The 113,363-nt window shown below is 46.9% G+C and overlaps 4 protein-coding genes across 4 annotated transcripts in view; 1 reads left to right on the top strand and 3 right to left on the bottom strand.

Moving 5' to 3' along the window:
* Positions 1–3,869: 3,869 nt before the first annotated feature.
* Positions 3,870–6,442, bottom strand: LOC308434479 (neutrophilic granule protein-like; the record flags this gene model as incomplete). The annotated part of the gene is made up of 4 exons (XM_080934759.1): positions 3,870–4,010; positions 4,527–4,613; positions 5,395–5,496; positions 6,266–6,442. The coding sequence occupies 4 exons, from the start codon at positions 6,440–6,442 to the stop codon at positions 3,870–3,872; spliced, it is 507 nt and encodes a 168-aa protein (XP_080790885.1).
* Positions 6,443–17,254: 10,812 nt separating this feature from the next.
* PTPN23 (protein tyrosine phosphatase non-receptor type 23) lies at positions 17,255–37,309 on the top strand. The gene is made up of 25 exons (XM_080934720.1): positions 17,255–17,389; positions 25,233–25,307; positions 28,832–28,959; positions 29,191–29,267; positions 29,872–29,921; positions 30,045–30,176; positions 30,508–30,588; positions 30,664–30,795; positions 30,881–30,928; positions 31,278–31,334; positions 31,418–31,476; positions 31,630–31,709; positions 31,819–31,933; positions 32,027–32,092; positions 32,392–32,537; positions 32,784–33,101; positions 33,178–33,332; positions 33,410–33,561; positions 33,653–33,832; positions 33,916–35,722; positions 35,818–36,002; positions 36,092–36,196; positions 36,279–36,417; positions 36,509–36,622; positions 36,703–37,309. The coding sequence occupies exons 1-25, from the start codon at positions 17,306–17,308 to the stop codon at positions 37,180–37,182; spliced, it is 4,965 nt and encodes a 1,654-aa protein (XP_080790846.1). The 5' UTR covers positions 17,255–17,305; the 3' UTR covers positions 37,183–37,309.
* Positions 37,310–37,475: 166 nt separating this feature from the next.
* Positions 37,476–91,367, bottom strand: SCAP (SREBF chaperone). Its single transcript, XM_080934721.1, has 23 exons — positions 91,237–91,367; positions 72,931–73,149; positions 60,482–60,611; positions 49,486–49,643; positions 48,725–48,945; positions 48,436–48,541; positions 47,767–47,939; positions 47,400–47,526; positions 45,662–45,774; positions 44,669–44,763; positions 43,950–44,048; positions 43,580–43,798; positions 42,513–42,889; positions 41,973–42,161; positions 41,689–41,890; positions 41,499–41,614; positions 40,902–41,415; positions 40,740–40,825; positions 38,749–38,831; positions 38,488–38,651; positions 38,278–38,358; positions 37,963–38,169; positions 37,476–37,885 (listed from the first exon to the last, which is right to left on the bottom strand). The coding sequence occupies exons 2-23, from the start codon at positions 73,050–73,052 to the stop codon at positions 37,640–37,642; spliced, it is 3,828 nt and encodes a 1,275-aa protein (XP_080790847.1). The 5' UTR covers positions 73,053–73,149; positions 91,237–91,367; the 3' UTR covers positions 37,476–37,639.
* Positions 91,368–100,872: 9,505 nt separating this feature from the next.
* The window catches only part of ELP6 (elongator acetyltransferase complex subunit 6), a 13,424-nt gene continuing 933 nt past the window's right edge, over positions 100,873–113,363 (bottom strand). The window contains exons 2-7 of the mRNA XM_080934283.1: positions 110,546–110,624; positions 109,434–109,504; positions 108,099–108,217; positions 106,168–106,369; positions 102,849–102,995; positions 100,873–101,361 (exon numbers count right to left, since the gene is read on the bottom strand). Of these exons, the coding sequence (XP_080790409.1) occupies positions 101,248–101,361; positions 102,849–102,995; positions 106,168–106,369; positions 108,099–108,217; positions 109,434–109,504; positions 110,546–110,624 (732 nt within the window). The 3' untranslated portion in view covers positions 100,873–101,247. The remainder of the gene's footprint in view (positions 101,362–102,848; positions 102,996–106,167; positions 106,370–108,098; positions 108,218–109,433; positions 109,505–110,545; positions 110,625–113,363) is intronic.

The following is a 113,363-nucleotide window of genomic DNA, read 5'->3' as shown; positions in this document are numbered from 1 at the left end:
CTATAATTTGCCCTGGTCATAGTGTTGCATTAGCAACAGAAAAATGGCATCTGTGCATTTCTCTTCCTACAAACGGATGCTGTGGAAACTACGCAGAGACTGCATTTGTCTGTCGCTGCTGCCTATTTGCTGCAGTCCAGACTGCCACAGTGCTCAAGTTTTCCCTTTCTTCAACCGCCACAAAACCTGGTTCCCCAGTGGGATGCAGCCAGCGTCCATGTTGACTGCCCAGCACCTACAGTCCACTCCAGCATATCCATAAACGTACAGCTAGAGAGCCTGGAACTTTGGTACACAGAGAAGTCACTGAAAAGAAGTAGGTAAGATTATGTGTGAGGCCAGGCATGGTGGCACACACCTTTAGTCCCAGCACTTGGGAGGCAGAAGCAGGCGGGTCTCTGTGAGTTCAAGGCCAACCCGGTTTCAGGACAGCCAGAGCTACATAGTGAGACCCTATTTCAAAAAGAAAAAAGGAGGGGGGAGTGAGGAGAAGGATCTGGCTGGAAAGATGGTGGCTCAGCAATTAAGAACTTCCTGCTCTTCCAGAGAACCTGAATTTGGTTCTCGTCAACAACATCCTGCAGCTCAAAACTGCCTGTAACTCAAGCACCAGAAGGCCCAGCGCCCTCTTCTGGCCTCCAAGGGCATTGCACACATGTGGCACACACTAATATAGACACACACACAAAATAATTTTTAAAATTACAATTTTTGAAGGTCTCTTGGGCATGGTGGCACACAAAGAAGTCATTTAGGTGGCAATGGTTTTAGACTTTGACTAAGAACCAATTTTCTTGAGGCTCATTTGTCACCAAAATCAAGAGAATACAAAGGAGAAAAGAGGACGGTAAAGGTGCACTGGGGCTCAGAAATCATGGGATTTGAAGGTTTAAGCTGGGATTGGAGTATGGGCTGAGGAGATGGTGGGGTTAACCAATATGAAAAATGTATGAAAACCCCTCTTGAAACTCACTGGGCTTTGTGTATATGCATGGAGCTGGGTGTTGATTGTTTGATTTTGGGGGGATGGGGTGTTGTTTATTTGTTTGTCTGGTTGGTTTGGTTTTTGGTTTTTCAAGACAGGGCTTCTCTTCATAGCCCTGGCTGTCCTGGAATTTATTCTATAGGCCAGGCTGGACTTGAACTGAGAACTCAGAGATCTGCCTGCCTCTGCCTAACAAATGCTGGGATTAAAAGCATGTTCCACCTCTGACCAGTTGGAAACTCACTACTTTATAAACTAATCTAAAGGTATAATAAAAAAAATAGTAGTTTGAACATAGATGCCCTTGAATGGCTAGATAATGATCCCCATGGAAGACAAGTGTTATTAATAAAAATCTCAGTACCAAGTCCCTGCAAGTTACAGGCCAGGGAGGCCCCAGAGGACCCCCAAACATACTAATGCCCCTGTTGCTGAAGACATAATATACTTTGTTATAGGACATAGAGAAATAAAGTGATAGCTGACATAAAAACTTCCTCTCATAGTACCATACCGTGCTGTGCAGGCAGTATGGAGGAAAGAGCTGAGTGATGTACCTGCATCCTGCCCTGCATGCTGTAGTACGGACCCACCAGGCACGAAGTGCCCGCTGGTGCAGGCGTGATATGAAGCCTATGTGTGTAGCCAACTGCCTTCCGACTGGCTTCCATAGGAATTCAGGTCTGGAACTGTAAACCTGGCCGAAAGCCTGTAGCTCACTGTTTACAGGTCCTTCTACTGCTGTTTGTCAACAAGGTATGTTGTCAAACTTACTTTCTAAGTATATATGCTTACACTCATAAATGAATGTTACTTCCAACCATGGACAGAGGTCAGTGTTAATGTAAATATTCACACCCCATCTAAGCCTCAGGGAACATCACTGAAGAGGGATGGAATGACACCAGAGCTGCAGGATGGGGTAGCGTGCTGTGAAACTCTGTGGAACATAGCATAACTTCGCCCATGGTCTTGCTGCAGCTGTGGTTACCTTCACAAGATGGAGTCCACAAGATCAGTCAACTTTCCAACAGGCAGCACTAGCAGGACTCAGAAGATGTGAAGTGAGGAAGGGGAAGTGTTGAGGATGCTCTGGGGGGGGGGGGTGGAGGAGGGAGTTGGAGGAAGTGAAAGGGGAGGCCGGCTACATATCAAGTTAATAAAGAATAAAAGAAGTAAAGCTAGGTGCAGTGGCCCACATCTGTAATCCAGACACTGGGGAGGCAGAAGGAGGATTGTTGTGTGTCTAACACAACCTATACAGCATTGTGCCAGGAAGTGTTCTTGAACCCCGAAAGACCACCAAGGAGTAGACTCTGATGTAGTCACATTAGGGTCTCTTTATTGCAGACTCGAGTTTGGGCCCACTTACCACCAATTCACAGGACAGTTTGGTGAAGCAGCCCTGAACTCTCATCAGGACAGGGTTTTATAGGAAATGGGAGTAAATGAGGGGGTGTCCATCCTGGAAAGCATCTAATTGAATGGATATTGTAAGCTGGCAGGTGGATGCTCTGAAGCAATACCATACACAATCAGCAATGGTCTGAAAGTACATCTGAAATAGTCAAGCTAGTCTCTGTTGCTAGGAAGTAGCTAGGGAGTAACTCTGGAGTATGGGTCAAGGCCAGGCCATGGGGTCCTTCCTGGAACTTGGGTTCAGCTGCAGGTCAAGTTCTCAGGCTTTTTTTTTTTTTTTTTAAGATGGAGTCCAGTTCTAAGATGGAGTAGGTCTGGCCTCTCGACAGCATGACCCTGTCTCTCACACACACAAGCAGTGACCTTCAGATGATAATTATACTGGTCTTCTTAATACCCAAGTGCAAGTTTAAAGTTTTGACTGGAACTTTGAGCTAAGGAACTAAAAGCAGCCAAAGAGACCAGGGACAGGCTACCTTCCTGGGCTCCTCTGTCCCCATACCCAGTTCTCCTTTAAAAATTAGGAAAAGATTTACATTTCTATTTTGTGTGAGTGTGTCCGCACACTCAAGAGAGCATGTGTGCGCTATACATGCATGTCACAGGCCATGTGCAGAGGTCACAACCTTCAGTAGTTTCTCTTTCCATCATGTCAGTCCTGGAATTGAACTCAGGTTGTCCAGCTTGGTGGCAAGCACCCCTACCCATTGGACCACCTAGCTGGCCCCTAATTTCTTCTCACAGAGTCTGGATCTCCTCAACCCCAACCCAGAACCTGACACATCTGTTTCCTCACTTTAAGTTCAGCTGCTCTTCATTCATTTCATTCGTTCATTCATTCATTCACATCCTCATTAATCTCAAAAGCATTTTATTGAAACTCTCTTATAGGCCCCACTCAAGGTGATCTGACCACAACCCACCCACCCACCTGCCACGTCCCGGTTAAGGGGTCTGGGTCTGTAAAGGGGCATTTGGTGTTACAGTGACTGGGCAGAGAGCAGGAGTCTACAGGGTTTTGTCCTCCCAAGATGCCAGGAGCACATTATTGAAAAATTCATTCTACAGCCAACTGCAGCTGGCCAGGGAGGCCCAGCTGTGAACAGATTGTCATCTGGCTGGGGACACAGCAGGTAATGCCAATGCTGTCTGAGGATTATGAGTGAACAGATGTGGGAAGGACTTTGGCTCTGGGAGAATGAGGAGTCTTCCTGATGGAGGGGACTTTTGAGCTTGGGCCTTGAAGAGTCAGTAAGAGTTTCAGATGGAGTGTAAGGCAGGAAGTCCCAGCAGAAGGAAGCAAATGGACAAAGGTATGGATGCTTTAGGAGCTGGAGTTACCCTAGAGAGGGGTGTTCCTGGGGAGTGCAGGAAGCAGGGGTGGTCGTGAAGGCAGCAGGGGAGATGAGTAGTGGAGGTAAAGAGGTCACAGTAGACAGGCAACGCTTCCCTCCTCTTTCCAGCCCTAGAAGTTACTCAGGATGTTGCTGATGATATCATACTTGGCGTTTTCGTAAATGTTTCTGATGTGAGGGGGCACGCCTTCAAACTTGTCCTTTTCAGAGACATCTGACTTGTCATCATTAAAACTGGCCACTTGAGTGTCCTCTTCGGAGACATCTGACTTGTCGTCATTAAAACTGGTCACTTGAGTAGCCTGTGGGAAAGATGCCAGACAGTCACCACTAAAACAGTAGAGAAGGTCCTTTCCCAACCTGCCTGTGGTTTCCCCCTCAAGGAGAGGGTAAGGCAACAGAGGTATCAGCTACAGGGCATGATGAGAGATCTGTGGGAGGCCAGAGGGCCTGTCTTGAGACCAGAAGTTAGATGCTCCAGAGCCCCAATGTCTCCTCTAGAACTCTTCCAAACTTCCCCTCTCCTAACAGTGGGAAGATCTAAGCCGTACTGACATTAAGGGCACACCATGCTTTTTGAAGCACTTGCTGGAAAAGGCTTGGTTGCTTCTGAGTTTCAGAGGAAGACCCTGTGTATCCAGCACATACACAGCCACTCAGTATCTCCCAGAGCCCAGGAGAGCCCAGCACGAGGGGACGGTTAGCCTCAGGATCGGACCTCTGAGGTGAGAGGCCCGGAGTGGGCATGTGACAGCAAAGCTTCTCACCTCTCTACTGCAATCCCGGTCACAGCTCAAGGTCAAGGAGGTTGACTGCCGCCTTCTGAAGAATTCACCTGTGCAGTTTCTCTCCTCCTGTTGGTGAATGGGACAAGAGCTAGAGGCACCTTGCCACATTTCTGGAAAGAGGCAGGAACTGTCTGTCCTCGAACTAGAGATACAAGCTAGACCCAGAAAGGAGTGGCTGGGAGGAACAGATGCACAGCCATTAAAATAAAGGACAGGACTGCACGCAAACGATTGCGGGAGAGGTAACCGTAAGTTACCTCGCCCAGAGAAAACATGTTTGTTGAAGATTGTGAGCGAAGACATGTCAACAGCTGATACCTGTGCCTGAGCCATGAGTTATGAGTCAGTAAACTTAACCGTTACTTTAAATGTGAATGGTAAATAGAACATTTTTTCTGGCTCTGTCTTTTAACAGCAACATCTCCAGGTGGATCACAGACACTTTGTCATTTTGATCCTTTTTTTTTTTTTTTTTGTACATGCAAAACATGCTAAATAAAACTCTACCACTGAGCCACACGTTGCTGTTGTAGTAAGTAATGCAACACTTGCAATACTTTATAGTAAGAAAGGGTATTAAAAAATCTGATTTTTTTTTTAATTACTTGGGTTGTGTGAGAATAATGTCTATGGAAGACAGAGAACAGCAGGGGAAGTCAGCTCTCTCCACCACATGGGTCCTGGTTCCCTCAATCCAACAAACCATCTCTGGGCCCAAACATTTGACTTTGAAAAAAAAAAGGTTTCAATATTACAGCTGCTGGTGAAGTGTCCAGGTGATATGGAAGAAGGCAAGAGAAAGAAATCCTCCACGAAGAAATCTGGGAGCTGAAAGAAGGTGACTCACCCCATTCTCCAGGAAGTCACAGTTTTGTGGCTGTCTCTCCCTGGTGGAAGTGCACACTGTCTCTTTAATCCTGAACTCGAGTGGGATATTGGTACTGGGGTTCTAAAGAAGCAACAGAGAACTCATGAGCATCTCTTTTCTACAGGTTAGGGAACAAAGCACAGAGGGCTTCTGTGTTACTGTCTGCCTCATTCTAATCCTAGTCAGTCCTGTCCACAGAAAGCTGGGACGTATCAAATGACCATAACAGAGCCCTACAGGGTAAAGTCAGTGGTGGTACACACCTGAATCTCAGCACTCAGGAGATTGGGGCAGGTAGATCTCTGTGAATTCAAGGCCAGCCTCATCTACATAGCAAGTTCCAGGCCAGTTAGGGTGACATAAATAGAGGATTCAATCGGGAATGGTGGCACACACCTGTAATCTCAACCCTTTGGAGGTGGAACAGGAGAATCAGGAGTTCCCAAGCTATCCTCAGCTACATAGCAAGTTCCATGCCACCTGGGCTATATGGTGTTCAGTCTAAAAAACAGGAGAGGTTGTGATCTTTGCCACAATGTTATGATACTCCTGTGACTGCCCTTCAGTATCTTCTTGTATTAAGTAGGAACAAAAAAATCTCTTCCCTTCACATCTCATGCTAGGAGAGAGGCTGAGGGTACTGACTTCTCCTACCTGTGAATAGAAGTTGCTGGCCTAGAACTCATTACATAGCGGAGTCTAACTTTCGATCCTCCTGCCTCCATCTGTTGAGTGCTGGGGCCCAAATTCAGTGTATGCAAGGCAAACACTCTACCAACTGAGCTACTGCCCCAGTGCCCAGGTAAGAGAAACCTACACCGCCTGTTTCCTAGGCATGGCAGATACTCACCTGACTAGAAGGTGGAGTGGCACTTAGCAGGCGGAAGAGGGGTCGTCCTTGCTGCCCACGGTTGTATGCCTCTATGGCCCTATCAACAATGTTCTCATAGCTTAGTTTGAGACGGGCCTCACAGGTGACCACAGCCAAGGCCACCACCAATCCGAAGGTCTTCCACAGACTTGCCATTGTCTCTGACACACTACCACTCTTGGCCCCTTTTATTTAGGTGATATTGAGGCTGCCTTGCTCAAGGACTGCCGGTGACATAAAGGGCTGGTGCTTCTAGAGAGAGGGCCCCTTCTTTACTTGGCTAGAGACCAAATATTAGCCAATGTTATGAAACGCTGTTGGCCAAGAAAGGCAAGGAGGTTTGGGCAATAGACCAGGACATCAAAGTGAGTCCTAAGCTAAGAGCAAGAGCCTTGTGGTCAGGCTGGGTATACCTGTTCATTCTGGGCCTTAGTGTCCTTCTAGACTTCCTCTAGACTTGCCCATTCACAGTTCTGTCTCTACCTGGCTCTCACATTTTGATCCCAAAAATAGCTGCCCAGAACCCATGGACTCCACATATGAGTCCATCATCCAGGTTCACAAAGAGATGTTTTGAAGCCACACTCAAGGGGATAACTACATTTTTTAAATGCTGAACTTTTAAAACTCTGAATCTCATCACTTATTGGATGTTAACATTTTATAGACTGGGAATGGTGGCACACATCTTTAAACCCAGTACTTGGGAGACACAGCCAGGTGGATCTCTATGAGATCAAGGCCAAACTGGTTTTCAAAGTGAGTTTCAAGCCAGCCAGAGCTACATAGTAAAACCCAGTCTTTAAAAATAAAGGTATGGTGTGGTAATGTGCACCTTTAATTCCAGCACTTGGCGGGCAGAGGCAGGAGGATATAAGAGCTGTAAGGAGCCAACCAAGAAACTTTGAACAAATCATCACACAAGAGATTTATTGGGAAAGACACAAGAAAATGGCTGCCTCTGCTGGGGATGAGGGAGAAGTAGCAAAGAACTGAGCAGAAGGCAGGTTTTATGTAGAGTTTTCTGGGTGTAGGGGGAACTTTCCAGGGGTACCTAGGATTGGTGGGATTCTGTGACTTGATCTTGGGGCAAGCTCAGGGACTGGTGGGATTCTGTGGCCTGATCTTGGGCATTCTTTCCCCTGTAGGATAGAACTTGGCCACCTTCATCTCAAGGGACTGGAAGTCTGGTGTGGGCCCTCGCTACTTACACCTCAAGGGGCTTATTTACAGAAGGTGTCTGTTAGTTCAAAACCAGCCTGGTCTACATAAGGAGTTCCAGGAAGGCTACATAGTGAGACCCTGTCTCGATAAATAAGTAAAATAAAATTTATTTATTAAATTTTATTACTTAGTATGTGTACATGCCCATATAGCCGTGACACAAGTACGGAAATCAAAGGACCACTTTGTGGAACTGGTTCTTGTTAGGGTTTTGTGATGGAAGAAGACCTCAGCAGGTCAGGGCCAAAGAATGCCACAAAGTCACACCATGCAACAGATCTCAGAAGAGAGATTTCTTTGGGAGGGGTTGATTGAGCAGGCAAAATAGTGAGGAGAAGAGGGGGGAGATTGAGAGGAAGGAGGGAGGGAGAAGAGGAGAGAGAGAGACAGAGAAGGAGAAGAGAGGAAAAGGGGAGGGAAGGAAGAGAGAGAGAGAGAGAGAGAGAGAGAGAGAGAGAGAGAGAGAGAGCGCACAAGCACAACACAGGCCTTTATGGCACAAACTCAACTCCTGGTAACACTGGAAATGTGTTGCATTTGGCGGCTGGTGACGAAGTAGCTGCCAGTGCTGAATGTCACTGAAGGCAGGCTGGGGGAGGGCCTGATCTCCAGCAGTTCACTCTTCCACGTGGGTCTCAGGATAAACTCCAGAGCTTCAGGCTTACGAAGCAAATGCCTTTACCCACCAGCCATCTCTCCGTCAGCCATTCTTAGTCTTTTGGATAAGATCAAGAATAAAACTTGGGAAAGTTAAGACCTGATAACCCAAGGCCCTCCAGCCCCTCACAGAGCTGACAGCAGCATCCTCACCGTGTTTTGCCTCCAGCAGCTCACTGTGCAAAGGGACAAAAATCCCTGTTTGTGAGTATACGTAGTTCCAGGAAGCAGCTTGAAAGAGGATCAAATAGGCCCCACCTCTCTACGAGTGGGAATGGCTCTCCAGCCTTCCCATGGGTAAGGAGCGTGTGATGAACCTGCCTGTCTCCATCTTAGGCTTCACAGCCATCTTCTAGTACAGACAAACTAGGCTCATTCCTGACTATGATTGAAGGCCTGTTTTTCAAGGATTGGGCCACACCCACCTGTAGCCTTAACTACAAATGATTCTGCACTTCCTGATCTAGGAAAAGGCAACCATATCTTTGTCTCAAGATAAATAATAACCATCTTGCAACCCTACCTCTGTTTCAAAAGGTTATTTTGACCTCAGATTCAAGAACTTCTTGCTTTAGCTTCTTGAGTGGAGTGTTGGTGATGAAATGTTATTTTATTGTGGTTTTGATTTGCATTTCCCTAATGGTTAATTATTTTTAGTGCGGGTTTTTATGTGCTGAGCGTCTGTCTGTCTTGAGAGAAATGCTCATCCAAATCATTGTAAAGTTTCTTTCCTATTTTTTCTTTAATTCATTCATTCATTCATTCATTCATTTTTCACAGCTAGAGTTTGCGAGAGGGGAAAAAAATAGGACAGGCAAGTTGTAAATCTCAGCAACTGCCAAGTGAAGGAAGGCTAAGAGGAAGACAGAAAACCATCCCTTTTGAGTTAGGTTCTGCAAGCTGCTGCTGTGTACGTGTGGGCCGGGGGTGAGGGGTGGGGAGGAAGGAGCCTTCGGAGGAAACACTGAGAAAGCCAGGGGGTCAGGGCAAACACGCTTAAGATTTGGAGCTGGTGTCTAGAGAAGAGATGGAAAGGGGAAAATAACACTTTTTGTGTTGGAATTTAGAAAAGTGAGCCGATGGGAGCTGGAAGAATGGCTCAGTGGTTAAGGACCCTGGCTCTTCTTGTAGAAGACTTGGATTCTGACTGTAACTCTAGTTGTAGGGAAACCAGTGCTCTCTTCTGACCGCCTTGGGAACAGAAACACACGTGCTGCCTACATACATGTAGGCAAAACACTCATAGAAATAAAACAAAATAATAGCAGTTTTGTTTTTTAAAGACATTAAGAAAAGGGAAGTGGGGCTGAAGGAATGGCTCAGTGGTTAAGAGAACTGACTGTTCTTCCAGAGGTCCTGAGTTCAAATCCCAGCAACCATATGGTGGCTCACAACTGTCTGTAATAGGACCTGATGCCCTCTTCTGGTGTGTCTGAAGACAGCGCCAGTATGTTCACATACATAGAATAAATGAATAAATCTTTAAAAAAATTCTAGAAAGAAAGAAAGAAAGAAAAAGAGAGAAAGGAAGAAAGAGAGTAAAGGGAAGGGAAGTGGTTAGGTGTTAATCCCAGCACTGGTGAGGAAGAGGCAGGAGGATCTCTGTGAGTTTGCAGCCAGCCTTTTCTACAGAGTGAGTTCCAGGACAGACAGGGCTATACAGAGAAACCCTGTCTTAACCCCTGCTCCCCGCAAAAATGGGGAAAGTAGGCTTAGTACAGATCTATAAACAATTGCCTGCCCCCTCCCTCCCTCCTCTTTCCCTCCTTTCCTTTCTATCTTTTTTCCTTCTTTCTTAAGGTATGGAATCTTGCTGTGTGGCCCAGGCAGGGTTTTAATTTCTGGGCTCAGGTAATTTTCCTGCTTCCACCTCCTGAGCAGCTGGGCTGTCAAAGAATTCCACTGCACTCAGCTTACACATTTTAAAATAGAGTTATGTGCATTGTCCATAATTGTTTTAACACTAAATGCTGTATATTTCAGGGTTGGAGTGGTGGCAGACACCTGCAATCCCAGCACTTGGGAGATGGAGGCAGGGAGATCAGCAGATCAAGGACATCCACAGCTACAGGTCTAGCCAGAGGCCCTGGGTTTTGTTTTGTTTTTAAAGAGAGAAAGACCGTAACATCCAATGGGCAGAGAGGTATGGAGGACCTGGGAGGATTTGGGAGCAGGGTAAATGTAAGTAAAATATATTGTATATAAAGTTTAGTAAAGGGGCTGTAAAAAAGATGGGTCAGTGTTCAAGAGCATTTGCTGTTCTGCTGAGGACCCAGGTTCACCCCCAGAACCCACACGGAAGGCCACAAGGCATCTGACACCTTCTTCTGGCTTCTAAGGGCATCTGTATACACTCAGGCATACACATAAATACATCTTTTACATTTTTAAAAGATTTATTTATTATAGTTATGTGAGTACACTGTAGCTGTCTTCAGACACACCAGAAGAGGGCATCAGATCTCATTACAGATGGTTATGAGCCACCATGTGGTTGCTGGGAATTGAACTCAGGACCTCTGGAAGAGCAGTCAGTGCTCTTAACCACTGAGCCATGTCTCCAGCCCCCATCTTTTACATTTTTAATGAAAAAGTATTAGATCGCCATTAGAGGGTAAAGGATTCAGTAAAACCCAGGCTTTAGGGGTCAGGGATGCAGCTCATTGGTGGATGCGGGGTTACAATCCCCAGCACTGAAGAAAAATGTCAAGGCTTTAGACTCAGTGGTGTCTGCAGCTTTCTAAGCCATGGCTTCTGTAAGTTTGAGACACTCATGTGGTCCCCAAAATTGACAAAATAAGGCCTGTAAGAAAGAAGAGAGTCTCAGTGATTAAGAGCTTTTGCTGCTCTTGCAGAGGGCCCAGGTTCTCTGGGTCATGCAGGGCTATAGGGCTGGAGAGAGGCTCAGTGATCATGGGCACTTGCAGGAAAAGCACTCCTGCCTTCAGAAGAAATCTGCCCACCTATGAACTCCAAAAGGTCAGGTTCAGGTGGGCGCCCCCACTCCAAATTCTGTATGCCCATCAATTCCCACATAGCATATATCAGGCCTAGCCAAAAGATTTCATAAGGACTGATGGACTGTGAAGAAAGACCCTTCTCAGCTCCTGTGGGCCCTTGGGAAAGCCCTTTTCCTCCCCTTCCCACTTCTGTAATGTGTGGTCAGGAGGTGGACATAGATTCCGGAAGGAAACCTTGCCCAAGTGGTCTGAGCAAGGTGAGTTGGATGAAGAAAGTGACTATGGCCACAGTGCTCACATGAAGACATACCTGACAGGCCTTTTCCCCTTCCCTGATGTTCTAAACCAGTGTGTGAGCATGAGTTGTGCCAATATCCACAGGCAGAATGGCATTCCTGGGTAAATTTTTAGAGGTCTCCCAACTAACCTCAGCCCTGACCCAGTAGTTTTGGCACATCTGATGGTGTACTATCCAACCTGTAGGCACTTCCTGCAAAATCCAGTATGTTTGACTGAGCTACTGTTTGCTGCCTGGCACCAGAAAGAGGTAGGTGTGTGTGTGTGTGTGTGTGTGTGTGTGTGTGTGTGTGTGTGTGTGTGTGTAAGTGTAGAAATGGAAACAATCTCAAAGGTGCTGGAATCTGGAGGTCCTATCTATCAGTGGTTTAAACTTGCAACTCTGCTATAAGCATGAGAGGGATACATCTCCTGATGTTTTCTGACCATGTGGAGATATAAGTACAAAAGTATTCCTTATCCTTATCCCCAAATGAAACAGTCCAAAAAAAAAAAAAAAAAAAAAAAAAAGGATTTTGGGTTGGTGGAATGATTAAATGGTAAGGACCCTTCCTGCCAAACCTGACAACCCAGGTTTGATCCCCAGGACCCACATAGTGGAAGGAAAGAACTGAGTCTGACAAGTTGTCCCCTGACCTCCACACATGCCCCTCTTCCCATTAAATAAACAAGTAAACTATGCCTTAGGAATTCCACTGGTAAGCTAAGCGAGGTCCCTGCAATCTCAGCTCCTAGGAAGTAGAGGCAGGCAAGAGAGTCAGAGTTAAAAGGACTTCCTTTTCTACATACCAAGTTGAGACTGGCCTAGGCTAGGTGAGATTCTCTCAAACTGAGGAACAAAAAAAGACGCTTGCTGAGGCTGCTGCTTGAGTTCCATTCCTAGGACTCATATAGTGAAGGAGAGAGTTCCTTCCTCAAGTTCCTCTGACCTCCACCCCCAGGCTATGATACATGCAGAACCTCTCCCCAACACACACACATACACACACACACACACACACACACACACACACACACACCACAGATAAAGAAAATGTCATTCAAAATATAAACTAAAAAGAAGAGAAAAATAAAATGAAAAGGAAGGCCAACCCGACACATTTTGGAATCTGCTGGGCTTTTTTTTTTGTACCAGATTGGAAGCCTGTAGTCAAGGTCAGGCAATACTATGGCCTTCCAGCCGTCTGCTTGCCAAGTAACCCTCGGTGCCAGGATCATGTTCTGGTTCCCCTGGATAGGGCCTCCTCAAAGGTACTTAAAAATCTCCTGTGTTGGAATCTTTTCCAGGAAAAAGTGCCCAACATTCATCCTTTAGTTTTTCAAAGGCCCAGGACTGTCTTGAAGAGGGGCAGAGAGGAGCAGCACCTTTGCACCCTGCTGGGGCAAGTCCACCCTCTTTTGAGGTGTAAGGAAGAAGTCTTTCTCCCAAGCTTCAAGAACCTGGATGATGTCTGGCGGGGAAGCAATAAAAGGTGGGTTCCTGCCCCTGCTCCTGCCTCTGCTTTGCCAAGTCTGAGACCAGAAAAGTCAGGACAGTAGTGTTATAACTTTGTCCTCACCCCACCCCACCCTGCCCCACCCCCTTTCCTCTTCTTTACCTGTTTCCCTGCCCCATAAAGAAGTGATTCAGGATTTTGAGCCAAAATCAGGAAGAAAGCTCAAAGCTTCCTGTTTGGGGTGGTTTGGACTCTTTCCAGAGATCACAGACAAGTAGGAAGGGAATTCTGGTCCATAGGAGCAAGAATGTCAATTTGATCTGTATGGTGGTGGCACAGGCTTTTTATTACAGCTCTCAAGAGGCAGAGTCAGGTGGATTTCTGTGCGTTTGAAGCCAGCTTGGTCTACAGAGCAAGTTCCGGGTCAGCTAGGGCTACATGGAGACTTTGTCTTGAAAACAAACAAAAAGTTTAATTTAGCTGTGCTCTGAAAGTAACTCATTCCTGACAAGGACTGCAATAAGTTATTAACTGGATCAGAGCCACCAATCTGAAAGTGGCAGTTCAGTGTAGTTTGGTTTGCATTTCCCTGGATGAGGTGGGACATCTTTCACATCATCTTTTCTGTCCATGTAAGTTTCTATCCACATTGTATATTCTCTCACTCTCTGTTTCTCTTTCTTTTTCTCGACTTCTTTCTCTTCCTTTTCTAATTTTTTCAACTTCTTTCTCTCCTTCCTCTCTTGCTTCTGTTGAGACAGGGTTCTCCTAAGTAGCCCAGGCTGGCCCCAAACCGCAGTCTTCCAAATGGTGAGTCTCTGCCTTGTGCCATTTCTCCCCCCTCTCCCCTTTTAAAAAATGCTGTCTTTCTTGAGGGCAGGAAAGTTCACCTGTTTTGTTCAACAGCACCTAAAACATTTTGTGGGACCCTGGGGGGGGGTGGTCAAGTAAAATCGGCTGGATTCTTACATTCACTTGCTGGGGGAGTCTGGGTGGTCAGTTCCCCAAACTCAGACTCAAGTTTCCACATTGGTAACAGGGAAGGCTTTTGGAGTGTCTTTAAGGGGCCATGCAGCTTACTGGAGAGAACAAGCAGATCTGGTTTAATGTGGTATTTGCTGCCCCCTGGTGATGGAGCTGATTCTTCCTGTGTACCACTGGGGGTAATGCAACCTCTAACTTCCTGCTTTGCTGGGGAAATGGGTAAGTGGGAGAGGAGAAGAATGAGACAGGACATCCTCTGCACCAGGGCATCCCTTCTGCCCCTTCACCTTCCTCAGCCCATCCTACCCCTGACATCAGCATCTGACATCTATGAAGGATCTCTTGCTGTCTGATACTTTCATACCGATTACTATAACTGAGTGTTGAACTAAGGGCTTCAGGTTTGCTAGGACCTCACTCCTAGCTTTAATTTCCTGCTGTCTGGCACTCTGTTATAGCAACTGTGTATCTACCCCAGAACTCACACCTGCGTTTGTAGTCGTTTAACTTGAGAAGCACCATTTGGGGCCAGGGATTGCCATTCTACAGAGGAGAGCAGGCTAGCGATGGAACACAGTGGTGAGAGTGCTTGCCTGACACATACAACACACTGGGTTCAAGCTCAGGCACTGCCAAATAAGTGAAGTTCGGGGAAGGACAGCCTGCAGGGATAGGATGCTCAAGATGCAGAAACTGAGCTACTTGGCTGTTCTGAATCCTGGAGCTTTTTCTGCAGTGCCACCCACTGGAATGCCCCTGTTATTATGGTCTGTCTTACAGGGATTAAGACTACTTGCTATTTCCCGCCCACACCCTTTTCCAGCCCACATTGATTCCTTCCTGGCCTAATTTTTGGGATCTAAGAAGCTGCCTCTCTTTGCTCAGCAATACTTAAGCTCTCAGGGCTTCCTCTCGACTGGGACTCGGCTGTTGTTCCTGAGTTTTGCAGAAAAAGTTATCTGCAATGTTTGTGTAGAGGCAGGTTCTAACGCAGTCAAAGCTGACCTGGAACTTATTACGTAGCCTTTCTGTCTGACATGTTCACTTCTCACATACTGGGATTATAAGAGTGTGCTACCCACCCTTGGATAGCCTAGAGGAAGATCATGTATTTCTCCCCACTTAGTCCTGCAGGAAAGCATATCTAATGTAAACTTTACAATTTTAACCATTTGAAGGCTCCAGCTATTAGGCACACTCACTATTGTACCCCCCACCCCGGCCATCTATCCTCGGAGCATTATAATTCCTAAGGGAACTCTCCCCACAAACAACTCCTTTTGTTCTCAAACCTAATTACTGTGACAAAAATACCTGAAAGTTAAAAGGAGGATTTATTTTGCCTTATAGCTTCAAGAGTTTCTACAAACCCTTTATAGTAGGGAGGACCCTGATGGCAAATTTTACCTCATAGTACCCAGGAAGCAGAGACACAGAATAAATACCTACATGATGAGCCAGCTTCGGACTTTGGAAAACTAGCTCTATGGTGTATGTGCATAATGAGTGGGGGTAGGGGCAGACAGGCCGAGGTACACATGTGGAAGTCAGAGGACAACTTTGTCGAGCCAGTTTTCAATTCTCCGTCTTGAGGTGGATTCCCAGGATTGAACTCAGGGTCCTGAGTTTGTGTGGCAACACCTTACCTTCTGAATCACCTCCCCAGCTTAACATATTTTTTAAATTTCATTTTTAAAATTATTGTATACATACAGGTGTTTTGCTTGAATGTGTCTGTGAACCACACATGTGCAGTGCCCTGGAACCCAGAAGGCTTCAGATCTGGAACCGGAGTCAGTAGGTGCTGGAAATCAAACCCAGGTCCTCTGAAAGAGCAGCCAGTGTTCTTAACGACTAGCCCATCTCTCCAGACCTTAACATACTTTAAAAATTATTTATTTATTTATTGTAAGTATACTGCAGCTGTCTTCAGACACACCAGAAGAGGGCATCAGATCTTAAAACAAATTTTAAAAATAAAGAAATGGAAAAGTGGTGTGTGGCTTTTTGCAGTCTTCTAGGAGACTGGTGATTGTAGCTTTGGGTAAAGGGTTTTGTGTTTGATTGGTTTTGTTTTTAAAGTGGGTAGATAACTCACTTTGAACAACATCTGAGCACTACTTTGAAAACAAAAGTATTGTAAGTGGGGTGGTTAAGTGTTAGGGAATGAGATCAAAGTTGATTTCCAAGTTTCTGTCTGCATAGGTGGTTGGCTGCCAGGCTGTTAACTGACATGAAAATTGGAAGGAACGTTTAGAAGGGAGGGCAAAACTTCAGGTCTAGTTTGTGTGAAGGTGAGGACAGATGCATTTAGAAGCAATGTAGAGCCCAAGAATAAAGAATCGGGATTGATAAAGACAGCCCCGGCCCAGGTAGGGTCCAGGTTCTCTTTGCACAGAAGTAACAAAACATTGCTTTACTCAGTAAAAAGGCTCACCTTCATGCCAAATGGAGACAGCAAAACCAAAACAAACCTTTTCATTCTTATTAAGAGTATGTTAGGGAACTGGAGAGATGGCTCAGTGGTTAAGAGAACTGACTGCTCTTTCAGAGGTCCTGAGTTCAACTCACAGCAACCACATCGCGACTCACACATGCCCTCTTCTGATGTGTGTGAAAACAGCTACAGCATACTCATAAATAATCCAGCCTTAAAATAAAATGATCTAAGTCTCTTCCCTCAGCCTTCAGGGTGTTGGGATTATAGGAAGGGCCACCCTCCATGAACGACTCCAATATTTATGTCTAAAATTTAGCATTACAAACAGTTTTAAAATTTCTGTTTTATGGGTGTGTCCAGAGACGAACGCTCGTCACTGTATAGTTCCTTTCAGAGTTGCAGCCTTCTTAGGTGTTAACTCGGGTGTTGAACTCCTCAGGCTGCAGAGGGTGGTGGTGTGCAGCAGTGTCCCTGCCCTCTCATCGCTAACAGAATGAACTCCTTGGCACTTTTAGCCTGGATTCCATCCCGCTATACAGTTTGTAAGGCTCAAGGCTGTCTTCACGTTCCTCTCCCCAGCATCACACTCGCCATTCTCTAATGCAGCACCTATCCCCGTCCTTCACCGCTCTCAAGATTTGGGACTACAAATTCACGGGTGAGTTTCTGAAGGACCCTCCCAGGAGGAAGAACAGCGTTACGCAAAACAGAAAATCCCAGCAAAGCCTGGAGCTTAGTGGAGGAGATCATTATTCCCAGAAGCCCCTTCACCGTGGATTGGCTCTTCCCTCCACCCAAGACCCTTCGCGCGAGAAGACTGAGCATGCGCGAAGAAGACTGCGCCTGTGCAATAGACTACCCGGAAGGGGGGTGGACTGCACCTCCCAGCAGGCTATGGGGGGTGCGTCACTCCGCGTGACGAGTGGCTTCCGGCGTGGAGGGGCGGGGTTGCGCGCGCGGCTGAGGCAGCTGCTGGACCTGGGAGGGGAGCGGCCTTAGGGGCCGCTTAGCGTTACCGGCAATGGAGGCCGTGCCCCGGATGCCCATGATCTGGCTGGACCTGAAGGAGGCCGGTGACTTTCACTTCCAGTCTGCGGTGAAGAAGGTGAGCACACCTTTGCTGCGCATCTCCGTCGTCTGCCCGCGCGTGACGCCCCCTGTGCGCCTGTCCCTCCCCGGGTTCCGTCACAGGTCGGGCCAGGCGTTTTCCCTTAGGATGGCCCTCCCCTCCCGTGCCGGCACATCATCCTTATCTCCGACTGGCACTGCATCCTTCTGGGAACCCTCTTCCCGACTTCTGTCCTGGACCACTTGCATTTCTAGCGAGGGTCAGCGCTTCCTTGCTGTGACGCTCCTGGACCTAGCTCTGCCCTGTTCCTCCACGTCCAGGGAGCCCCCACGGGGAGCTATGGCGGTCCAGGTTGTGCAGAGACCATGCTAGGCCCAAGCCTTGGTGGGCTCCCAGTTTACGTCCGCACTAGGAAAGAATGTGTATTTAAGACCGGAGCTCCGGTCGCCCATAGCAATGTCTGGCTCCTAGAGTGTGTAATTTGAGTGTGTGTGTGTGTGTGTGTGTGTGTGTGTGTGTGTGTGTGTGTGTGTGCGCGCGCGCGCGCGCAATTGGTCTGTGTGACCCTCCAGTTCTGTATTGGTCTCCTTATAAAATTTCTGTTTCAAAGTTCCTTTGGACCAAAAGACACAGTTTCTTGTTGATAAGAGAGCTTGAATCATGCTAGGGCTGTTGGTGGCATCCTATGAGTCATTGTGCTGGGTAGAGCAGTCGTTTGGAGAGTTCATGGAGGCAAGGGGTTTCTGTGGTGAGATCAGGTGTGGTGATGTGGAATTGGGTAACCTCCGAGAGAGCTACTGCCTGAGAAAGAGCCCCAAAGAACACTGAGGGCCGTAGCAGAAGTGGGCACCTGGGAAGCTGTGAGGAGTCTTGGGGATTTAGTACAGTAGCTGTTGGAGTAGACAGTCTTGAATCCTTTACCACTCTATGGTGTTTAGGGAAAAGAAGGAGGTGAAAGAAAATGGGTTTGGAAGTCGTTTCCAATGGGTTTGCCTCCCGTATTCTTTTCCTATCACTACTTCCTCTGTTCAGGCCCTAATTGGTTGCATGCTTGAGGGTGGGGTGAGGTGCACTCAGGTATTGGGTGGGTATATGTGACAGTGGTTCAAGTGGTGGATATCAGACCTAGACAGAGCCTGGCACAAGAAGCTAGGCAAGTGCTCTTCCACAGAGATACACGCCCCCAGCCCAGACTCCTTCCTCATCTGTAAGACCAGCATAGCAAGCCAGTTGATCTAAATTTACAGAATTTTGTTGATTCTTACTCATCTTCTGTTTAATGAGATTAAAGTGAGGTGAATGTTTCTAAAATGTACCGGAACTGAGGGAGTTTGAGACTCGGTATTGTACCTGAGCTCTGGTTATGCAGTCTTACAGAGTAGAGCCAGGCTTTTTAGTTTCCCATTCAGGATTCTCTCTGACATAGCCTGATTCTTTAATCCTTTGTCTCAGTCCTGTTATATGTTTGATCTGTGTTTCTGATACAGGTATTCCACATTCTGTTCATAATTATTTTCTTAACAGGCCTTTTCTTGTTGTGCCTTTGATTGTGGAAATCATTTTACCTCAGTGGCTGCTACTTCATAACTGTTAATTTTTCTGCTATTAGGAAGCATAGTGTAAATATCTGATATGCCACCCCCAAAGGGGTTGAGGCCTACAAGTTGAGAACCACTGTTTTACCTAAAAGAGCTCTCACTTCTGCCCCATAGATTGGTGATTCTTTAATCTCTGTGAATTGGTTCTGTTCAACTTTCAAGGTCTGGTTGAAGCTCTGAGTTCCAAAACTCTTACCTTAATCTGGATTAGTCTTTTCCTTTTCTGAATTTCCTTCCCCTCACCCTTTCTTTAACAATAGTTCTATGGCCTGTTTTTAATCTTGGTTTGTGTATGTGTTTGGATATCTGGGTTCAGTACATTTGTGTGGAGGCCAGAGGACCCCTTGCAGGAGTTAGTGTTCTCCTTTAACTAGGCAGGTCCAGGGAATGAAACTCAGGTGGTTAGACCAGGCAGCAAGTGCCTCCCCCCAACCCCTGACCCTGCTGCTCTGGCCCTATATATACTGGGTTTTGTTTGTTTTTTTCAAGACAGGGTCTTACTATGTAGCTTTGGCTAACCTGGAACTTACTATGTAGACTAGGCAGGCCTCAAATGGGCCTGCCTTGGCCTCCTAAGTGTTGGTATTAAAGGTGTGTTCCATTACCCTCTGCTCCTATATGTGCTATGTTTTAACCCCATATTCAGTTGGGATACCAGAGGGACCTTTCCATGTTCCTTTAGCCTAATACCTACTACCTAGGAAAATGTTTCTCAAATGACTGACAGTCTAGAGCAGCAGTTCTCAGACTTCCTAATGCCACCCCCTTAATATAGTTCCTCATGTTATGGTGACCCCCCAGCCATAAAGTTAGTTTTGTTGCAACTTCGTAACTGATTTTGCTGCTGTTATGAATCATAAAGTGAATATCTGATGTGCAGATGGTCTCAGGCAGCTCCAGTGAAAGAGTCATTCAAATCTCCCAAGGGTCACTAACCACAGGTTGAGAACCACTGGTCTAGAGGGAATTTAAATTAGATTTAGATCATGTTGACCCTAAATACATGAAAAAAATCTCTGCCCAGGGGTTAGACAGATGGCCAGTAGAAAATAAAACATCTGCTCTTGCAGAAGTCTGGAGTTTGGTTCCTATGATTCACATTGGTGGGCTAGTTCAAGACTACTGGTAACTCCAATTTTGGGGTCAGGGAGATGAGACTCCCTCTTCTGGCCTCCAGGTGCACCTGCATTCACCTGCAAAACCCACATACATTTTAATCATCATCATCATCATCTCAGCCTAGTCAGATATAGTGGTTATCTTTCTACATTTGGGAAACAGAGGTAGGAAGGTGGAATTCCTGGGCTACATAGTAAGACCCTGTCTCAAAACAAGGCAATCTCAGTTCCAAAACTCCTGGGTTTTGGAGTGTGGGAACATTGGTTAAGATAGGGCCCTACAGAGTTACAGGGAGTTATGGCCTCAAACTTGCTATGTAGCAGAGGCTGAGCTTGAATTCCTCCTGATCCTCTCGCCTCAACCTCTTCTCCAGTGCTAGGATTATAAGCAAATGCCACCATATCAGGCCTAGATTTTTGTTTGAATGCATCCTTTCTTATTCTGGTCAAGAAAGATCCTGAGAGCACCTGTTATCAATGAGAGGTGTTGCTCCAGAAACAGTTCCTACTGGGCTTGGCCACACACACACACTCACACACACACATACACACACACATCCAATCCCAGCACTTGGGAAGTAGAGGCAGGTGGACCTCTGTGAGTTCAGGAGCAGCCTGGTCTACGTAGTTCCAGGACAGCAAGAACTATATAGTAAGACCCTATCTCAAAAGGAACACACATGTACATACATTTTCCTGAACATTAGAGGAGATTCTGCAGAAGCCACTCCAGAGTCTTGGAACTTACTCTTCCCTGACTTCATCTACCGTTTGCCTCTGGTCTGATTGTTGTTCTCTATCCTTATCCTAGATGCAGAAAACTCTACTGTTGACTGGGTGGAAACTTGGGAGAGAGAGTGAAAACTCGCTCTGTTTACAGGTTCAGCTCTGGCAACATAGGCAGTCTTTTTTTTTTTTTTTTCTTTTTGAAGTGGTGCTGGGGTTTGAACCCAGGGTGTGCTAGGCATGCTAGGCAAGTGCTTTGTCACTGAATTGTATCCTATAATTCAGTCCCTCACCACTTCATACAAGGCATCCATAGTGTTGTAGAGGAAATATAAATGTTTGAGCAATTTAAAGAGTAAAAATATCAGGGCCTGGAGAGATGGCTCAGCAGTTAAGAGCACTGTCTGCTCTTCCAGAGATCCTGGGTTCATTCCCCAACAACCACATGGTGGCTCACAACCATCTGTAGTGTGAACTGATGCCCTCTTCTGGCATTCAGGGGTACATGTAGCTAGAATACTCATAGACATAAAAGTAAGTGAATACATCTTTTAAAAAAAGTAGAAATATCTTCAAGGTACAGGAGCACTCATTTGAGGAGATTTGTGTTGGGCACTTGCATTGGACCCAAAAGATCCAAACAGTACAGGATTTTGTTTGGTGGTGCTAGAGCGTTAACTCTGAGCCTTGTATACTTTCCATCTCCAGCCCCAGTGTAGGATTATCACAGTGACATTAACTTTGGTAAACATTTAACTAGTTGAGGTGTAACTGCTGACTGGTTGGTGACACTGTAAGTAAGTTGTTTTCTGTGCTTCAGTGTAAGCTGCAGGCCTCTGACACAGCTCTTTGGAAGAATGGCCTGTTCACAAGTCAGTATGTCTTTGCTTTTGCTCATATAAACCTCACTAAATGTCAGTATTGTTGTCATTCTCAATGGTGTGACCTCCCTTCCTTTATATAAAAGAGGAATGAGGAGAAGTGTGAGCTAGTTTTGAACTGCAGTGCTCACATAAGCCCGTAGTGGACAAGCACTGGCTTTGGACTGTTTCCCGTCTCCCTTCTTTTCAGTTCTAGGGATTGAACCCAGGGGTTCAAATGAAGGAAATCCTTTATCAATGAGCGACATCATCAGTCCTCTGTACCATATTACCCTTTTGGAGGCCCAGAGGACTGACTCACTGAAAATATCTAAAGGTGACACTTTGTTCTTCGCCAGTGCATGATTTGGCCACATGTGTTAATATTGAAAGTCATTTCTTTCCCAAACACCTACCCATAACCAGCTACACCTGAGCAGAAGTCAGGCTCACTTAGATTGAGATGGTTGTAGCCATCCCTTGTTCTTTCATTGAGTGTCTTATATATACCTGAGAGTATAAGGGTTTTGAAAATCTCTGCCTTTGTTGAGCTTACCTTCAAATGATATCCTTCTGGGCACCCACTATGCCTCTGTCTGGTTTCTCCTCTCACTCTGGCTGAACTGATCTCTAAATGCTCATTTCCCACCAGTCTCCTAGAAAACTGTCTCCTGTTCATGCTCCTTAACTGCAGTTAAGCCATGCTTCCTCAGAATCCTTTCTTCTGCTTAGCATAGACAGGTCCTTTGTCCTATCAGTTGACTTGCTCCTTGCTTCTTGCTGCTTATCTTGGTCACATCTGGTTTTTCAGCTTTGAGAAATTTTGTCTCTTCTAGAATTCTCACAGGACAGATAAATGAGAAGAACTGAAGCCTCACTGCTCCCATGCCCAACAGTGGAGGACATGAACTATAGTCAGTTATCTGTGGGGTGGATCTGTTTTATGTCTTACCATGATGAGAAGACTCAGTTGATCTGCCTGAACCTGTCTTTCTACTTATGTTATAATGCAGAATGGTCCCATTACGATAACCTGGGTGGTTCATAGTCTTTCCTGACTTAATTTCAAACATCAGAAGCCTGTATACATTTCACTCGGGGTTTAGACCAGATTCTTTTCTTAGAAAGTAGTCAGTTCTTTGGTGTGTGTATGTGTACATGTTTGTGTGTCCACACGTATACATGTGATTGCAAGAGGCCAACCTCAAGTATAGCTCATAAGGAGCTGTCTACCGTAATTTTTGACAGTCCCTCACTGGTCCCTGGGGCTTGTGAAGCAGGGTGGCTGACTAGCAAACCCAGGGACCTCTGTCATCTCTCAGTGCTGGGATTCCAAAGTTGAGGCGCTGTGTCCAGCTGTTGGTGCGGGTGCTGGTCTCGATGACATGACGGCGCTGCTTTACTTGGCAACATTCTATTGTCTAAAAAGAGTTTCATTTGATATTCAGCAACTGATCATGTATAAAATAACAACATTGGATGTACAACTCAATTTCGTGTGCATTTTTTAGTACAGCCTACGGAATGATCTAGATTTGATTCAGCTCTGGAAATGGAAGGGAAGTTTAAAAATGAAGAAGTGTATGTGATGAACTGGACACAAATCAGTTTGGGCACATACCTGTAGTCTCAGTCACATGGGATGCTGGGGTGAGAATCATGTGGGCCTAGGAGAAAGCCCAGCCTAGAAAACAGTGAGACTGTGTCTTTATAACTTTTAATGCTTTATTTGCCTATTGCCTTTAAATCTGAAGGCATTATATCAAATTAAGACTAATGCAGAAAGAGCATGCTAGCAGAAGAGACTGAGGTAGAGGACTGCTGGTGTCAGGAAGTTTGCCTCAGAGTACGACTGCCCCCATCCTTAGTCACTGACCTTCTCTTTAACGTGCAAGCAACGGCATGGTTCAGAATTCTTATTTTGTGTCATTTGTTATTAGAAGAGAGTAACAGCTCCCAAGTGTAACCTCTAAATGTGGACTTCCCCACCCCTCAGTGTTGAATGTCCTTCAGTGCACTCATCTGTGATCTGCGGTTTAGAATAGTGGTCCGTCTGCCTCCGCCTCACTAGTGCTGGGACTAAAGGTGTGCACTACCACAGCCAGCTGTGATATGGAATCTTATAATTTGAAAGCTTATTCTGAGTTTTGGTATAGGTCTTACCATACCGGAAAGAAATGTGTCTCAGAATTGAGCGAGCATCTTTGTTCTCTGTTTAGGAACTAGATGGAGTCCCTATGACAGATCTGTGAGGCAGGTGTAGCAGGGGATATTAACCCCTTTTACATGTAAAAGCAATGAAAATCAGGCCCAGATCCACAACAAGCGTACGGGCCAAGCCTCCTAGATACAACCCAATTATCCAATTTTGTTGGAAGGAAGGATGAGAAAGACAGCTGAGCAAGTGAGGGGCATCATCAGTAAGCATTATTCCTCCATGGTCTTTGCTCCAGTTCTGCCTCCAGGTTCCTGCCTGGGGCCAGACAGCTTGTGTCCATCCTCTCTTGCTTGACACCTTTGTGTTCTGGGGATTGAACTTGGGTTGACTAGGCTTTTATGGCAAGGACCTAATGTCACCCACTAAATGAACTTGCCGTACCTATTTTTATTTTTTTTATTTTTTTATTTTTTATTTCATGTTTAGGAATGTTTTGTCTGTATGTATATCTGTGCACCACATGTCTGGTGCCTTTTGAGATGAGAAGACATTGGATCCTCTGGAATTGGAGTAACAGACATTCGTGGGCCACCATGTAGTTAGTTGCTAGAGGTTAAACCTAGGACCCCAGGACCTAATTTATATTCCCACCAGCACTGTATGAGGAGAAACAGATCTCTCTCCACCCTGGGTGCTAGGATCACAAGTGAACCACCATAGCTGCATTATGAGGCACTCAGAATCAAATGCAGGCCTTCATGGGAGCCTTTTACCCGCTGAACCTCCCCAGCCCTGCTGTCTGTTTGTTTACTATTATTTTATTTCTAGTTTATGTGTACAAGTATTTTGCCTGCATATGTATCTGTGCACCACATTGTGAAGGAAGGCCCGCAGAGGGCACTGGATCCCCTGGAACAGAAATTACAGATGGTTGTGAGCTGCCCTGTGGGTATGGGAATTGAGCCTGTTCTCAGAACTGCTGAACCCTCTCTCCAGCCCTGCTGGTTTGGTGACACCCTACTCCATGCTGGTTCATTCCTCATCACACTGGCTTTTCTTGAGTGGAGGGAAGTGTAGAGCACTTTCTTCATTGGTGCGTTCCCTGCCAGGAGGGGCTGCTGGGAAAGGGCTTGCTTTCTTGTTCTTGTTTGGTGCCTTTTGCCTGTTTGTAATTTGAGTTTAGGGCTATAGTTGTGACTCTAGAAGAGAGGATCCTTGAGTGAGGATCTTCATAGGGTCCTATCTCAGCTCGCTCCCTGAGCTGATAGAATCCTGGTGTCGAGGGAGAAGGCTATAGCACTGAGGTTCCTGTTGAGGCGTTTGCGCAGAGGAAGAGGAGGCTGCCAGAACCAGTATCTGTGCTGCCTCAGACTCAGCAGGTCTGCAGGTCCTTCTCCTTACAGTTTTTTCTCCCTCTAGTTCGTCCTGAAGAATTATGGAGAGAACCCTGAAGCCTACAATGAGGAGCTAAAGAAGCTGGAGTCACTCAGACAGGTAGGAGAAGGTATTTTTATGTATGGCCAAATTTGTTTTGCTAAAGAGGTTTTAAAGAAACAAAACAAAACACAACTCTACCTTCTACTGTGTTCATATTTGGATTTAGGGTTGTTTGTTTGTCTATAAAAACACCCCAAAAAAAGGAATTTATTTTACCTTCTTTTACATAGGATCGCAGTGTATGTAGCTCAGGCTGGTCTTGTTTCTGTCCCAAAAGTTCTAGGACTATAGGCATTGTTCCTTTATGTTTAAATCTTAGTTATTTTGCTGTACTGGGGATTGAACTCATGTCTTTAGGCTTGGCAGCAAGTGTTTCTACCTGCTAAGCTGTCTAACTGGTCTATTTTTGAGACATAATCTCATGTAACCCACAGAGGCCTAGACCTCTGCATGCAGCTGAGGATGATCTTGAAGTTTTGACCCTCCCAGTTCCTTATCTCCAGTGCTAAGATGACAGGCATGCACCACCTGGTTCTGTGGTGCTGGGGGTCAGGCCCAAGGCTTCATGCCTGTCAGGCAAGCATTCTACCATCTGGGTATCCACACACTCCATTGTTCTTTGAGACTGGTTTTCTCTGTTTTTGGTTTTTTTTTTTTTTTTTCTGGCCTGGAACTTGTAGTTCAACCTAGTCATGAACTGGATCCTCTTGCCCTCTGCCTTCCAAGTGCTGGGATTATAGGTATATGTCTTTATGTGTAGGCTTAAGGATTTTTTGTTGTGGTTTATTTTAAAATTTTTTAATTACCTTTACTTTATTTACTCTCAGTCATTTGTATTATAGAATTCTAAATGGAAAATTCTAAAATAAGGAATTTAGAAGCTGGAAGTTGCTGGCAGTTCTGAGTAGAATAATTAAATATTATGGTGTCCTGCACTATCTTACCCCACCTGGAATGTAATTTTTGCTTTGTTTAGTGATTCCATACTAGATTCTACCTGGTCATTATTCACTTAGTAGCAGTCTTGGTTACTAGAATGAATGAGATCTCATGACGCCCTGTTAAATTCTGTGTTTATATATATTCAAGAGGGAAAGAGCGCCATGTTTGCAAGGCGGAAACATTTATGTGGCAGTCCCAGGACAACTTGCAGAGTCTGTTCTGGGGACTGAACTCAGACCACCAGGCTTGACACCAAGCACATGCGCACACGGAGCGTCCCAGCAACAGGGCTGTGTTCAAGTAACTCTTCCTCTTCGATGGTTGTTGTTGTTTGAGATGGGTCTCAGTAGTTCCGGCTGTCCTGGAGATTGCTGTGTAGACCATGGAACTCACAGAGGTCTTGTTGCTTCTTCCTGAGTGCTAGGATAAAGGTGTAGCCCACCATCCCAGCTACCCTTATTTTCTAAATAGTGGGTCTGAATACATAGTGATGATGTTGTCAATTGTATATACCAAAGAAAACCTGGGAAAGGAACACTTGGAGTCAAGCGTGATGGTGTACACTTCTGAGTCCAGGTTCAGGAGGCAGAGGCAGGACTGCTGAGTGTGAGCCTAGGCCACAGTGGTACCCTTTCTCTAACCCACATTAAAAGACAAAGCTGCTGGGCAGTGGTGGCACATGTCTTTAGTCCTAGCACTGGGGAGGCAGAGGCAGGCAGATCTCTCAATTCTAGGCCAGTCTGGTCTACACTGAGTTCCAGGATAGCCAAGCTATGAAAAACCCTATCTTCAAAAACAAACCACCAAAAAAAAGGTCAGGGTCATCCTTAGTGGTATGAGCTGTAAACTAACCTGGGCTGCTGTGGGTACTGAAATTACAGATGTCCATGGAAGCTCTTATTTTGGACACTTATTGGAGCTGGAAAGATGATTCAGCGGTTTGAGTTCACACTGCTTCCAAAGGACCTGGATTTGGCTCTCAGCACCCATATCAGCCTGTAATTCCAGCTCTGGGGGAACTGATGCCCTTTTTGGCTTCGAGGGCAACTGCACACACATGCACATACCCACACACAGCAACATGGGAATACACATAACTGAAAAATAAAACTGAAGCAGAGGCAGGCAGATCACTGTGACTTCAAATTCAAGGCCAGCCTGGTCTACTAGTGAGCTCCAGACATAGTGACCCCATTCCCCCACCCCTTCTAAAGATAATGTCTCACTGTGTAGCCCTAGTAAGCCTGGAACTCACTCAGTAAACCAGGCTAGTTGTGAACTCACAGAGCTCTGACTGCTTCTGCATCCTGAGTGTTTGGTTAAAGGGCAAATGTCACCAAGGTCAGTAAAAAAAAAAAAAAAAAATCTCTATATGCACAATACTTGGGTTTCATTTAAAATCAGCCAGCATTGATTTCTGTTGCTTGTATATATATATTTAAAAGAAGATAAGCTGGAGCTCATCTGGTAAAGTGCCAAGCATGCAAGCATGAAAACTTGGGTTTGGATCCCCAAAATCCATATAAAATACCAGGAGTGGCTGTGCACATTTGTAACCTTAGCACTTTGCAGGGGGTAAAGGGCAGGGAGTGGAGATAAGTAGCCAGTCTAGTCAGTTGGGAGCTCCAGGTTTCCTGAGAGACCCCGTTCTCTATACAGACACACAGGAATCGCCTTAGTTACGATCAATAGAAAGTCACTGTTGGCATTTTGAGGTGTAAGTCATCTGATTGCTTTCCCTCTTTGGTCTGTGAATTTATTTGCATATCCTATGCTTTTACAGAAAAAAGATCACACTATATTCATCTGTTACTTTTTAGAATTTTTTTTTATTTTTTGCCTAGTACCTTGTCATCGAAATCTTAGTATATCCATAGCAACCTCTGTCTTTAGTTTAGCTGTAGACTTTCTCCTTGTGTGAGTAGCTTTGACACAATTCATGTAAACAGTCTTCTTTAATGGAAGGTCTTGTGGCATCCAGTTTTTAATCTGACAGTACTGTGAGAAATGCTTTTGTATGCACATTCAAGGATTTTTTTTTTTTCCTTTTTTTCTTTTGGTCTTGGATACCTACCCTCCCACACATCATTTTTTGATGCAGGGTCTCAATGTAACTCGGGCTGATTTCAAACTTGCTTTGTAGCCAAGAATGGCCTTAAACAACTGCTCCTCCTTTCTCTGCCTCCTGTTTCCAGAATACAGTTGTGCACCATCATGGCCCGCTGTCCTGGATGTCTCTAACTATACAGTTATATGAAGAACTGCGGATCAGGCTGAAGTAATGTCTCAGCTCTTGAGAGCACTTGCTGCTCTGCTAGAGGACTCAGTTTCAATTCCCAACACCCACATGGTCCAGGGAAGCCAATTCCATCTTCTGGACTCCACAGACAACAGGCATGCATTCGGTGCACATACATGTAGGCAAAACACCTGTACACATAAAATAATATTTTTTAAAGTAAAAACTTAAATATAGTAAAAAATTGAAAGCACATTGCAGAGTATCTTCTAGAAATGTGGGACAGACTCAGTCTGCCAGCCTTGGCTGCCAGGATGGTATGTCCAGTAACTGTGGACATAGAGGACTTTCTTTGGAATTCTAATAATGGTGAGCCTTTTTTTCCCGTCCTGCTTACCAGAATGCTATTCGTGTTGCCCGGGATTTTGAGGGCTGCAGTGTCCTTCGAAAGTACCTTGGCCAGCTTCACTACCTACAGAGTCGGGTGCCCATGGGCTCAGGCCAGGAGGCTGCTGTAGCTGTTACCTGGTGAGAGCTGGTAGACTGGGCTGGGAAGGTGCTTAGACATATGGGATGTCTGGGAGATGGGCATGATCCTTTCCCCTCTCTCCTCTCCTTGCTGCACAAGATGGGGAGTGGGTTAGTGTGATCTCCCATAGACCTCTGTCCCATACTGGGGTGGTCAGTCCCCTCTCGTGACACTTGGGCCTAGGCCAGCTCCTACCGTCTGTATGACTGAGGTGGCTGGCATGTCTGCAGGACTGAGATCTTCTCGGGCAAGGCTGTGGCCCATGAAGACATCAAGTACGAGCAGGCCTGTATTCTCTACAACCTTGGTGAGCTGCTTGGTCTTCCATGGGCCCTCTCCTCCAAGCCCCACCAGCCAGGGTCTCAGTTCATTAGGTCAGATGGCCAAAAAGGCTATGAGTGGATGAAAGGAAGATGGCTGGGTTCTAACCCCTCCCCCACCTCTACCACAGCTACATAGGCACTTCTGTTTTCTGCCCTGGGAAGTCACTATTTAAATGACTACTTTGCTGGGCTGACTACCACAAAAGTTGTACTCCAACAGGGAGTCAGGGCCTCTCTTTGCCTGGATAGCATCACCTCCACTCCCCAATTAATGGCCTCAGATTGCTTCAGGGAGGGAGACCAAAGCTGACCTTAGACTGCCCTTCAAGTCAGTTGTGCTGTTGAATGAGGGAAAGAATGGGGGCTCCTCCCTCTTTTACCCAAAGCCAGGTGCATAACAACAGGAGAAAGGATTTGGCTAGGTTTGTGATGGTTCTTCCTTGGGGATCCTTGCACTGACTGCCTAGGTCCCAGACCTGTTTCTCTGACTGGATGACAGCAGTGCCCCTCAGCTTCAGCCTCAACACAGGAGTGGACAGCCTGGGAAACAGCCCAGGCTCTCCTAACAGAATGTCCCTGCCTCTCTAGGTGCACTGCACTCCATGCTGGGGGCTATGGACAAGCGGGTGTCTGAGGAGGTGAGGATTGGGGACAGTGTGGGCATGTGGATGTGCTATGGAGGGCTCTGAGGACCCTCCGCTGCCAGGATTTGGATGCTTCTGCCTTACAGAAGTGACTGTCTCTCACCTCTTCCCTCCCAGGGCATGAAAGTCTCCTGTACCCACTTCCAGTGTGCAGCAGGCGCCTTTGCCTACCTGCGTGAACACTTCCCACAGGCCTTCAGTGTGGACATGAGTCGCCAGATCCTCACTCTCAATGTCAACCTCATGCTGGTGAGCAGGAGGTGCCCCGGGGGAGCTGAATTACTTTTGTTTCTGTTTTGAGATAGGGTCATTTTCAAAATCATGAAACACCATCCCTAACTTTAGGTTGAACTTTAAAAGAAATGACTAGGGAGGAGGCATTCCATCTAGATCCTGGGCCAGCCATGTGCAGGTGGTAAGGGACAGGCAGGAAGGAGGCCTTGGTGTTGAGTTTCAGGAAGATCAGGAACAGGGTGTTAATTCTGGCGTTGGGGAGACTCGAGGAGAGGGGATGTTTTGTTCTGGCCCTTGGCTCCCAGGAAAGAAAAGACCTTGAGGTGACCTGCACTTGTTGCTCCAGGGCCAGGCTCAGGAGTGCCTGTTGGAGAAGTCCATGTTGGACAACCGGAAGAGCTTTTTAGTGGCCCGCATCAGTGCACAGGTAGGAAGAGGGCTGAGGATGGGCAATTTTGCTTTACCCCTGATCCTTGGTGACTGGACTCATTCCAACTCCTAGGTGGTAGATTACTATAAGGAGGCATGCCGGGCCTTGGAAAACCCTGATACTGCTTCCCTGCTGGGCCGTATCCAGAAAGACTGGAAGAAACTTGTCCAAATGAAGATCTACTACTTTGCAGCTGTGGCTCATGTAGGGTGAGGGGTTGTGGGTGTGGAGTGAGCCAGAGGTCTGTAGCTTAGGAGACAAGTCATGATGCCTGTTCCCCTTTTTCTAGCTACACATGGGGAAGCAGGCTGAGGAGCAACAAAAATTTGGGGAACGGGTGAGTGGACTGTGGGTGGGTGGGGCACTGTTCTGAGCTTTTATGATTCTGACTTTATATCATACTGGAGCTCTCTGCCCCTCCCTTGTCCCCTGGTCTTCCTCCCCACACCATGTGCCAGGCTGTCACCACCTTGCAGCCCTCGTTCCTAGGGGTCAGAGAGGCATGGTGGGCTCTCCACAGGGAGGATGGCTCTTTGGAGGTATAAGCAACTGTTAGCTTGGCTGGCATCTGCCACCTGAGTTGCTGGTCTTATGGTCAGTGATGCAATCATCAGGTAGGACGAAATGGGGACATGGAACATTAGGGTCCAAGCAGAGGAGGACAGACCAGGTTTTGCCCTGCACAGGTGGCCTACTTCCAGAGTGCCCTGGACAAGCTTAATGAAGCCATCAAGTTGGCCAAGGTAAAGCTGAACACATGTGTGGCTGCCCTTCATGAAGGCAGAGCTAGCTGACCTGATAGATCTCTTATCTCTCTACTCCACAGGGTCAGCCCGACACTGTGCAAGATGCACTTCGCTTTGCTATGGATGTCATTGGGGGAAAGTGAGTGTGAGGGCCCAGGCTGGCTAGGTTCTTTATTTAATACCCTTGCATTCTTGGGAGGAAGCGAACAGTGACACACAGCAATGGTCTACATGGGAATCTAGTTTGTGAGTCCTTGGTAATGTGTCCCCCCTCCCCATTCCTGACTCCCAGATATAATTCTGCCAAGAAGGACAATGACTTTATCTACCATGAGGCTGTGCCAGCACTGGATACCCTTCAGCCTGTGAAAGGTCTGACAGCTGAGGGGAGGCTGAGGAGTGGGTTGGCAGAAGATGGAATAGGGAGGAGGCTGCCTTGAGTTCATACGGATCTGATCTCTGTGATGCTCCCTGCTCTTAGGAGCCCCCTTGGTGAAGCCCTTGCCAGTAAACCCCACAGACCCAGCTGTTACAGGTCCTGATATCTTTGCCAAGTTGGTACCCATGGCTGCCCATGAAGCCTCATCCCTGTACAGGTGTGTAGCAGGGAGTGGCCTTTCCTTGGCACAGAGGGTCTTAGGGTCTCTCAAGAATACAGGTCTCTAGCAACTGCTCTGTTTGTTCCATAGTGAGGAGAAGGCCAAGCTGCTTCGGGAAATGATGGCCAAGATTGAAGATAAGAATGAGGTCCTGGAGTAAGTGTGGGACAAAAGTGGTGGGAAGTGGGTACACACCAGGTTTCCTGCCTCCCTGAGTCTAGATCTAGACTGTAGGTGTTAATGTGCTGTGGAGACACCAATTCTACCGGTGCCTGGGCATAGCCTACTAGGCCATGTGATATTAGATAAGGTAAAGGTCACAGTTTTCTCTCTGTTGAGTAAGTCTTCAGTCTAGTGTCGGTGGAGGGGATCAACCTAGCAGGCTCCTTATGTGGGAAGAGTTGGGTCAGCCCAGCATTCGTCTGATCCTGCTGTCATCCCCTCTCCTTCCCTAGTCAGTTCATGGACTCCATGCAGCTTGACCCCGAGACAGTGGACAACTTGGATGCCTACAACCATATCCCACCCCAGCTCATGGAGAAGTGTGCGGCACTCAGTGTCCGACCTGACACTGTCAAGAACCTTGTCCAGTCTATGCAGGGTGAGCAAAGCACACAGCAGACAGATGCAGGGGTAGCATGCAAACCATCTGCCATCTCCCCCACCCCTTGCCCTGAGGATGCTGGTGAAGCCCTGGCCCAGGCATGGGCCACCCGAATCCTCCTGTGGATCACTCGCGTGCTGGGAAACAAGCTCTGATCTAAGTGGGCAATTCTGTGTCTTGGGGGCAGAAGGCAGAGTGGTGCCTGGTCTGCCTACCTCAGTGTCTACCCTCAATACACCTCAGTGCTGTCCGGGGTGTTCACGGATGTGGAGGCCTCCCTGAAGGACATCAGGGATCTACTGGAGGAAGATGAGCTGCAAGAGCAGAAATTGCAGGAGACCCTGGGCCAGGCTGGGGCTGGCCCTGGCCCCTCTGTTGCCAAGGCTGAGCTCACAGAGGTGAGGCGAGAATGGGCCAAGTACATGGAAGTGCATGAAAAGGCTTCCTTCACCAACAGTGAGCTGCATCGTGCTATGAATCTGCATGTTGGTAACTTGCGCCTACTCAGTGGACCACTGGACCAGGTGCGGGCTGCCCTACCCACACCAGCGCTCACCCCAGGTAAGCCCTGCCCATTGCTTTGGGAAAGGCTTGGAGCTAGAGTTTCTGTGATCTCACTGACTGCTGCTGCTCTTAGAGGACAAGGCCGTACTGCAAAACCTAAAACGCATCCTAGCCAAGGTGCAGGAGATGCGAGACCAGCGTGTGTCCCTGGAACAGCAGCTCCGAGAGTTAATCCAGAAGGATGACATCACTGCCTCCCTGGTCACCACTGACCACTCAGAGATGAAGGTGGGTTAGATGAACAGTGAGAAAGGGCTCTGTTTCTGGGCTTCTCCTTAGGTGATGGTGTCTCTATCTTCCCTTAGAAACTGTTTGAGGAACAGCTGAAGAAGTATGACCAGCTGAAGGTGTACCTGGAGCAGAACCTGGCTGCTCAGGACAATGTCCTCCGTGCACTGACCGAGGCCAACGTGCAGTATGCAGCTGTGCGGCGGGTGCTTAGTGAACTGGATCAAAAGTCAGTACCTGCCTTTGTTCTTACCCCAGCTCCATCCAGAGCTCTGTCCCTATAGCTTGCCTCAGTCTGGCTTTTTGTTTTGCCCACCAAGGTGGAACTCCACACTACAGACCCTGATAGCATCCTATGAAGCCTATGAGGACCTGATGAAGAAGTCCCAGGAAGGCAAGGACTTTTATGCAGACCTGGAAAGCAAGGTAGCCACCCTGCTGGAACGGGCACAATCCACCTGTCGTGCTCAAGAAGCCGCTCGCCAGCAGCTCCTGGACCGGTAGGTGTGGGCTTCAGTGTAGATCGAGCCCAGTCGAGCCTGCCTCATGGAGGTTGGCCTTACGTCCTGTACCTGTCCCTTAGAGAGCTGAAGAAGAAGGCACCACCACCTCGGCCCACAGCTCCAAAGCCATTGCTGTCCCGCCGTGAGGAGGGTGAGGCAATAGAGGCTGGAGACGCCCCTGAGGAGCTGCGCAGCTTGCCCCCTGACATGATGGTTGGCCCACGGCTGCCTGACCCATTCCTAGGAACTACTGCCCCTCTCCACTTTTCTCCTGGTCCCTTCCCTAATTCCACAGGCCCAGCAACCCACTATCTCTCAGGACCCTTACCCCCTGGAACTTACTCAGGCCCCACTCAACTGATGCAGCCTAGGGCTGCAGTACCAATGGCACCTGGAACGGTCCTCTACCCAGCCCCTGCTTATACATCGGAGTTGGGCCTTGTACCCAGATCGTCTCCCCAGCATGGAATTGTAAGCAGTCCCTTTGCAGGGGTAGTTTCACCCCAACCAGTTGTATGTCTTCCCTCTGCTCCACCACCTCAGTTCTCAGGACCTGACTTAGCCATGGCAGTTCGGCCAGCTACCACCACAGTAGATAGTGTCCAGGCCCCTATCTCTAGCCACATGGCACCTCGGCCAAACCCTACCCCAGCCCTTCCACAGCCCTGCTTTCCAGTGCCTCAGCCTGTACCCCAGTCTGTTCCCCAACCGCAGCCTCTGCCCACACCCTATACTTATTCTATAGGGACCAAGCAGCACCTCACAGGCCCTTTGCCACAGCATCACTTTCCTCCTGGGATCCCCGCAGGCTTTTCAGCCCCCAGAATTGGGCCCCAGCCCCAGCCTCAGCCCCCACCACAGCCTCAACCCCAACCCCAACCCCAACGGCCAGCATTTAGGCCACAACCCACACAACAACCCCTTCCATTCCAGCATCCACATATCTTCCCATCTCAGACTCCAGGAATTCTCCCACCACCACCACCACCACCCTACCCTTTTACTCCTCAGTCTGCTGTCTTGGGACAGCCACCACCCACCCTACACACCCAGCTCTATCCAGGCCCATCTCAAGATGCTCTTCCCCCACACTCGGGGGCCCTGCCCTTCCCCAGCCCCGGACCTCCTCATCCTCACCCCACCCTAGCATATGGCCCTGCCCCTTCCCCTAGTCCCCTGGGTCCTCAGGCAACTCCTGTCTCTATTCGAGGCCTCCCATCAGCCAGTCAGCCCAACCCTAGTCCCCACTTGGTGCCTTCACCTGCCCCATCACCAGGGCCTGGCCCAGTACCTTCAAGACCCCCAACAGCAGAGCCACCACCATGTTTGCGCCGAGGGGCTGCAGCTGCAGACCTGCTGTCTTCTAGTCCTGAGAGCCAGCATGGAGGTACTCAGCCTCCTGGGGGCGGGCAGCCCTTACTGCAGCCTACCAAGGTAGATGCAGCTGAGGGCCGTCGGCCACAGGCCCTTCGGCTAATTGAGCAGGACCCCTATGAACATCCTGAGAGGCTGCAGCAGTTGCAGCAAGAGCTGGAGACCTTTCGAGGCCAGCTGGGGGATGCAGGAGCACTGGATACCATCTGGAGAGAATTGCAAGAGGCACAGGAACATGATGCCCGAGGTCGATCCATTGCTATTGCCCGCTGCTACTCCCTGAAGAACCGGCACCAGGATGTTATGCCGTATGACAGTAACCGTGTGGTGTTGCGCTCAGGCAAAGATGACTACATCAATGCTAGCTGTGTGGAGGGGCTCTCACCATACTGTCCACCCTTAGTGGCCACCCAGGCTCCACTGCCTGGCACAGCTGCAGATTTCTGGCTCATGGTGCATGAACAGAAAGTGTCTGTCATTGTCATGCTGGTGTCTGAGGCTGAGATGGAGAAGGTAAGAGCCTAGATGGGCATCCAGGAGGGAATCATGGAGTTGAGGAGACAGGGAGCTCAGGAAAGCTAGCCTTAATTGTCTTGTCTACCCTTCAGCAAAAGGTGGCGCGCTACTTCCCCACCGAGAGGGGCCAGCCCATGGTGCATGGAGCCCTGAGTGTGGCACTGAGCAGTATTCGTGCTACTGACACCCATGTGGAGCGAGTGCTGAGTCTGCAGTTCCGTGATCAGAGCCTCAAGCGCTCTCTCGTGCACCTTCACTTCCCAACTTGGCCTGAGTTGTGCGTTCAGTGTTCTGGGTGGTGGGGACAAGGGCAAAGTCCTCGGGGTGCTTAGGGGTGAACTGGTTCATACTTGCCTTTCCCTACAGAGGCTTGCCAGACAGCCCTGGCAATCTGCTGCGCTTCATCCAGGAGGTGCATGCGCATTATTTGCATCAGCGACCCCTGCACACACCTGTTGTCGTACACTGCAGGTAGGGAGCCGGCAGCTACCCGAGTGAGGCCTCTGTATCCTGTGGGCTCTTAGCCTGGCCTTACACTTCTTTCTTGTCACAGCTCCGGGGTAGGCCGCACAGGAGCCTTTGCATTGCTGTATGCAGCAGTACAGGAGGTAGAGGCTGGGAATGGGATTCCTGAGCTGCCTCAGCTGGTGAGGCGGATGCGGCAGCAGAGAAAACACATGCTGCAGGAGAAAGTGAGTGGGTGGATCGGGTTGAGCTGGGTCTTGCTTGCCTTTGGTGAAGATGGCCCCTGCCCAGCTGACTAGACCAAATGTGTATCTCTAGCTCCACCTCAAGTTCTGCCATGAGGCGTTGGTAAGACATGTGGAGCAGGTCCTACAGCGCCATGGTGTGCCGCCTCCTGGCAAACCTGTGGCCAGCATGAGCATCAGCCAGAAGGTGAGGGCAGTTCCTTGAGGGCTGCTGGGATGGATGGTCACAGCCTGGTGAAACCCTTCTTACTAACTCTCCCTTCTCAGAACCACCTTCCTCAGGACTCCCAGGATTTGGTCCTTGGTGGAGACGTACCCATCAGCTCCATTCAGGCTACTATTGCCAAACTCAGCATCCGGCCCCTAGGTGGCTTGGATTCCCCAGCTGCCAGCCTTCCAGGCCTTGTTGAATCCCCGGGTCTTCCACCAGCTAGCCTTCCAGAGCCTACCCCTGCCCCATCTTCCTCGCCTCCCCCCCCCTCTTCGCCTCTGCCTGAAGACCCCCAGCCAGAGGAGCCGCCGTCAGTGCCTGAAGCCCCCAGCTTAGGGCCTCCCTCGTCATCCCTAGAGCTATTGGCCTCTCTGACTCCAGAAGCATTTTCACTGGACAGCTCTTTACGGGGTAAGCAGCGGATGAGCAAGCAGAACTTTCTGCAGGCCCACAACGGACAGGGTCTAAGGGCTGCCCAACCTACAGATGACCCCCTCAGCCTCCTGGATCCACTCTGGACACTTAACAAGACCTGAAACGGCTTTGCCTATCTGGTCCTTACACTACACTTCCCATCCCTGTTGCCTTCAGCTCTGCCATATGGAGATGCACTGCGGGCCTCAGATCAGGCTCGGCTCCCTTGTGCAACCTGACATTTTTCCAGCCCTGGGCCACTGAAAGAATAAACTTATTCTGTGGCAAGTGTCCGAGTTCACCTATTGTTGCCTCAGGAGTGCCAAAGACCCCTCCCTCATGCTTTGCTGTTCGTATCCCCACAGGGATACTCTGAGAAGGGAGTGGAGTAACAATACCTCAGGCCTCTGGTAAATGTGGTTTTTTAAAAAAGTTTATTATTACAGTCAGGAGACAACAGTTCAGAGTCAGCTGCAAAGAAGATGCCTAGCTATTGCCTCCAGTTTGGGTCCAAAGACTTGCTGTCCCCTGTGCCCCACCTTGGGATGGGGGAAAGGACGTAGTGTAGTTGACCTGCCTTCAGTCCAGTTTCTCAAGCACAGAGGGCACATACACTAGGCTGAGCTCACTACCAAAGTTGCAGACAATGGCAGCATTGTCCAGAACCAAAATCTGCCGGGCAGGCTGGGCTTCACTGTTCTTGCCTAAGTAGACGGTCTGTAACAGGTCCCCATAGTTTAGGTCCCAAAAGGAAACACATCCCTGGCCGCCGGTCACCAGAAGGTTATCTGAGATGACACCCAAGCTTGCACCGCAGCCCAGGTCCTGGAGGCAAAGCCAGAAGAGGTCCTCAATGTGAGTGCATGTCCCAAACGCCAACAACTGAAACCCCGCCTGCTCACCTGCTGAATGGAGTACAGCTTGATGCCTGTGCTGCGGTCCCAGATATTGATGAAGTCATCCAGGCCACTACTGATAACACAGGAAGTGGTACAGGTGAGAGAGGTGACATCTCCACGATGAGCAAATGTGTGGCTGACCCTGCTGCCTGTTAGCACATCCCACAGGCAGATGGCTCCATCTTGTCCTCCACTGGCCAGTACCATGGTCTGGGGAAAGAGGCCCAAAGGAACTCAGTCACCGGTAATGTGCCTTTATCAACAAGAGTGTCCCCATCCTATTACTGTTCCAGAAGCCAAACCTCACAGGTCCCTTACCTGATCAATGTACACAGTTGTGATTGCCCCAGAGTGGCCCTGCAGGGTAAAGAGGCAACACGAATCCTCCAGTCGGAAGACCTAGGACAGGGAGGATAGGCTCTGGTTTTTGGGACTTGCCAAGATTCCTCTAGGATTCCTTCAGCTTGGTCCCTCCTGCCCCTCGCCCCCTTTCCAGCTCACCAGTACCCAGAGATAAACAATACGCACTCTTAGAGTATGGTCTTGGCTCCCTGTTACCAGGCGCCCGGCAGCAGCTCTCAGGGCTGTGATGGGTTTCTGGTGTGCACAGGGCACTGTGTGGGTCAGATGACAGGCCACTGTGTTGCTGTTGCTGTACACAGATGAAGGAGAACTGCCTCGCCCTGGGGTCCCTAAGGAGACAAGTTCAGTGAGATTTCTTAAAAGGCATCTCGCAGGCATGTTCCCTACCCCATACATATATTGCCTGCTGGCCTCAGGCCCACTGACCTCTGAACTGCAGGGGGCTGAGGGAAGTGTGGGTCTCCAAGGAAAAGAAGTCAAGTGAACCATTAAGCCGAGCAGCTACAATCCTAGAAGAGAAGGACAAGGAAAGCCTATAGCCTAAAGGGATGCACAAAGTTCTTTAAGAAGATGCTAGAGCTCAGCCTCTTTAAGCCTCGCCTTTTTGTAAAATGGGGCTTAACAGTCCCCTCCTCAAGGTGGTTGGAAAGGTTAAATGAGCTAATAATTCCTCATGTGGTAGCTGATGTCATACACACTTGTAAACCAATATGAAAACAGTGCTGGAGAGACGGCTCAGCACGTGTTCTCGTGGAGGAGCCGGCTTCAGTTCCCAGCACCCACATGGCTACTCGTGATTATCAGGAGTCTGATGCCCTGTTCTCTTCTCCATAGGCACCAGGCTCTTGGTGCGCATTCATATACACAGGAAAAAGAATGTTCTTTGAAAAGACAGCAAGTGGAGGGACGGTTCCCCTGGAGGTTTTAGGATCAGAACTGGGTCAATTCTGAAGAAGGGAAAAGGGATTCAGGGTGAGGATGTGCCATGAAGCCACCATAGAGGGCTACAGTCTATGACAGACATCAACTAGAACCTGAGTATGCAGTCTACTGGTTTCCTTTATCCACATAAGATTGTCTTTGTTCCCAGGAATTCTTAGGCACAAGCTGTAAGTACAGGCAGGAATATTTGCCTGTGGAACCTAAACTCTTGTCCCAGCAAAAGGCAGTGTGTATCTACACCACCTGCCCATAGCCATCAAAAAACGCACATCTGGGACTCCATGATGCACAGGAAGGGGTCATCGGGGACTCTAAAGGTCAGAGACATGAGCACTTTCTAAAGGTAGAGAACAAGCAGTAGGGAAGGACTCCCAGCATGCTCAGGGCCCTGATACAATTGGCCAGGCAGTGGGAGAATAGAGCAAGATGTCTTCAAGTCCCAGTGGTGACAGGAAGAGATGGCAGCAGACAAAATGGAGCAAACCAGATTTCCCGGTACTTATCCCCCCCCCCCTCTCTCACACACACACACACACACACACACACACACACACACACACGTCTCCCCCTCTCTAGCTTGGCTGGTGAAATCAACAGCCAGGGACCCTTGGAAGAGCCATCGTGGAACAGTCAGGTAAAGTGAATTTGTGAACCCAGTTAAGCCCAAAGCTCAGGAACTAGAATGCCTCTCCCCTAACCCAGAGTTTGTATGCAGAAGCCCATGATGGTATGAGAGCAAGCCGCACAGAGGGAGAGAAGGACAGCAGTAAGCAGACAGACGTCTAATGTGAAAGATGTTCTGAACCCAGGTATACAACCTTCAGGTAATCCTAACCCTTGAAGGCTGAGGCAAGAGGATTGCTTTAAGATCAGTCTGGGCTATAAAGTGAGTTTCTGAGCAGTTTAAGAGAATGCAAACGAGGGCTGTAGAGATGGCTCAACAGAGCACCGGCTGCTGTTCCAAAGCATCCAGTGGCAGCTCACAACTGTCTACAGTCCCAGAGCCCTGCCTGACACACCCTCTTTTAGAATTTCTAACACCAGACTCACATGTAGTGCACAGACACATACAAGAAAAATATTTAAAAACAACCTTTAACACATTCAGAAAAATAAAAAAAAAAAAAGCATCCAAACAGACCTTTTAAAAAAAAATCAAAAACATTCTGCAGATACATGTTCTGCAGCTGAAGCATGAAATATCCAGAGGGTCAGTATTCACGATCCACTGAGAGACACTGCCTTAGAAGGGTAGAAGGAAAACGGTGTACTCTGCATTACCCTATGCCTGGCCCCTGCTACAAAGACTTCACATTTTTAGGGTGGTCAACCCTTGAACCATCCTTATCAACCAGAGACTGAATAAAAGAGGTCAAATTCCACACCAGGCAAAGAGGCCTCAAGCCCCAGACTCTTGTCTGACCCTCACAGGCTGAGTGAAGCACGGGGCTGAGGCAAGCAGCCAGGTAACTCACCTCCTGTCTATGAAGACAAGGGCTGTGATGCCCGAGGAGACCTCCTCACTGCTGCAGCAGAGCATCCCCTCAATGGCGTCCCAAACCTGTGGAAACAGAGGTTGTGAGCACCCACTCCCCGTGGGAACCCCACAGCTAGGTATGGACAGCCACTCGGCCCACCTCCAGCCGTCCGCTGCTCCGCCCAACCACGATGAGACTGCCTTGCAACTCTAAGCTCCAGATGGAACCGGCTGTGCAGGGGGCCCAGGCCAGAGGAGGGGAGCCCTTCTCAGGAGCAGCCCCCTCTTCCTGAGAGGCCTGGGACAGGGGAGGTCCAGGGGAGGGTGGGCGCAGTGCCGCCATGTGCACAGCTGCCAGGCCTTCCTCTTGGTACACACGCTGCACCAGACGGCTGAAGTCGTAACCAGAGTCTCTAGAGCGGCCACAGCCCGCCCGGTGCCGAGGCTCGGGCTGAGTGGGCTCTGGGGGCAGCTGAACCGAGAAGTTGGTGTCGATTAGGCAAGTGAGATCTGGCTGGTCCCCAAAGAGGGAAGGCGGTGGAGGCCCTCGGGGGCGGCGCCGCAGCGGAGGGCTGTCCCCAGGCTCTTCCGGGCTAGCTTTGCCTCCATCCGACAGCCTTTCCCAGTTCTCCTGAGCTTCGAAAGTTCCGCCTCCGCAGCTGTCCCGGCGTGGCCTGGCCAGGTTGAGGGGCACACAAGTATGAGCTGAGGGCGGAGGCTGCGAGAGCGGGCAAAAGAGGGGCCAACCCACGCTTACCCAGGGCGCGGGATGCGGGTGAGGCAGTCCCCGGTCTGTGCGTCCCATACGCAGACTTGGCCTGCCAGACAGCAGCTCACCAGTAGCATCCCATCGCTAGCCAGACACTCGATGTCCTGTATGAGAACGCTATGTTGACAAGGGCCAAGGCCACGACGACCTACTGTCCGCTGAATCCCACCCCACTCACCATGAGGTGCCCTCGCAGCACCAGCGGCACGATCTCCGTCTCGGGTGGTGCGTAGCCGTAGTCATCGCAAGGCAGCTCTCCGCGCCTCCGCCTGCCCGCACCACCACCCGGCTGACCGTAGTTTCGCGGGCAGAGCACCCGGTAGAGGCAGAGCAGCAGTAGCACTAGGACGATGCCCGCTGCCAGGCCAAGCGCGGCCACCCTGTGCAGGACAGCGAAAGTATGAGCAAGGTGTACCCCAACACCAGCTCCACCCTGACCCACTTGTCTCACGGAGGCCTTACTTGTATAAGGTAATGTCGCCATGGGTCTGTGTTCCGCCTGGCCCCTTAGGTCCGGCCTCCCAGAGGCCAGCAGGCAGAGGCTCTGGTGGGGCCCAGGCACTGCGACCATCCTGAGGGTGTCGCCCCTCCAGAGCCTCCCGTGGATTCAGGTGTAGTGTGACAGGGATGACAGGCAGCAGGCTGATGTACCTGTGAGTAGGCAGTGCTGCCCGTCTCAGTGGGGATGCCCTCCTAGTGTAGTCTCCCTGCCTGCAGTCCCCTCACCAAACCACATCTGGCACCCCAATCTTGCTACTTTCCAACACCCATCAATGTATCCCATTCTGCCAATCGGAAGAGGGGCAAAGCAACCTTTAACTCCCAAGAACAAGGACTCAGGGCCGCCTTCCCAGTGTATCTGCTAAGAGTGCTAGTTCCTGTCTGCATCACTGTCCCCATGCAGAATTCAGACTGGTTTTCTCTCACCTAGTAGAGGAGGAGATGCTCTGGGAATGGTGAGCTGACACCAAAAGAGGTGACAGTTGGCACCGGTCAGCTTACCTTTTGGCCAGTGTGATGTTGTAGTAGTTGAAGAGTGTGGGCCAGTGGCGGAAGGACAATTTCCTCCACAGCTCCTCATCCTCAGGCCCCCAAGTTACCTCTGGGGCTCGGCTGTCATGGACACCCTCTGCTGGAACGGCATGCTCAGGCAGCTCACCTGGCAATGTCTGGTTCTCTGGCAGTTTAGGAGCATCAGGTGGGAAGATGGAGAATGCAGGGTCCGGGTGGCTGGCAGGTAACACTCCACTAGGCACAGGCATGGGGCCCAGGGAACCCTCACCCAGTGGGCTCTGTTCTGTCACCTGGGCAGCGAGGTAGGTGCGCAGCCCTGCTGGGTCTGTGTATACCAGGATGCCAATCCAGACAACGGTACCAGCCTGCAGTGGGGTGTTGGGTGCTCAGTAGGGCCTCGTAGGCAATGGGCAGCCCCAGGCCCCAGCAGTCTTGGCTCGCACACTGGAAGGACCTGGATGTGCAGGTAGGACATGGCCCCCAATCTGTACTTTCTTTTACCTCCCCAATCCTCTCACTACCACCTACCCACATTTGCCACTAGAGGCTTGGTTCCCTTTCTGTGGCTATGAAATGGGTTTTCAAGGTTAGAAACCACTGGAACCCCTATAATTTGACAGAACTTCCCAACCTCTTCTGTGCTGAGCCCAGAAAGCTGACACTCTTTCTTGGTCAGCTTGGCCAGACGGCCCAGTAACCTACTGCAAACCTCCTGAAGGGCCTCAGTGTTACTCCCACCCTCCCCCTTAGCTGCCTGGGAGAAACACTGCGTCCTCAGCAGCCAGCACCCTCCACTGTTCTCTGCTGCTTGCATGCTACATGGAGGCCAATTAGCGAGGGCCCAGGAAAACACTGACCATGTAAAGTGACTTTATCCTAGAGAATTCCTGTCCTGGGTCCCTCTAGAGAGATGGCTTGTCCCCTGTGGGTCCTGGCACTACTTCCCCAACAGGAGTTACTTGTCAGAGAGCTCAGGAAGGAAAGGAAGGCTCTTCAATGCCACCTCTGGGATCTGAATGCTGCCCCTTGCAAGGCAGAACAGGGGTGACGGGTACCATGATGAGGCGCTGTGCCAGGCGAGTACGGGCCAGGAAGTAGATGACACGCAGCCTTTTGGGAAGCCGCAGGTTTCGGAAGGAAGATGGTTGCAATGTGATGGTGTGTGGTGTGGACGGTCGAACAGCTAGCTGTCTCTCATACCGTGCTGGCCTCCCCACAGGCTTGGCTGAGGGCAGGCAGGATTCAGGGGGCAGCCGCTTGTTCAGGTCTGCTAGCTGTTGAGTGCACAGAGATCAGGCCCCAAGTTGTTCAGAGGCTGCTCAGATGGGAGCGCTGCCTCTGTCTGGGGCCACACTCTCTCACTCAGACCTGAACAAAACCAGCACCAAACAAGACAGTGGGTAGGGCAGACTCATCCATTCTTACCTCCATCCGGCGAATGTCGATTGACAGGACGGTGGTGAAAAACAGCATCTGGAGGAAGAAGTCAGACACCAGGCCCACAACAGCAAAGAGGCAGAACTCCTGCAGTGAATACACAGAGGCATGGTGGCTGTGCCGCTGGGAAGCAGTCCCCAGAATGAGCAGGGCGGGGCAATGGCGAAGGAAAATGCTTCTCAGCTACTGGTCTGGAGACTGGGAGCTGGTGAATAGGGTCAGGAGAGCTGTTTCCTGGGGACAGAGCCTGCTATATACTTTCCTCCAGAGAGGCCTTAGAGGTGCTTTTCTAGAATCTTCTAGACCCCTGAGGAAGCATAAGAACCTGATCTGACCCAGGAAACTTGAAGCCCACCAGCGTGCTCCCTAAAGAGCCTTTCTCTATAAGCCCTGACTTGCTCACATGCTTTTCTGGCCAGTTACCACTGAAAAAAGAGGAATTCTGCCCTAATATGGGAAAGGGGTGGTTTGCAACCTACACCTAGTTAAGGAGCAGAACTTGCTGAAAGTTAGGTTTTCTTCCCCTGCCTTGTTTGAGATCTCTGGCACGGCCACATGGATTCCATTAAAAGCTTGCGTGAGATGACAGGACACACACGTGCACGCACTCGAGTACATACACACACACACACACACACACACACACACACACACACACACACACACCATATGGCTGCCCAGAGGTAAAGCTTTGGAGCTTTACTTACTTGGATGGCAGGTACGAGGGTGAAGTAGCCAATGAGGATGATGCCCAGTTCAGTTGCCACGTTCTTCATGATAGACCAGCTCTCACTGCTTAAGCCTGCACGGGGAAAACCAAAGAATGGAGGGCAGTGAAGACCACCCTGCTTTACATGTCTGCAGCTAACCTTGCAGTCCTCAGAAGGACAGAAGCAGCCATTCCACTCAATGGGCAGACTCTAGGGAGTCACCACCGTGGTGCAGCTGCTACAGAGGAAGGGTGGGGTGCAGCAGAATAAGGGAGAACCAGGGCAATGAAACAAGAAAACCCAAGGAGAAAGCCCAGTGCTTTCTTGTGTAACTATGACCACATCCACTCTTGACCAGAAGAACAATGGCGGAGCAGACTCTTCCTCGTGCTGCCCTCAGGGACACGCTGCCATAGCTGTCTTAGGAACAAGTCTCCACATTTACCACAAAAGACTTTGCCTTGTCTCTCCATAACCCCACACCCAGGGCAGAGTCTAACAAAGCACAAAAGTTTGTCAGGATGGTGGTGCATACCTTTAATCCCAGCACCCAGGAGGACAGATGGATCTCTAGGAGTTTGAGGCCAGCCTACTCTACATAGCAAGTTCCAAGTCAACCAAGGCTACACACTGAGAGACTCTGTTGTAGTTGTGTGGTTGTAGATGTATGCAAGTATGTATAGCGGTCACATCGAGTATTGTTCTGCAGGAACCTTGTATTTTGAGACAGTCTCTCATTGGCCCAAGGCTCATGGATTAGGTTAGGCCAGCTAAGGGTCCACCCATCTGTCTCTCTAGTATTGGGATTACAACTGCAGTGAACTATGCCTGGCTTTAAATGGGTCTGGAGAGTGAACGCAGGTCCACATGTTAGTACAGCAAGCACTCTACTGAATGAGCTATCAACAGAGCCCTAAAAGACACATTTTGAGGTCTCCCTATCTCCTTGGGCCTAAATATAACATGACCAGCCCATCACCCCAGTGTTACCTTGTGCAATTCGAAGCTTCACCTCGAGGTCAACTGGAGTTGATACCACTGACTTGGTGAGCACCAACACATTCTCTAGCCCAATAACCACCACCAGGTATGGGAAAATCTCACTGGGGAGCAGAGAAGAGACAGTTAGGGATGGTGGCATGATCAGGTCTAACAGGATTAGTTCTTACAAGGCTTAAATCCTGGGGAAGCTGTGGGGCTTCCGGTCTATAACAGAGGCTACCAAGTGGCTTCTGTGGCCTAGGGAAGAATCCCTCTCTAATGTACCTTCATCCAATAAGGCTCCTTGTCAACACAGCTTTTAGGCAGGCTCCAAAGCTTTGCTCTGGGGCCAGAGTCTCTTGTCTCTTCTACCCAATGAAGAAGCCCATTAGAGAACATCACTGTCCTCACTGTCCTACTACAAGACCTAACCCTTCCCAAACTAGACTCCAATGGCTGATGGAATGATGGACCCTACGTTTGTCACTCCAGGAATGGCTGCAGCCTAAATCCTTACACCTTTGCTGAGAAGCTATGTCTCGAGAGGAGTAACTGTCCCCACAAGGCATTTGGCATCTGGTTGCTGGCTGAGCCTTATCCATGGACATGAAGCTCTGAGAGTGGCTTGGAAAAGGTCACAGGTAGTCCAGGACACAGAACACAGCAGGAGCCATACAAAGTAGCTTTTCTGCACAGCCACTGACTCCTGTCCTAGGCCTTGGTCTGATATCTAGCATTGGGGTGGGGGGTGGGGGGCTTATGACTGCCTGAGAAGCCAAGGCTGGGATGGGCCAGTCCATTAGTAACACAGGCAGCCACAGAGCCCAAACCCCAAGGACAGACACAGGAAAGGGCTTCTGCACTAAGATTTTCTGAGAATGAGGGGAAGGAGCATCCGTGAGGAAGGGAGGGAACGGTACCTCCCTATGCACTGACAACATGGACTCCACACTTACTTTATCTGGGGATTTAAATCTTAAGGAAAAAAACTCATTATATTTCTTTATGAATGCACACATGTGTCACAAGATGCATGTGGAGATAAAAGACAGTTTATGGGAGCTGGTTTTCCTTCCATCATACAGATTTTAGGAACTGAAGTCAAGTCATTAGGCTTGGCAGGAAGTGCCTTACCCACTGAACCACCTTGCCAGTCCTCTATTAATAGTGAAGAAGACATGTATACTTCTTTATCACACACCTCCAGACACAGCCCTTAGAGAGTAGTGTGCAGGCTATGGAGATAATTCAGTAGTTAAAAGTGTTTACTGCTCTTACAGAGGACCTGAGTTCAGTTCCCAGCACCTATATTGGGCAGCTCACAACCCCCATAATTCAAGCTCCAGGGGCTCCTCTTCAGGTCTCCACGGGCACCTACTCATGTGTACATTCCCCTATGTCCCAACATATTAAAAATAATAAAAATGAATCTAAAAAATGAAAACATGCATGTAGATTTAAAATATAAACAGCAACATTCATATATACACATATACCATACATATGCAAATATAAATATTCTAAAAGCACACATGTATATGTATACATATGTACAAACACACACATGCATATAGCTAAATGTTCTACATAGAGAAAGACATGGCATATACATGTGCTTAAAGAGGGAAAAATGTACTCTTCAGTGTCAAAAATAAGGCAAAGACATTGCATAACAATAAATATCTAGTCCAATGGTGCCTGGATATGCAAGGGGCCTGAGGGCTCACTCCAGCCCTGTGAAACCTACCCGCCATTGAGTGTGGGCGTCAGGCCGAAGAGAGTGCAGAGCCCCACAGACATGAGCAGTGAGCTAAGTACTGTGACCACGGCTGCCAGAGCGAGGCCCCACTTGGACTTGACCATGTCGATCTTGCCTAAAGAGCAGAGAGGACATATCAGGGCAGTGTCTCCCCTAGCCCCTAGAACCTTTCTTAACTGAGCTCCTAAGAATAGAACGTGCCCTCAGTCAAGGCAGGGAAAGCTCTTGCTTAACCAGAAGGAAAGGACAAGAAGAAACACTTTCAATCTCATGAACACAGCACACCTTGGGAGCTCTAACCCATTTCTGACAGCAGGAAAGTGGGTGCTAGGGAAAAGCTCATCTTGAGACCTACGTGTGGAGAAGTAGATGTAGGCAAACAGGATAATGTAGGTGGTCACGAGGGGGATGAGCTCGGCAATGCCAATCTCCTCTTTGAAGTGCACATGGACCAGGTTCTCTGCTCGGAGGCTGCAGTTGGGGCTGGGGTGCAGAAGCATGAGCCGGGCACGTAGACTGCTCAGAAACCTGTTGATAAAAGAGTCCCTGAAGGGGTCCAGCTGGATCTCCTCCCATCTGTTGACTGGAAGCTTCTCTTCATCTTTCTAGTCTCCACAGACACCAGAAGCTGTGAACCTCCTTTCCTGACCTATCGCACGGTTTCAGGTGCTGGAGGCCCAGAAGAGCACCAGAGGCACCTCAGGGGCTCTAGCCACTTGTGGAGAGCTGCCTGCAGTGGCTTACTGAGAAAACACAGGCTGCATGGAGCTCAGCCAGCTGAGGCCATCCACCCAGGGCTCAGGAAGAAACCAGAAGAAAACAACAGGCCAGGGAAGTTGTCAGACCTGCCTCAGGTCCCTAGTTCTTAGTCAGGCCTGAGGGCCATCCTCATTCAAATTTTCAAATATAATTCTTTGGTATAAAGAACATAAACATTTCAATAGGAGGCCTAGGGCCATGCTGGTCAGAGAAGCAGCCACTCAAGGCCAAGTCTCCCACAGAGTATGGGAACCTAGCACCTTACTTGGCATGGTAGCGCTGGAAGACCAGGGTGATGGTATATGAGACCATCCTCTTCCTTGTGTAGAGGCTCACCCCACTGTACTTCCCGGGAACACCAAACAGCAAGTCTGTGGGCAGAAACAAGCAAAACACTGACAAAGGAATGGCAGTCACTGATATGGGGTGGCAACTGGGCTACCCAGAACCCCTTCTCTACTCTTAGTCTTAAAATCAAGAGGCAACCCCTGATATACTAGAGCACCCGTTGAAGGAGAGGCAGTGACCACACTAGACCTGAATGCTGAGGGTACCTTTGAGTGTGGCTGATGTCTGTAGAGTTTTGGGCTCATGCTGATGGATGGTCCCAATGATGTCAGGGTCAGCATGGAATCGTTCCCAGTCATTCTGCCAGAAGTTCCCAGGGGACAGCAGCAGGCAGCCATGTTCAGGAAGTAGGCTCCGGAGTTTCCTGAGGCCTGGCAGCAGGTCTGTCACCTGCAGGCAAACCTCCTCCAGGCTCTTGGTCCCGGAGCTATGCAGAAGATAGGAGGAAGCCTCTGCTGTTTCTGCCAGCATAGGGCCAACCCATTGCACTTATGGGAATCATATCATTGGGCTCCCAAATGCTTTATTCCCCCTGATGTCTCCAAAGAGCCTGATGATGGAGCACTGTGGGAAACGCTTCCAGATATTCAACAAGAAGACCATGTATCTGTGCAGCCCTTAGAATGCACTGGAGCACTAAAGCACTCCTCCCTGAAAAGGCAGTGTGTGAGAGCATGCAAACTCCCCACTCAACACCGTAGACAATTTTAGAGGCCAAGAGTGAGAGCAAGAAGATTTAGGGCTTTAGTACCCCCAGGTAGAGCTTGCTAATCTAAGCTGAGCACAGAGAGAGGCAGGAGCCATGGGTCAGATATTGCTCAGCTACCTCCCTACTGTCAGGCCCACTCACACCCACTGAGTTGTGAGGATACAGCATCAAAGGGCCCACAAGGACCTGAGACCTGCAATGCTGGCAGAAAAATGTAACTCCCTTTGATACTCAGTCAGGAGACCCTGAGAGGTGTACCTGTCTCTCAGCACATGGTTCCGGATCTCTTCCACCAGTTGGAATGCTCGGGACAGAGGTGACCGAAACACGTCTACCGCCAGAAGATTTCTGTGCCAGGGAGACACTGATGACTTCACAAATATCTGTTGGATGTATGCCACAGGGGCACCCACATACTGTAGAAGACACAGGGCAGGATAGAAAGGAAGCATTGAGCATGTGCTATGGGGAAAACACTAGTGAATTAGGTATCAGGAAACTATGCGCTGTTCCCCAGGCCAAACAAAGCTCAGATTCATTTTCTGTGATTTCTGGAATAAAGCTATGACCATTACACCCCTCACTGGTCCTTGGCCCATGCGATTACAACAGAGCTGTGTGTCTGCAAGAGAGATGTCCGGTCTATCATACTACAAAGCCTAAATCATTTCCTGTCTAGTCCTTTCCCAAAGCATAGATGTTGGCTGCACCAGACTATAGGCTCTAAGAGGTGTCCAGCTGTCCCGGTGATAAATACATTGATCCACAGAATTACTATTCTATAGCATGTTTAGAAAATCAAGCCTGAGCTGGAGAGATGGCTGACTGCTCTTCCAGAGGTCCTGAGTTCAGTTCCCAGTAACCACATGGTAACAGGATCTGATGCCCTCTTCTGGTGTGTCTGAAGACAGTGACAGGATACTCACATATATGAAATAAATAAATCTTTAAAAAAATAACTTAAAAAAATAAAAATAAAATAATAAAAAAAATCAAGTGGGTATGGTGATGTATAATATAATCTGAGCAATTAAGGGACAGGAGCAGGATTGTCCCAAGTTTGAGGACCAGCCTGGTTTAGACAGCAAATTCCAGGCCAGCCAAGCTACACATCTGTGTCAAAAACAACAAACACATACATTTCAATCCTCACTCTCCAACTCTATGGCATTAGAAGTGCTTCAGACCTGAGTCTTCACGGAGGAAAATATCAGCACCCATCCTGTGGCATCCACAGGTGTGCTCACGTCACATGAGAATGTATTTGAGTAGATACTCTGCCCATCTGTGTAAGTGCTTCAGACCTGAGTCTTCACGGAGGAAAATATCAGCACCCATCCTGTGGCATCCACAGGTGTGCTCACGTCACATGAGAATGTATTTGAGTAGATACTCTGCCCATCTGTGTAGATGAGTTTGTTTGCTTGGGTTTTGTTGTTGTTTGAGACGGGGTTTCTCTGTGTAGCCCTGGCTGTCCTAAAACTCAATCTATAGAGCAGGCTGGTCTTGAACGAGTTCTGCCTGCCTCTGTCTCTGCCTCCTGAGTGTTGGGATTACAGGTGTGTACCACCTCCCCACCCAGAGAACTTTTTCTCCTTCCTTCTACACATTTATTATTAACTCTGTATTGGTTCCGTGTGGATTTCACACCATATACCTCAATCACACTCATTTCTCCCTCCCTCCATATCCAACCTTACTACCTCCCCCAAAAGCAAACGGATTAACAAACAAACAAAAAAAATTCTCACCATGGAATCTGCAGTGTATCATAGTGTGTCTGTCATACAGCACACACCTTTTTGCTCAGACAGCTTTACTTGTAAATGTTCATTACAATGAGTCATTCATTGGTCTGGTTTGAGGCCTCTGGCTTCCACCATACTATTAATACTGGATCCTCACCAAGACTCCTCTGGGATAGACAGTTGTTGCTCTAGGTCATGGAAATCCTGGAGCTCTGGATCTGCAGGACTGATCCCTTAACAAGCTCCAGCAGTTCACAGATGGGGTCTATGTTGGGATGGGATGGGTGGTAGCTGAGTTGGTCAGCCCACCAGCTCTCCTCACCCGTTATTGGGGCCAGCTCTCCAGGTTTGCCCAGTCGAAGGGTGGTACCCACAGGGCCAGCTCAGTGCAAACCAGTACAGGCCACTCTCCTGAATGCTAACTCTGGGACAGGGCTAACTCTGTGCAGTCCTTGGACATCAACATGGCCCCAGGCAGCAGCCCAGACTAGGGATATCCCCATGGCCTTTGGTAGTAACATGGGCCATAGTCACCTACAAGGCCAGAGCTAGACATGGCCGGCCAGAACATCGACATGGCCTTAGGTGGGAGGGCAGGCTACTCCTAGCAGGCTGATCTCCCCACCCTTGATTCTCCAGCTCCACTTCTCTTTCCCTCCCCATCTCTCCTCCAGCTCACTGAAGTGACACTTGCCTGCCAGCCTGCCCACGAACTGCATGGGAGCAGGGACACCACTGGATGTCTCTTGCCCACTTGCACCCACAGAGATGGAATTTTAACAAAAATAATAGCACTAAGCAGTAGGAAGGAGGATTGCTCCGGCAGTTTCATAACCAAACAAGGTATCAGGTGTCTCAAGTCTCTCACTAAATCCTACACTTTTCTCTCAAGAACTTGGCATGTTCTTACTCCCAGAGCGTGCCAGCTAATGGCCTCATAAACTGCTGGCAGAATGATAATCAATTCTTCCATATTGATGCTGACATCACTGGGCCCAAGCTCAAACTGCAGATGAAAGCATTCATGTGTAATTCCTAGCGACAGACGTGCCATGGACATTCCTAAAGTGTGCAGTATGTGAGCTAGAGCCTAGCAGCTATGAGAACGAGGAAGGTGGGTAGGAGACAGGCAGGGAGGATATCTGAGGAGCAAGGGACACAGAGTAAGAAGGCCTGGACAGCACAAAGGAACCCTGGCAGGTGAAAGGTCATCTGGGAAACTGGATCTTCTGAACTTTAAACTGATGACAAAGAAAAGTCCACATATCCCTGAGGTAGAGGGGCTGTCTAATGAAACCAAAGTCCTGAAAGTCAATAGCAACTAGAACAAGACAGACAGGCAGGCTAGAGCAAGCTAGGCATGCCTGAGGGCTAAGGAGTTGCTTCCACACCAAGCCTTGCCTTACTCAGGGACTCCACAGAGCAGATGAGTGGATGAGGAGAAAGCCACAGAACTGTCTCCTGGGCTCTAAGAAAAAACCTGAAAGCAAAGTCATAATTTTGGTTGAGATGGAATTTTAGGCTTAGTCCTAGCTGGCCTGGAACTTGTAACAATCCTCCTGCCTCTGCTTTCCAAGTGCTGACATTAAAGATATGTGGCACTTAGTAGAGCTGTGAAGTTGTTTATGACACTAGCTTAGAGAGGTTTCTGATGCACAGCCCACATGAAGCTACCAAGCACTGCTTTGTCACCTGGTTGGAACTGGCTGCCACCAGCTCTAACCTGAAACCATTTCACTGACAACACACCTTTACCTGGCTGAAGGACAAAGAGCTCTAGAAAACCCATTTGGGGATCACCCCAAATACTGTGAAGGGCACATCACTCTCATGACACCATGGAGCTTCGAGCCCCAGGCCTAATCCTACTACTGCCTGTTAAGCTATGACTCTGCTCATAATACCTCCAGGACACTTCCCTTCCTTCACACCCGAATCATGTGTGCCTAAGTTTCTTTTTCTTTGTTTCTTTCTTCCTCTCTTTCTTTTTTGTTGGGAGTTCCAAGGCAAGGTTTCTCTGTGTAGCCCTGGCTGTCTTGGAACTCACTCTGTAGAGCAGGCTGGCCTCAAACTCAAGGAGATTGACTTGCTTCTGCTTCCCAAGTATAGGGATTAAAGGCATGTGCCACCACCACCTGGCTTTGGGCCTGTATGTCAACAAACAACCAATAACCACAATTCAGAACCAGAGTTCTCAACCTGCGATATAGGGTCAGGCTCCAGAAGGATTATTAGTGCCTCACTCCCAAGTTCATCCAAATTTCTCCTTGAACGTATATTGTCAGGGCCACTGTTCTTGTCACAGGAAGGTAGCAGCAGCACAGCTGTCTCAGCAGCTCAGACTTATCTGTTCTGTGGAGTCTACAATGTAGCTTTGGCTGACCTCAGATGTGTGATCCTCCTGTCTTGGCCTCCTGGGTACTGGCATCACACGGGTGCACCATGTGCCCAGCCGCCCACCATGTTTCTATAACATGCTGTTATCCCATTTGTCCCAGACAACTTTCTCCTTTGACGTCCCACCCACTCTGCGTAGCCCACAGCTCCTGTGTTTTCATTCACTGGCAGGAAGCCTTTGTAGACAAATCGTGTCTGGCCTCCTGTGCTGACTCATTCCTCAGCTTACCTGGGCCCCTCTACTGGATGGCTCTTGATTCACCCGCCTGGACCTTCCCAGCAGGTGCTCCACATCCTTCAGGTTCTTTCAAAGTCTGGCCCAGTCATTAAACTATCAAGTCACCATTTAATATGTTCCCTCTTCTAGACATCAATATTCTCTTACAGGGGCAGCCATCCACAAGCCCTACACTGGTTTGGAAACTTCTAGAAGCAGACCCTGAAAACACTAATTCATCTTAAAGATACAGGAAACTGGAGGGAGGCAGCCAGCCAAGGGTATGCTGAGCATTTCTCCTATAGATATTGCATAAGAGCTGTTCTAAGGACAGAAACTCCCCAGCACCACAGACCACTGTGCCAGAGATCCTGCGGGGGAAGGAGAAGCAAGGATGGTGAAAAGGTAGGTACTAAAATGTTAGTAGAGATGAGCTGTGGCCAATCCATTGTGCAGTGAGCCTGTTCTGTGGGGGATGGACTCCCTTCATAATCCCTACTTGGGCCGGTGGGGATGCACACCTTTAGTTCCAACACTTGGGAGGCAGAGGCAGGTTGGATCTGAGTTTGAAGCCCAGCCTGGTTTACAGAGTGAGTTCCAGCACAATCAGGGCTACACAGTGAGACCCTGCCTAGAAAAACTAACTAAACTAACTAAGTTCCCTACCTTGTGTCCAACTGAGAAACAGGTATAGGTGCAGATGGGAATGGTAGCCTACACGAATGACAGTGGATGCAGAAGTGTCTATGGAACCCAGATCCCCTGAGCAAACAAAAGACCCCTTTAGTAGAGCAGAGTAGAGGGAGACAGTGGTAGGTAGCCTTCTAATTCGGCATCCAGTAAGCCAGGCCTTCTGGGGTTCATGTTCTTGCACAATCCTGCCCCCTTAAAACCCACCCCCTTAAAAGAGTGCTTAATCTACTGACTTCTGATAGGGAATCAAGCCAAAGTGATACCATCTTTGAATTTAGGTTATGAGCATTACAACAAATCCCGCCATCTTTTGGTACCAACACCTGGTGAAACATGACATCATGTAAGCTGTTCTAGAAAGGGCATTTAGCCAACTCTTAGACAGGAACTAAGAAGTTTGCAAGAAACTTCAACCAGTTAGCCATGTGAGTGCCTGTGAAAGCAAAATCCCGAGTTGAATTCTGAGCTGCCTGAAGCCTGAGCTGGCAGCTGGGCTGCAGTGTTGTGAAAGACTCTTAACCAAATACCGAGATAAGAGAACCAAGGTGAGGAGAGCTAAGCATGAGTCTGAGGTCACACACCCGGGGGCAGATTAAACCCACAGCTGCCTGACCCAAGCTACCTCCTCCTCTACAGCCAACCTGCTACGGAAATTCCATACAATCTTCACATGGGAGAAGAGCTAAGATCCTGGGGAACAACATCTCTGGCCACCACTGTTCATGCTTGAGATCTCTGCCTACATATTCTCTGTGCCCAGGCTCAGGCAGCGACCACAAACACTACATTGCTGGCCTTAGAAGCCTTGCATGGAACAAGCCTGTATGCCTCTGGGAACCTGCCAGATTGGTTCTTACAAAGGCCTGCTCAGGACTGGGGCAATAGCATTCCCTTCTCTGTAAGTAGTAAAGTCCAGGTCACCAAGACAGCTCTGCTAGAGGGTCGATTCAAGTGCTGAAGCCCTCAGGCCTTTCTCCTTTTAGAGCCCATTTGCTATTTTACATTTACTTCTTCCTTCCTAAGTAAACTGAACGACTTATATTCAAATCCTAGCACCTCCACCCTTGGCTGTTTGCCATAAATGAGGGGCTATGGGCTCTTCAAGTGGGAATAAACCACCCAGCCCAAAACAGGTCCCTGTGAAGGCCAGTCAAAATAACAGACCCTGGACTAGGCTGAGGTGCCTACTTAACATACCAAAGAAGACCTGGATGCCAGGATCTCCCAGAATCCCTCAGTCCCTACCTGTTATAGGGCATGGTTGGCATACCTTGCCCATTTCCCACTCCACAACTCTTCAGCCTAGAGGCTGGGCTGCCCTTCTCCCAGAAGCTCTTCCCTATATAATCCAGACATTTTTGTGCCTTTGCCCTCTTGGCTGCTACACCTGGTTCTCTTCCCATCCCCCCCCCCCCCAGGTCATTCTGGACTCTGGCTATATGTTCCCTTTTATCTACAATAATAAACCTGCTCCTTCACAATACTGAGGAACAGTTGTGTCCCTTCCTTGTGTTTTGCATTCATGAACCATCTGGAAAAGCATCAGAATGAAAACATTATTCCACGGAACTATGAAGACTAGATGGAGGCAGCATCACCTCAGTCTACTCATCCCTGCAGTTCATTCAGACTGATTTCCTTACCACCTATTTTACTGTGTCACTGGGGAAGGGGCATTTGAGACAGAGCTTCTCTCTGTAACAGCCCTGGATATCCTGGACTTGCTTTGTAGACCAGGTTGGACTTGAACTCACAGAGATTCAGCCTGCCTCAGCCTCCCAACTGCTGGACTTAAAGGTGTGTGCCACCACGCCAGGCCTGTGCCATTCTTTTTAAAAAGCAAACAGTGTTTACGTGTATAAATGTTTGTCTGCATGTAGGAATGTGCACTACATATATGCCTGATGATCAAGGAGGTCAGAAGTGGGAACTGGATATCCTGGAACTGGAGCTCTGGATAGTTGTGACCATGTGGGCACTAGGATCCAAACCTGGGCCTCTGTGAGAGTGATAAGTGCTCTTACCTGCTGAGCTATCTCTCTAGTCCCTGAGGTAGTTCCTTTAAGAAAATGGCTTCCACTATCGGAGATTTGAACTGGACAGCCCAGAAACAACTTGGGCCCACCAATTTTCTCACTTGCAGTGCACAAAATAAAATAGTAGGCACATTCACCATCTCTTAAATAACCCTGCTCTTTACCTACTCAACAGGAACCCTTTCAACAGCTGTGGTATGAAAACATTGGCATTTATATAAATCTGAGTGACCATAACTTCTAAAGTATGGCAGTGCAAGCATAGAGGTCCAGCAGAATCCTTGTACGGAAGGCAGTTAGGACAGGGTTCCTGAAGAAAGAACCACTGAGCCAGGGGCAGGTCTAAGGCACGTACACCTAGTAACCTTGCAGGCAGTCTGAGCACACAGACCTCCTTATTTTCCTCTCTGTTCAGGCTAGCCAGACCCACAATACAATGACAGCCACAATGAATGCTGAACGCTGAATGCTAATGGTGGGCCAGGCACTGCACCAAGTCTGCATTCTCTCACTTAATCCTTAAGATAATGTGTAACACAGGCATAATTATCACCTGGTCTTATAAATATGGAAACTCAGGCACAAAAGTGTATAGTCTTTTGCCCAAGGCCACACATGGGGAAATGAAAGTCTCTGCTGTTTCTGCTTTGTTTTTCTTACTCTGTAAGCACAGCCCTCTGCCCAGAAGGAACTGCAGCTTGCCAATCCTACAAAGCCATAGGTCACACTAAGTCTAATACAGAGTGGGCTGAACTCAGACCCTGTAAAGATGACTAGACTCTGTAGTAGGGGCTGACGAGAGGGTTACAGGCACTTGCTGCTCTTTCAGAACCAACACTCATGCGTGGGGGTGGGAGATCTGATGTGTTCTTCATATACATGTCCCTGCCTCTTCAGACGCACACACACATACTCCTGCCTCTTCCTCTGCAGACACAGACACTCACGTATGTGTGTACATAACATGGACACATGCCTCTCTGCCTCCTTCTCTGCTTCCTGCCACAGTGAGATGAACAGGCTCCCCCACCATACTCTGCTGCTGTAGATTAGGGCCACCTATACATCTGGAGACCCCAGAGGCAAATGCCATTCTCACTCTAACCTCTATCACCTTCTTGAGGACTTGCCTATCAACTTCTCCACTGCACACACTATTCCCTGCCTGTGCTCTGTGGAAGAAGTCTCTACACACACTTAAGGAACAGAGAAGTTGGGTATTGGGGAACATGCCTTCCTGCAACTTGATAGGCAGATGTAGAAGAATCAGGAGTTAAGCTACATAGCAGGTTGAGGCCAGCCTAGGCAACATAAAGCCTTGTTTCAAAAAACAAAATAGAAAAAAAGAAAAGGGAATTACAAATTTTTCTGCCCAAGGATTTGCTTCCTGCCCCTATTTAGTGAGTTAATTATGCAGATTTAGGATAGACTTACAAATATTTACCATTTACCATTTGAGAATACAAACATATGCATATAACTCAATACTCCTTTATTGTGATGCAAAAACTATCCTAGCACTTAAAGTTCTTAGATCCCAGCACTTAAAGTTCTTAGATCCCATCTTTTTGTTTGCTTTTTTTTTCCTTCTCTGTGTAGCCCTGGCTTGTCCTGAAACTTACTCTATAGACCAGTCTGGCCTCAAACTCATGAGAACTCAGCCTGCCTCTATCTCTCAAGCACTGAGATTAAAGGCATGTGCCACCACTGCCCAGATTTTTTTTTCTGTTTTTAATTTATGGGGTGTGTGTGTGTGTGTGTGTGAGAGAGAGAGAGAGAGAGAGAGAGAGAGAGAGAGAGAGAGAGAGAGAGACAGAGACAGAGACAGAGACAGAGAGTTTAGAGAGAAAGAGAGACAGAGAGAGAGAGAGTTTTTGTGTTCCAGATATGTAGAGGTGCCTACAGAGGTCAAAGGTATTAGGTCTCCTAGAACTGAAGTCACACATGGTTATGCACTGCCTGATGTGGGTGTTGGAACAGAACTCAGGTCATCTTCAAGAACAATAAGCACCCTTAACCACTGAGCCATCATCCTTGCCTTTACTGTGAGTCTTTGACATATTTCAAAAAAAACCTTTGTCTTATCTCTATGACCAGGGTGAGATCTCAAGGACTAGTGCCCTAGCTGTCCCTCCCCATAGCATCCAGGTACACCCCAAAAGTAACAACAGGGAAGAAGGAAGGCAGAGGCTACAGCTGTTGTGTGGTGTGACTGTTGTGCCCTCCAGTGCCCGAGCCTTCAACTCCTCCTCCAGACGCCATAATCTGCCTGTGTGGCCAGCAATGACATCAGCACAAAGCAGCTGCCCTGGCAAAAAGGTTTTGGGAATGGATGTCCATCACCCACTAGATTTGCTGGTGCACAAACAACAGGGCGGAAGCTCCTACAGTCACTGTTAGGAAGATAAAGATGAAGCAGATCTGAAGAGAACAGACCTGAGGATTCCTGGGGACCTGGCTCTAGTACAGAAGGCATCTCTGCACCTGCTTGTGAGTTACTTAAGAGAAGTCTTTCTTTTCACTTACTCTCTTTGAGTTAGTTGTGCTCCGTATAACTGAAATGGTTCTCACTTTATTGTGGGCTTATATTTTTATCAGACATAGCCAATATGAGTGTAGTAATTTGCCAGAGACCATGAACCGGGCCACAGCACCAAGCTCTGAGTCTCCATCATCCCACAGGGGATGAAGCTCATAACAGAAAGAACTAAATCATTCTCTGACTGTTTAGACCTTAAGCTGCACTGCACACCTGCTCACTGTCACCATCAAAGCCCAATGAAAGGTTCTAAGGGAAGCCCACAGACACATCTAACCTGCACAAACAGGCCCACGTCAAGAACTCTACCAGCCAAAAACCAAGACTTGGGTATCATCAGTTCAGTATTTAGTAGAACTATATTAAGCAGTTAATGATGGTAAAATATTTCCATCATGAAGAACTCATTGTGACCAATGGCTAATCTGGGACACAGAGATAAAATGATTTTTCTTTCTTTTTTTATTTAAAAAACAAACTTTCTATGTGTGTTAAGTGTGTGCCTGTATGAATTTATGTGCACCATATGTGTGAAGGTTCCCTCAGGGCCAAAGACCATCAGATCCCCTGGAGCCAGAGTTAGAGGTGGCTTTGAGCCATCTGATGTGTGTCTAGAGAACTCTGTAACAACTGAGCTATCTCTCTAGCCCACAAGTAGCTTCTGCCAGCTTCAGACCATTCACCCTCTGATGGTCAGAGGCAGGGCCTGGTACACAATGTGTGGCTGTAACACAACCCTCTTACCAGGGTGCCACAGTTCAGCAACAGAAGAGTTGACAGTGACCAGAGAGAAGTAAGAAGGTGCTATCCTGTGAGAGGTGGAGAAAGGGAGCTCTGTCCCAAGCTTTGCTTTTCCTCAAGAAACTAAGCAAGCCTGGCACCAACTTACGGAGCCAAAGCGCAAGACATGCAGGATAGGTGCACTGTCCTTACATAGTAGGTAAGGTGCTCAGACATAAGCTGGCCAAGGTTCCGAGCTTCAAATAGCAAGTGCCTAAGTAACAGCGAGTAGGGTACCAAGTCTCACCCTTCAACTAGATTTTCTCAGATCAACGCTCAGCCCAGCTCATCAACTGACAACAGTCCAGTCAGACTGAGGGAACAAAGAGTCCTAACCTGTACTGACCGTCATACATTAAGTAACTAAGGAACCTACGTACTTTGGGCTCCAACTTTTCTTCTAGTTAAAAAACAAACAAACAACTGTACTTTTAAAACCATCTGACTGGATTATAAAGAGTAAAAAAAAATCCCTTACTGATTTGAGAAAATCAGGTTCACTCTGGGGATGCTCTACTGTTCTTATGACTACCTAGGAGCAAAGACTAGATGACCTGTTAGCTGGTCTGCACGTGGGGTGTGAGTAGGCTGGATATGAATCGGAGTCCAGCTGGTCACCCCTCAATTCTCTAGGGCGCTCACACTTCATACTTGTGCGTCACTGTTTTCTTTCAATAAAGGTTACTCATTAAGTGTAACTAGACATTCCTGGGGCCTCTGTAAAGCAGGCAGGCATGGGAATTCACTAGTCTGAAGCTGATGACTCTGGCTGTCACTTGAAGAGTTGGCCTCCACCAATCAGCTCTCTGCTTGGGCTCTCCTCAGTGACAAGCTGAGCACCTACCCACTCTGGCTGCTCGCTGGGCTCTCCTTGTTTGTGGTCAGAGTCCGGAGGCGGGGGCGAGTAACCCTTCACAGGTGTGGAGAATTCTACAGGCCCCGTTCCAGGCAAGGGGAGCTTCAGCAGCGGGTAGCTGGGGAGAAGAAAGGAGAGAAAGAATAAGGACATCTTCGAGGCAGAGTCTACAAGACGTTGGGGACATGGGAACCACTGGAATTCCATCCAAGTGCATCCATCCCCTTTGCCAGAACTGTGTAAAAATATCATTTCATTCATCACAGAAGTTCAGAGCTGAAATTCAGATATCATTGAGATATTTTCATTTCATCACTGAGAAAAATATTTTCAAACATATTTTAGCCACAAAGCCTACAAAGAAGCCCAACTAGTGTAACAGGCTGGCTGAATGTTTTCTGAGACTTTAGACAAGACACTAAAAACAAAGTCTTATCAATCACACACAGGATTTAAAAAAAAAAAAAAAAAAAACTAGGATAGAGGATACAAATTCTGATTCAGACAGCTGAGAAACTACTCTATTTAAAGGGACAGATCGTGCAGACTGAGGACACACTGAGGGTGGGGATTACACAGACCCATGCTGAGCAGAAGTTAATGAATCCATCATATGTAAAAAACAAAACAAAACAAAACAAAACTGCCCTCATGTCAGCAAGCTATAAAATAATGTGTATTTTGATTATTTTGTTTCATGTCTCACTTAAAGTTTTTTAATATTCAGAAATAAACTGTGTGAGAAGGTGACAAATTTGAGGACTTCTTGTGGTAAGCACTGAGATGGAACCCTGGAAACAGACAAAAGAGGAAGTGACTTACATATAGTATGACACATACACCTCAGGTGTAGTTTTCATCTACACATCAACCTGTAGGTAATCACCACCTAGACCAAGCTACAGAACAAGCTCAGACCCTCAGAAGACAGCCCTGAACCTCCACAGACGGTGCTGGAGGCCTGTTGCTTTTTCCTTTGTTTCTGGTGCTGAGACCTGTGCTTCTGTGTCTGTTCTACCATGCAGCTACACACCAACCCATTTCTCTCTTTTCACATCCATTTGTTTGTTCAGGGTATGGGTGCATCTTCCAGGCATGTGTGGAGGTCAGAGGACAGCTTGCAGAAGCTGGTTCTTCTATTCTTTGTACCGTGTGGGTTTCCAGGGACTGAACTTGAGTTGTCAGGCTTAGCAGCAAACACCCTTTACCCACTGAGCCATCTTGTCAGCCCAGCTTTGCCTGTTTTTGAGCATAATATAAAATAAATGATGTATTCTAGTGCTTCAATATGTATACATGTCTGTTATCTTCCTATGTGTTAGTACATGTAGAGCCACCCATTCTTTCTTGGCCTTTTTTTTTTTTTTTTTTTTTTTTTGAGACAGGGTTTCTCTGTGTAGTCCTGGCTGTCCTGGAACTCTCTGTGTAGACCAGGCTGGCTGCAAACCCAGAGATCTTCCTGCCTCTGCCTCCTGAGTGCTGGGATTAAAAGCCTGTGCTAATGCCTGGCAGTGAGCTGCTCATTTTTATGGACACACATTAGATATGGAGATGTAAGTCGGGGGCAGAGTGCTTGCCTAGCATGTCTAAGGGCTTGTGTTCAACCCCTGCACTACACTACAACCCGTCATCACAGGTATGTAGTAGTCCACTGAATGAATATATTATAGTACACATGTCTACTTCCCTGCCAAGGGACACTTGGCTAACTCTAGTTGACGTTATTGAGAATAAAGCTATGAAGACTGGAGAGATGGCTCAATAGTAAGAATGTTTTCTGCTTTTCCAGAGGATCTGAGGTGAGTTCATAGCATTTACTGGCTCACATTCATCTATAACTTCAACTCCAGGGCATTTTCTGGCTTCCTTTGACGCTCAAACACATGACAATCACCCATGCAGACAAACATATAAAAATTAAAATTCTGTAAATAAAAAAATCTAGAAATAATCTTGCTAGCCACAGCTTCGAAGGAAGGAAGGAAGGAAGGAAGAGAGAGAAAGAGAGAGACAGAGAGAGAAAAGAAAAGAAAAGAAAAGAAAAGAAAAGAAAAGAAAAGAAAAGAAAAGAAAAGAAAAGAAAGAAGAGAGGGGTCTGGAGAAACGGCTCAGTGGTTAAGAGCACTAGCTGCTCTTCCAGAGGTCCTGAGTTCAATTCCCAGCAACCACATGGTGGCTCACAACCATCTGTAATGGGATCTGATGCCCTCTTCTGGTGTGTCTGAGGAGAGTAACTGTGTACTCACATACATAAAATAAATAAATAAATCTTTAAAAAGAAAGAAAGAAAGAAGAGAGGGAGGGAGGGAAGGAAGGTCATTACAATCATTGATTGTTTTGAGACTCAATCTTCCTATAAAGTCCAAGCTGGCCTTGAACTCATATTCTTTAATCTCCCAGATGCTGGAATTTATAGGCCTGTAGCACCATGCCTGCCTGGCTGGGTGGTTTTGGTTGTTTTATGTGATGGTGATGTCGATAGTTCTTGATTTTTTATTTACACCCATGTATTTTTCCATCTACTTTTAATTTTAGGCCATGAAAACAGAAGCCAAAGGGAGAAGGTAAATAATAATGGAACCTCTTACATAGGGTTTAATATGTGCTAGAAATAATTTTTAAAGATTATGTCTATTTTATGCACATGTGTATTTTGCCAACATTCATGTCTGTGCACCACATACATGCAGTGCCTACAGGAACCAGAAGAGGTAGTTAGGGGCCATGTGGGTGTGGGAACCAAACCTTGGTCCTCTGTCAGAGCAGCATGTTCTCCTAACTGCTGAGCCATCTCTCCAGCCCTGTGCCAGAAACTATTCTAAGCATTTAAAGTACATTAGCAATATAAATAATTCTCTGTAGGAGGCAAACACCATTATCTATAATAAAAATGGAAGTCTCCATTTATATAGAGAAGACAAAGAACAATTAAGTTATCATTCAGCTACCAACCAATCCAGACCCAAGTAGTAAGCTTCAAAATGATACACTATTTAAATGGAACTATAAACAAAGGCAATATGAAAGCACATTTGGGGCTGAGTGTGATACCACATGCTTGCAATCCCAGTACTTGGGGAGCAGAAGGAAGGAAGAAAATTATAAATTTGAGGTCAGCCTAGGCCACACAGTAAGTTCCAGGTCAGCTTAGGATACAAGAATGACTGAAGAGGAGCAAAGCATCTTTGGGAAATGGGATCTGCGTTTCTCTCTGGCTGCTATCCTACAGTCCAACACATGTCTAACTAGGGCCGTTTCCTCGGCAGAGACATCTGTAATTAGCTTCTGCCACCTTTCTGGACATGGCTTCCTGACTGTGCCCTCCTGGCAGCTGGGTCACCACTAACAGGCAACCAGCCGGCCTGTTTTCTCGGCAGTCACTCTTTCAACAAATATTTGAGCATGAACTCAGGGCCAGACATTGTGCAAGGCCTGGAGATGCATAAGATCTCTGCTCTCAAAATTTACAAAACCAGGCCAGGTGGGCTTTAGACAGCATTAAGCAAGAGGGAAGGAGGCTCACTCAGGAAGTAGAGACGGCCTCACTGACTCAAGCCACACCTGAGGATTTATGTGCATATATTCAGAGCTGAGAATCAGGGCCAGGTTACTCCATGCTATAGACTGCTTGACAACTTCCTGTTAATTTGATTTCTACCCTCATCATTTGTGCCTGTCATCACCAAGTCCTTTAGGTCACCTTAGACACAAGGGTCACCCTCCCAGAGGCACCGTAACCTGTTAGTCTGTCCATCTGTTAGTTTCTCTTGGGCACCCTGGCAGTCAGGATGCCTCCGTGCCTTGTCTCTCTGGCTGAGTGATGCGTTTTGTTATCTCACGTGTGTTAAGCACATGCTCTGCCACTGTCTGTAGGTCCCCAGAGACAGGTTTTCCAAATGCTCTAGGCATGGTCCTACCAGTGTAAGGTGGGAGGGCTCACCCAGGGAAGAAACAAAGACCTGCTTAAGGTATATTGTATTTGTGTGTTGTACATTTCTTTTTCTGGATTTTTTGAGATAGGGTTTCTCTGTGTAGTCCTGGCTGTCCTGGGATTCACTCTGTAGACCACACTGGTCTCAAACTCAGAGATCTGCCTGCCACACCCTCCTGATTTCTGGGGTTAAAGGTGTACACCACTACCTCTGGGCTATCTTTAAGCCTTTGTTTTTGTTTGGTGGTGTATTGTAACTTTTATTTTCACCATCTCATTCTCTAACTTCTCGTTCCTTTGACTCAATGGTTTTAATTTCTACAGATCTGTGAATTCTCTTGTTTTCTTTCAGTTGCTGATCTTGTCTTATTTCCACTGTAATCAAAAAGGGATTTCTTGCAACTTTTAAGACAAACATTCATCTGCAGCCTAGTACCTGCTCTGCCTGTGGAACGTGTGTGCTCAGTGATAAGTACACTCTGGCTGCTGGGTGAGTGCTCTGTCTAACCTGCTGCTCTAACAGTTGTGCTGAGCCTTTTGCCTTAGCGACCTTAGCTGGTTGTTGCTTTTTATGTTTTGAGCTCTTTTGTTTATTTTGAGGTAACTCTCATGTAGCCTAGGCTGGCCTTGAACTTACTACACAGTTGAGGCTGCCTTAAACTCTTGATCCTTCTAAGTGCTGGGATGCTCGTGCCTGGCTCCTGTCTGGATGTCCTATCCATTACTGGAGTAGACTGAAATCAGCACCATTGCTGTAAACGGTCTGTCTGGGACTCTGTGTCAGCTGTGCATGCTTACAGCTAAGAATGGCATCACTATGACCCTTTAATAACTTTGAAGTTTATTGTATGAGAATAATGAAGCCCTTCTGGCTCTCCTTCGGTTACTACATGCATGCAATACCTCTTTCTAGCAGAGCTTTTTTTTTTTTTGTCTCTCTGTGATTCTATATTTAAATTACCCATAAGGTAATTTGTTTTTATTTTAAAATTTTCAAGGTTTTATTTATTTTTATTTTTATTTTATGTATGAATGTTTGCCTGAACATAATATTTTGCTTGCATTAGTGCACCACAGGTGGTTGCTGGGAACTGAACCCAGGACCTCTGGAAGAGCAGCCTGTGCTCTTAACCGCTGAGCCATCTTGCCAGCCCCCAGGCAATTTATTTTTATCTTATGTGTATGGTGCTTTGCTAGCACGCATGTCTATACAGCACACGTGTGCAGTGCTCATGAAGGCCAGAAGAGAAGAGGATGTTAGTCCCCCTAGAACCAGAGTTAGAGACGGCTGTGAGCTGCCACATGGGCGCTGGGAACTAAACCTTGGTCCTTTGCAAGGGCAGCCAGTGCTCTAAACCGCTGAGCCATTGCTCCAGGCACCATAGTGCTGTCTAAAGTGTCCTGTAGAAGGCATTCAGATAACTCATGTGTTTAATCTACCAGTCTCTCCTCCTTTTTAAAATTGATTTTTTTAAAATCATTTTTATTTTATGTGCACTGGTGTTTTGTCTGCATGCATGTCCATGTGAAGGTACCAGATCCCCTAAAACTGGAATTACAGACAGTTGTGAGTTGCCATGTGGTAACTGGGAATTGAACCCAGTTTCTTTAGAAGAGCAGCCAGTCTTAACCACTGAGCCATCTCTCCAGCCCCAAGTCTTCTCTTTTAATAGGAAAGCTTAGTTTATTTCATTTAATGAGATTACTCATAAAGGATATTCTTAGGCCATTTCATTGTTTATTTTCTATATATTATTTGGTTTTTGCTCCTAAATTCTTTCATCACTAGCTTTTTGCCTTAAAAATTATTTAACTGCACAGTGCTAGCATGCACCTTTAATCCCATTACTGGGGAGGCAAAGGCAGGTGGAGCTCTGAGTTTAAGACTGGACTAGTCTCCAGAGTGAGTTCCATGACAGCCAGGCCTGTTACACTGAGAAAACCTTCCTCGGGAAAATACTATTTAGTCATTGACTTTCACAGTAAGCCATTTTGATTCCCTCCTTTCCTTCTCTATAGATATTTGGGCTGAGGGGGTTGAGAAAGGGTCTCACAGCCCAAGCTGGCCTCAAAACTGCTGCAAAGCTGAGATGGTGTGGAGTTTTCCCCAGGATCTACATTTATTGTGTATGGTTTTTTTCTTGTCTATAAATCTGTATAGCATGTGTGTGCATATCAGAAGAGCTGATAAAAGGACATCAGATCTCCATATAACTGAAGTTAAAGGCAATTGTGAACTGCCACGTAGGGTACTGGGAACCAACCTCGGTCCTCTATAAGAAAAACTGTATTTAAGCACTGACCCATCTCTTCAAACTCTGGTCTTGAATTCTTGATCCTCCTACCTCTCTACCTCCTGAGTGTAGGATTGTGGGTATATACCACCATATCCAGCTCAGACGGGTTTTAGGTTTTGTGGACTGGAGATTGAACTTAGTGCCTCTCATGGGCCTTTACCGCTGAGCAATGTCCTCTGCTCCATCTGTGTTTACAAATTACTGTAAGTCACCCTAGAGAGTTAAAATGTCAGTTGTAAGGATAAATGACCTACTCTGTATGATGTTACATAACTTTTCACATTTACTTTTTCGTGTGTGTGTGTGTGTGTGTGTGTGTGTGTGTTCGTGTGCGCGCACGCACACTCGAGTGCATGCACTCGCGTGCGTGTGCACACGTGCCCCACATCGCATATGTATGTGTAGGTACAGGTCAGAAAACAACTTGGAGGAGATGACTTTTTCTACGACGTGTGTCCTGGGGATTGAACTCAGGATAATTAGACTTGGGGGCAAACACCACTATCTGTGGAGTCATTTTGCCAGCCCAAAACAATGTTTGTTGAGCTGGACTCAAACTCAGAGTTTTGCTTGCCTCTGCCTCCCAAGTACTGGGATTGAAAGAGCAGACTGTGCACCCAGCCGAGAATAATGCTGTCCAGCGGGGATTCAACAGCAGGAGTGGCAGGCATAAGAGAATATCAGCACCAAAGGTGAAACAACTCAATCAGCACTGGTAAGGCATCAGTTTGCTCAGCGTTTGTTTATCCCTCCCTGCTATCAGGGCAGCCCTGGCGCCTGAATCCAGGGCCTTCCGCAAGGCAGGGAAGCGCTTTAACAGTAAGCTATATTCTCAGCCCTCTTTTTACCTTCCATTTTGAAACAGGGTCTCACTAAGTTTCCCAGGCTGGCCTTGAACTTTTGATACAGTTTTGATACTGAGAGACTCCCTGATTGCAGCCCTCAAACCACTTCCTTGTATATAAGCAGTTTTGGAAAAGTTCAAACTCCTCCATATGGCTTACAGGGTCCGATTAGTACAAGAACCCGCCTCTCTTACTCTGCCCTGACTGATACCCTGCACCCCGAGGCCACATGTTTCTGCTATCCCTGTACAGCCTTCTGCCTCCACCAGGCCACCTAAGATGTGCCAGGGATTGGCAAACCCTAGACTCACCCTTTCTGCTCTTTCTGGGTATGCTGGCCCAACTTTCAATGGCCACTACTTGCCCCTCTTTGCCTGAAAATGTTCTAGTGCTGTTGGGAGGCTGTCTCAGTGGCCTCAGCACTGGAGGTCACTGGAGGTCAATGCTAGTGGATGACCTAGCACCCAACCAATGGCTAATGCTGCTGCTTACAGCCTAGAAGTCAAAGCTAGCAATGGCCTACTTTTATTTAGTTTTTGGTGCTCTATGCATACAAGGCACACATTACCATGGCCTGCTTTTTTTGCAGTCTGTCAGTTAAGAGTTTTTAAAAGTATTTTCTCTTATTTTTTAAGGGCTGTATAAAATAAACGAATAGCAATTTTAAAAGAAAAAAAAAAAAAAAAAAAAAAAACCCAAGGTAATCAAACAGAAAGTTGTACCAAAAAGCTTAAAATATTTCCTATCTGACCCTTTATGGAATGGAGAATCCCTAGCTAGGCCCCAGGGGAACGCTGTGAGGTCTGTTTACAGTGCTCCAGCTGCTCAGGGTGCTAAGCTGCTGGATGATGGGCTTCCCAGCTATCTCCTGCCCCCACGCTCATCTCAGCCTGAATATAAGTTACTCAAGTTCAAAGGCTTCTCTCAGAGGAAGCCTAACCTAAAACTTCTGTCTTATAAATGAAGGCAAGTCCAACAGTGAGGTACACTGTGGCCTTGAAGTACAAGCTCAAGCCTCTTCCCTCTTCCCAGGGTCAGGTCCCAGCCACCAGCTACCCTGTCCCTTAATCCCAGAGCCCACTTCCTCCTTGCCCAGGTGCTGTATCTGCTGTGACACTCTGGCAGAGGACTGAGGGCAAAAGCAAGGCAGAGTAGGCACAGGGGTGTCTCCAGGACAGCAGCCCCACGGTGGACATCTCAGCCTGTTCCTTGCTCCCAATCAAATGTATTTTGATGGTATTTTCCTCTTGGTTTTTGAATAAGCATCCCTGCATTTCCATGTAAGGGTGAGCCCCATCAACCACACCAGCAGCCTAGCTCTCCACTCTTCCCTTTCCACTCCCCAATTATCTCTGCTGAGATTAGGACACAGGAGACACCTCAGCCAAGAAATGATCCAAGATGTCACATGAGACACCTTCCTGGAAATAACAAAGGTGGGAGATTCATGTTCTCATTCTAGTTTATTTATTTATTTTGTTGTCTTTGTTTTTCAAGACAGGGTTTCTCTATGTAGTCTTGACTGTTCTAGAACTCTGTAGACCAGGGTGGCCTTGAACAAGAGATCTACCTGCCTCTGCCTCTCAAGTACTGGGATTAAGGTTGTGTGGCACCAATTCTCAGCTATCTAATTTTTTTTTAAGTAATTAAAATTTATTTTATATGTGCAAGTGCTTTGCCTGCGTATGTGTGTGAGTGCTTGAGTGTCTGTGCTCACAAAATACCAGAAGAATCCCAGGAGCTGAGGTCACAGATGGTTGTGAGCAGCCATGTGAGTAATCAAACCTGGGTCCTCTGCGAGAGCACCGAGTGCTCTTAAGTGCTGGGTCATCTCTCCAGCCTTCTGCTTTTGTTCATGAGACAAAGTCTTACTGCACAGCCCTGGCTATGCAGAGCATGATGGCCTTGATCTCCCCACCTCTGCCTCCTAAGCACTGTGACTACAAGTGTGACCCCCAAACCCAGCTCACAAATTTGTCCCCACTTCCCAGGGGTGAACAACACAAGACTAGGAGAGTTGGGTAATAAAAGCCTCAAGGGCTTTCCTCCTATTTCCCCCTCTTCTTGAGTAAACTGAGGTGATAAAGCAGTCTGTGATTTCCTACAAGCTTTGGGGAGCTGCTGCTGCTGTTGTTTTGGTTTTTAACAGGGTCTGTATGTAAGACCAAAAGAAATTTTTGCTTTGAATGTTCAACTGGGCAGTGTCATGGAGCAGTCTTAAGAGCTGGCCACTGGGCCCCTTCAGAGTCCAGGCTTTAGAGCAGAGGTCAGGGTGCTTTGAAACTTTGATCTCAGCCACTCTGGCTGACCTAACCATAAACACAGACAGGCTTAAGGTACTCTGATTTTCTTTTCTTACTGTGAAAAGAACATATAAATGCCTAAGCAGAGAAAGAAGCAAACTGCTACACAGCCATTGGGTGACCCCAAAGGTAATCATAGAACAGCCTGAGGTGTGGAAAGAAAGAGACAAAAACAGGCCACTACAGCTGAGATACACAACCCCAGCTTAAGGTATCAGTCACTCTCCTGAAAGGAAAATCAAGAGGGAAAGGGACCATATCTGTTTTCAAATTCCTGAAAGACAGTCATCCTCAGGAGGCTTAGTACACCTTCATCATGATACCAACTTCCTCTCCAAACTGAATCCTATGTAGTCTTATACTTTTCTGTCCTCACAGTGCAACACACACACACACACACACACACACACACACACACACACACACACACACACACAAAGTGTCCCTCTGAGCTGCGCCACCCCCTTGGGTCCTAGTAGCCTAACCTCTAGGAAATATAAATACAATTTCTGCTACAATGTCTATTTGCTACAAATTTCATCAGATTTCCCTAGGGGAGGGAATTTAACAGTCCTTCACCTAGGATGCGGGCAGGAGGGAACTTACTGAAGCCCACTTACAGGGTCAGCACTCAAGCTATCCTCAGCACCAGTCAGACCCCTGGTGTTGTCTGATGCACCTGACTCCTATATACACAGCCCCTCAATCCCTGATTCTTCAGCCTGATGGAGAAAGCCACACTCAGAAGCCCTCATTAGTCACCACGCCTTGAGTCCTGCTCTGTCCCTTTTGGAGGGGACTTGGTGGTGAACGGGGTAAACACAGCTACATTGCTATGGCTCAGGTAACTACTGGCTCTCAGGAGGGAGAGTAAGTGCAGAGGTCCTCTGGGTCTTAACAAATCTAAGGAATAAAGAGCGGCAGTTAAGTGGAGCCTGACTATCTAACACAATCACTAACAGCTGGCTGCCATCCATGCTTTGCTTCCTCTAGGCACCTCAAGGCTCTGTCAGAAAGGGAGTTGTTCCAACAGAAAAACTTCCTAGAATAGAAAATGACATTGGGGTTTGTATGCCTAAGACAAGATCTCAATGAGCTCCTGTCAGGTAGAAGGGAAAGAAGTAAGGGCATCTCTACTTTATGGCTCAGACAAAGCAGACCATCTCCAAAGCCCTACGTGCTAAAGCACCAAGAAAACAAGGGCCACACACTGCCTAGACTACACTCACTATATGGCTAAACAAAACACAGTTCTACAGTGTTTTGACACTATAGTGCGTCACTTGGTAAAATTAGACACCACCAGCTCCCCTTCTGATATCAGTGTGAGAAATTGCCCAGGACCTCAAAAGCAGATCTGTGCTTCCAGAGTAGAGACACTAGTGCTTTACAGAAGGTCTATCTGGTTAGCCTGTGTGCTATTCATGCCAAATGTGTTAATATGCCAAAAGACATTCCGTTAAGGCTGCTGAGATGGCTCAGTGGGCAGGGCACCTGCTGACAAGATGGACTTGATTCCAACCAACTATTAGGCCCACATGGTGCACACAAGTTTTCTTCTGACTTTTACACAAGCACAGAAACTAAATAAATAAAAATATAGTGAACAGCTTTTAAAGATACCCCAGTAGCTTGCCATATAAATGGAGAAGTAGTTCATCCTCAAAAAATATTTTTGGGGGAACGTAGTGTGGGGGCACACACCTTTAATCTCCATACTAGGGAGGCAGAGGCAGGCAGATCAAGGTGAACTCCAGGTTCACCTGGTCCCCTACAGTTCCAGGTACACACAAATGTTTAGTGCTTTCCAGTGTGTTGTTCCCAGGCTTGGGGACCTGTCACCAAAACATCATCAATGAAAATCCACTATACTTAGCCCACCTTCCATATGGTTCTGCCAGTACACATGTCTGAGAACCTGCCTTACCCTATAAGATTCCATATAGTTCTGATACTACTGTATGTCTCAAAACCCGCCTAACCCTAAAAACAAGACCTAGAGAAGCAGAACACCAGAGAGGTCAGTTACCAGAGAATTTTGATTTTTTTGCTTGTTTTTAAAAAAACAGCCAGTACTCCTCACAGCACTCCTAATTCATCATGCAACATGTGCCAGTGTAAGTATTTTATAATAGGCAGTACAGTTTCGTAGATTGTAAACACCAATATACACTGAGCCAGAATGAAAAGAGGAAGAAACAGAGGCAAAGGCATGAACCAGGCATGTCACTGAACTCCCATCCCTTGTGGAATGAAGAGATAACTGAACCATTTCCTAAGTACTGAGAGGATAAATGAGAAAATTATATTCCTGACTTGGCACCAGGGAGGAAGCTCTCGATGAATGATACTCATCTTTCCTTACTGTAAACTAGGGGAAGTCTGGGATAATTTATAACAGGAGGGTCAGTCATGAGCCACACTTGTAGCACAGCACTGTATACAATGAATCTGGAAAAACATTTTTTATGCTAGGAACCTAGAGCTTTGAGCACACCAGACAAAGCTCTACCATTGAACCATACCCAAGCCTGGAAAATACTTTTTTTTCCCCTAGCGAAAATGATATTAAGGTAGGTTCTTTACATGGCTGAAAATGTCTTCTGGTTCAAGAGGCCACCTTGCATCAAGCCCCACATTGTACAAAGTCACAGTCTTCGGGCTTCTACAAGGCCTGTGAAAGACAGGCAAGAAACACAAGCATCCGTGGCTTTTACCACAGACCTTGTCATACAGCAGGGCCCAAGAAGTAATAAGGGATCAGAAGACAGCTGTATATGAACATGAGAGAATGACAAGAGAAGCAAGTCTTTCGAGCTAGCCTGCAGGTGTCTAAGGATCTGTTCAAACGCACGTTCCCTTGTAGTACTCAGACCCTTGCTAGTCACACTAAAGGGAAAATGCCTTTGAACTCTCTACTATGTAGCTCCAGCGAGTATCTTATTAAGTCCCCACTATATAGAAATACACAGCGTCCAAGGGCTCCATCACAGTTAGGTATAGTGAAATCTGTTGTCACACTACACCGTTCTACCACATATGGAGCAAACGGAAAACATACCAGCAGGCTAAGATGCAGAGTCCTGTGAAGAGGATGATGGGAATGGGATAGGATGCACAGAGCAGCCCATGGTTGTAGAAGGCCTGAGATATCTTCTCACGAAGCCTTTCAGTCAGGGTCATCCTCAGCTAAGTCACCTTGTTGCCATCCCGGAAAGTGACCATGGATCAGCCCGGAAGATGCTGGATACCGCTGATAATGTACATCATCTGCAGGTATCTAACCAGAAAGGAGAAAAGTAAAGTAACATTAAGTACGTGGGGATTGGAAAGACGGCTCAGCAGTTAAAAGCACTGGCTGCTCTTCGAGAGGACCCAGGTTCAATTCCCGGACCCACATGGAAGCTCACAACTGTAACTCCAATTCCAGGGGATCCAAGTCATACATGCAAGCAAAATGCCAATACACATAAAAATTAGGTACTTGGTTCTATTCACCAAGACTGTTATGTGGCTAGAGACTGATCGGTTTCAAAATGTGTGAGGGTCTAAAGATGTGGGTCTCAATATAGGTGTGAGTGTGCATGCCCGCTTGCGTGCGTGCGCGCGCAGACACACACACACACACACACACACACACACACACACACACACACACACACACACACCCTTGGTACCTTTGTAAGTGTCTATAGACTGCTCTCTTGATGAAGGACCTAGCTCTCTATAGGTACTAAGGGAAAGGAGCTCATGGTAAAAACTGCAAGTTCCTCATTCATGTTGCTGTGAGAACAGAAGCTAGTGGTTAGAATAGCAAAGTCTGGAACACTGAGGAAGTTAAGTAAGTGGGTTTATAGTTGGGTATGAGATAACCAATCTAGGCAGATAAGAGATGGAGACCTTGGCCAGCTTTCTACCCCAAACGCTGGAGCAGTTGAGAAATATATATAAAACACCATTCCTTCATATGTCTTGTTTCAAATGCAACTAATCATAAAAACAAACTACATTTTAAGAAAGGATGCTTCTAACAAGAAACTCCTGCCCAGATCACCTCAGAGCATCCTATAGACAAGGAGCCAAACATGAGTCAACCAAGAAAGACTGCAGCTCCAAATGGTGGCTGGGATAAGAAGCAACACTCTACTATAGTAAAGCTACAGGCTAATCTCCTAGGTGTGGATATTCAGTTTAATTAAAGCACGTAAGATGTCTGTGAGGTCGGAGGTTAGTAGCAGACTAAGTGACTAGCAGCAAGTAGACAGTCAATGTCAGTAACTGACGGAGCTGCTAATGGAGGGAGAGGGGCTTCAGTCACTCCTGACACACATGTACACTGACTGCATAACTATCTTATGGGTCGGGCCAGGGGGACACATGCAGATCCTGTGGACCCCCATTGGCTACACCCATATGGCCCAGAGAACTAGCCAATCTCACAGCAGTTCCTTTGGTCTTCATCTGGTCTTCCCCATAGCCCTAGAAAACCTCAACTATGAAGTTCAGTGACTTCTTCCTCTCTTGAAAACCCCTCCCTCTTTCAGGAGTTCCTATCTGTTTTCCTTAATTTCTCATATTTCTTCAGTTTCTTACTTTTCTGTAATGATCATTAGTAAAACTTGTTTCTATTTTGCAAAGTCCCCCAAGCATCCACCTCTTTAGTTTTCAACAGCATGAGACAATGAACTTGGAGCAACTGTTTTACATGGATCTGTATGGCTGAGTGTCCAGCATCATAGGTGATTGGGTCACAACCCACATGGCTGTGAGGTCCTGTGGCTCTCATATACTGAATCACTCTCAGTCTAACCAAACAAGCCCAAGAACTTACCTTTTACCTCTAGTAAATTCTCAACCGTTTTCCATATTAGGATTTCTTTTTTTTTGTTTTTTCACACACTAAGTATCAATCCCAGGGCCTCCCAAATGCTCAGCAAATGCTGCCTATGACCCTCACATCCCAGCCCCATATTAGGCATTTATAAAAGACCACTCCCCAAGGGCATAAGCAAGCACACCTATATAACAGACAGCACCCTTCAGCTGGGTCCCTGCCCTCTTCTGTGCACAGGCCAGACTGAAAGCCTTAGAAAAACCTTGGCAAAGAAACGCACACCCCCAAAACACAGTCAACAGTGATTACTAATAAAGACTGTTCAGTAGGATACGTCCTCAACATAAAACACCAAAAATCTTAAGACCCTGAAATAACAGTCATCAAACTAAACTTACTCAGAGGCAGTGATATTGGCTTGCAATCTCTGTTCTTGGTTCCATAGTTGCTCCTTAGGAGCAAGAGCAAATAAATCTTACTGTTCCTGCCTGTCAGCATCTCCTTTTAAAGTAACACAGCCCACTGGAACTCACAGGCTCCTACTAAGTCCACAGGGCCAGCCTATCAGTCAAAGTCCACCATTTTGACTCCGGCCATACCAGCTAGGCCTCACTCTGTGGACACTGGCTTCTGAACAGAACAGAGGAGGAACTGGCTGTCACTGGTAGTTTGCATTCACCCCACAGAGATTGTTACTCCCAAGATCCCCAGGCTGTTTTGGCTTCAGTCCTTTCTGAAGACTGGCTCATCAACTTTTTTTTCCAGTCTATAAGCCACCCACCCCATAACCTTCCAATACGTCCTTTTTCTTGTCCTAAGTTCATTTAAGTTAATTTGCTATTTGCTACTAATTTTAAACTAGAAAATTCTTGCAGAATGCCAAGGTATCTAGAATTCTCTTTGTAGTATAGTTCTCTAGTGGGTTTAAAGTTCAAGTTCACTTCTACTCCATGTTGCCGTTCCCTTGGTCTGTGCTGTCGGGAACTTGCTCAGACAAGTGTCTAGGCTTGATTAAGCTCCCTGATGACGACCGAGGCTATAAGGATGACTCCTCAAGTGCCATAATCAGAAATCAGAAGCAAAAGGAGTCATATTGTAACTATTTCACAAATCAAAAGGAATGGCCACCGCACCTACTACCCTGGAAGCACTAGACTTTAGGAACACACTGAGTTTCTGGTCTAGGAACCTTCTCTCTGGGAATAAAAATTAGTGTCTGTAGGTCTCTTGGGAGTGAACCAAAGCAGCAGGTGAGTGCTGCTGACACTAGAAAAAAGAGTGCTCACAACTCCACTATTCAAGTGGTGTACACTCAAAAGACAGGTCACTGAAGTCTCCAGCAAATGACCTGTTCAACAGTGGGGTGTATACAGAGACCCCGAGGAAGCAACTTCTTGCTCCAACATCCCTCTATTCTCCCTCCAGCCCAAAAGCAAACGCAAAGAAATCCACCTGTCAGAGACACACTAGTAAGAGGTTCCCTGGAGACAGGGTACCTTAACTAACTGCCCAAATCTCTTCCCTTAAATATTTTCCAAGACCAAACCCTCCTGGATATTCTATTTCTAATCCTTGTCTCCGTCTATGGCCTTTCTTCTACACACATCAATCACCCAGGAAAGGGACCTGCCTCTGCAGTCTAGTCTTAGCCTAATAAGAGACAAACACTAAAACTGACATTCACTTTCATTCTGGAGCAAGTTTCACTGATACTACTTACACTAGCTGTTCATTTTCAGAGCATCTGGAAAACAAACCTAAATTTTAGTTCATGGCACAGTTCACCTACCTAAACCTAGGAAGAGGAGGTATTATCTACTCTATTACACAGGAGAAATTCTAACCCAAAACTGTTCCAAAGCAAAATTTATCCAACCTGAACCAATAACCTGTTTTTTCTACATTGCCCCAGAGTTACAGGTTACTGTAGATAAAAATCTACAGCCCTTCTCCCTGAACTTAAAGAGACAGTCTTGCCCTGGGGGCCTAAGTAGACTATGTTACATAAAACCTTTAAAAAAAAAAAAAAAAAAAAAAAAAGCTGGGTGTGGTGGCACGAGCCTTAAAATCCAGGAGGAGGAGACAGATGGATCTCTGAGTTCCATTTCTGAGACAGATATTTCTCTGAGGTAAACCAGACTAACCTGGTCTAACAGAGCACGTTCCAGAAAGGCTAGGATTACACCAAGAAACCCTGTTTTTTCTTTTTTTTTTTTTTTAAAAAAAAAAGACAACAACAAAAACATAAACAATTTTGTCTGTGCCTTTGGGGAAGAATATATATATAAAAAACCAAAGGAGCCTGTTATTAGAAACCCAAATTACAGTTGTTTGTATAAAGAAAAAAAAAAAAAAAAAAACAGTGCTAGCACAGGACAGAACTACCCAGGAGGCCTAAGAGGAGCAGTCCAGATAAAGTCACACCAAGGGGTTCAGAAGACAGAAGGCCCTATGAGAAGGATAAGTGTGTGAGCAGAGACAGGGAGCCCCTGATCTTGAACTCATCTCAAACAAGACTGTACATACAGAAGTTTGGAGAAACACATATACATGCGTATACATGGTCAACTAACATACTAAACAATCCATTTGCTGCCCTCTTCTAGAATACCTCATTTCCTTTAACCATGGAAGAAGTGGTCAGAGGTAAGGATGCTGAGATGTATAGTATAAAATTTCCAAGAAAGTGCTAAAACCAGGACCAGGGCTATCACTCAGTGAGAATACTTATCTCCCATGTAGGATGTTCTGGTACACCCCCAGCACTGTGACCCAGGCATGGTGGCACAGCCTGTGACCAGGAGCTCAGTAGGATCAGAGATTCAAGATTTGGCTAGTCAGCAAGTTCAAGACCAAGACTGAGTTCTTGTCTCAACCACCTGTCACCCAAAGTAAGTTACATTTATTTTCCAAACTACAATTAGATACACACAGCATCATCCATCATCCTAGACAATGCAACCCACTGTCATGTCTTTTTCTAGGATATGTATCTGTCTTCTCCTAGTTTTTAAATAAATTCTTATTTTTAATCGTGTGTGTCTGTGAGAAAGAGAGATCTAGAGTTGCAGGCACTTGTGAGGTACCATGTGGGTGCTAAGAACTGGACCTGGGTTCTCATGATGTGTGTCCTCTTGACTGCTATGTGTCTCTCCAGCCCAGAAACGTCTTATTTTCTAATGATATACTTGTAAATTGCTGAGTATGTTTTGAAAAAAAATAAAATATTAAGGTCAGGCACAATAGCTCATGGCCTATGATCACAGAACTTGGAAAGGAGATTGCTAAAAATTCAAGATTAGCCTGGTTCATACAGCAGGTTTCAGGCCAACTAGGGCTATACATAAGGAACCTGTTTAAGAAATAATAAATTCATATTCCATAATATAGCCCACCATTTAAAGTGCTCATAGAAGTCAACTTTGCTGTCCTGCCTACCAAGCATCACCACTGCGTAATGTCAGCCCTAAGAAAGCCATATGCCTATTTGCTACTGGTCCCTGTTGCCTTCCGCACTTCCAGCCTGACACACCGAGCCACTTCAGTCTCCACGGATTCGCCTGTTCTAGACATTTCCAGCAATGAGATTATCCAATGTCTATTTGTGAATGGCCTCGTCCATCCTGAGTTTTCAAGGCTGAACAATGCAATCATCACCATTCCATTCAGTTCCACTGTTGAGTAATACATCACTAAATGCAGAAGTCATATACTGCTTATCCATTCATCAGTTACCAGACATTGGGTAGTTTCTGCCACCACCCCCCGCACCCCCCCCCCCGTCCCCAACCAGCTATGGTGATAGTGCACTAATGAATATTCTTTTGTGCTTTTTAAAAACTAAATTTAATTTGGGGAGTATATTAGTTTTTAGAAGTGGTACTGCTTGGTTATAATGTAATTTTCTCCTAAAATGTGTATGTTCTACACTAAATCTGTGTGCTCCATCTGAGTTCATTTTGGATAAAATGTAAAGTTTAAATCTAGGTTTGTTCATTCATTTTCTGTCTCTCCCTAATTCCTCACAAGGACAGCAATTTACTTTAGGACCATCTGTTGAAGATTTCCACCTTTCCCCATTGAAGTGCCTTGGAAACTTGGCTAAAAAGTCAGTCAGATGTATGGGCAATAATCTGTTTTCAAGAGGCAGAAGCAAGATTTCTTGAGCTTGTAAGTTCAAAACCTGCCTAAGCAACATAAACAATATGCTAACTGTCCACCCCACCACCACCACCAAACTGGCCATTCCTGAATCTATTTCCAGATTTTCTACCTTTTTAGTGACTAATGCAACTACCAATTTTTTTTGTTTGTTCATTTTTTGAAAGAGAATATCTCACTGTATTGCTTTGGCCAGGCTGGTAGACTAGGTTTGCCTCCAAATCAAGAGATACATCTGCCTCTATCTTCCAAGTGTGGGGACTAAAGGTGTGTGCCACCGTGCCCAGCTGCGACTTTCAAATCCTGAAATGGATAGTGGTTCTTCATATGTCATTCTCTTGCCTATTTTTGTAATGCTGAGACTGAACCCAGGACCTTGGTCATACCAGGCAAGAATCGTGCCACTGAGCACCACTGAGCTACATCCCTAGTTTTGGTTTATCTGAGGCAGTGTCTTGACCTATACAGATCACACTGCCCTGAACTCTTAATTCTCCTGCCTCTGCTTACCTCTCTTTGCTTCAAACAAATTCTTTTAGCTGTTCTACCTTGTTTGCCTCTTCGAACATTAGTATGTTATGGAATAATTTTATCAACAGTCTCTATCCATGAAAATAATTCCATTATTCTTCTCCAAGATAGGGTCTCATTAGGACGTCCAGATTGGCTTTGAATTCTCAGTCCTCCTACCTCAACCTTCCAAGGGCTGTGATCACAGGCCTCATGCCACTGTGCTTGGCTTGCTGGATTTTTAAAAAGATTTTACTTTTAATCACATGTACATGTGTTGGGGGTTACACGTATGCACGTGTAGCTACCCATGTAGTCCAGCAGCATCAAGCCACCTAAGGCTGGTGCTAAGAACTGAACTCTGGTCCCTGGAAAAGCTATGTGCTCTTGAGCACTAAGCCTCAGATTTGGGTAAAAGTTACACTAAACCTGTACATCGTTTTGGGAAGAGCTAACATATTTACTACATTGAGAACTCAAATCCAAGTGCCTCTCCATTTGTATTTTTTCCTTTCTTTATTTAGCACTGGGTAGTTTTTAGTACACAGGATTTATACAATTCATATATATATATTTTTTTAAAAAACTCTTACAACTTTGGATTCCATTACTTGTATTTATTGGTTTCTCTATGATGACCTTTTAAAAATTAGGTGCATGCCAGAGACAACCAAATCCAGACAGCTGTCCCCTCTAGCCTTCACACAGACTTGCATGCCCATGTCTGCCTGTGCTTGCTCACACACAAGGGTATGCACACATTCACACAGGCACACATATATATGCACACACACACCTGGGCACATGATTTTTTAGGGGAAATATTGTTGAGCATGCCTTAACCCTACACTTGGGAAGATGGCGGCACTAACTACACAGGGACTTTGAGACCAACCTGGGCTACATAAGATGAAAAAAGAAAGGGGAAGGGGAGGAAAGGAAGGAAAGAAAAGATTATTTAAATGTATAAACCTATGTCCACAATCTTACTAAACAAAAATTTTAAATTTCAAAATATGGACAAGATTTATTCCTGGGTAGTGAAATTATGACTGATTTTTATTTTGTTTTTTTGAGTCCATTATCTTCTCCCCAAAGTAACTTAATACAAAATAGCAACTGTCGTATAGTAACAGTAGCAAAATCAGAAAATCAGAATAACAAAGCTGTAGTGCCAGGGCCACTGTTTGTTAGGTGATACCAAATACAAACATAAGCACTTCCCACACACTATTTGCTTGGTTCATCCCATTAGCTAGGTCAGAACAGAACCAAGATGAAGTTAGACCCTAGAGATGCACCTTACTGTCTCCCCAGTGGTAGAATTACAAGCACAGCTACAACACCTGCTTTTTACATGGGCTAGAGACAGACCCAGGCTCCTGTCCTTACACAGTACTTTACCAACTGACTGTCGTCCCCTCCCCTACTTCACTATCTATAGCATTTCAGCTCTGTAACCACACACGCTCCGGAGTAAAATTTACAAGTTGCAAAACCAAGCAACAAGAATACTGAGGCTACAGAACCCTAGAGAATCCAGTGAATAGCAGAATAACCCAACAGAGGTATCCTAGCTACAGTACCATCTCCACTATATTTGGTATCAATTAGCAAACTCAGCTATCTTCTATTCTTCCTCGAAAGCACTTATAGCCAATAAAGACCGATTTTTTGTTTGCTTATTTGATTTGGATTTTTGGAGGTTTTTTTTTTTTTTTTTTTTTGGTTTGGTTTTGTTTTGTTTTGGTTTGGTTATTTTAGCACAATTTGGTCTTGAAAGTGTCTTAAAGGCCCATGTGTTTAATCTGTAGTCTAAGGACAGTGCTATTGGGAAGTGATGTAACCTTTGAGAGACAGTAAACTGGAAAGTCTTCTAGTCACTGGGGCAGGTTCTTGAAGGGAATCCTGGGACCCCAGCCTCTCTTCATTTTCTTTTGCTTCCTGGTAATAAAGGAAACAGGTAGGCTCTCTCCCACATGCTTCCACTATGATATGCTGCCTCTACAGGCCACAGAGCAACTCAGCTGTGGAATGGGACCTGTCAAAATGGGGTAGAGCATGGTGACTACTGACTGTAACCCCAGTACTCAAATAGGCTGAACCAGAAAGATCCAGAGTTCCAGACTGTCCAGAGCTACTGAATGAGAACAAGTCTCAAGAGAGGTGGGGGAGGGAGGAGTAGGGAGGGAGGAGTAGGGAGGGAGGAGTAGGGGGGGGAGGAGAAACACTTGGCTACTTAAAAAAAAGTTATTTTAAGGTATTTTGTTGTAGTGACAGAAGGTTCACTAACACATTTATCAAAAGAAAATGTAATAGAACCCAAGAGATGGTTCAATAGGTTTAAATGCTTGCTCTACAAGTATGGTGTTTGATCCCTGGACTCCTGGTGGGAGGAGAAGGCCTATCATGAAATGTTGTCCTCTGTTTCCACATGCACACCATGCATGGACAAACACACAAACACACACACACACACACCACAATAAATTGAATAAATAAATTAAGAGAGGGGTGCTTCATTCATCCTGTCTTTCGAAAATATCCCAGCCTAAAATCCCCCTCACCTGGTACTTTTTAAATTTATAAGTGTGTTCAAGAGCCACGATAGGCACACGCACACACACACACACACACACACACACACACACACACACACACACAGAGCATGGAACAAATGTGGAGGTCAGAGGTCAGCTTTTGTGGAATTAGTTCTGCCCCTTCACCTTTGTGTGGGTTCCGAGGCGAAGTCAGGTCCTCAGGCTGTGCAGCCAGTGCCTTACCCTCAGAGCCACCTGCAGTCCTCTTTGTTTACTCCTTCCCTGTACCAAGGACTTTTAGAGAATCGTCCCCAGTCCATCAGCAGCACCCAAGAGCTTATCAGAAAGGTAAATCATTAGGCCTACCAGTTCTGGTGAGAGGCAGAAAAGTGTACTAGGAAAGGCCCAACCACACCACGCTCTTAGGGAAACATTCCCCACCAATCTGAGAGCCCTAGAGTTGCCAAATTAACTCTGATGGAAATATATTTACCAAATACTAAACTGACAATTGGGGCAGGTAAATCTCCACAATCCCCAGCCTGCACAATGCTAATGGTTATTAATTTTGCTGTCCACATTTGCCCCCCCACATCTGGCTCATCTTCCAACCATACCAATAGGGACATTAAAATTAAAATTAAAGATCTGCTTATGTTGGACACCCTGCATACAAAAGCTTTAAATATCTGTCTACTGGCTGCATATCTTTTTGATGAGCTCACACTTTACAAAATATATTGGAACCCCTATGTCGGATCCCCTAGAATTGGAGCTATGGGTGGTTATGAGTCACTTTCTGAGTCCCTGGAACTAGAAACCAGCATCCTATGCAAAAACAGTACATACTCTTAACTGCCAAACCAACTCCAGCCCCAATATTCCCATTCTAAAAGGGAAAAACCATGGTACAGAAAGAAGGGCCAAATATCAGACCCTGTGACATCAAACCAGAAATGATTTGGCTTAAAAGAACAACCTGCTCCTATGGTCTTGCTGGCCACAGCCCACAAGACGTCTCTCTCAGGCCTGTTCTGCTCTCTCCCATGCGTTTCCTTGGGAGACATTCCAGGTTCTTGGCATCTCCAGCTCCATTCACAACTATATTCACTGCACCCTCGAGGACGACCCATGGGGACCCTGACCCTGACATACACTCCTTGGCCCTTCAGGCTTACTCACTGAGCCATCTGCAGTCCACTTTACTTCCCTTCATTGTAATAAATAAATAAATAAATAAATAAAAATCCATTCTTTTTTGGTGTTGCTATTTTGGGGGTTTGGGGATTTTTGGATTGTTTGTTTTGAGACTGGGTTTCACTGTGTAGCCCCGGCTGACAAGAATTTACTCTCTTAACCCGGCTGGCCTCGAACTCAGAGATATGCCTGCTTCTGCCTCCAGAGTACTGGGATTTAAAGGAGCAATGGCTCAATGGATAAAGGCTCTTACTGCCAAGATGAAGACCTGAGTTCAGTCCCTGGGATCCACATGGTGAAAGGTGAGACCTGATTCCCACAAATTGTCATCTGATTTCCATGACAAACACACACAAAATAAATAAATAAATCCACAAAGCCTCCACTGCCCCCAAAACTTATATTCTGCATTCCTGAAAACTTGTATCAGGGTATTACCATGTGATCTGCCAACTCAAGCACTAGCTAGGGCCCCTCAAGAAAAACTCTAGGCAATGCACGATGCTAAATCTGGGCAACTTCTGAGATGCTCTCCTGCTGCTTTCTCTGGCTTTAGTAGGCCTAACGGCTTCAGCAGCCAAGCTTTCCTGCTCTTTTTCTGAGTATACTGCAATTTTTTCGAGCCCTTCAGTCCTGCTTTATCCTTCCATGTGCCACTATAAACCACCCCAGCTGAATTCTATAAGGCCTTGAAATTCCCTCACCAGATAAATTAATCTTATTACCTTGGAAAAAATTAATTTTTTCTTTGACAACTTTAGAGTATACAATACATCCTGTTCCTATCATCCTGCACTTTCCTACACACCTACCGACCCTATCTTCCCTCCCCCTTCTGTTTTGTTTTTTGAGGCAGTATTTCATATAGTCAGGTAGCCTCACAGTTGCTATGTACCTGATGATGACCTTGACTTTCTGATCCTCCAGTCTCCACCTCCTGATCCCTGGAATGACAGGCATTCACCACCATACAAATACATGCAGTGTTGGGGATCAAACCCAGAACTCTGGGCATGCTAGGCAAGTACTCGGCAAACTGAGTTACATCTCCCACCACTCATCACCCTTAAACTCAGTCTCACAAAAATCTCAGACAAAACACAGATAATCTTTTTTTCCTTCTGGTACAAAAATGGAACCTAGGAATCACGGCACTAGACCACTATGCCGATAACCCAAGTTGGCTTTTACCTGGGTGAAAAGAAACTGTCCTCTGACCTACACTCAGCAATAGCAGTACATGTGAGCGCACACACACACACACACACACACACACACGCACACGCACACGCACACGCACAAGCACGATAAACCAGCAAATTTTAGAAATAAATCAATGCTTTCACATCTATCATGAAAAAGCAGAGGGTATAAATAATTCAAAACACTAAAAAAAATTAAAACAAAAAGATCTTTCTGTTTCTCTACAGAACACAAAAGACTTGAACAAAGAGAAAATCCATGGTATTCTCAGTAGGATCAGTATCACGAATATCACACACTAGGTGTGGCTGGTGGTGTAGTTCCTACCCCACAGACTGATGAGTTGGACGGAGACCAGTCTGCTCTACACAGAGAATTACAGGCCAGCCAGCACTGCATAGTGAGGCACTATCTCAAAACAAATTATTCTTCCTACATTAATCTAAAAATATAACTTAGTCCCACTAAAACATGTAGGATTTGGCCAGGAGGTGGTAGTGCACATCTTTAATCTCAGTGTTTGGGAGGCAGAGGAAAGTGGATCCCTAAATTCCAGGCTAGCCTGGTCTATAGAGTGAGTTCCTAGACAGACAGGGCTACAGAGGGAAACCATGTCTCAAACACATACACACATAAAATAAAATATATATGGATTAATTTTTAGATTCACTTAATTTTATGTATATGAGAGGGTTTTTTTTTGCATGTATGTATGTACAACTAAGTTTACCAAATACCAAAACATTTTTCCAGTTACCAAATACCAAAACATTTTTCCAGCTCTGGGCTCCTTTAGACACTCTCAGCACCCTTTACTACCTGCAATCCCTCAAGGGAGAAGGTCCTGGCTGAAGCACCTTATGTTCCCTGGGTGAACTTCGTACCTTTTGGACTAGGGTGGAAAGTCACTGCTGCTCTGTCCACTGAGCTAAACCAGTCCACCAGAGCAAACAGTTCATCTTCAGGGGAGAAAATATTTTTGTTTTAGGTAATTTTGCAAAGTATCAATGCTTGGGGCAAGAAACTTAGCTCCTCTAAGCATCAAAACTACACAAATAAACAGGAGGAATTTTCAAGAGACCAAGCTAACTGTACTGAAAATAGAAAGGAATTTCTTTTCATTCCAGTTAATGAATAAAGTGGATTTCAGGGACTCTGAAGCACAAGCACTAAAGGGGGTGATTTTCCCACATTCTAGAGTCATTGCTGGGAGGCACAGCAACACCTCCATTAAAGGAAAAGCTGATTGTATTCATTGATTGTGATAGTTGTCATAGCCAGATACAGCATCTCCAAAATCAAGTAACAACAAATAAAGGGTATCTTTTTATTCCTTTGTGACCCAGTCAAGAATTATTAGTAAGATGACTGAACTATTTATCACTGCTAATATGAGGAAAGACCCTATTCTAATTTTTAAAATGTTCACTTAAATGTATATTGCATATCTGTGTATGTGTAGGAGAACATGTATTCGGGTGCCCAAGGAGCAAAGGAGATTCGGTGTCCAACACCCTGGAACTGGAGTAGTTGCCTGCCTGACGTGGATACTGAGACTGAGGTCTGATCCTCTACAAGTGCAGCAAGTACCCTTAAGCACTGTCTCTCCGGCACCCAGAGAATATTTTAAAGCCAGCAAAATCACCCAGCAGCCCTTCCCTTACGGGTGCCTCAGCTCATGCTAGCAGAAGCAAGGCTAGGACCTGCACTCACTCCTGCTGCTAGCCTACATAATCATACATAACCTACATAATTGGGTCCACTAGCTGGAGTCCTCTTGCCTGTCTTCCTGCTGGTAACCTGCTCTAATGGAAGACACCAAGACTCTAGACAATTTAATAACCTAATCCCCCAGAATGGAAGGTGTGATGAGTCTTTGCTCTGTCATTACCACTTCAAGATTCCTTACTATAAATGCGGTGCGGAGGGAACAGGTTCTACTCTCATCTAACCACAATGAGTGGCAAGAGCTGTCTCTGAGTAAAGGGTGACTCAGAAGAAAGACACAAAGAAGCAGCTCACCTGGTGTCCCTTTTCTAGAGAGTCCCCAAAGCTCTCAAGTCCACCACTGCAGAAACAGTGGCCCTTTCCAATAGCATCTGTATCAGAAGGCTGCGTGCCAGCTCTCGCCCAGCTGCCCCACATTTCCCATCCTATTTGCTGTTAAGTCCAAACCAGGTTTCAAAACTCCTGTATTTTCTTCTTTTTCCAGTCTCACACGTGAGGTATTAAGTGTGTACACTCGTTTTTGTATATGTGTGGGTGCACACATGTATGGATGGGTGTGCATGTGGAAGGAAGCCCGTAGCTGCCAATCATTCTCAATTGACTTTCCACCTTATTTATTGAGCCAGGCTCCCTTAATCAAACTCAGAAACTGTCTTTCCACCTTATTTATTGAGCCAGGCTCCCTTAATCAAACTCAGAGCTTGCCAACATGGCTGGTCTTCCAAGGCTGGATTTGTAAGCAGTGGCCACATCTTAACTGTTGAGCTATATCTCCAACCCCTTCTTCTATACACAAGGAGACAAAGAGTGGTATGTTGGTAAGCTAACTGTGAAGACATACCCCAAAATGCAGTGCATCTATAACTTGCATTTCCTAGTCTCCATTCCCCCAGCACATAAACTTCACCAGGCTTATACATTTTCTTTTTTAAGATTTACTTTTACTTTACCTTTATTTTACTATTGGTTGGGGGGAGAGGGTTGGTGCACACGCGTGCACCTGCGTGTGCACTGCTTATACCATGGCACTCATGTGGAGGTCAGAGGACAATTCTATGGAGTCAGTTCTCTCACTTTACTTTCAAATGGACTCTGGGGTCAAACTCAGGTCACCAGATTTGTGGAGCAAGTGCTTTTACTCTCTGAGCCTTCTTCTAGCCCCTTCATTTCATTTTTATTATTTTATTTATTTATTTTTTACAATTTTGGGTTTTTTTTTTCAAGCCAAGTATGGTGGCACACGCCTTTAATCCCAACACTCAGGAGGCACTGACAGGCAGATCCCTGGGCTCAAGACCAGCCTGGTCTACAGAGCAAGTTCCAGAACAGCCAGGGCAACACAGAGAAATCCTGTACCAAAAAAACTAAATAAAACAAAACAAAATTTCTTATTTTTAACTGTGAATATATAGGGGAAGAGACACATGTACTCGGTACCTGTGAAATCTATCTAGAAGGCAGCACTGATCTCCTGGAGCTGAAGTCACAGGCAATTATGAGCCACTATTGGGTGCTGGAATCAAACTCAGGTCCTCTTCAAGAACACAAGCCAGAAAAATGGGAGGAAAAAATCTGCAAATCATTTATCTAGCAGAGGATTAATATCTAGAATATATAAAGAACTTTTATGAGCCAACAAGAGAAATCAACACAGTTCAAAGCCTCACACAGAGGGCTGCAGAGTTGTCTCAGCAGTAACAGCGTGTACTGCTGAGTACCCGGTGCTCACATCCAGCAGCTTACAAACCTACCTGTAACCCCAGCTCCAGCTCCTAGCATCCTTGGGCCTCTTGCACCATGAGCGCATACCCAGATACAAACACATACATGTAATTAAAAGCAGTATAAATAAATCTAGGGGGTGGAGATGTGGGTCAGCAGTTAAGAGCACTGGCTGCTCTTCCAGAGGTCCCAGGTTTGTTTCCAGCACTCGCGTGGCAGCTCACAACCATCTGTAACTCTAGTTCCTAAGGATGCGACAGGCCCTCTACCTTCTTGGGCACTGCATGTATGTGGTATACAGACATTCATAAGGGGAATATACACACATTTACTCACACATTTTAGTGCCTAAAGGGGATCCTGTAACCAATCTCCTATGGATCCCGACAGACAACTGTATATCCAAATAGCATGCAAAAAAATATTCAATGAACTAAAAGAATCCAGCAATCTATCTATACACTGTGGTCCTCCTGATCGTCACCCTTCTGACTATGACTAACTGTACACTCATGTTCCTGACGTCATCATTCCTAACAGCCAAAAGGTAGAAAGAGCTCCAATCTTCACTGAAAGATAGATTTCTTTTACAGTGTAGATATACAGCAGCAACTTTAATCCCAGCACTCAGGAAGCAGAGGCAGGTGGATTGAGTTCCAGGGCAATCCAGGCTATAAATAAAAACCCTTGAAAAAAGAAATGTGGCTATACAAACAAAATAATATAATCTGAGAAAGGAATGAAATGTAATAAACAATACATGAATGAACCTTCAAATAAAGGCGAAAGGAATCAGACACAAAAGAAATACACGGGGCTGGAGAGAAGGCTCAGCAGTTAAAGGTACTTGTCCTTGCAGACTATCAAGGTTTTCAGTACGCACACGGTTGTTCACAACCATCCTTAATTCTAGTTCCAGGGGATCTGAGACCCTCTTCTGACCTCTGAGGGCACCAGGCACATATATGATACACATACAGACATGCAAGCAAAACTCTCGTACACATAAAACAAAGCAAAATAATCTAAAAAGTATAATTACAATTCCCTTCAGGTGAGAGAACTTATCACAAGCAAGCTCACAGAAACAAAGCACAACAGAGGTTGCCAGCAGTAGACAGCACGAGAAATATGGACTGTTTAATGGGGACAGATTCTGTGTACAATAATTAAGTTCTGGAAATGGGTAATAAGGACAGCTATACAACACTAAGTATATTTAATATCCCTGACTGTTCTAAATAATCATTAAAATTATAAATTTTATGTTATTTTCCACAAATTAAAAAAAAAATAGAAGTCTAACAAGCAGAGCGGGGAAGAGGGAGATGAGAGCCCTGCTGTACTGAAACGCACCATCTTGGACTCAGCTCTGTGACACAGGCTGCTTCCTCCACCCTTACCACCTCCTCTACTGACTCCCATTTGCTAACAGAACAATAGAGAGACTATGAAGTCAGTGGGCACATTTGCAAGAAAACACGGACTGTTGTCGGGCAAACAGTTTGCACACAGGCACAGCCCCTAACTGGTCAGTGAGAAATTCACCCACAAAGGAGCTAACACCATCGTCATCTGTTCATTATGGAACTGTGGATAAGCTAACCCTAGAGCCCAACTGCCCGAACCTTGAAAAATTCAATAAATATTACCCACAAGTATCATTATAGGTGGCTAAAACACCTGGATCTTGTTTCCGTAGCAAACTCAGGACAGTAGTAAGTTCCAGGGTCAGGAGCTCACGTGGTACAATCTGGAAGACAGGGTTTGGAGGTCTGACCCTCCGTGTACAAGCTGGATGACCCTGGAAACTGGTTCAATGGGAGAGATAAGGAAAACCACACATAAAGTACTTGTCTCAGACAATAAATGGATCCTGACAGAGAGAGCAAACGGCTCCCTGAGACACACTCATCTGAAGTGATCCTGAATTACGGCCACCCTAACCACCCACATTAGCAGATATAAATGTACAGCAGACATGGTTCCTTTCCCAACTGGACAGTTAGCCAGCTTACATATAGCCTCAGGCAAATCAATCCTTATGGTTCCTTGCTCCAGCCACAAACTAAGAATAAAGTTTGTTTACCCAGCTTAGGACAGTAATCTAAATGGGTGGTAGAGTTAGAGTTCCAAAATCAGTCCCCCCCCAACCCCACCCCACCCCACCCCCGCCACAGTAACAAGAGAGAGTATTCAACGACAAAGGAGTTTCATGTAAGTGAAAGCCAGATCTTTCATTTCAACTTCTGACCAAAGAGTGCGTGCTGATCAGGAGCAGTAGCACACACATCCGTCATCCCTCATATTCAGGAAACCGAGGCAGGAGGATGAAACTTTGTGGTCAGCCTGGGCAACGAAGCCCAACTCAAAATAAAAAGCCACAGGTGTTGCTCAGTGGTAGACCAATGCCCTAGGCACACATCCCCAAATGAGTATGGAAATAATGTTTATACGTGTATATTCTGTTGGTTGTTTTTTTTTTAAAGCCATATGCCAAGCAGAAATGCTGCAAATATATAAAAACACTTTAGATCTGAAATACATTTATATATTTAAAAACATAACAATCTTCATTTAAACATCACACAGGATACAGCTAAAATGCACTCAGCACTAACTAGATACACCTGATCCTGACTCTAATAAAAGCTTCAGTGTTTAGCACAACACCTTGGGATGGCAGCACACTGCATAGGCGGAACTCTACAAATGCACCCAAAGATAACATCACTAAAGACTGTTCTTATGTCGACTTGCACAAGGATTATTGCAAGATCACCAGAGTTTATTCATCGGTTCTGTCACCATAAGAGATGAAGTTAATAAGCTAAAGTAGGGGAGACTACTGCCAGAACCCCACTCCCACCTCCAACCCGCCGCCGGCAGTGGCTCACTGCCTTCTTCATCGCCTCCATCTGCACAACTTTCTGTGATGCAGTGTGGACCCGGAGCTCCCTGCAGCTAGCGCTATCACCCTGTAACCCTGATGCAACAAAAACCACTTGGAAGTAAACACGAGCAACATAAGCGAGCAAAGTTTAGGTTTAAGCAACACATAAAACCAGAAACCGAGCACGCCCAGCAGAGAGAGAGTCTACATGTTGCCTGGCAATCGGATCTTCGGAAAGAGACGAGACCGGACTGAATCACAGGGTCCAGCCCTCACCCTGGAAACCCCAGACAACCCCAAAAGCAGGTCCCAGCGGCGAAGCTGCCTGAGCCCACTGAGCCTGAACCCATCGCGACCCAGGCAGCTCGGCCAGGGCGGGGGCGCGGTCGGGAAGGGGACGCGCCACGGTCCGGCCCCGGCCCCAGACTGCGGTCTCCGGAGCCGCCCTCGGGCTGCTGGACAGCGCCCACGCCCGTGCGCCCCTGCCCCGGCTCGCCCGCATCCCGGAACTCCCAGGCACGAGCGGCGCGAGGCCGGCGCCGGGGCCCTGCCGCACGGTGCAGACGCGCGCTGAGGTACCTGTGGCGGCGAGGCAGCTCCCGGGCGGCGGCTGCGGAGCGGCGGAGAGCGGCCTGCGCGCTCCTGGCCCGCGGTCCGGTGTTTGGAGCCCGCCCTCTCCCTCCCGGCCGCCCGGCGCCCGCGCAGCTCCCCGCCCCTTCACCTCTCAACTCCTACCTTTCCCCTCCCGCTCCGCCGCCCTCCACACGTGCTCCCAGCGGCGTGCGCATGCGTAGTCTGGCATTGCCGGCGGCTCGCGTTCGCCCCTTAGTGGTCCCCTGCCTTACAACTGTGGGAGGAAGTACTGGAGCTCCCTGTGGCCCGGGGAAAGGTGGCACTAGGAGTTTTGACAGCAGCACGTTCCCAGAAGGTGCACAAGAGCTCATGTTCCACACTTTATAATGCCAAAGGATTAGAAGCGGGGCTGGATGTATGCCTCGGCGGTAGAGCACTTGCCTGGGACGCTCGGGGCCCTGGGTTTGATCCACAGCAGCATCAAAAAGAAAAGCAATAACAGGGGATTAGAAACAATTGAGTTAAGTAGCAAATGTATGCAGTTGATGAATTAAGTATAGGAGCCTCCTGCGCCAAGGATGTTTAATGAGCGCTTACTGACAATGAAAGCTAATTCAAAGCCACGCTGGTGTAAGATTCCATTTTTGTTAAAAATACAAATGGCGTAGGGTAGAGTGGAAGACATACACTCCGTTTATTCCTACGTGGAGGGATTATGGGAGTTCGAGTCTCTTCCACCTGCTGATCTGCCACCAAATCGACTTGCACATGTAACAGTGACTGCGCTGGTCAAATGCTGAGCTAAGCATATGATCTGTGTTCTCTCGTATGACCTTGAAAATAGGAGAAAGTGAGGTAGGGCCCAGGCACTCAGCAATAGCCCCAACCCTGGTTGCTGTGCTTCCATTCGTCCTCAGGTCCACCTGTGGAGAGCTCTTGGCTCTCTGAGTATCACAACTCAGAGTCACCACCTACCCCCATCTTGCTACCTTAAACATGTTTCTCTTACCTCACCTCTTCTTGTTCACCAAGGCATACTTAGGGCACCAGTGGTAGGGGAAGAGAAAATGTAAGCATACCATGCAAAATAGAAATCAGAGGTGGCCACTTCAGCCTCTGGAATACGATGGTTATTCTATAAAGCATGTGTCCAGAGGGGATGTAGCGTACTGCTTGCTCAGCAAGCACAAAGCCTTAGCACCAAACAAACTTGCGGTGCCTCACACCTATGTCAGCCCTCAGGAAGTGCAGGCAGGAGGAACAGAAGTCCAAGTACCTAGTTTGAGGCCAGTCAGGTACACAAGTCTGGCTCCCCACCAAGATAAGGAGGTGCAGCCCACTGGTAGGGCACTTGCATAGGATCAAGGTCTTGAGCTCAAACCTCAGTAATAAAAATATGTATTATTTTTTACCTGGTGTATTTGCTCTGACCCTTGGTGATAAGCTACAACATGGGAATGAAAACCAAATAAAGTGTGTGTGTGTGTGTGTGTGTGTGTGTGTGTGTGTGTGTGTTCCCTGTTGGTGTGTCCTTGCACCATGTGCATTCCTGGTTCCCTACCAAATGCTTCAAATCCCTATAAAACTGGAGTTGCTGGAAAGAGCTCAGGTCCTCTGTGAGAACAACAAGTGTCTTTAACCGTGGAGCCATGTCTAGCCCCCAACCCACCCGACCCCCAGGTTGATTTGGGTGAGAGTTGTATCACAGCAACAGAGAAGCAAGCCGCAACACCTGGACTGGTGGCAAAGGCCTGCAATCCCAGCACTCAGGAGTCTGAGGCAGAAGCAATGTGAGCTCATCACCAGCTCCAGGGCTATACAGTTCAAAGGCTACCTTGTCTTAAAAAGCGAAGAAAATAAAAAATTCTTTTTCTTTCTCTTTTTAATTAGAAGTAACAGAAGAAAGCAGGCAGGTGTATTGGCTGGTTTTGTGTCAACTTGACACAAGCTGGAATTATCACAGAGAAAGGAGCCTCAGTTGAGGAAATGCCTCCATGAGATTCAGCTGTAAGGCATTTTCTCAAGAGGGGAGGGCCCAGCCCATTGTGGGTGGAGCCATCCCTGAGCTGGTAGACCTGGGTTCTATAAGAAAGCAAGCTGAGCAAGCCATGGGAAGCAAGCCAGTAAGTGACATCCCTCCATGACCTCTGCATCAGCTCCTGCTTCCTGACCTGCTTGAGTTCCAGTCCTGCCTTCCTTTGGTGATAAACAGCATGTGGAAGTGTAAGCTGATTAACCCTTTCCTCCCCAACTTGCTTCTTGGTCATGTTTGTGCAGGAATAGAAACCCTGACTAGGACAGCAAGGAAGGTCATCTTCACTCCTGCTCCATCCTAAGATCACTCCATCCAGACCTTATCCTCTCAGGTACCACGTCAGCCCTGTCAGAAGCCTGAGAGTAAAGATCTTTTCCATCTCTCACCATTTCCTCCTTAGTACATGTAAAACCTTCAAGTTTTATTTGTTGGATGTTTTGTTTTGTGTGCTCAACTTGAACCTACATCATCTGCTACATGAATGCTCTATGACTGAGCCCCACTGAGTTTTTCAGGGCTGTTTGTTTGCCCTAGACATTCAAGCCCAGGGCCTCAACTATGAGAAATAATTTTTTGTTTGTTTTCATTCAATCAAAGGTAGGCTTGCCCTCCAAGGACTAATATTCCATAAATCTCCCCACCTTGTGAAACTTTTATGTAAATAATTAAAATCTTCTAATTCCCTCCACCAGGTAACTTTTATTTTCACAACACACACACACACACACACACACACACACACACACACACACACACAGAGTCCCTGAATGTGACAGCCTGGAGCAGACAACCCTTCCCCCTTTTTTTAATTTCCTTTACACGTATTCTTTTAAAACTAGTTAACCTCAAAAGACTCTGAGCTTGGACTTCAGCCAACAGGGAAAAGACAGTCACCACCTTCATTAGAATAAAAACCAGGCACACTTCCTGCCCTGGTATGCTTGCCTGCCCTGGTACACTCACCAGCCCATCCCTTTTTTGTGTGAAAAGAAATTGCCTTACTGAGTTTTCACTCTGTCCGTGTGTCTTTGTTCAACACCAAGTATATTTGTCTCCAGCATCCCAAATGCTAGACAAGCCCTCTACATCCTGAACCACCTCTCCAGCACAGTCTATCAGACTATACAACTGAGCCTGTTATGACCCTGTAGGGAGCTTTCTTTTACAGCCAAGTTCCTGAAAAGGCTAAGGCTCTAAACCCACCTCACAACAAAGTCACTTAGGGAAAAGTTAAAGACAGACCAGAGTTCGGCTGAGCCCTGGGCTGGCAGGACTGTCTACGGTCCAGGAGAGGAACTGCCCTCACTCCCACACCATGCCCCACCATGCCCTTTCCCCACCAACCTTTTTTTGTGAGTTAAGAGTATCACTATGTTGCCATGGCTAGCCGGGGACTGCATTCACACCAGGCAGTCCAGGGACACAGAACCCAGCAGGAGCCATACAAAGTGGCTTTTCTGCACAGCTGCTGATTCCTGTCCTAGGCCTTGGTCTGATATCTAGCATTGGGGGTTGGGGGATTTCCTATGACTGTCTGAGAAGCCAAGGTCAGGGGCGGGCCAATCCGTTAGTAACACAGGCAGGCCAGGCAGCCACAGAGCCCAAAACCCAAGGACAGACACAGGGAAGGGCTTCTGCACTAAGATTTTCTGAGAATGAGGGGAAGGAGCATCAGTGAGGAAGGGAGGGAACGGTACCTCCCTATGCGCTGACAACATGGACTCCACACTTACAATTGGAAATCATATTTTAAGAGCACTCGCTGCTTCCACTAAGCCACCTCTCCAGCTGCTTGTGTTATTTTTAAAGATCTTATTTTAGCCATATGTAGAATCATACAGCTTTAATCTCAGAACTTCAAAGACAGAGGCAGGCAGATCTCTGAGTTGGAGTGAGACACCAGACCAACTCCATCTTAGGGAAGCGGACCTAAGGTTGAACTCACGTTAACCACCAAGCCTGCACCTATCACTGGTCTCCAGGTCACCCCCTAACAACCATCAATCAGGAGGAAAGCAGAAATACCTAGAGATATTTACTTATGAAAGTTTATGGTTTGGCTCTCAGAACCAGCAGATTAAAGGACAATAAATTCCATAATAGCCCCCAAATCAGATGTGTGCCAAGCTAGATGCCCCTTGCTTGTTTGCTTGCCTCTATAAATGCTTGAAACTGGGCTGGGGCTTCACCCTCCTGTCCTGCTGCACCACTGCTGATGAAGGTGTGGCCCAAGCTGGAGCTTGAATAAAGACCCTAGTGCGATTGCATCCAAATTGGCTCCTTGGTGGTCTTTGGGAGCTCAGGAAACAGGCACAACAGGAGGCCAGCCTAGTCTACATAGAGAGACTCAGGCTAACCTCCCTCAAAAAAAAAAAATATTACGATTTCAAAAAATAATAAGTGTTTAATTATCTGCATGCATGTGTGTCTGTGGAAGGTTATGAATGCCTGTACCTGCTGAGGTCTGAAGAGAATGTCTATCTCAGCTCCTGGAGCTGGAGTTAGCCAGTTATGAACAGCCAGGTATGAGTGCTGCTGATCAAATTCAAGTTCTCAGAAAAGCAGGCAATCTAAGCTTCTCACTGCTGAGGCATCATCTCCTAGCCCCGGCTCCATTTATCTGAAATCGGATCTGTAGAGACACACGGATTCGTAGCTGTTTTTTAAAAACTTGAATTTGTCTTGTTTGCTCATCTGGTTGGTTGGTTGGCTGAGATTGATTGAACCCCAGTTAGCCTTGGACTGACATCTATCTTGCCTCTGCCTCCTGAGCACTGGAAATCAGACGTGCGTCATAGTGCTTGGCGGTCCATCTTATCGTTTATGCATTTCCAGTAAGTTACAGCTAATCTGATTACAGTTAGTGCATACAGTAACTCAGCCAAATTTCAACCTGACTCCAGGCTGGTCCCCAGGAGAAACAAATGCAGGTTTCTAAAAACTAAATGGGGCTGGGGAGATGGCTCAGCAGTTAAAAGCACTGACTGATCTTCCAGAGGTCCGGGGTTCAAATCCCAGCAACCACATGGTAGCTCACACCATCTGTAAAGGGATCTGATGCCCTCTTCTAGTGTCTGAAGACAGCGACAGTGTACTCACATAAAATAAATAACTCTTTAAAGAAAAAAAAACTAAATGGAAGTTGGGCTGTGGTGATGCATGCCTTTAATCCCAGCATTTAGATCTCTGAGTTCAAGGCCAACCTGATCTACAGAGCAAGTTCCAGGTTAGGAGAACACAGAGAAACCCTGTCTCAAAAAAAAAAAAAAAAAAAAAAAAAAAAAAAAAAAAAAGCCAGCAGTTACTAAATGTAACAGGAAATCATCAAAAATGTAACAATCCCAGTAGTTACATTTATATCTTGTGCCTAGTGTTATTTTAGAGAAGTCTATTTAACAAATGCAGTGGTTCCCAACCTGTGGGTTGCAACTCCTTTGGGGATTGCATATCAGATTTTTACATTATAATTAATAACAGTAACAAAATTGCAGTTATGAAGTAGCAAGATAATAATTTCACGGTTGGAGGTCACCACGACATGAGGAAGTGTATCCAAGGGTCACAGCAGTAGGAAGGTGGAGAGCCACTGCTCTAAAGAGAACATGTGCCAAGATGCTAGCACTCAGAAGGCAGACATATTTGTGAGATCAAGGCCAGCCTGGTTTACATAGTGACTTCTACAAGGGCTATATCATGAAACTCTGTCTTTAAAAAAAAAAAAGTGATCGAAATCGGCAACATGATTAAGCAAAAATGGCTGCCACAGAACTAGGTGCTTGGTTTCACACGGAGGTGAAACAGCTATATACATAAAATAAAATAAGGTGATTGCAGGCTGGAGAGACAGCTCAGCAGAGCACTGGCTTGCTGCTCTTCCAGAGGTCCTGAGTTCAATTTCCAGCAACCACATGGTGGCTCACAGCCATCCGTAATCTGATGCCCTATTCTGGTGTGTCTGAAGATAGTGACAGTGTACTTATATGTAATAAATAAATAAATCTTTTTTCAAAGATTTATTTATCATATGTATGTGAGTACACTGTTCCAATACACCAACTGGAAGAGCAGTCAGTGCTCTTAACCACTGAGCCATCTCTCCAGCCCTGATAAATAAATCTTAGAAAAGAAAAAATAAACTTTTTCTTTTCGGGGTTGATTTAAACACACTTTCTGGCTTTAGCAGAGACCTGCACATGACACACCCATACACACACACTTACAGATAAAATAAAATCTTCTGAGTTTCTATTTATTTGAGAGTACAATATATTGTTTTGCTTTTTTGACACAGGGTTTCACTGTGTAGCTTTGGCTAGCGCAAAGCTCACTAGGTAGACCATGTTGTCCTAAAACTAATAGATCTGCCTACCTCTGCCTCCCAAAGGCTTACACCACCAAACCCAGCCTGAAATAAACTATTTTAAAATAATAAAATGAGCTACAGAGGTAGCTCAGTGGTTATGAGCACTTGCTGTTCTTGCATACGACCCAGGTTTAGTTCATCCATGGTTTATAACCACCTTCATCTCCAGCTTCAGGAAATTTAATCTCCTCTTCTACCTCTGCCAGCACTGGGCACTAACATTAACTTACATAGCTGGGCACACACACTTTAAAACTGGGAGGCAGAGGAAGGTGGATCTGAGTCTGAGACCGGCCTGGTCTAAACTGAGTCCCAGACTGGCAGTGGTGACACAATGAGACTCTGACAATAAACAAACAAACAAATGGATCAGAACTGAGTGACAAGTCTGTGAGCCTGGCATTCGGGAGGGATTGAGAGCTTGAGGCCAACAAGGGCTACATAGTGAACTCAAAGCCAGCCACGACTCCATGGAAAGAACCTGTCTCAAAACCAAGAGAAATAAGTAAACATTGGCAAAGTCTATTATTACAAGCTTGACTCAAAAGTATTGCTATGAATTTAAGGCCAGCCTGGGCTACACAGTGAGATCTTGTGTAGAAAACAAAACAGCTGTCTCTTTGTTCCTTCAGGACCTTGCACATTCCCCCACCCCCTACCCCCGAAAAAAAAAGTGGAGCATCTTCAAGGGATGCTGATTGTTGCAGAGGGGTCCACATGCTTGCTACAACACTCCATTTCCACTTGAGACAAGCCAACCACACCCTGAGTTTCTCCTTGATTTCCCTGCTCGAAAGGTCCAGCAGTTGAAGGTGATGATTGAATCTGTGTCTGAGAGCACTGCCTTTGCCTACTGTGATGAGACGCTTTGGTGATAAACTTCAGAGGCAGAAGCTCAGGTATCTTGCTGGTAGCAACAGAGTTTCCCTGACCATCCCCCACTTTTCCTCACCTGTGGTGGTTTGAATTAAAATGGCCCCATAGGCTCAAGTATTTCGATTGCTTGGTCCCCAGGGAGAACAGTCAGAAAGGATTTGAAGGATTAGGGGGTGTGGCCTTGTTGAAAGAAGGGTGTCACTGGGGAGTGCCAGCTTTGAGGTTTCAAACACTCAATCCTTTCCTCCCCTCTCTCCCCCCCTTTTCTCCTCCCCATATCCATTTCCCTTCTACACCCCCTTCCCACACCTCCCTGTCACTTTGCCTGTGGTTATAACTCTCAGCTACTGCTCCAGAGCCACGCATGCCCCCACAGCTCCCTCAGTGACGATAACAGAATAAGCCAATGAAACTACAAGCAAGCCCCAGATAAAATGGTTTCTTTTACAAGAGTTGCCTTGGTCATGGTGTCTCTTCACAGCAATAACAGGGACTAAGGACAGCAGGAACCACACACAGCAAACAGGCCAATGAGAATGCAGAGGAGGCCATAGAGTAGCTCATTGGGTGCTTACTGCCAAGCTCAGTGACCTGAGTTTGGATCCCTGAAACCCACAAGATGGAAGGAGAAAACTGAGTCCTGAACAATGTTCTCTGACACATACCACTCCATGTATGACATGATGTATATATGCACGAGTGCACGCATGCACGCGCGCACACACACACACACAAAGAAGTAAATGTAATAACTGTTTTTGTTTTGAGACACTCTGTGGCCCTGGGTAGCCTAGAGCTTATTATATAGACCAGGCTAGACTCAAACTCATAATCTCTATTTCACTCTGCCTCAGGATTAAAGGTATGTACCACAACAACAGCTTTGTGAAAAACACTCGTCGAACACACAGGGCAAGGGGAAAGAAGGTGAAGAAGAACACCTCTTTCTCCTTCCCAATGTTGTTTTGAGCTAGTTTTTAAATTAATAACTATATAAAGGCTATGGGTATAATTCAGTCACACAGCTACACAATTAGTTTTATTAGCGTCATAATTTACATGTAAAAACAATGCACTAATTTTAAGAGAACACTCTGAGCTGACCTTTACTAAGGAGCTAGGTGTGACCTGCGGTCATCTCAAGTTGCTGGGATAAATATTCCTCTTGTAAGGAAAAGATGACAGGGCACCAATGAAAGGAAAAGTCACTGAAAGGAAAAGTCACGGGGCACCAATGTTGTGAAAAGATGACGTCCTGGGTTAGGGTTAGGCACCAATGTTAGGGGAAGGAGGAAGAGAGTGGGGGGCACATGGCCCATGAAGGTGCAGTGAGGCCTGGGGGTAAGGGGGATGCCTCTGGGGGGCCCATGTTGGGAATCCCTTCCCCCTGAGGGACCAGCCACACAACGGTATAGTACAGAATAGAGTTTATTCAAGTCATGGGAGAGTTAAGAGGGTGGTAGAGGCAGACAGAGAGAGAGAGAGAGAGAGAGAGAGAAAGAGAGAGAGGAATAGAGGAGTAGAGGCCAGCCATGAGTATGTGGAAAGAGAGGGGGGAAGGGAAGGGGAAGAGGGGGGATAGGGTTAGGAGAGCAAGAGAGCCAGGAGGCAAGAGGAGCCAAGAGAGAGAGGAGGGGGCAAGCAGCCCCTTTTATAGTGTCAGGTCACTGGGGTGGAGCATACCTGGCTACTGCCAGGTAATTGAGGGGTGGGGTTTACAGAATCCCAACACCTTTCTCTTATCTAGATGTGGTACTGTAACCTTTAACCCCAGAATTTTGGAGGCAGAGCCAGGGGAATCTCTGTGAGCTTTAGACCAGCCTAGTCTACATAGAGGCCAGCAAGGACTACACAGAGAGACCTTGTTTCAAATTGCCCTTCAACACAGACACAGACACACATAGACACACATACACATACACACACAAACACACACAAGTCTCCAGTGTCTTTAGAGGAGCATCACCGGCAACTCACCAAGGTCCTTCCAGCCAGGCAGCAAAGACACTTCCTTATTCTTCTCAGGGCCAGACCCTTACCCCAGTGCCATGCTCCTGATGGCTGGGACTCCAGCATATAGGCCAAGCTGCAGAAACAGACACAGGTTTACACCTTCAGTGAGGGGCGGGGATACCTGCCCCTGGTCTCCATGCACACAGGCTGGCAGCTATGGCTCTGGAGTCCAGCTCCAGCTCAATTATCCTCAGCCTGCTCTAAGCCTCAAATGTCCTGACTTCCTTTCCAAGCCCATCTCCTCACTAGACTTCAAGGAAAAGTCCCTATGTCAAAGGGAAATGAAACAAAAGAAGACAACGTCCAGGAAGCCTGCTGTGGGAACCTTCTTTATTCCAGCCATCATTGTCCTAGCTGTCAGCCAGGATGGCTGCCATTCAGGACAGCCTCCTGACCGCCTCCTTCTACCTGCTGTGGCTCTTAATGTCACAACCTCCAAAACCAGGCAGGTGAGTCACGTGCGATGCCCCAAAGGACCGCTCTGCTGGGGTTCACCATGCAGTCTCTCTCAGCAGAAGCCACATGCCAGTTCCTCACGGTGTTTCCTGAGCTGAGCTTTGGGGACAAAGTGGCGGCAGCACACCCTCACAGCACCATCCTCTCTGGTCACAGCCGAGGCTGCAGTCAAGCCAGAAAGAGTGTGCCAAAGGTCTGAAGGACCATTTCACCTGGGCGCTTTATCTTCCACACCCACAGCTGTCCAAAGTCACTTAAGTTGTCCCAAAACAGGTCACAGAACAGCAGGAGACATTCCTTTGGCAAAAAAGGACACATTCTTATCCTGTATCTTGTATTGGTAAGTGAGACTTGTGGGCTTCGATGGCCTCCTCCAGAGGATGCTCAGCTGCAGAGAGAGAGGAGGGTTAAGGAAGAGGCGGCCACCAAGTACCTGCCCCACTGTGAATTCAACTGGTTCTCCCGGCCACCTTCCATTGCAGCTTCTATGACAGATAGCTCAGGCAAACATGCCATATGGTAATGAGACCAACTTCCACAATAAGCATTACCAGAGGCAGACATTATCAAGGCTTGCCTCTCCATTACAGCGGCTGTACTGCTTGCTGCTCATCGGAAAGTAAAGGTAGAAAAAGCCCACCCTCCCTCCTTTCTATTTAGTTTTATTCTTGAGTACTAGAGTTTGAACCTGGGGCCCTGTATGTGCTAGTCAAGAGCTCTAATACTACACTATACATACATCAGCAACTGTTCTGTAGTCTTTAACAAATATATTCTTTTTATTTTATGTGTATGAATGTATGTTTATCTGCATGTGGACCATGTGAGTGCCTGGGGCCCATAGAGACCAGAGGGCATGTTAGATGTCCTGGAACTGGAGTTGCAGATGGGTGAGCTGGGAACTAAACCTGGTCTTCTCAAAGAGCAACAAATGCTCGGAACTGTTAAGCCATCTCTCCAGTTCTTTAGTTTCCTTTCTAAGCATAGCTTTGTGCTTGTTAGCTACACTGATTTTGGAAATCAACATATTACCTGGGGAGGTGGTGGCACATATTTTTAATCCCAGCACTCAGAAGGCAGAGGACGAAGTTCAAGACCAGCCTGGTCTACAGAATAAGTTCCATGACAGCCAGAGCTACACAGAGAAACCCTGTCTTGAAAAACAAAAACAGGGGCTGGAGAGATGGTTCAGTGGTTAAGAGCACTGACTGCTCTTCCAGAGGTCCTGAGTTCAATTCCCAGCAACTACATGGTGGCTCACAACCATCTGTAATGAGATCTAATGCCCTCTTCTGGTGTGTCTGGAGACAGCCACAGTGTACTCACAGAAATAAAAATTAATAATTTTTTTTTAATTTTGCAATTCCCTGGAAATCATACTGGACTCGTCAGAAGAAGCCGCTGACAATGGGCCTTCAGTCAGTGACGTCCCTGCCAGAGCTGTGTCAGCTCCTGGGACACCTGGCTGGACGACATAGCCAGGCCAGGACAGAGCTGGTCTCCAAAATTCTTCAAGGTCTCACCAATTATAATGAAACTAACAAAGCAGTGGATCAAACCTGTGCTAATGTCACTGCTTTTCCCTTACCGATCACATTAGAGGTTACCTAACCCTTCTGGAAAATTCCCCTAGCCCTGCAGAAAAAGGTCCTGCAAGCCTTTGAATGGTCCCGATTTTGATGGTGATCCCTGCATCCCTCTTTGCCTTTGCATACTATTTAAGTCTGGGGTTTTCCAACAAGGATTCCGGGACCCTAACATTCACAAATGAGATGACCAGAAAAACCGTTTCCTGTTCCAGTCTCTGTGCCACTCAGGACATCCATGTTCTCTGCCTTCTCCCCCAAGCAGCCCACCGTTCAGCCTCTGCCCTACCTGTCCATGCACGTCTTTGCAGAATCCAGTGGCCAGGCCCTCAGCCCGCAGGATCAGGTGGCTTTGATGACTGAGGCCATTCAGTAGGATGTCATTCTCTTCATCCTCAGCACCCTCGGTGTCATGCACAAGGGCCACCACATTCCCCTGCATCACACACAAAAAAGAAACCTGGCCCTTAACAAATGGATACCCAGGTCAGAGAACACCAGGCTTTCTGTGTCTCCCTACCTGTCTCTGTGTATCCTCCCAGGTCACCCTCCCTGCTGCTGTTACAAGAGCTTCTTCATAAGCTCCCTTAGGGGCTCCAGGACCCTAATTCCAAATAGCTACTGCATAGTCTCACCTCCAAGTCCAACCTAAAAGTCCAACTCAATTCATCTAAAACCAACTTCATTATAGGAGCTCCATCTCCATTCCTGAGTATCATGCCACCAGGGGTTAGCAAGACAGCTCAGCAGGTAAAGCACTTGCCACCAATCCTGATCATCTGACTCAACCCCCAGACGTCACACAACAGCAGGACAGAGAGGACTCCCGGAAGTTGTCTGTGGTATGTCCTTGCCCCCACTACCAAATTAAGTATCTTTACATTTTCATTTAGACAGTGGCAGTACACACCTTTAATCGCAGCACTCAGGAGGCAGAGGCAGGTGGATCTCTGAATTAGAGGCCAGCCTGGTCTACAGACAACCAGGGAAACCCTGCTTCGTAAGAAAAAAAATGTTTTTTCATTTCATTGCCACCAGTCTACCAGGCACCATTCAGTCAACAGTTCCTGAGAACTCACTATATATCAGATAATACAGTATGGAAAAGAGAGCTAGGCTCTGGAGATAGAGAGATGCCACTAATCTAGAGTGACAGCAGAGAGAGAGGCATGGAGCAGGGAGATCTCAAAGAAGACACAGGGAGGACACATTGACCTGAGACCTGGTGGCCAAGCAAAATTAACCAAACAGAAACAGAGAGTTTACCACACCAAGAGGTGGCATCTTGGGGTATACAGTTCAGTGGTAGAGTACTTGCCTAGTATGCTTAAGCCCTAGATTTGATCCTTGGAACCACAGAGGAAAAAAGCCAAAGGTGGTCATTAGAGGAAGAGCTTAATTAAGCACGTGTTCAGCATATACAAGGTCCCGCTCCCTGGACTGCTAAAAACTAAAAACTAATAATTAAGGGTCGAGAAATATAGCTCAGTGGTAAAGTGCTTATTGTGAAAGCACAGTGACCTGAGGTAGAGCCCACGGGACCCCTAGCATCCTCGTAAAGAGGCATAAGATAGGTATGGAATCCACACCCTTTATCCTAATACTCAAGAAACAGAGGCAGCCTGGTCTACACAGTAAGTTTCCAGGATAGCTAGGGCTACACAGTAAGACCGTGTCTTTAAAAGGAGGTGGTGGTGGTCGTGGTGGCTGGAGGAGTGGTTCAGTGGTTAAGAGCACTAACTGTTCTTCCAGAGGTCCTGAGTTCAATTGTCAGCACCCGCAAGGTGCTCCACAGATGTCTGTGGCTCGGGTCCCATGGGATCCAGTGCCCTCTTCCAGCCTCCATGGGCACCAAGACACTAGTATACAAAAAGAATTTTTAAGATATGAGGGCTAGAGAGGGCTCAGCAGGAAAGAGTATATAACCGCTCTTGCAGAGGACCCATGTTCAGTCCTGAACATCCATGTCAGACAGCTTACAAAGGCATGCAACTCCAGTGCCAAGGGACCCAACGACCTCTTCTGGCCCTTCAAAATCACCTATAACATGCACGTACATATACCTACACAGACACATACACACAAAATTAAAAAATAAAACTCTAAGGACAGGCTGTAAAGGTGTATACCCAGCACCAAGGAGGCAGAGGCAGGTGGATCTCTGAGGACGAGGCTAGCGTAGTCTATAGAGCAAGTTCCAGGACAGCCGAGGGCACAGAAAGAAATTGTCTCAAAACAAACTAAGGAAGTAAGCGAACAAACAAGCCAACACGAAAATCTTAAAAATATAAAACAACCAAAAGGACAGACTTGAGGTCAGTGTGGTATACAAATCTGTGACTCCAGTACTTGGGCGGTGGACAAAGAAGACCAGAGGTGTAAGGTTACCCTTAGCTGAATAGCAAGTTTAAAGTCAGCCTGCCTGGACTACGTAGAATCCCACCTCAGAAAAGAAAGCCAGGCACGGCAGTGCAAATGTAACCTCAGCACCACGGAGCCTTAGATACGTGGAGAAGGGAATCCCTGGAGCATACTGGCCAGCCAGTCTTGCCAAATAGGTGGTTTCCAAGCCCCCTGCCCTTCCTTCATTCCACAGAGGCTCTCAAGTCTCCCTCACCCTCCTTCCCTCCCTGGTCCCTCTTTCTCTGGATCCTGGCCCTGTGACTATAACCAAGACGACTACAATAGTCCTTTGACCATGAATGACTTCCAGGCAGGACTCTGCATGTGGGTTACATGACTAGTAACACTTCTGCTAATGCCTCTAATTCCTCTCTACCAGTGCTCTGCACCCTGAGGCTGGCCTCTCCACACAGCGTGAGCTAGTTCCCATAGCTGGCGTCGACGAGGAGCCACTGTGGGCCAGGTACTGCAGGAGACAGCCGGCTCACTCCACTCAGTGTCTTGTTTTGTTCTTCGAGTTGTGCTCTTGCTACATAGACCTGGCTGGCTTGGAGCTCTGTGGCCCAGGCTGGCCTCACACTTTGGAGTCTGAGGATTATAAGCTTTTGCTGCCATGTTCAGCCTCTCACTCAATTATTTTGTTCTCTCTCTCTCTTTTTTTAAAATTAGTTTGTATAGGGGGTGTGAAAGAACACAGTACATGTGTGGAGGTCAGAGGACAATTCTGTAGAGTGCCCCCTCTCCTTTCACCTTTATGTGGGTTCTGGGGCTCACACTCGGGTCATTAGGCCTGAAACTCACAACCCTTCTTCCACAAGGCCCCAAGTGCTGGGTTACAGACATGTGACATCATGGACAGCTGCTATACAAGCATGTTACCAACTGAGCTCCAACCTCAGCCCTACTTCTTCAATCCCCAGAACTTTCACCCATAGGGGCGGAATATAAAGCGGCGATGAGTCATGACTTTAGCTAATCTTTAAAACCCACTAAGGAACCCACAGGGCACACAGGCAGGGACTGCCGCACCGTCTCACGGTGCCTGTCAACCTTTAATTTTGAGAGGTTTATTATTTAGCATTGCCAAGTAGGGTAAAGCAGAATGGGCGGAACAAAGAATTTCTGCGTCCACCAGAGAAAAGCTAAGCTCAAAGCAAACAGACGGAGAAAGCAGAGCACACAGTACGGCCACAGCAGTTAAGTACCTTCAGTTTGCAGCACACCATGGCTCTGCAGTACTGCATGAAGTCCAGCACAGCAACTGCCCCCATGCCCAGGCCCAGCAGCACGCTGAGGTTGTCCACCAGCAGCACTGGGTACTTCCATGGAGACTCCCCACTGTCCGCAGGCTTCAGGGTGTCCTGTATAAACATATACAGCGACTGCAGGTTCCCTGCACCAGCCTCCCTAGAAACACAGGGAAAAGCCACCAAAACCTTTGTCAGTCAGTCACACTCTATGAATGTGGTGGGAATGTTCTGTCTAACTTTGAGACGGTGTCTCGTGAACTCCAGGCTGGCCTTGAACTCAGTACGTAACCAAGGGTAACCTTGATTTTCTGATCTTCCTGCTTCCATATCCCAAGTGTTCCCTAGCATGGTTTGACAAACTGCTGGGTGTCAAACACAGGGCTTCATGCACACTGGGCAAACACTGAGTTACGCCCCGGCTCTTCTATTCAAGTGTGACTTTAGAACTGACCGGAATTCATTATCCCATTGTTTCTACCTCCCAAGTGCAAAGATTACAGGCATGTACCACCATGTCCAGTTCTATAAATGTTTATCTGGGACAAAGTGGCACCAAGGAAGGCTAGAGAAGGCTTGGCAATCTGTAAAAGAACACACACACACACACACACACACACACACACAGGTAAATTGTACTTTAGTCCAATTCAAGTATCTTCTAAGGCCTACCAGATACTAAGGTAGAATGTACAGGCTACAAAACTTGAACAAGTCCCTGAGGAGACATCACAAAGGCCTGGTGTGGTGGTCCACACCTATAGTCACAACTACCACAGAAGCAGGAGACTGGGAAGGCAGTAAGATTGTCTCAAAAGAAAGAAATAAAATAATAATTAAGGAAAAGAAAAAAGAAAAAAAGAAAGACTCCAAGCCTCTCAATCCAAGAGCTGGGGCACCTAGACAACAACTCAGAATGAGAGAGCACCTCCCTCCCCGCTGCAGATCCTGAACTGCTAGAGGAAGTTAAGAGGAATTCGAGCATCTGGGTGAGGGGTGTGGCCTATGGGTTTGCTGGTATTTCTGACACACGGTGACCCACCCACCCCCACCTTCCCTGGGGATGTTGCAAGCTGTCACTTCCCAGCAGTGTGAGGAGGAATGGAGCACAGTGCCCAAGGCAACCACCTTCCCCCTTGGCACTGGAGAACCTCCCCACACGCTGGGATCAGGTGTAACTAGCCTCTACAGTCAAATGATAAAACCAAGGCCAGGGAGCTAGGGAATATGTCATACACACACACAGACATTCTAGCCACTGCAAAAGGGTATATCTGAAAAATTAGGGCAGTGGGGACAGCTTTGTCATGGACTCCTTTGTGAAAGATAAAAAATAATAGCCCATTAGGAGGCTGATGTTCAGAAAGGCTGAGGAACACAGCACAGCCAGTCTCAGACCTGCAACAATCTCCTGTTGCTGTTGTTAAAGAATAACACAAGAGCTATTTACGCCTGCAGGTCATTTTTCCCCTGCTCCATCTACCCAGTCTGCAGTCTGTCCCTATAAAACTGAATATCCAGAGACAATCAAGGACAAACAAATAGAGCTATGTTCCAATTAAAAAAAAAAAAAAAAAAAAAAAAACAGGTCGCCTGCCCATAACCCTTAGTTTCTATATGAAGGCAAGAAAGAGCTGAGGTAGGTGCATGAGGGGTCTGAGCCACCATCAGAGAACAGAAAAGCACTTCACTATGCTATCCTCCCAGGCAACGATGCTTTCGTGGCTCTGGGGACCATCACCCACCGTGGGTGTCATGATGGCAGCCAAGGGCTATCTGACCCATAGGAGCACAGGGGAAGTGTCTGATCCCTGAAGCCACTTTTGCCTTAAATGGCACACAACATGGCAGCCCTTGTCTGCCCCCACCCCCAGCTCTACAGTTCTGACCTGAGAAACTGCAGGGGGTGAGGCTCCCCCTGAGAGTGAAAAAGGACTTCCACAGAGGACTTGAGGCCCTCCAGGAACACAAGCTGTCCTCGCTCCCGCGCCGCTGTCAGGCTGACACCCTGGACGAGACAAAAAGCAGAGTGAATTGCTGTGCCCTGTGAGAATGGGGAACCTGTCAGAGAAACTGCATACTGGCTAATAAGACGGTAAGACATACTCCAAACCTGCTGATGTGTTCCTGACGTCTGCTCCCACTCTGCTGCCTGATATCTGCAGCAAGGACTTGGGTGTCCTCCCAAGCAAGTCTCAACCGACTCAAAATACAGTAGAACATGACCTTAACCTCACCCCCACCCTCAAGACAGATTCTATGCAACCCTAGCTATCCTAGAACTAGATGTGTTGACCAGGCTGGCCTCAGAGGTCTGCCTGTCTCTGCTTCCTGAATGCTGGGATTATTTTTACTTTTTAATTATGTATAAGTGGCTCCGCATTCAAGGGCAGCTGCCTCAGGAGGTTGTAAGCTGCCTGACTTGGGTGCTGGGAACCTAACTCAGAGCCTCTGCAACAGCACTAACCACTAAGCCACCTCTGCGGTTCCCAACCCTGAATCTCCTGGTGCTGGGATGAGAGGTGTCAATCCCCAGTTTGTGCAGTGCAGTGGTTCAAACCAGTGACTGATGCTCTACAGGTGAGACTCCTGCTTTTTCTTTGATTGGTGGTGGGTTGTTTGTCTGAGACAGTGTTGCACAATGAAGCCCTGACTGTCCTATAAGTTAATGTAGACCTGGCTACCCTTGAACTCAAGGAGATCCACCTCCCCTGCCTCCTGAGTGCTGAAATTAATGTAGTGTGAAAACAAGCTCAGCTAGGCACAGAAACCTTAACTGGCCACAAATCAGGAGAAGGGTCTGAGTCACTGACAACGAACGTTAGGTCTGGTTCTACATGTTCTCAATAAAACATGCCCAGACTCTGGTTTAGTCCTTTGGATAAGGGGTTCAGGGTTCCAAGACATCCTCAGTCCTTCCTGTTAGGTTCTCCATAAACCAAACAGAAAAGCCCAGCCTCAGCTAGGCAGAGGTGCCACACACCTTTAATCCCAGCACTCAGGAAGCAGAAGCAGGTGGATCTCTGAGTTTGAGGCCAGCCTGGTCTACAGAGTGAGTTCTAGGACAGCCAAGGTTACACAGAGAAACTCTGTCTAGAAAAAAAGCAAAAACTAAAAACAAAAACAAAAAAAGGAAAGAATAGAAAAAGAAAATCCCAGCCCTAGCCCATGCATGATACGTGCTCCTTGGAAGGGATGTCACCACAGAGGACTGAGACACTTACCAGTTTCTGTCCCACGATATTGTAATGGCTGAAGGACTGGACAAGTGCCACAAAGCAGACTTTACAATTAGCTAAAAAAAAAAAAACAAACAACGAAAGAAATTTGACTCTTTAAACAGATCCTCTGCTTACAACCAGACACAACTGCTTAAATCCTCTGAAATGAAGAACACTAACGAAGGAGGCCATAGACTTCTCTAACTTATTTCCTAATGTAAAATGCAGTGGCCATATTCTCTAAGAAGCAGCTAATTGCCGAATGTCACTAGGGTTGGAGGATCTGAGACTTAAACACAACAAGTAAGAAACAACAGGGTCAGGAAATCACATGAGGACCTGAGGGAGGTGATGGCTCCTCCACAGTGGACGGAGAAGGGGAGGGGGACTGTAGATCTATCTGATGGGCACACAGCAAGCCTGGGCAGATTGTAATGGTGCTCCCATCACCTGGTTCCTAACAGAACAGCTTACTGAGTACCCAAACACCAAAGCCAAGATATTTTTCCCGTTGCTTCTTTAGGGTTTTTTATTTCTATTTTCTTAGCTGTTCTAGGTTTACCATTTGTTGTTTTTTGTTTCTTGTTCTTGCTTTCCTAAGACAGGATTTCTCTGTATAGCCCTGGCTGTCCTGGAACTCACTCTGTGGACCAGGCTGGCCACAAATTCAGCTGCCTCTGTCTCCTGAGTCCTGTCTCTGCCTCCTGAGTTCTGGAACTAAAGTCATGCACCATCACTGCCTGGCTAGACAATTATTGATTTTTATTTTTAAGATTTAATTATTTATTATATATAAGTACAGTGTAGCTGTCTTCAGACACACCAGAAAAGGGCATCAGATCCCATTACAGATGATTGTAAGTCACCATGTAGTTGCTGAAATTTGAACTCAGGACCTTAGGAAGAGCAGTCAGTGCTCTTAACCACTGAGCCATCTCTCCAGCCCGACAATTACTGATTTTTGTTTTATTTTGAAGTTACAGATGGTTGTGAGCCACCATGTGGGTGCTTGGAACTCAACCCTAGTCCTCTGGGAGAGTAGCCAGTGTTCTAAACTGCCAACCCATCTCTCCAGACCCAAGGTTCCTTTTCTGTAGCACCAGGAAGTCGCATACCTTTCAGGTAGAAGGAGAGGAAGTGATGCACTAGGAAGCTGCCGTCTGTCTTGGCATCACAGAGGAGAGTCAGTTTCCCCTGAAAGTAGAGAACAGAAGGTAAAGAGGTGAGCCCATCAGCGAAATCAAGTCAGTTATGTGAATTTCAACACTTGAACAGCTGTTTGTTAATGGCATCTATACTAAATTAACCCGTCAGAGCCAAGGAGATGGCTCAGTGGATAAATCACTCGCAGTGCGATAATGAGGACTGGAGTTTGAATCTCCAGAACCCGAGCGAAGTCAGCAGTGGATAACTGTAAGCTCGGAGCTTATGCAGAGAGACAGGAGGCAAAGACGGAATCTCCACGAGTTTTACGGCCAGTACATGCAGTGAATGGCAGTCTCAAAACAAAGTCATAGGAATGACTATACCAGGGCATGTGTGCAACTGTATTCACACACACAAAAATGGGAACACACACATACACATGACATTTAAAAACTGAAGAAAGTCAAGGCTGGAGAAATGACTTGTAAGTTCTATAACTGCTGCAGGGGACTGCATTTGCACCAGACAGCTCACGCTGCCTGCAACTCTAGTTCCAGAAAGACGCAACAACATCTCTAACGTTTACAGACACCTGCACTCAAGCATGTGCAGACAAACATGGGCACACATAACAAAAAATGAAAAAAGAAACCAAGTTGTTATAAAATAAGAAAATCAATAATTAAAATCATGAGAGAGTAAAGTTGTGAGCCCTGGGCAGGCGCAGCTCAGCCTCGTAAGTCAACGTAGTAAAGAGCCCATACATTCAGTACTCACAACCAGCCCAGTTTACCCAGTCTTCACAGCCAACATGGATGCCATCAAAAAGAAGGTGCAGATGCTGAAACTGGATGAGGAGGATACCATCCCTCACCTTGCTGAGCCAACAAGAAGCAAGGTGAGGGCGGATGCAGGCTGACAGCAGCAGGCCTTCCGGAAGAAGCAAAAGGAGGCAGAGGGCGAGGTGGGAAACTATTCCAAGTCTTCGAAGAATGCAGACTGTGAAGAGCAGACAGAGAAGAAGGCCGGGAGGATGAATCAGACGTGACCTCCCTGAAGCGATGCTCAGCTCCTAGAGGAGGCATAGCAACGCCTGGCTACAGCCCCGCAAAAGCTGGAGGAGACTGGGAAGGCGGCTGAGACCAAGAGAGAAAGGAAGGTCACTGAAAGTCGGGCTATGAAAGATGAAGAAAAGATACGAGATGCAGAAGGTTCTGCTGAAGGAGGCCAAAGTCCACCACAGAGGGCCCCGGCTGCAAATATGAGACTTGGCCAGGAAGCTGGTGATCCTGGAAGGAGAGTTGGAGCGCTCAGGGGAGAGCTGAGGGGAGCCAAGCCAGGCAGCTGGAGGAGGAGTTTCAAACCTCAGACCAGGCCCTCAAGAAGATGGTGATAGCCTCAGAGAAGTATTCCACCAAGGAAGACAAGCACAAAGAAGAGATCACACTTTTGGAGGAGTAGCTGAAGGAGACTGAGACCCGAACACAGTTTGCCGAAACATCTCTGGCAAAGTTGGAGAAAACCATTGATAATCTGGAAGAGACTTTGGCTAGCAACACGGGATGTAGAGATTCACCAGTCCTCGGCCCAGACCCTTCTGGGACTCAATGACCTGTAAGGGCTGTGCCTACCAGACTATAATTGCCTCTCCAAGTAACTGACGTTACTAGACGAAAAAAATTATTTTCACTTCTTGGCTTAGTAACCATTCTTAAGGAGAATTAGATTCAAAAGAAAGCCTTTAATCCCTGATCTCCAATGGTAGAAAGGACCTTCAGAAAAGTCTTCGATCCAGACCTTGAAAGCTGAGGCAACAGGTCAAAGGTCAGGCTGAGCAGAGTGTGGTTCCTCTCATCACAGTACCTGAGAGACAGAGGGTTGGGAGGACTCTGAGTCCGAGACTAGTCTAGTCTACAAATGAGTGTCAAGCTAGGCAGAGCTACATAGTCATAAGAAACAAAACCAAAACAAAGGAACAGGGCCGGAGAGACGGCTCAGCGGTTAAGAGCACTGACTGCTCTTCCTGAGGTCCTGAGTTCAATTCCCAGCAACCACATGGTGGCTCACAACCATCTGTAATGGGATCTGATGCCCTATTCTGGTGTGTCTGAAGACAGCTACAGTGTATTCACATACATAAAATAAATAAATGTTTAAAAAAAAAAAAAGCCAGGCTGAGATTCTCAGTCAGACCATCTTGAAACAAGTTATTTTGTTCCCATTGTTTTGAGGCAGGAACTCACTGTATAGTTCTGGTTGGTCTGGACCTTACAGAGATCTGCCTGTCTCTGCCCTGCTACCACACACCTAACTGTAAGATGTTTTAAAGTGTCTCTGCCCTAAGATCCTCCCTGGTGTCAATTCATCTGTAGCAGTGAATGAGGAAGGGACAAATGGTTTTTGAGTTTTTGGATGTAGTACACATGTCTACATGTGAATGGACGTGTGTGTGTGTGTGTGTGTGTGTGTGTGTGTGTGTGTGACTTGAAGTTGATGTTGCATGTCTTCTTCAGTCGCTTTCCATTTTTCCACTTTATCAAGGTGGGGGGTCTCTCGATGACTGGCCAATTTCAACTAAGGCAGCCAGCCAGCTTGCCCCAGGGATCCCATCTCTGCCTCTGTGGTGCTGAGATGACAGGTGCCCTCTTGCCTACCTGGCTTGGACAACAGGTTCTTAGAACCCAAATTCCACTTCCATACTTGGTGCCAAGCACTTAATCCACTGCGCTATCGCCTGGCTCAATTCTTGACAAGGCCTCTAATAACAAAGATCTCTCAATGGCTGTG

Source organism: Micromys minutus, assembly GCF_963924665.1.
Source record: "Micromys minutus genome assembly, chromosome: 21".
Taxonomy (NCBI): Eukaryota; Metazoa; Chordata; class Mammalia; order Rodentia; family Muridae; genus Micromys; species Micromys minutus.
Note: the sequence above shows the minus strand (reverse complement) of the source record. Positions and strands in the feature narration are given on the sequence as shown.

Coding starts and splice junctions, on each gene's coding strand:
- PTPN23 (XM_080934720.1), top strand. CDS start 17,306: ATGGAGGCCGTGCCCCGGATGCCCATGATCTGGCTGGACCTGAAGGAG. Junction 30,177..30,507: donor TCAATGTCAACCTCATGCTG/GTGAGCAGGAGG, acceptor TTGTTGCTCCAG/GGCCAGGCTCAGGAGTGCCT. Junction 33,562..33,652: donor CTTAGTGAACTGGATCAAAA/GTCAGTACCTGC, acceptor TTGCCCACCAAG/GTGGAACTCCACACTACAGA.
- SCAP (XM_080934721.1), bottom strand. CDS start 73,052: ATGACCCTGACTGAAAGGCTTCGTGAGAAGATATCTCAGGCCTTCTAC. Junction 48,542..48,724: donor GACATCAGCCACACTCAAAG/GTACCCTCAGCA, acceptor TTCTGCCCACAG/ACTTGCTGTTTGGTGTTCCC. Junction 43,799..43,949: donor TCGACATTCGCCGGATGGAG/GTAAGAATGGAT, acceptor TGCACTCAACAG/CTAGCAGACCTGAACAAGCG.